A 131455-nucleotide genomic window follows, 5' to 3' on the forward strand; every position below is an offset into this window, starting at 1 on the left:
GAGGAAAGCGTGAGCAGGAAGAAGAAACAGCATAGGAACCTACCTTCAAGGTAAGGCTAACGCTGTTTTAGCTGGAGGAGTGGTGGCAACCATGCTAGGAGCTTTTACCTGTTGACACAATCACTGAGGACTGAAGGTACTAAGGTAGCAAGTCTTCCTAAAGTTTAAATCATGTTTTACATTAACACGTGGTTTTAGTTCCAAATACAGTATTAAAGGTCAGTACCAACACTGTAAGTTCTAAGGAAAATGCACTTTTTGTTACAGGGCCCAGATGACAGTCATTGACTTGGCAAACTCCAGGCTTTTACTGAGCATTTCAGATAATTGTTATCAAATAGCTCTGGGGGCTCTCAGCTGAAAGGTTTTCTAGAAAAATCTTCCACCTCTTCTGCAACAGAGCTCCAAGAGCATTTACTCTGCTGGCGTGGTGGAAAGATGCCAGTTCTGGATTACTATGGTGGAGAGCAGCTACAGAGATGCTGTAAGATGGTGTCAGGACTCAGCCATCTTCACACACACACAAAAGCCTATATGAAAAATAAGAACATTAAAGACTTGGACAAGACAAACGCAGGTACTTCTTTTGAACAAAGCTTCATCATACTGGCCTGTGGGGAGAGGCACCATCGCTGCTTTGAACAGGCTCCCCAGCTCACAGGGGAGTCCCTGCCTTGCACAGGAAGGTAATGCACGGCCCTTGCCCCCCATCCCCCTCTATTCAGAGCACCTGAGACTGCTGTTTCCCTGAGCCAGAAGGAGTCATTCACAACAACTCAGATGTGGTTACTACGTGTAGAATAACCAGTACCTCAGAAAAGAAAAAGAAAACCAAAGGCAGCTTGTCAGTTCAGCCCACTTCACAAGAAGAAATCAAGCACAGACTAGTCACCCCAGTTTGGTAATACAGGTATCTATTTTATTAAAAAAGTTACAAACAGGTGGACTGTAGGGTTGTCTTACAAAATGACAAGAATGAATTCTACTGGAAAAAACTTTTTACAAAGCATTATAGGTAATTGTTCCATTTTTGCACTTGGTATTCCAGATTTCACCTATCACTGATAAAGATACAGTACATTAGATACATGATGTTAGGTTACATTTTTATTTGTAGAGCCCTACTGCAGTGATTTGAACAACTCCTAAACAGATGCCATAGTAAAGACAATACATATTGCATTTATTATTAGCCTCTTACTCTAATAAGCAACTTCACATGCAATCTATTGAGGAAGCCTAAAATAACTTTTGGTCCCTTTTTCCCCCCAAAGTGTGCTGAAGAAACCATCTCTCGTTTTCCCCGTCCTGTCACTCTAAGCTAGTTCAAGTTTTTTTAGATTTTTTTTCTTTTTTTTTGTGCTGAGGTCAATGAAAATGAACACTGGTTTGATAACTACCCATAGGAATGAACCACTGATTAATATTAACCAACTTTTTCCCCCTTAGACAAAGGAAAACTAAGATCTTTATGAATTACTTTTATTTCCTATTAATTCCTTACAACCTACAAAAAAGATCAATAACCACCACTTTAAAAAAAAAAAAATCTACTTTGAATACAAGGTTTGGTTTAATTCTGATATTAAAGTGCAAACCTAAGTATTAGCCTCAGCCTGTTTATAAAGTTTGTACAAACAGGGGGGAAAAAAAAAAATTCAAGTAACCCCACAGGAAAAAAAATCAGGTGTTTCGATACCCAAGCAGAAAACCTGGTGTACTCTTCTTTTCAGGATTCAAATTCAACACTGAATGTAGACTCAGAATCTTTATTTCTGCTAACACTGTAAAGTCAGCCTGCAGTATTACCAATAAAACACATTAATGTTGAGATACTGTACCGGTGATCTTTTATTGTTTTAAATGCCATCATCCACAATACAATTCGTGAGTTTTAAACTGCTTAACCTCATATATCCATCACTGCTTTTACTGGAGCTTTTCTCAAAGTTATTTAGCTATTACAGGGAAAAAAATGTACATTTCTAGAAGCATGTTCAAATGACTAAAGCTGGGCTCCTAAAAACCTAGAACTTTGGTGCAGTAGGTGAGCTGCAGTTATTAAATTTCTGCAAAAAAAATTACACATTTTAAACCACTGCTAGAAAAAGCTCTCATGTATGCAACATGTTAATAAAACTGAACAAAAAGATTTCATCTGTTCTTTGTACAATTTCATTCTGCTCTTTATACCTGTGTTATTGTTAAAATTTTCAAGTATTCAGAGAAAATGTTGATCAGGTAAACAATAAGGAAGGCAATGGCTGTTTAAAGCACACTTGCAGTTAGTATCACTGAAACCTGGTGCTTTTCCCCTTGTTACACCAACTTGTCTCTAATATTAAACTTGTTTATTGGGAAAAAAACAACAACTAGAAAGCAATTTGTGACAGTGCAAGAAAAACTTTAACAAATATTGCTTTAAAATATTATTCAGAAAGACAAATATTAGGAACTATAAAATGTAAAGTGATCTTATTTGCATTAGATTTACATGTGCAGAGGTCTACTAGATGTCTCTTCAATGTGCCAGGCAAAGCTGAGCTGACTGACTAGGCATACAGCCCATTTTGAAGGATACATTATCCCTTTTCAAAGGCATAAAGAAGCTATTTGTAAACAAGCAAGTTCAGAAACTCAGTAGAAGGAAGAGTGTGCTGCCATTTTGCAATGCTACAATTGTCATTTTTGATTAAATGAGTTTAAGAAACCCACGATTGCAAGAAAAGAAACATCAGCTGGAGACTTTACATGTCATTCCAAGTAAACCCTATTGTCAAATCGGACCAGTTACAAACACAAGATCACAGCTGCATTTGCCAAGAAAAGGGATACTACATCCATACAAGAGGTGCCTTCAGTATCTTTTCATGACACTGTCACACGTAAACAAGAAGTCTCAAAGAATGACCAACTACATTGTAGGAGAAAACTTTGCAAATAGAAATAAGCACTGATGCGAGGTAATATACAGAAGTAACCATTTGTTTAAGGCTCAATTTATTCTCCATTAAAACTCTCTTCTTTTAAAAGGCATTGAGTAGGTAATACTGAGTTTAAGTATTTAATAAATACAAGTTCAGAAATTGATTAAAGAAATCAATTAAAATATTAAAAATGAACTCTTGCATATTAGCCATTATATGAACTTAGAAAGCTATAAAAGGACTGATAGATAAAGAACAGATTTTTAAATGTATGGTAAACATGCTAAGCATTCTGATTAAGGTGTGTGGATCCTGGAGGCCACCAACCTTATGCACTTAGATGTATGGCAATGTGCTGTAATAGAGACAGGTTTACCAAGGCTCAGCTCTGCAACCTGGGCTGAAAGTTCTCCAAAGCAGCATCTGTGCAAGTTTCCTCTGAGTTTTATCTGCAATTTAAACAAAATAACTAATGAAAGCCATATTCAATACACATTCAAAGTGAACTCAGCTTCTCCCGCAGTGCAGAACAGCTAGTTTTCCATACTGGGCTCTGAAGCACTGCTTTACACAGCAGCATCCTTGAAGTTCTCCTCCTCTAATTCTGATAATACAAGAGGCAAGCAGGTAACAACTTACCGCTGTGAACTTCGTATCAGCTGCCCCTGGGATACTGAATTGCTACTAAAGACCTGAAACAGCTACGAAATTTACATTCTCCTATATACACTAGGCTTTGCACTGGTGTTGAGGAGGCACTACATCACCCAGCAATACGAACCAATGACATTTTGCACAAGTTCTGGGGACAGGTAGATGAGCCAACTAATCCAGTTTTGACATCTGAATTCTCAGCATTCAGATCCTCTAAATTCCTACTATAAAAATAAACCCTTAGGATTCATCAGACAGCCTCAGCAGGGACAGAAGCGTATGCCACTGTTCTCAATCAAGCACACAAGTGTAAGTAGTGTTACCAATGTGACCAATAAATCTTTGTATTTCTGATAACTTGCTTGCACTTCATAAGATTTATCTGCAGAGGTACCCTAAAAGCCTCAGTCGAAGCTCAAAATGTGTCCTTCATATGCACGCACATGCACTTCACAGAAGCTTGACGCTTGGCTTTTCAGGGATTTTTATGAGTCTTCTCTATTCTTGAAGTCATTTTTTCCATAGGAGTTGGGACCTTATGTTTCCTACTGTACTGTTTCTTTTCAGCTTTTGATTTGCTCTCGATTAACAGGTTGTTGCTAGAGAATGCTCTAACATAGTCAGGGTCCCCCTTCTTGCCTAACAACTGCTCACCCCCAACATTCAGGAGCAGTAGTCCTGTGCTGACAAGATCAAACAGTTAGGTTTTGCTTGCTTGCTTCTTTGTTTTCCAACTAACAGTAACTGTTACCCAGTCTGGTGAGCATGTGTCCCCCGTACACTGTTACTGGTCCACAAGTTTTAGATGGGGAGGGTCCCTGTACTGTCCAAAGAGCCAACAAATGCTTAGCTTCTAGCAGGGATGGATTAGACCTGTTTAATAGGTGTTTTATCTTTGCTTAGAGCACAGGAAAGGCAAACTACTTACACTGCAGCTCCATCCCAAAACTTCAGCTAAATCCAGCATCCAGTGCTGTGGCTAGCAAAGAATTGCTGGGAATAGTAAGAACAGAGAAAACAAGCAATGGCATTTTCCTTTCCACCACATGCTCTTTCAGCATCCCTGTCTTTGCAGGTTAGAGACCTCTCAATTCAGATTTGTCATCTTGCCGTTTAACTTGTGTTTAGTTACTACAGTTAGCACCATATAGTACCTTATCTGGCTTCACTTGCCCATGAAATTTCTATAGCACTCTCTATTCTGTTCTGCGAGCAGGCAGGAGAGGGGGATGTTAGGCAACACAGTAGGATAAATTTGTCCAAGTTGCATAGCCACACAGACCAGAAGACAGAACTGAATGCTTTCAGTTTTTATCCCTAGAGCAGAGTACTCTTCCTTCAGCACTTGCTAGTATCAGTTAGTCATGAATGGAGGGGACAGAAATCACTAATCAACATCAGTCTTTCACCCCAATATTAAGGTGTTCCCCATCCAATTAGTACCTCTACAGAAAACCTTTAATGCACCAGCAGTGTAACAGGTGCCATATTTTAAAGAAGATTTAAAATACGAAACACTGACATACTAAAAATTCAAGAGAAGTACTAGAACAAGGAACAGAGAGCAGCTACTGGAAATCTCACATCTCTGAATGCAATAATGAAATGACAGAAGACCACTGCAGAAGCAGGAAAGGGGAGGGGGGGGGAAACAGGATGCAAGAACAACACACATTTTTAAAAGGAACTATGGGTTATCCTGATTATGTAGTTACATTCCATCCTTCATTTCAGCCGAGGTGGCTGACTGGAACAGTAACTTAAGCAAATGCTACTCAAAAATGTTGTGAAAGAACCTACACAACATCATACTTGACAGATAGGCTGGGGTATCAGTACCAAAAAGAGGTAAGTAGTACCTACTAGTTAAAATTGACACTGAAAATTGACACTGAAACAGCCTTAGATAAAACCAGGTCCAGCATATACTCCACCTCCCATCCCTCCCCTCCATCAGAACTGTAGAGACACAAACTGTTTCTACATACTTCATTCTGAACTAACTGATCCAGACCTAAGACGACTCCTGGACACAGACAGGTCACAGAACTCAGAGACAATGAAGATTATGCTAGGACAAAGCTATAGTTCAAGCCCACTTCCTACACACAGGTTTTCAGACAGCTGGTTCCTCTTCCTCAGTTTCACTTTACCTAGGCGGGGTCACTGCTAAAGCAGATGTTTGAGAAGCAGCAATTGTTACCTGGATCACAGATAAGCCCAGGAATTATAAAGCTGGTTACAGCTATCACAGGACACCATCAGCAGCTCCCCTGCACATCAGACAGAAATTATCAGGCAGCAAAGGCTTATCATAAACTTAATGAGATCCTTACACCTACTCAAAGAACAAGGACAGAGGTGGGAGCCAGGAAGAAGAAAATATCCCAAAAGTGTTCAGGCTGAAATGAAAGATATGGAGCATGAAGCCTGTGAAGAGCCAGGACAAGTAATAAGAAAAGAGGTTCCAGACATGGCGAGTTCTGGACTGAATAAGAAGCTGCTTAGGAAAGAAAGACTTGCTTGTTTGGCACAGGTGACAAGACTACATCGGGCACAAGCAGCATCTCCTAGAAGCAAAGTAATTTGCTGCTAGAGGCTTGATGTGACACTATGAGCTAGGCAGAATAAAGGAGAGGAAATGTGCATTACAAAAGCTTAGGATCCTCTATCTCAAGAGATCACAAAGACACAAGAATACAGAGGCTTCTTCTGAAGCAAGAGCAGGCTTAGGAAACTCATCAAATCTAGGCATAAGTTATGATTCAAAGGAATAACATATGGCCCTGCCCTCTGCCTGAATTTCACTTTTAAGATTAAACTTGATACTTAATGCTAAATCCAGAAGCAGCCAGATTACAAAGACGACTCACTTAGAAGTAACCAATTCTGGAAGTATAAATTTCATGGAAAAAGGGCCTGATTTTGCCAGAGTTGAAGACAGCAACCTGCACAAAACGAACCACTAGTAACCCAGGGGACTGCCATAACCTTTGGCATGATATTTCAAGTCCACGTACTCGTATTTGTGAAGCTGCCTTAGAAATAGCTGAAACATCGCATTACTGTAGGGGATTCAAGATATTAACCCTGCAGCACTCTGTTAAAAAAAGCAGTAATTCCTTTGATTTACTCTTTCCTATAACTCTATAAGGCTCTGCATGTGTTAGAGATTAGTGTACAAGGAAAGATTTTATTTGTATTTTTCCCTGCTCCAATACAAGCAGTTTGCTCACCTTTCAGCAAGCAAATCTTGAACTTAAACACACCTTTCACATGGTGACAGCAGCCTTTCTCTATTTCACAGAACTGGAGATAAAAACATCACGTATTATCTTTAGTATGACAGTGCTAGGGTCACAAGTATCTACAGTTTTACATTCACAAAGTACTTGATAACAATCTGAAAGACAAGCTTTGAGACTTCACTCTCTGACCTTGTACTCAAGACCAAAGAGGATACATAGTCCAAAGCTGCCACTAATAACCTATTTTCCCTTTTGTCACTCAGACACAAAAAGCTCCTTTGACTCAAGCACGAGTTACTAACATGGCAGTCAGAGCCTAAGCCTCAATCAGTGCAGCTGTCAAGAGGGGCAGTTCCTTCCCCTGAATTTTCATGTACTCCCTCATCCCTGCACTTGCCCTCAGAGAACACATCAAGTTGTTTGCCAAGACAGGTCCAACAGACAACTGAATGTCTGATGGCCCAGCTGGCTGCATGCAGAGTGTACCAACGACACAGAAGAGCCCTTTTCAGTAACACGGATTCAAACTGATGGTGAAACCAGACCTGCAACAGCTACAAGGCAAAACAAGAGCAGTGGGGGTTCCAGAACCACCTCGCACAGGAACGACAGTGCTGCTATGTGCAGGGGAACAGCAGATCCATTTACACAATCATGTCAAAAAGGTACTGAAAAAGATCACCACGTGTGTGAAGGGCCAAGAGCAGCTACCCTTGTGGAAAAAAATAAAAATCAAAGCAATACCCAAGACAAGGGAAGCTTTATGGAGGCCCCTCTGAACACTGCGCTCTTGCCACACCTCTTATGAATCATGGGGAAGGGACAGAGTCGTGCACTGGGAAGCCATTTTATAGTGTGTTCTCTGCACTAGAGATTTTAGATGAAGAGCACTTTGCACAAGTCCTTGGCTAGTACATGTGGGCTTCAAGAACTGCTCACAACTCAGGGTGGTTCTCTTTTAAACTTACTCCACTGACAAGGCAGAATTGTACTCTAAGCACATTCAGTTTCTGTACCACAGAATTTTTTAGTTTTTTTAAACAAGCTCAAGGTCTTCTCAGCAAAACTATTGGGAAACTTGGTCACAATAATGCCACTGAACTCCAAGGTAATTCCCATTACTTGAAAATAATTCAAATACCAACTACAACCAATGAAGAAACCCACTGCAACATCACAAAACATGATTAAGGATAATGTAATGTCAAATACAGCACTGACAGTCAAAATAGGTGCAGATGAGATCATACTTTGTCTCTCTGTGAAACTGCTGAAAGTAAATGCAGTGTTCCCTGACTAGCCCTACTGAAGTAACGCAAGAAGTCCATATGACTCAAGTAATCATATGCAACAAAATGAAGCTTCCATCTCTTTTGGAAGAAAGCTACTTCCAGGTAAGAGTATTTTATTTCAGACTCCCTATCTCAATTTATCTGCTTACTTAAACAGCATGCTTATGCACCTCAATTAGTTATGACTGTTCCACCAACCTGCTCTGTATGGCCATGATTGAGGTTTTTCTTAATTTCTCTCACTGGACGATGCAAGTTGTACAACACTGATCTTGTTTTTCAGGCAGGGAGGCATAGTTCATTTGCCTGACGATCTCAGCAAACAGTTCATCCACCATTGTTTTGCTCTTGGCTGAGGTCTCCATGAAGGGACAGCCCCACTCCTGAGCCAGGGCTCTGCCTTCTGCAGACAAGACCTCCCTCTCTGACTCCAGATCCACTTTATTCCCCACTAGGATCAGAGGAACCTTCTCGTATCTCTTCACCCGGACAATCTGGTCCCTCATCGGCTTGATGTCCTGATCAAACAATCCAACTGGTTAGTACATGTAAGCAATATGAAATTGCTATATTACAGAAGCACATTTCAGTAACCCGCACATGCAACTGAATATTCAAAATACATCAGAAGCCTTCTTAAATTCATGCAGATCTAGAACTCAGAGGAATTTCACTACCCATCTTCAATAAATACTGTTTTTTTTATTTTATAGAAATGCATACACATTTTATAAAATGTATGCATATATACAAACAGAAAGTGACTAAAAGAAATTTTTGATTCAGGTAGAGGAAGATACAGTACAGCTGCTCTGAAAGTTGATTTCAGTTTTCTGAAAAAAACTGTCTCAAGTCTAACGACCTGTAACATTAGCAGTAGCATGCCATTACACAATCATTTAGGAAGCTTGTGTTTAGTTTACAGCTTGAGAAAGCTAGTAATTTAAATAAAGTCTTCTCACTTCTGGAATGCTTAGAATAATTCATTGCAAACACACTTAATCACATGTAAGTAACCAAATTAGAAGCTGTAAAGAGATTTTATTACCTAGAGATGCATTTATTCAAGTCTGAGCTAACATCGGGAGTTTACACTTGAAAGTCTGAGTCAGCCTCCTCTGCTCCCTGAGTGTTTTAAGTTACTATCAGTACTACTAAGTTCTACAAATTCTTGCATAGTTCCAAGACAAAGCAATTTAAGCTTTTGAAGTTACCACTGTGTAAAAGAACTGCAGAGAGTAGTTTACACCTACAAGCTTCAGAGTAAACACGCTACAGACAGACAATTAAATATTAACAGGGTGAATTACTAACTCCATGCCCATTCCTCAAATACTTGGGGGTCCTCAAAATAAGCAAAAAAGATGGGAGAAGTATCCCAATGTCACCGCTGCTGTTTTCCAAAGAAAGTATGCCTTCAGCTTGTACTCAGGATACACCGAGGCCTCTGCTAAGATAAAGTTTAGTCTTCAGCATAAGCAAACACCCTGCTTCAGTGGGGGTGTACAAGGTTTTGCCAGGCAGCTGGAATACACCCAACTCAGCAACTGAAGCCAACGCAGTAGTTGCATATCCCTGCGCTGCATGCAGGGCTTGCTAAATCCATTTATTCCCCACAAATAAAGCATCACTTCTAGAGGCAGCTTAGACCAGCTACCGGCTTGAGACATTTCTCTTTTTTTTTTTTTTTTTTTTTTGAGAGTCTTTATAGTAGAAATAAAATCCAGACCCACGAATTATCACATATGGCTTGCTTCTCCTCTCCATTACACCACCTACGCTGGGAAAGCATCGAGCTTATGCTGGGCAGGAGTATATTTTGGGGGGAGGGGGCGGAAAATAGCAGCTTACTTAACAAGTCACAGCTGCAAAACAATAAGACTCTCTTCAAGCCCAACTGACGAAACAGGCCTTTTAATACGGAGAGGGCAAAAGGGAAGTCCTCATCTTAATATCGAGTGATTTCTTCATAAAAGGGGATTGCCAAAAGATTTCTGTTGGGGAAGTGAGAGCGGGTCATTGTTCTCCAGCACTGCGTGGGATTTAACAATGGTGGCACCCTGATAAGTACCTGCAAAGTAAGCAGTTTTCCATCAAGGATGCAGGGCTGGTAAACGCACTTTCCAGCGGGGCATTTTCACTTTGGCCCCTCCGGAGATCAAGAGCTTACAGGCACACATGGCTAACCCTAGAACTTCCTCCTCGGCCCAGAGCCTTCTCCAGGGCAGGAACGGCTGCGCCGAGGAGGGGACGCCGGGGCCGGCCGCCTCCCAGCCCCACGGAGCTGCCGCCCCCGCCAAAGGCCCGGGCGAGGTTACCTGGAAGGACTGCTGGTTGACCAGGCTGTAGACGAGGATGAAGCCCTGGCCGTTTTTGATGTAGAGATCGCGCATAGAGGCGAACTGCTCGGTACCCGCCGTGTCGAGGATCTCGAGCACCGAGGGGGACGAGTCCACCTCGATCTCCTTGCGGTAGAAGTCCTCGATGGTAGGGTCGTACTTCTCGATGAAGGTCCCGGTGACGAACTGCACCGTCAGGGCGGACTTCCCCACCCCCCCGCTGCCCAGCACCACCACCTTGTACTCCCGCATCGGGCCCCGCAGCCGCTCGCCGCTCCCCTGCCGGGCCCGCCGCCGCCGCGGCCCGGGCCTAGGGCAGGCGGCAGCGCGGCCCTCGCATAGCCCCGGCCCGCCTGAGGAGAAGGGCGAGGCCCCGCTGCTCCCGCGCCGGCCTGAGGGGGAAGAGACAGCCATTAGGGCCCGGCCTGGCGAGGCGAGGGCCCGCCGCCGCCCGCCACCCCGCTCCTTACCGCCGCGCCTCACTCCATCCCGCCGCGCCTCCGCCGCGGGAACCGCCCGGCAGCAGCCGCCCCCGCCCGGAAGGATTATGCTGCAGCACCCGGGGGCGCGCCCCTCCCCGCCGCTTTCTCCGGTCACTTCCGGCGCGGAGCTCCGGCAGCGCAGGCTGGGCACGCCCCGCGACGGGCTGCGTCACCGCCTGCGCAAACAGGGCCCGGACGCTCAATGCGGCGACACTCTCGGCGGGGGACAGGTTTGAATGTGGCACCGAGGCAGCCCCCGCCGCCTCTCGTGCTCGGGGGACCAGTTTGCGTGTTGCACCCAGGCGCGCTGCTCGCCTCCTGCGGGGGGACGTGTTTGCGTGTGGCACTGAGGCGTGCTCCCTCGCCCGGGCTCGGAGGGAGCATCCACCCCAACATGGCGGCTGCCACCAGCCCCGGGTCGCTGCGGCGGAGCCGTGCCGGGGGCGGGGGAGGGAGGCGGCCCCCGAGCTGTGCGGCCACACACGCCTCCTCAGTGTCCCCTCACGCCGGGCCCGGAAGGGCCGGATGTCTCTGCGGGGTGAGCGCAGGCCCCGCGGCCGATCGAGCCCGGTTCTGCCGCCGGCCGCCTGCTGTGAGGCCGAGCTGCTTCCGGCGCTCTGGCGGCACCGGAGCTTTCCATCATACAACTCATTCTTAATCACGGCAAAAGTTCTATAAAAAGACAGTTTTCCTGAGGAGCGCGTTGGCCAACTCCTGCTCGTCACTAATTAACTTGAGAAAACCTCCTCCCTGAGCGCCCAGCGGGAAGAGACCTGCTGGGTTGGCTAACGCGGAGGGAGGGCTGGTGGTGCGGCGGCGGCGAGGCAGGCTGCGGGGCAAGGGAGGCGGCCGGTGGCGTAGGCAGTGGCTGGCAGGGAGGGTGGAGGAAGAAAGTACACCGTCATCCTGGTTTTACATGCATGAAAGCGCGCTGTAGGTAGAGTGGGCTTAGAGAAGACGTGATCTCTACTTACAAGCTTTGTCCTGTACCCTTACACTTTCCCGGCTGCAGCAAAAGACTCCAGACCTCACAGCTCGGCTGGCAGGCACTTGGCTTTTTCCTCCTGTTTTCTCTTCCTCGGAGCCCTTTGCGCGAAAAGCTTCCCAGAACCGACACCAACTCTTCCAAACGATCAACCGGTGCGCGGTGGCTCCGGGGCGGCTTCGTCGCTGCTGCCGGCCGACAGCAGGTGTCAGCCAGGGACCGAAGACGGGGCAGAGCCGCCGCGCTGCCGGGGTGGCCTCCGGCTGCGGCCCACCCAGCTGCATCCCCGGGCATTTTTGAAATTGGCCCTGGCGTTTTTCCCCATCAAGGAATTTCCCCTGTTGTTCAGAGGAAGGAACTACAAAGAATAAAGAGCTGTTTTCTTTCTAAAACAAAATCCCTCGGTCACTTCAGACCCGACTCAGTCGTTCGCAAGAAGCATTTCCCACCCCTAGGAGAAGCTGCATTTGTATAATATATAACCACATTTATATAACCACATTTTTTCCTAGGTACTGGACTGCTGCTTCTCCCAGACTGCAGAATTTCAGCAGACACGTGTGACATGCAGGACTTGTCCCTTTCCTCTGTGCATCGCCTGTTTGATTGCAAGTCTGAGGAAGACCCTGCCATCTGTCCGTGTTGTGTCCGTCCCGTGCATCCAGCAGGCCCTAGAGAGGTGCCTGGTCAAGGCCAAACATCATCCAAAGATGCAGATAGGGTGCTGTAGAGGTGGCTCTGCCTGTGGCTGTTTTCACAAATAGTAGTATTTTATTCACTTTCTTTCCATAAAGAGTATATCTCTGTTATGGGGAAAGCTCAGTGAGGACTTTTAGCCACCAGAACGGATCTTACATAAGTTACACCAAATCTGAGTCCCTCTTCTTTATTACATGTCAGTAATAATCCCTCTCTTTCCTTTGCCATTGCTTCCAAAATTGTTTTGTCAAGTGAATTGTTGGCATGAGGTAGACCTGCCTGGATGGAAGATATTCACGTGGCTGGTGAATCAGCTCAAAAACTTAAAAAGGTGAGCATTAGAACAGGCTGCCTCCTACTTCAACCCTATTATAAATCATGAGTAGTTGCAAAGTACCTAATGCACTCAAGGTGCTCAGGATAAAGGAAAATGCAGTCACTCGCAGAGGAGCTTCCCATCTAATTTTAGCTATGAAATGATCAGTGACAAATGGGGGGGAGGTAGAAAAGGGGCAAGGGAGGATGAGGGTGACAATAACAAGATTACACGGTCACTTAGGTTCATTATGTACATGTCTTTGTGCCGCGGCTGGTCCATTATGTTTGCGATGGGTGGAGGAATGACTAGGGGAGAGGAACTGGGGCAAAGAGCACAGCCATGGGGCAGTCGAAAGAAAAAACAAATACATTTTAGTGCAATTTGACTTAACCAGTGATGCCTTACTCCTGGACTGAGTGGAGAGCCCAAGCAGGTGGGTGGGATTGGAAACCTGGAATTGTTTTTTCACCAGGTTCTTGGTGTATAACCAGTATCAGTTTGGATTCCTAGAGATTTGTTTCCCAACTCACAGCACTTTGTACCTGGCCTTACATGTCTACAGCTGAAAAAAAAAAAAGGCTGATCTCAAAGTGCACCTGACTGTTCATTATCCTTAAGGCACATCGTTCCCTTCATTAAACAGTTTGCATGGCTATTTCACCGCCTTGTACACTACCACGTACTTGGAGCCACAAAAATAGCTGGTGATGTAAAAGGTTTCGAAACTCCAGATGGGAATAGCTGCTTCTGCCATAAATGGCCAAGCCCTGAGCCAGCCACGCAGGGCACCTCCTGCCAATGCCACCGCTCTGCCGCTCCCTTGCCTTCATCACCTCCGGATCACTGAGGTGTGGCACATCCCGGGTCAAAGGCCCAATTTAATCTCTGCTGCCACTTTCTCCCCAGCTCCTGCCAAGGAGAAAGGCACAGGGCTTGGCCCTCGGTGCTGCCACAGGAGGATTTGCCCTCTCTTGGCAAAACAAACCTCCCAAATGAGCATCTGGGCAGGATTTGATTGCTGCCAGAGCAGCTCTGTGCTGTTGATGGACTCAGCTGCTCTATACCGTGCCCGCAGCCAGCAACAATAAAGCAGGCTCTTATTAAATTAACCTGCTAAGACACAGATCCTGCAGGGATGTTAGGGGAATGGACAGATGGCACAAGCAAGGGCCAGGAATAACTGCAATCCCCACCTCACCAACGTGAGAGACGGATCCTGCCCGGTGCTACATCCAGCAGGGAGGCAGGAGGGAGGGCAGCATCCTGCCCTGCAGAGCCAGCTCCCCGTGACTGAGGAGCATCCCCAAGCTCTGGAGGGAGTGAGGGGTCTGGAGCATCTCCTCCGGATGCCAGTGAGGGACTGCGCCGCCTCCCCACCAGCCACAGCCTCCCCACCCCAGCCACCACATGGGTGCTGCCCGGCTGCAGCCGCTGCCTCTTGCAGGCTGTCTTGGCTGCCGTTAGCGGCTGGCTCCCTGCTGTGACTTGCTCTGGCTGCTCGAGCTGTAAACCAGGCTCTTCTCTGCCAGGAAGCCTGCAGCAGGCTGCCGGGCAAAGGTGGCTGAGTAGATACGTAGCAGGGATAGCCTGGATTTCACCTAAGTTACTGTCTAGCTGGGCACATTTGCATAAACACATGCAAAACCAGCTTAAGACCTAGTGTCGTTTCTTCTCCGCCTCTTCCAGCAGTTTTGCTAATCCACTTATTGTGCCTTATGGTGTTCCGCATGTAAGCTGCAGGGTAGGAACTGGCTCCTTGGGGCCTTTTGAGGAGGTCCTGTCGTACCAGTCACGTAAACGTAATGACAGCTTTCGATTTCAGCTCTGTCAGATTACAGTGAACTACGTCTTAGGGGTTGGATGTGTTCACCTGGCCCAGACTCCTTAATAGTGGGGCTGTTTCAGGCAGTACAACCTGCAGAGATACTTTTCTTCTTTGCCAGCTTTTCCTGACAGCGTAGAGATGACTCAGAGGCAAATTCTGAGGACCTTTCTCAGAAATGTCTTATTTTCTGCCATCCGTCAGCTTTTAGCCATTACTTTAGTAGCAACAAAAGACATGCTGACACTTAAAAAAGGTAAAATGATGTTTTCCAAAGCAATTACTAACTCTGGGGTAGAAGTGGGGCTGCACTGAATTATGACAACAAGGAGGTTACTGGGATTTCTTGGAGGAGAAGCATCTCTTTTTGCTCCCCTGGCATGGTACCAGATCACCAGCCATTTAGAGAAGCTTGGCCCAGGAGCTGGTTGTTGATGATGAGCAGCACCGCAGGGGCAGATGCTGTGGCTACACCCTGCCACGCTCACAGCCTGCAGCCCCTCACCTCCGCATCAGTCCTCTCTCCTGGTTATCTCCTCTGATGCTGCGTCTCCTGCCTGCAAGATCAGCACCCTGCACCCGGGCCGGCAAGCTGGTGTCCGGGTGGTGACGGGTCAGCGCTCTGTGCGAGGACACTGGTGGTGCTGGTTTCACGGATCGTTCCTATTTTCTCTGGACGTCGAGCTATCTCCTCATTGCCCTTCATGGTCCGAGCTAATATAATCCGTACTGCAGTGCCTGGGAAGTCGCTCACCGTATCCACGTGGGGTTCGTGCTGAGCCACAGCTCCATGGCTCCCAAAAAGTGGCCCATCCTCCACCTGCACGGCATGATGCCAGCACGGCACGCTATCCTTGGGTACCAGCTTCCACAAATTTCTGCAAAGCTGAGGGGATGGGGCTGTGCTCAAGCTTTACCTTGTCAAATCACCAACATGTGTGACAGCCTTTCCCTAGAAATATATATACATACATATTTTAAAGTTTTTAGCCAGCACTGTAGTAAAGCTGAAAATACGGCTCCTTAAGGCTCAAAAGCCAGAAGGCAACAGTGAACACATAAACCAAACCTGCTGCTTTAAACCCCAAGTGAAAAGAAAGAAGGGGGGAAGGTAAATAAACTGTCAAGATATATTTTTAAGATTTTTGAAAATAAAGCAATTTTAAACTGACATCTAACAGAAGAGTTCCCATTCACTTTTAAAATGCCATGGGTTTTCATTTTTTTAATCCTATTCCTGCAGCATTTGCAATCCAAACACTACAGAAATGTGCACACTTGTGCACGAAATGCGCTAGCAAAATGAAGCAGCCAACAATTAATTAGAGTGAAACCCTCTGCTTTACTCCCATTGGAGGGAAAGAGAGAAAATGCAAAGTTCAACCCCAATGGGGTATTGAGAAACTACTTTAATATGACGGTGATCTTAATAAGCAAACATATTTCTTTCCTCTTTTTAATAAATTACTTTTCACTTGACAATTTCTTTATAGAAAAGTGACAAGTATTATCCCAAATCGTTAATTCCTCCGTGCAGACTCCAGCGCTGAGCTCATTAAAGCGTGCTGAATCCCCGGGCGGGAGCTGCCAGGTTGTGCTCCCACCCAGCGCGATGACCTGAGACCGTCCGCCCGCGGTGCAGCCTCCTCCCCAGCCCAGGGACAGGCAGCGTCACCGAGGCGGCCGAGTGCCTCGCCAGGCCGGCAGGACCCGGGTGCCTCGGTTCGGTGGCGTGGGAGTGTTTCTGTGGAAACACTGGTGCCTCTTTCCCGGTGCAGCCCGGAGCATCCCTCCGGGCAGGGACGGGATGCACACACAGACGAAAAAGGGGTCCTGGCGGCACTCGTGGCACAGGGAGCTACGTTTCCCAGGTGGGCGATGCCGCTGTCACCAGCTGCTGTGGGGTGGCATGTCTGCGTGGTATGGCCTCGCTCGCCCACTGGCGGCACTTGCTTTCCCACCCATCGCTCTTCCCCGGCCACGGCTGAGGACACGCATACGCGGCAAAGTCACTGGGGAGTCCGCGTGTCAGGCGCGCGTCCCCAGACGGCCGCGCTGCACCTGGTTCTCACGCGGGCGGAGGCAGGTCACGGGCTGAGATGCTTCTAGAGGAGATCAACCCGAGGCCAGAGGAAATGGCTTCCCAGCATTGGCAGAGCTGTGAGCAACGGCCAGCGAGCTTTTCCCCAGGCTGCATTTGCAAAAAGCTAACAAAACTGTCTGCGAAGCGAGAACACGGCGAGCTCATTACAAGACACTTTATCAGCATTCCTTGGCAAGGGAGGCCGACAGCGCAAAGCTGCGTGTCCTCCGTGCCAGAGCCCGTCAGCTCCCCTGGAAACGACACCTGGCCACTTGGAGGCAATCCAGGCACCAGCAAGGGTCTTTGCAACACCCCGGAAAGCTGCAGCCTGGGTAACGTGTGGCATCCGTCATCGTCATCCCAGGAAGCCGAACCAGCAGTCCTCAGAGGCCGGCTGCTCCAGGAGCCCCACGTGGCAGCTGAGGGGTTAAGGCGCTTGGCCAGGGAAGGTTCTTGGAGGAGAGCAGCACCAAAACGGCTTAATTAGAGTATTCAAATTAGATGGGGTTGCAAAGCAGTTAATTTCTCAACTTGAAAAAAACAGAACTAATATTTTCCAGCCAGGATCAGAAGCAGCAGGGGCCATCGACAGCCTCGCTGGGGGCTCTCCGTGCTCGGGAGGACTCCAGAGGTCTCTGCCGTAATTGCCTGAGGTCTTTAGCATTTTGTTCTGCAGATTAAGAACTTGCTCGAGTTCATTTTGTGGATAAAAGCCGGTGATCCAAACCCCAGCTGTACCTCTGCCTTCAGCAGCAAGGGGCTGGGTTGGTATTGCAGAGCGGTGCTTCGGCATTTCAAAGGATTTGCACAGTCTGGAGAGGATCAAACCCGTGGCTGGTGAAAGCGAGCGTGGCTCTGACGGGGCCGACGCTCCCTCCTGGCTTTCGAGGCAGCCAGCCGCCTCGCCGACCTGGCAGAGACGGACAAGCAAACAGAGCCCTGCACGAACGGAGCCGCCGCTCGCGCCGAGGGTCTGCTGCCTTGTTCATCCACGGCCCTGGGCATCTCGGCGTCCGCAGCCCCCGAGCAAGCCCAGCTATGCCAGTGCCGGGGAGAGGATGCTCGCCTCTGCCTGGGCCACGGCAGACCTGGAGGCAGGTCCAGTGTGGGGATGTGGACTCGGGATGCTGTGGGGAGAATACTGAGGCTCACCCCTGGGTTAGTCCTCATCCATGGGTTGGCAGCTCTCCTTGATCTGGTCCATCTGCCTCATCCCTCAGGCTTTTCTCATCTCTTGCTTTTTGCTTTTCTAATCTTTTCCCCAATATTTAATCCCACACCAAATTCTTTCCCATCCTCTTAAAATTCCGCGAGTCTCTCAATTTTTTTTTTAAAGCTCAGCTGCATAATTGGAAAGCATCTCAAATCCCTCTGTGTTTAGTCTTCATACCTTGTGCCACCTCTATGTTCCAATCACTTAAACATGAGGTCTTTGCATATTATGCCTGTTGACACAAAGTTTTGCATGTTCCCTAGAAAGAAAATCATCCTCCATTAGCCCGTGCTTTGAGGCGAATGAGAAGGGATGGCACAACAGGAGCACAGGCAGCAGCTGAGGGTCCCCACCCTGAGCTGCACCTCAAAGCGACACTGATGGCTGAGCTAAGCTGGGCTTTCTGTCCCGGCAATATCTACTTGCTCGTCAATGGCTGCGAGCGAAAGGCTTTGACACCCTCCATCAGCGCTGCAGCAGGTGAGGGCCAGCACGCGGCCGGGCTGTGCAGCTCTGCAGGGTCCCCTGCCGCCCTCCCACCATCCCCGGTGTCACCCACCAAGCCTCAGCACGATGGGAAGGGGGAGAAAAAAAGACGCTTCCCTGTGCACAAAGGTAATGTGCCAAGAGCGGAGAAAATTGATCTCTGGCTGCTGAGCCTCTCTAGCACTTCGTGTTGCTGACAGGAATAATCAAGCCCAGCCCTGGAGAAGACAAAGACGGAAAGAAAATAAAAGCTTTCCCCACCAGGCTGATTCTCCCCAGAGACCCCAGCGGTGGTTTTGGGAGAGGATGCACTGGGGCTGCTTTTGCTCCTGGGACTGGTTCAGCCGCAGCTGCTGTGAGCACCAGATCCGTGAAGATCCCGCACATTTTTGTTTCTCCTGCTCATTCCCTCAGGGCTGGAGGGAAGGGGAAGGAGGAGGGCGGCTGCCGGGGCTCCCAGCCGAGCCCCCGGCTGCGGCGCTGCCACGTGCACTTGTGCCGCGCTGGCCCAGGGAACATCGCTTAAGCCACAACCACAGCTCGTCTCATGTCCTCCTTGCAAAAGCCATGTCTGGTGCGAAAGCCTGGCTTTTCCCGGGCCGGGGCCCTCGAGCGGCTGCACGGGCCGGGGTTAGGGGACGAGGAGCAAAGTGCTGAAGTGCCTCTCAGGGAGCGCAGCGGGGAGGGAAGATGCTCGAGGGCCCCTCACGCAGCCGCTAACCCAAGCCAAGGGCTGAGCTTTGCCCTCCGCAGGAGCGCGGGACGTTTGCCATGGACACCACCACCAGCAGCTTGAAATCGGGGTCTAATACTCCATTGCCTCAATGATTACAAGATTAAAGGAAAAACCCACACCAAAAAGGGGAGTCCAGAGGCTCCTCCTGCTCCCGGCAGCACACCCTGAGCTGGCCCACCCCAGCTTCAGCTGCTTGCGGTCTGGGGGGCACATGTTTTGGCAGGCAGCTCTCGGCCCCAACCTCACCAAGCTGTCCGACAGCAGTGGGCAGAGCTGTTCGTGGGTGCCCGGCACCCACGAGCAGGGGTACGCGGCGACCGCTGCGTCCCATGCTGGACGAGGGGAGCGGTGCTCTCACCCCAGCCCCAGGCACACACTGCTGGAGGGACGCTGCATCCTTTGGTGTCTGGTGGAAGACGCAGGTCGATGAGGCTGGAGGTGGGGAGAGGCAGAGGAGGAGCGAGGCAGCCCGGGCTGAAGCGGCTCTTCTCTCCCCGTTCCTGCCTGCGCGCTGCAGCCCTGCGCCAGGACTGGCCGACCAGGCTGGCTGGCTGGCGGTGGGCGTTCGTGACTCATTGTCCCCGATCGCTGTCCGATGACACATTTACTGCCAGCAGGACGGGCCTCCCGCCAGCACGGTGGCCCCGGAGCCTCACGGGAGTGCGGGCTGGGAGGTCACCGGCTGCAGCCTGGGGTGCGCAACCCCCCGTGCACCCCCGTCTGGGCGGGTAGTCGGGGCGGACCAGGTCCCTCTGTCCCGGCAGCCGATGCTGCGGTACGCGGGGTAGGAGCGCAGGGCTGGCTGCGGGCGCAGCACCCTCACCTCCCGCAGCACCCGCCCCGCTCACCCCAGCGTCTTGGCTCGCGGTGCCAGGCCCACGGTGACAAATGCCTTTAAAGCCTTTTCTGTTAAATGAGAAATCTGACTCCACTCCCCATGCCAAGCCCTAATACAGTGCAGACCTAAATACAGCACTAATGCGAAAGCTTAAAGGATTTCTCATAATTGAGCAAAGCTGGCAGAGGGGTGAGAGCCTGGCGGGGGGAACTGCAGCCCACCTCCCTCCCTGGCATGGGCCACCCTCTGCCCAACCCTCTGGTCCAAATCTGGCTGCAGCTCCCACCCTTTGACTATGTGACGTGGAGAATTAAAAAGTCTTCTGAGGCCTCATCCCACCCAGCCTAGAGCCCCAAGTTGCCCTCATTACCGTCTCCAAAATCCACTTGCTTTATGCAATAGCACAAGTGACATGGCCACGTGTGAATTCCCACCTCCTCGTCCTCCCGCTGCAGGGACATGGCGGGGCCGGGGGAACAGGCAGCTCCCAGAGCCCAAAGGGTGCTTGGAGCAGGGGAGCTGCCGAGCCAGCACCCGCTCCTCCTGCACAGCCCGCTGTCACAGGGCTGGGGTGGCAGCCAGCACCCTGCACCCCAGCAGGGACACGGACTTACTTGTGCATTGCCCCCACCTTCGTTCTGCCGCACGCCGGCTCTGAGAGCAGCGATGGTTCAACGGGCAGCGCTCCTTACCGGCGCGGCAGAGTGTGACCCACGGGCAGGCTCACTCCATGGGGCAAGATGGCTCACGGCTTCGAGTCAAGCTTGTGTTTCTGTAGGGGAAAGCAAACACTATGTTTCTTCATCACGAGTTTTCCAGAAGCTTTGTAAAGCACTTGGCGAGCGCCTTTGCTTTGGCACAGACACGTGCACGCCAAAACACCACCCAGTGCCCCTTGGCACCCCAGCGCGGTCACCGGGAGCTGCTCGCCAGCGGGAGCCCTTGCCGGCGTCCAGCCAGCCGCTTGCAGGCGTGGGGGCAGGAACGGAGCACTGGCGGGGCAGCAGGGCGAGCGGGGACACCAGCGGGGACACCGGCGGGGACACGGCCGCACAGCCCTCCGTCAGCTGCCGCGGCGCGTGCAGGGCGCGCAGGAGCTGCGGCAGAAACGCAGCCACCGAGATCAGCTGAATTACAGCGGCGTAAAGCATTAAAGCAGAAGCTGCATCGATTATAAACACAGGCTTCGAACGCGCGATGGCTGCAGAGGGGAGGAAGGCAGCAGCTCCCTTGGGAAGGCGCAGATAACATTTACGAGCAAATAATTTACATGCACCATGGAGCAAAGCAGAAATACCTCTGCGCAACCCAGCTGCAGCTGCGAAGAGATAAACGGTGCGGCAGCATCGTACCACGGCCTCCTGCCCGGCTGCGGCGATCCTCGCTGCGGCAGCCGGCACGGGTGTCGCAGTGCCCTCGCCTCGGGGCTGGATTTACACCTTTGGATCCAGGGCAAGGGCAGTGGGAACAGCCAGGGAGAGGATGGAGTGCATGGCTGCTAAACAGGCCGGCAGAGCCACCCTGAAAAAGGCAAAATGAGGAGGAAAGGGCAAAGACATTTGCAGCAAACATCTTCCAGCTGAGCCAAGCCTGGCTGGGACCTCATCAAACCCGGCTTGCTAGTCACCTGCTCCTCCAAGCCCATCCCCATGGCCTTCAGGCTGCAGCCCTTTCCGTCTCTGTGCAGGTCCCCCTGCGTGCAGACACCCCAGAGGCCTCCCATGCCATTCACAGGGGGCCTTTTTTGGGAAGTGCTGCCATTTCAGAGGTGTGCTTGAGGCAGGGTCCCACCTGGGCTGGAAGAGGAACATTGCCCATCCTCTGCGGTAACGGCTCGCGGCACAAGCGGGAGGGGACAGGCGACTCCTCATGCTGCCCGGCGCTCTGCCGTGGCCCCTCCTGGGAAGGGTTAACTGGCTGCTTGTGTTGGAGAGGATATTTTAGATCCACAACTCATCGGGGATTAGCCAAACATATCTCCATTCTCCTTTTTCTCATAACAAATAGATCAAAGTGATCTATTTATCCAGCATTAAGTCCAGATTGAATAAAAACTGGCTTTGGACCACAGAGGCCCATCTGAATATGGAGCAAGCCTTGAAAAATAGATTTTTTTCCCCCCATGTTTCCCACTGAAGCTTCAACAGCCAAAGAGCTAAATGGAGATTTTTTTATTAAACTTGGCTTTCCTGTACAAATGTGCCCCAGTGGAGAGGAAGATAGATAGGGTAGGTGCTGCAATATTTCTAAATGACACATGCTGTAAATACAGTATCGTGTACAGTTTGCTCAGATTGTTTAATCCAACTTCATCTATAAACTGGTTTGCAGCAGCTCCTCCTGTGACTTCTGCACATGGGCCCCGGGGAAAATCCCATATCCCTGGGCCAAGGATGCTGTTTGGCCTTGAAACACAATTTAGTCTCTTGTTAAATGGGCTACCCTTGAATTTCGGTGCTAGTGTAGGACTCCCGCTCCCGACCCTCCCTGCGCGGGACGCTTCTCCCGAGCAGAGCTGGCGTCTCCAGGCAGCCAAGGCTCAGCCCTTCCTGCAGCTCCGAGGAAAGCATCCCTTGCAAGCCCCGGTCCCTTCCCCGCAGACAGAGCAAACCAGAGGAAAGCTGGCAATAGAAACCATTCAGGAAGGATCCCATTCTTCCACAACATCCACTGCTTAGGAAAGTTTCAGATCCTCCTGGGTTTTTCATTTTAGAAACAATTCAGACATTTAATTGTGCCATCAGATGAGGCGGGAGTCATTTATAGAAAAAAGCTGCCAAGTGGCCTTGACACACAAATGGAGTCAATTAACCTGCAAGGAGAAGTCAGGGAAACAGGCTGATCAAAAAGAAACAGTTACATAATTTGTCTTGGGCTCGGTCTGTCTTTTCTCAAAGTCAACGGCTTGTCCTGCTACGGGCGACGGGGAGCAGCGGTGCCCGCGCAGCCTCCGCCCGCAGCCTCCCCGCCGCGCCGCTCCGGCCCCCGCGCAGCTCGAGCGGCCCCGTGGCCCCCGAGACACTTGTTTCCAAACTCCCCGATTCCTCCCCCCTGCCTCAAGCCAGATTCCCAAACTCCTTCGGGAGAACGGCCTGTGACCCCTCCCGCGCCGCGCTCCCCTCCCTCGCACCGCGCTCCCCTCCCTCGCGCCGGCACCAGACACCTCTTGTCGCACCACCTGGGCTCACCCGGCGCCGTGCTGTCCCGTGTCGCCGCAGCCTGGGGGCCGAGGCCAGAGCGCGCCGCGCGGGTGTTAGCGCGGTCAAGTCACGCCTTCAGGGGCTTCCCCATGTCGTCTTCTGCTGCCCATGAGGTGCTGCAGCCCGGCACGGCCACGCTCCCCGGCTCGGTGCCTCCAGCTGGACCCAGCTGGTGTTGAGACCGGCCAGTAAAAGCTGGAGCTTTTAGGGCACGAGCGGCGGTCTCAAGCCAGTTTAAGGGTAAAAGCCCCTTTCTACGGAACGCTGTTGGGACGCTGCTGGGCAATTTTCTTACCTCCAGATCTATGCGACATGACAGAAGGGACAAACGAAGGCGGCAAGAAGCCATTTTCTCTTGCGGGAGTCTAGACCGAGCTTAGCCGTGGTCGCTCCAGGCCGCGGGCAGAGGCATCCCTGGCCTGCGCCGGCCGGAGGCTGAGCCTGGCAGAGCCGCCCCGGGACGAGCTGGGCGCTTGGAGGAGAGCTGGGGAATCCAGGCCGCTGCCGAAGGGACCTTACTGTTGTGTTAATGCACTGGGACGTTCAAAACGGCACCTGACACAAACGCTGAAAGAGAAAAATTAATACACACATCGCTGTGCTCCAAAAGCTGCAGGCTTTTGGATGATAGTCGATTTATTCTTCTCGGTTATCTCCAAATGCACAGCTCTGATCTCCTCTCTAATCACATCACAGATAGGAAAGGAAGCACGGAAAAATACAAACCAAGCATACCACACCGCGTGCGTCTCAGAAGGGCTAAGGCACGAGAGAAACCAAAAGGCAGCATCTGGAAAGTTTTAATTTTTATTTTTCTAAAATACAAATGTCTTTCTTGTGTTAGTAGCTTTAATATGATAGGCCGAATGCATCCGATAAAAAGGAGGCACTGGCTACAGAATTCAAAATACTGAAGGTATTTTCTGGAAAGAAATTTATTCTGTTGTTCTACACTTTAGATATAACATTGAATCAAATTAGTTATTATTTTTACATCAGAACCGTTGAAGTTTGGAACTAATAAACTGGAACTTGAAAAGTTTTTAAAGTAAACTCCTATTAATGTGTAGATATGGATCCATAAAAAACATAACCAAGAATTTTATACACTTTATTAAAAGATCAAAAAATAAACAATAACAATATAGAAGTAACATACTAAAATGAGTAGCATTATGCACATCTCTAAAGCACGTACAAGCACTACAGCAATATAACGTGGCAAAAAGAAAAATAAATTCAAAGCATACACCCTGTTGGTAGCAGTTGAGGGAATGAACTACCGTGTTATGGAACTGAAATATTGCATTAGCCTACGCCTGTCTGGATCAGATGATATTGTAATTTCTTACAATTCCACAGGGCTAACTGTAATTGTTTGTATGTATTTTCTAAACTATACCATTAAATTGATATCTAATGTTTCCCTTACTTTGTTTTACCAGAAATGCCTATGAAAAGAAGAATGTGCTTCAAAGATCTACTTTACTTTACACAGTACAGTATAAATGTTTTTATATATTTAAATTAAAAACTGACAATTTAAGAGAACATTCTTTGATTTTAGTGATTGCCTAAAATACAATTCTCTATTTATTAAAAAAAGAGTGATCTGTTGTCAGGTGATATAATAAAGAGTGTGGGGAGTCTCGGTTCATTTTTCATAATTTAAAATAAAAACAAAGCTAATTGGGAAGAAAAAAACCAAACATAATCCAATCTAAGAATGGTCTTATCATCCCCTCATCTGCTAGGATACAAAAGCCATGGCAACAAAATCATTTGGCTTCCACCACTATCAAATAGCATCTGTGTACAGTAATAAAGAACTGGAACCTTGTAATTCGGTGTCAGGTAATTCTCTCTGTTGTGTGTTTGGAAAAATAACTTCATTTTACTTAATAGTTGTGTTATTTTTGCATGTTTAAATATCTCATTTGAGAGCATATAGAGTTATTTTTGATGATAGAGGATGTCAGTAAAGATCACTAGCAAAGATTTTAGCACTGTTGTCATGATCATGCTCATACCCCAACGAAAAGAAGTTTGACCAGTTACGATTCATTTCACATAGTGCAAAATATTTTTCTCTCATAATCCTGGAAACGAGAAAGAGCTTGCTTATAGAGACTGATTACGGCAAAAGGAAGCCTTAGTGGCACGGTGGCTAGAATTAGCTGATTATTTTGTATTAAAATCTAGGTTGTTGTAACACCCATGAAGAGAGGCAACATCTGATTCTTCCCTGTTTCAAAGACACCAGGATCGCATGATGCTACGGCTCCGGTTCAGCAAACCACCCACTTAAACAAACCCTGTGGTGCAATGCGGGCTGGCTGGGCGCCCGCTGGCACTGCGAGGAGTCGGACACCTCCGAGACGCCAGCGGCGGCGGCCGAAGAGCAGGTCTTGCTTGGCAGCGACACCTCAGCCCCCAACCCTGGAACGGGCAGGAAAGGGAGATGGTGACATCGGGTGCCACCACCCACCGGTTCTCCTCTGGGGTGCTCGACTTAACGCTTGAGTCAGGACCAGCCTCGTGGCAAAACCAGCAACCTTCCTGAAGCAAATCGGGGGCTTGGGTTTTGCAAAAAGCAGGCTTGTTCCAATCAAGTATAAATGGGACAGCACGGGTGCTTCCACTTCTCCAAACCCGCCCCGGTACTGCAGAGCCCTGGCAGTACCACCAGCACAGCGGAAAGGGAACCAAGAGGCTGCGCTCTCCTTGTGGTGGCAACTCCATGGGGCTTGTTAACCCCAGCAAGAAGCACCAAGCTGGCCACGCCACCACGACCAGCCTCCAACACCCACCCGCAGCGCTGGCACGTGGCGCTCTCGAATGAATGGCACGGCTGTTGTACGGCAGAGGATTCTGGCCCAAGACAATCCAAAACCACCTTGGTCCATCCACTGCTCATCAATCCCTTCCATGGCATTACCTCGCCCCAAAAGGGGGGGTGGGGTGGGGGTGGGGGAAATTAAAAAAATCAGTAAGATTGCGGTATTTCAAATTCCCTCTGGGATTTAAAACACTCACTGCAATGACAGTCACCTCTAACAGCTAAACACTTCCAGCTAGAAATAGGATTAGGTGTTAGGAAAAATGTGTGTCTGCTGCCACGGACCTATCAGTCCTAATAGGATTCACCGAGAACACAACCTATCAGAAACATGACCCAGGGTGTGTTTGAAAATGTAGGCTGATTGAAAAAGAAAAAAAGTAATTCAAATCTTTGCTAGTGACCTTACTAATTAATTAAGCACTGTTTCCCATTTCTCTGTGCTGCAGGTTGGAGCTGACCTGTTATCAGTCTGCTGTATAATAAGCTATGGCAAACTACAAAGCTTTTACAACAGCAAAGCAACATCATGCTTTCAGATAAGTTTTATAGCAAAAAACTCCTCCTTTTCAAAGCCTTAGTAATACCTATCTCTTTTACAAACTTTTCCTGTATTATTACAGACTTTTTATATTCAAAATAAGTTCCAAGGATTTCTTTCGTGGACTATGTACATAAGTGCAAAAAAGGTGTGTCTCACACATTCGTACACTAACTGAATCAGTTTAACTGCAGCATATTTGTATCTTCAACACTGTTACGGGGTCATTCCACAATATTTTTTTTTCTTATGTACAGTTTTTGCTAATATAAATTAGTATTAAAATAGTTATATGCTTAATTATTTAGCCCTGATCGTAATGTAATCACGTGAGTGCTCAATTTCTGGAGGAAGGAAAATTGGAGGCAGAGCTACAGTACTGAAACGGATTAATTCTGAATTCCCACCGTGTGAATGAATGTGAAATGAAAGCAAGACCGGTCACTACATCATAAGTACAGGCTGTCGTGTTTTCGAAGTGAAAATACTGTGGAATAACCCTTGCCACACAACAATTTCTACAAGCTATAAAACCTGACTCTAAATCCATGTGTTGTAAACTTCTTGACTGAAAAAGTGACGTTAAAGACACAAATTCAGCGTTCACATGGGACTTTGGGATTTTAAAAATATTCAATCATATCTTTATCTGACAGTATCGAACTGTACCTTTAACAAGCTCATACTGTTACACATCACTTTTAATTTACATGTGAAAATTTCACAAATAATGTATACAAAGGTAGCCATGTTGTAGTTTTGTTGCCATAGCAACAACAACTTAATATAATTAGTTAACAATGAATCTATCATTGTAGGAGTTACATACAAAGTTATTTTTGTTCTTAAACTGTAAACTATACAAACTAGTTATGGACTGTATTCTATACCTTACCATGCTTCAGTGTTGGTTTAGAATATAACTAAATGGGCTGAATACATGTATTAAAAATTTTAAACTTTCTCTAACTCTCCTTCAAAATTAAATTCATTAGTTACTAAAGATATCAAAAAAAGCAATAATGAAAACCTTAAAAACTAATGGTAGAGAAATGAAAATATATGACATGAATTAATGCATTGTAGCCTAGTAACAATGTGTTGTAGCTCTATTTACATTTGGATTAGGCTATCAACTATTTTTTTTTTTAAAGTTATTACAGTCTTTAACATACAGTATATACTCTAAGGCCTTCAACAGGCACATGGTAAAATCAGGTCAATATCAAACTAAATCCATTCAACAGGAATGGGAAATTAGATTTTCCTCATAAATTTCACCTTTTTCAATTTTCATGTCTGTGAAATGTACAAGGGATAAACAAAACGAGGACTCCAGTTTCTCAATCATTGTGTACCCGCGCGTCCTAGAGCTACTCTACCGCGCCAGCCAGCAGCCCGCGAGCTGGAGGAGAAGACGTCTCGCCCGGCACACGCGTCCCCTCCTCTGGCCAGCCGCGCCCGCAAGACACATACCCATCTCCATCGCCGCCTCGACGGCAGTGGCCCAGCTCCGGCAGGACGTCCGCCGCCGCCGGCACGACCGCACCGCGGGAACCCAGAGCGCCGGCGCGGTTGCGGTTGGCAGCCAGCCCGGCGCAGCGCAGCCGCCGTTCGGGAACACTCCGAGCGCGGGGCGAGACGGCAGGGGTGGCAGAGAGGAAAAGCGCTTCGGGGTGTTCGGGAAGGGGGCCGGCGCGGGCTGGCCAGGGAGGTAACGGTTTCTAGAACATCGCGATGCAAAAATACACAGTCAAAAATCATCAGCTAGAAATTTCCAACTAAAAAACACGGCTGATTGTGAAATCATGTTCCAAATTACTAAAAACACTGTATTTAACAAAAATAATCTTAATAGTTTTATGAATCCATTTTATTTTAAATCCCTCTTTTATTGTCTGCTTATGTTACAGTTTAGTAGTAGTACTTTTTATTGAAACTACTAACAACCTTTTTTCGTGAAAATGATCAATCTCAGCTTTCATTTTCCCTCTGCATGACCCGTTTTATCCAAGTTTCAGCATTTCTTGCATATTGTTTGCATAAGGCTGAGAGAAATGGACAAAGAGAAATAACTTTGGATAAATAAAAAATATAGGTTCATGGAAAGTGGGAAGCTTATAAAAATGTCACTAAAATTATATCGATTTAAACAAACTTACATACATCTCTTGTCAAATAAAGGATGATATTCATGCTTTTATGACATTTGTTTAGAGTCACTAACTAACTCGGTGACTTTGTAATAGTCTATTTAGGAAATTTATAGTCTGGCGACTGTTTTTTTTTTTTTCTTTTCTTTCTTGAACAAAGAAAATTAGAGCAAGTCATTGCACAACTAGTTTAAATAGTGCTACCTCAAAATGGCATTTTTGCCAAGATTGTTTTGAATTTGGTGAAGTTTAGTGCTTCAAGCTTTTCTTTCCTTAAACTCATTTACAAATTAAGTCTAAATTTGCCAGCAATATAAAAACTGTTGTGGCACCTAATATAACTACCCTGAACATCCCTCATTGGACCTCTTTAATAAAAAATAATCCTTAAATGCTTTTTTTTTTCAGTGCTTTAAATGTGACATGAAAACAGCTGTATTCTAGGTTTACATTCTATGCACATCTATGCCAGATGTTTAAGTCGATAAATAAAATAGGAGGTTACATCAAAGTGTCAAGATATACAAAAAATCCTTTTAGCACTGAAAAAATTCCAACCTCCTTGAACTCATAAAGCCATACAAGCTTGAATGCATCCTTTCTGGCTTAAGAAGATCAGCTCTGTTCTTTGTTGAGGCACTGGCACAGGTTGTGCAAAACCCATTTTTGATACACAAATAATTTCAAACAGGAAGTACTCAAATCCACTTTTTCCACTAACAACGTTATGGTTTTGGGAAACAGAAACTCAGTGGTGAAAAGAACAGGTATGCGGTCGCCAGTGTAAGTGAGAGTCACTGATTTCAGGCAACGCTGCTGCTTGTGAACACCGAAGGCTGGGAAACGTCTATGGATGCAAGTGACTCAAAACACAGGGTTCATAAAAGAGGGTCTGGGGGAGCGGATGTTTTTTCCCCTCTCTCAGGGTTTGGTTCAAAGCCTGTTGAAATGAATGGAGAGATTCCTTCTGGCTCAAGGTCTTTCTGAGCTGGGCTCTACAAAGGTTCTTGCTAGGAATGAGTCTCCCACAGGCAGAGATGGTCAGAGCTTGCTCTGGGACACCGTGGTTGTGCCCTAGATACCTCTCCATCACTTGTGGTCCACGGAGATACACTCCTAGCTAACTATCTGCGCTCACACTGGAGGCGAGGGGGCAAGGAAAGTCTCTAACCAAGGCCTATTTTCTTGGAAAAGAAAATACAACCTGGTTGTCAAAATCTGGCACCCTACAGCACCACTGTAAGTTGGGGGTGGCCAGCCCTCCGGACACTGGGAGCCGGCCTCTTGCCTGGCTTCAATAACGATTCTCTTTCTCCTAGTACAGAGTTTGCGGATTTACCAGGGCAAATCCATCTCTTCCATAACGCCAGTGATACTGTAGAGCTATGACAGGGATGAATACGGCTGTACGCTCAACCAAAATGCATTCTGCAGCCAGATTGTTCAGCAATGCAGCCTAACGACAGGCTGGGCTGTCCAGGGTGCGTGGGCTGGAAAATTCTATTCGTGCGTATGAAAAGGAGGTATTGAGAACTAGCCCTTGTTGTGTGGCAAACATTGCTTTTGATCATATAGAAGGTGCCAAAATATATCCACTGACCTACAGGAGCTCCATTAAGATGAATGTTTATCTATGGTAGGAAGCTTATGCTGAGCTTTTTCCTGCTTTGTTACTGGTGTGTTTGCTTTAAAGGGCCAGAGATCCTGGGGTAAAATCACCCACTTACAGAAAATTATGATTAAATAATCGCCGACAAAATTTCAAGAAGAGCCATGTAAGATTCCAGGCCGGAATGTGTCAGCATGCTTTGCGGAGACAAGCCCCCGGGCACGGTATTACCCAGCTTGGGCTAAGTCATGGCTATGGGCCCACTCCAGCTAACGGCTGGCATTTGCTCCTCTCCAACACAATGCGTCTTCGCCCAACTGAAGCTGTCTCACTTCACCACCTTTTCTTCTTTTTTTTTTGACTGCACCATGAGAACAGCAAGAGAGATTGTGCGCCGTTTGCAGCTGAGAGTGCACTTCAATGGACAACAGAACTGCAGGAATCCCTTGATGCTTACCACGGTCTGAGTAAACCGTTCCTGTCCCCTTACTGAGCGTGGGCTTTTGTGGGGTTTTTTTTTGCAAAAGTTTCCAGAATCAGCTCATTGTATTGAAAGAAATACCCTGAACTGAACAAAAATTACAGTTGTCCTTTCATATGACTTATACTAAAAATTTGGAGACTCTATCTGAAGGCAAATTTTAAGATAAAAGGAGCATTTAACACAAGCAACTTTAGCTGACATTAACAGCAAAATCCAGCAAAGGGCAGAACATTCCTGTGTCGTGTTTTTCAAGCACATAATTCCTGTTTCCCACAATAACATTTTTAGTAAAAAACAAACAAAAACCCATAAAACCTACAGTATATGAAAACTTAAGACATAACAATAATGAAAAAATGGTATTGAGTATACTTGATAATGATGTACACTTTAAAACAAATCAATAGACTATGATGTAAACAAAACAGTAAGATAACACTTTAAAAACAAGACAAACATTTATCCATCGATAGTATACAGTAAACCAACAGTCCGCTGTGCAGATGCACTTATCAGGATGGTAGTCATAAAATGATTAAGTGTGTTAAAGTAATGTGTTATAAAAGTCTATTATAATTTTCTACTTGTATATCTCATATAACAGAGCGCTGTTTGTTAATTGTTTCTATAGTGCTTTTTTTTTTTTTTTTTGACATTCCCATTGATCAGTTTTTGGTTAACATGTAGGCTGCAACAGGCTTACTGTAGAGGTGGTAGAGAACGATAGAAGGAAGAGGGGATATATACAGAAAGGCCATGCGCAGCTTCCCACCAAGAAGTCCTGGTGCTCCACAATTTTACTGTTCAGAATTTCAACATGGTCTGCTGCAGGGGAAAGAAAAAACAACACAAAGAAAGAGTGAGACGTTAGAGAGAGAAGTATCTATTTTTAAATAAAAGTTATTCTAATAAGATCATCTACATCCTCACTGCATTGTCCAAGAAGTTGCCATGAGTATGTTGCAGAGAGAAAATATTTTGTTCCCTTATTTTCTGACACAGGGTGAAATTGCTAATAACACACCCTTCTTTAATCTGCACTTAGGGCTTTCCATTTCCAGCTTCACACATGCTGACATGACAATTAGTGAAAGAGGGAGGTGGGCAAATAATAGTCTTACTTTTGAGACAGGACAGCAGGTAGAGCGTGACGAGAGAGAGGGCCAAAGGAATCACTGACCCCTGTTAGCTCCTGTTTCCTTCAGGTGAGCCACAGATAGACACATTAAAATCTAATCCTAAAGAGCCATGAGCCAAAGGCAAATTGGTCCCAGAGACAAAACACAGACACAGAAGCCCTGTGCTCAGGGGACCCTCTTCTGGGAGCAAATAGCCTCTCTTGGGATGTACTTGTGAAAATCCTCCCCTGAAGGACCCAAGACTTTTGTCCCCTGCAGAGCTAGGCTAGCCAGCCTGGCTACAAGGACCTTGTCAACCATGGAGGAAAAGAAGAACATCTGCCAGACCAGTAAGTGTTTCAATAACCAAACTCCCACTCAGGACAGCTTTGGGAACCACCTCTCAGCACTGCACAGTGCCAGCCAAGGTCCTTGTCTGGCAAAACACTTGAGGCACATGCACAATTCCACAAGCTCGGGTGATAGCATGAAACGATGTGTCCTCAAGAGATTTGCTGGCATTTTTTTTTATACATGGACACAGAGGGTAACAATCCAGGAATGGGATGAAAACACACATGCTCCTGCATGGAAATGGTCACTGGTGGGTCTGTGAGCACTGGGGATGCTGTCGAACACTGCCCTTTTTCACCAGTCTCTGAAGGCAGTTTATGTCCTGCAGCTGCGAGATGGTAAGAGGACAACTGCAGAGCAGCGGCTCGCATGTGCTCACACTGCTCTCGAGAAGAACAGGCTCCATGTCTGACCCAGACCCTCTCTGTGCCCAGTAGCCTGATGCCCAGGAAACCCCATCAAATTCAAAACGTTGACCCTAGTTCTTTCAAGCAAAGGTTTTTCATGGTCCTTAACAGCACAGCCAATGCCTTCTTCAGACACACTGATGTGTTCCCTACTTACTAATGAAATACATCCCATGGAAGTTCCTTGCCTAGTCTGAAATCACTATTGACAGTGTGAGTTTAAGCACACACACAAGGTAAGTGAAAAGAACTTTCCTGAAATAAATGCTGAACACAATCTCAAAGAGTCCAAGAATGAGGCTCTTTCCATGCAAATGATCTCCTTATCAGGTGGAACAGGCTGTTTTGCTTGTGTTATGGAAATGGGCTAACATGTCAGGTGTCACATGGGTCTGTCTGTTGTTTGGGAGAACAGTATGCTGCATAATGCAGAACATTTTCACTGACGGGGATAGCTCAGTGTTCACCCCTAGACTAATAGGGGTCCATGGCCACAATCTGTGGGTCATTTATACATCCGGTAGTTTATTTAGGCCAGCAGAGATAAGCGCCACCACCAATATTAGTAACTTCTGTTGATTGCTAAAGATATAATTAGAGAACTGCTTGCCAAATTAATTTCCAGCATTTAAGTACTTGCCTGTAATTCGTGACCTAAGGAAGAAAAAGGTTGCATGTCTGTGTATCCTAAATAGCCCGCACTGGGAAAATCTGGTGATCTCTTGCTGAACTGGCTGAACTGCTTTTTACTCTCTTGGGGTAAAAAAATACAGCGAACTGAAACCCTCAAGGGATTTTCTCTTGTGAACATCAGCTAACACGCACAAAGAAAAGCAATGGAAAAATGACACTGCTGCTACGACTGTGAAATAATACTCTGTAAGTCAAAGAAAAGGACAAATTCCTCCATCATTCCCACTCAGCAAAACCCAGCAGCCTAGGGAAGCCCAGGATCTGCAGGTAGGGTGAAGGATATGTTGCTTGTGGCATTCATCCCGGTCTTAAAGACATACAAGCACCTCTGAAGAAACCCACCATGAGCAAGGCCCCCACTGCAGCTGAACAGCAGATCTCTGCTCAGACCAAGCCAGCCTTCCAGGTGCACAGCAGCTGGTGATGACCCAATCCTGCTTACCCCAGGAAAGGAAATATGCCACTAACAGCAAAAGAGAAGTTACACCTTTTCAGCTGACTCATTACCAGAGCAGTCTTTGTCATCAATAGCGCAAATCCCTGAGGCACCTGCAGGCAGCTGGGAGCCATGCAGGGCAAGAGTAACCTGGAAACACAGCTGTCAGACTCAGGAGGATGCAAGAAGGGAAGTTATGAACAGCGTAAAACAGATTTTTTAGATGCAAGGAAACATTGCTTGTTATAAGCCGTAGGGCTGGCCCGTATCTGTGCTGCAGCTGCCGAGTTTCTGTTGAGTCAGCAGAATGTGAAGCCACTGGGTCCCGCAGGCTCGGTCCCCCTGCCCGAGCCAGCCCCCCTTTTGGGGGATGCAGTGGCCTTGTACAAAGCAATCCACCGTAAAGAGAAACACCGAAAAGGAACTTACTGTTCTATCGGGAACTTCTACATCTGTGAAACAAACATGCTGCTACTCAGTTCATCTACTGATAACTGGGATATCTACAGCAAAAGAAAACAAAGAACACAACACATTAAAACATTGTCTTGAGATCAGGCTGCTCATTTTGTCTTCAGTTTCAGGTTAGTACGCACATCAGTGTCTTATAAACCAGGATCCATTCCCAAGAGGTCTTTATTTTGCCATACATTAAGTACAATGTAGCTGCATCACTACTGATGCCTCGTGGAGTACGTGGTGATTGTACTGGGATTTTAACTCCATAGACTACAAGTAAGACAGAAATGCCCTGAAACTATCTGGCTGAAACAGGACTCATACAGCCACAGAGCAACGCTGCACAGGAATTTCTGCTTTCTTCTCATGACTGATAAGAGTATGAGTAAGACCTGCTCTACCTGAAAATAACAACAAGGCACAGAAAAAGACTATCAATCTCTACTGTGAGCAGTAAAACACTGCCTAGGACTTACGCAGGGAAAACTTCTACTAAAAGTCTTGAGACCTCACGCTAGCAAAAGACTAGAGGAAGCCCCCTGAGATATTACTGACATTTGGCATGGCTAACAGCCTCCTACAGAACAAAGTGACACCTTGTTTTCTTTGCAATAGCTCTAAACCTGAGAGCATGACAAATAAAAATGCTAAAATTAAGGGGGGGGAATAAAAAAAGTGTTTGAAATGTCTCTGATCTAACTGGGAAAAGTTGTGGCCCACCCAATTATCAGGAAGCATCACCAGGACAGGTTGTGCATATACAGTTCAGGACTGGTGCAGAAGCAGCCATCACAACTCAGTATTTTCAGAGAGAAGTTTTGGAGAGAATTATGGCTTGGCAGACATGCATGAAATCCTGTACACTTATGGCAGTGCTACAACGGCACGTACTGCACATCCAGAGTCATTTCTGTAGGGATGGGTGACATGCTACTGGTGTAAATAAGCTTCAGACTTCATAGCCTTGCCCCCGATTTTTGGGGTTTGGGTTGTTTTTTGGGTTTTGTTTTTTTTGTTTGTTTTTAGAGTCCAATCATGCAATGGGGGGGAGGCCACTTTGTGTCTTCACTTCCACTTTCCAGCCAGGAGAGGACATGCCAAAATACCACGGGGAAGGATGCTCGGGGTGGTATTTCTGCTTGAGACTGAAAGCAGAAGTGCTGCAGGTCTTGCATGACAGTGTGGTCGGGCATTTTACAGCCCAGTTTTTCAGGACCTGAGGGGGTGTTGTTTTTGGAGAAGCACCTGCACCCCTGCCAATCGCCCATCCCTACGCTCCGGCCGGGCTCGCCGCCCATCCCGCACACAGCAGGACCGGCCGGTGCCCCCTCACCGATCCCCGGACACACGCACACACACACGCTGCCTCTGCGCGCCCAAGCCTGCGCCGAGCCGAGCGGGTCGGGAAGGCGCTCGGCCCCGCGCAGGATCCGGCCCTCGCCCGGTCCTCGAGATCTGAACACGTGAAAGAAAGCCATTGAAAGGGCCAAACCTGATTGGCGGTAGCTGTTGCAGCGAAGGGGACGCTGGTGGCAGGAGTTGTTGCTGCAGACACAGTGGTGGGCGTAGCACCGTGCATCATGGGCACTTTCGGAAGGGAACCATGGAAGCGACATACGGGAAGGTGGAGCGTATATATATTTTTTTTTGTTTTTTTGTTTTTTTTTTTTAATGTAACCATGGCAACATGTGGTGGATTTGGGGGCGTGGCAGGAATCACAGCAACAAGCCATGTGACATCGTCATGAAGGACACATCGGGGCGCAGCATGCAATCACAGTGCAAAGCAAGACAGCGTTGGGAAAAAAAATAAACAAGAGAGAAGGGGAAAAGCCAATTACAATTATAATTAAGGAAAAAACCAAAACATTCTCAACACTTAGTACATTTATAAGCAGAACAATGATGTATTAGACTCCGAGGGCCAAATTTCCAAAGGGGGGAGAGGGTGGGTGTGCTAGCAAAAGCCCACGTCAGCTCGCACCCGTGGGGAGTTAGACACAGCCAGTGCACGTTCCTTTGGGTGGGGACATTTTGGCAAGCGCACCCTCCCGCCCGCCTGGGAAAGCTTGTCCCCTTCCCCTCCCCACCCCGTCCCTGCCAGCAACCAGAGGTACATGATGCATTTTGCAGTGGCCGCCGCGGCCCTTTCACCAGGTTTTCTCGCATCTCTCTAGCGGGGACAATGTTTCGGCACGGGACAGAGCTGGAGGCACTGCAAAGGAGCGGCTGGCAGCCCGAGCTCTCTCTGTACAAATTCAGCATGCTTCCTTTCCACCCTAATTCTAGAGGATTTGGCAAAACTCCCCTCTTGCGGGGTGGAGGGGGATGGAGAGGGGAGGGGGCCAAGAGGGAAAAATACACAAATGCATCTGAACAGCTACAATTTGCAGAAAGAGCATCCGAAAGGACAACATGGCAGCAGGGAGCTCGGCAGCCTCCGGAAGCTGCGCGTCCCACAGAGCACAGAGCTGGAGAGGATGCTCTGGGGTGCACATGGGCATCCCCCAGACCCTGGGCAGGTTGTGGGGCCAGGGAGCCCACGGGAAGGCCTGACCGCTCCCGCAAACATGCAGCAGGGAAGCAGACTTGCCTTCCCCTCCACAGCAGCAGACATGGCCGGCCCTGGCGGGGAGCACGCGTGCCCGCGGGCTGGGCACGCTCCAGCCACAGGTCACTGGAGCATGGGGGTTGGGGTTTCCTACAGGCAGAGGTGTGTTTGAAGGGCTCAGCTCCCCGTCATGCAAGCGGTGTGTCCTCCCCGCGCTACAGGGTTGGGGAGATTTGAGAGCAAGGTGCTTAGCCATTCCTGCCAAACCTTTCAGACCTGCTCCCCGAAAGCCTTGCACCCTCCCCAGGGCTCCTTGCTCCTGCCTCTCTCCCTCTGGCTGAAGCAGGCACACACCTGGATGCTGGTAGTCTCGTATAACCTTGGTTGGAGGATGAAAGCTCAGCTTTCGCCCACCCTGCTGTGCCCAAAGATGTGCCACAGGTTCGCAGTAAGACCCAGACTCCGAGCCTGAATGTACTGCATCCCTGCAGCAGCAGCGAGCATGTACTCAGCCCCGTCGCCTCACTGTATCCCCAGTACGCCAGCAGCAGTATCTCACTACAGTTCCTTGTACCTGCACAGCTAACACTCCACTAAAAAGATGCACCTTCAGCCAGTCCACAGTTTAAGCCCTGCTTCTCTCGCTGTACAAGGCAGAAGGGCTGACCCCAGATGTGTCCCTCCTTAGTACCTTTATTAAACCAGTCTCCTAAAATGTCCTCAGAAGGAAAACTGAAAATCCACACTCTAATCCACCTGATGCCTGACAAAAAAATAAACCAACAGGATCCTCCCATTGCTATTTCCTTTTGTTGGATGACTTAAATGGGTTGTAAAGACATTTAAGTGACAAATTTTTGTCTCTGCAGCAGAACTAAGTAGGGGTGGGAACACATCATCTTGGATTCTCTTTATTAGTCACACGAAACACTGCACTGCACAGAAATTAAAAGGGATACAACCATTTAAGCCTCAAAGAAGACAGCGGATAGACAGTCACACCACTCAGCCACCCAGGTTCTCACTGATGCATACTAACTTGCTGTCTCTTTTAGATTAGGAAAAGTTGAGAAGTTTGTGTAGAAAAACCTACCAACGCTTGCAGTGGGTGTCATGCACAGAACTGACCCTGCACACCATGCATTGAAGCGTGGAAAGATGAACAAAAGGGATATTTCATTAGTGAAGCTTCAGTGTTAGAAATCACTTTAACTAAAAAGCAGGTATTCTCTTTGCAGCATTCAGTATTTAAGCACATGCAAACAGATTCTGCATTTTGATACATAAATAGTTTAAACTCAGTTTTAAGAGACCATAGCAAACCAAATTAATTCTTGAATTCTTGGGTAGTAGAGAATGTATTTCTTCTCCCACCCTGGTATTAAATTGTATGATCTATCCTAGAAATCAGGGTGGTTTGTTTTTTTGGTTTGGTTTTTTTTTTTTTTTGGTATCAGGTATGTTGATTTCTTTTTGATCATGTCAGCAGAAAACAAATTACCCCTAGAGGAACGTCACACTCATGTTAAAACTGACTTTCCAAAAGCAATTTACTCCTGCAAGCAGGGACCGGGATTCAAAGTCTCTAGTTTAAGCTGAAAGAGGCAGGTTTTTTTCTGGACTTGAAATAACTGTAGTGATGATGCCATTTCCAACAGACACCCTGACTCCCCCCCCACCCCCAGCCACGGCAACCCATGATGCTGATCTCTTAATAACTGAACAGGAGAAACTAAGAAACGCAACAGCTCATTTTCCCTCCCCACGGCGTGAGCTGCTACGTGCCACTTCTCTGCTTCGCCTTCCAGAGCACTGCAAAGGCTGAGACCAGACCTGTAGTCTGATGCGTAAGGGAAAATGGGGATGCGTAAAGTAAATTCACCAGAGATCCATCCTCTGACCGGAAATTTGCTGCTCTGCCCAGCATTAATGTCCTCAGAGAAGAGCAGGTGCCAGCAAACAGACCTGTTATGCATCCGCCCTGCACGTAATTTCATTGCCACGAGACAGGGCACAGCGGCACAGCGAGAGTGCTCGGTAAAAGCTAATTTACGGTGCTCGCCTCAGAAATGCATGTCCTTACATCAACTTTGGCAACTGCGTCCTCGAGGAAGAGGAGCGTGTAGCCAGCTGGGGGACCTGGCATTCTCAAAGCTGTCCGTGTTTCCTGAAAAAGTATTTCGCTTGGCACCTACCAGAGTGCCGCAAGGTCAGCTCAGCCCATCCCCTCCAAGAGGGCTTTGCAGAGCACAAGGGAGGAGGAGGCTCCCACCCAAGTCCCTCTCTCTGTCTCTCCGCACGAGACTCCACTTCCCTGGAAGAACATCTTGGCAGCTGCTGAGTTCTGAGTGTCTCCAAGTGCTCTCAGAACAGGAAAGCCCCACAAGCACACGGTTTAGGTCTTAGCTCTCTGGAGCCATGCTCACACCTGAGACACAGTTTGGTCTCAGTATAGGACTGTCTCTAAAGCTTTTCCCCTGACCCCAAGGAACAGCAAGGCCAAGGTCCAGGTCCACTGCATGTTCACCTCAAGGGGCCAGCCCAGAGAAGCACTTTTTATATTTTTGTTTAAAAACACTGGGCATTCATTTCTTATGATGCTCTGCAATTATCAACTCTGGAATATTCCTAATTCAGCCACTTATAATATCTACTACTCTAAGCAGGTTTTGTTTTTCATTTGGCTGCAGTGAATAGAGGTTAATTGGCTACTCATAGACGCATCTGCCATGTCAATATTTCGAGTCCTGTAAGAATTACTGAACTGCATCTTTCAATTTTACCCTGAGACCTTAAAGATACAATAAAAGCTGGGAGTTAAATTGCTTTTAAAAAGCTTAGGCTATTGTACTGGTCAAAAGACAAGCAAGAGGGAATATGCCTTTAAAGAGGATTATGTAATTTGTATTTACTAAAGATGAACCGTTCCCTCTATAAACACCATGGCTGCTGGAATATGTAGGTCACTGAGATAGAAGCTCAGAAAGATACCTGCAACTTCAAGTGAGCAGGCACAGAGGTCCACAAGACATTTTAACATGAGTCTGTAAGAGTGCTATTTAAGAGTCAGAGAATTAATTTGGGATTAATCAGTTGAACCATAAGGAGGAGAAACAGAAAGTATGAATTCAAGAAACATGCAGACATTTTTCTTAGTTCGACCACTTAAAAAAACCCAAAATCAAACAAAAAAGGCTAAGAAGGGATCTTTACAAGTGAAAGGCTCTGAATTGTAGTAGGTGAAGGAAAAAAAAGTCACAATAAACATTAACTTTTCAGCCATTTTTAACACAAAACTACACACTGATACTCTTTTGCTAAGGACTTTTACAAATCTGCTCATTAGCTCAACACCTAGGTCATAAAAAAGACAACTACGATGCTGGGGAATGCAAGGAGACACTTACCTGTAGGGATGAATGTAGGCTGTTGCAACTGCATGTTGGCTAGAGCCTGTTGGTAGTGGAAAACGCTTGGGTTAAAGACTGTGGTGGCACCATTGTTTTTTTCAAGTGCTGGCCTCTTTGGTAAAGGTTGAAGTGCACCAGGCGGCAGGGCCTGTGGATAAGGGAGTCATTAAAGACAAGTGGAGTAAAAAAAGGGGCCCAGGTGTAGATCAAACATGCAACAAATAATAGGGGGTCTTGGCTGCAAATCACCTGCAACTGTGTCAACTTAGCGAGACAGGAAAGAGAAGAGCAGCTAAATCACAGTAGAAGTAGTAACTGCAACCACAACTTCGCTATGTAAGCAGTTAGTAAATGCACCATGAGTAGGGGCAGAGTCCAGGAGAAGAAGGGAAGCTAAGGGAGCTTTTCAGCAGGACTGACTTGGGCACACAGGGGAAAAAAAGGCACGAGGAGAAGGAAGGGGAGAGGCGATCACCTGGACAGGATACTACGAAGAGCAGTTGCAGGCAACAAGCATTAAAAAAACCCAAACGGGTAAGAGAAATATAGTAGACGACTATTTAAAAACAGGAAGATTAGCATAAGCAACAAATGCCGTGGAAAAAAAGAGGTGCTTGCATCTGCCTGTTTCAGCACCTGCCTACATGTATGTGCGCACGTGTGGAAGCGTGCACACTTGTGTGCAGCTGACCCATGTGTCCAGGTGGTAAAGCGATAGCTAAATTGGTAGGTAATTGCCAATTAAACACATAACATTACATTCATAGTAAAATGCATTTCCACTTGTTAGTAGAGAGGCTGAGCAACATTGTCAAGAACAGGCCTGATTCTTCACCGCTTGCACCAGTGGCACAGCTCACCACCAGCAGATTTGGACTCGGTCCCAATTTCTAGAAGGTGGCTTCCAACAGTTAAATACTGCTCGTGCGTTATTAACAGTGGAAAAAGCCATTGACAAATCTGGTGTTTGAACAAGATTTGGGTGGGCCTTGCTAACAGGCAAATCCTTTCTTTTTGTTCTATCACACCACTGGGTTTCTTCCAGCCTGTCAAACCTGTTTCATGATCAGACTTGGTAAAAAGCATTAACCCAACTCAGGAACTTTTCTCAGTGAGTTACTCATCATTCACCCAAGCATGTCTCAACAGCAAAGTAGTATGTCAGGTTCTTAGGAGACAGGAATGTTTCTAATGATTTACAGCTTTTCATTGTACCCAAGTAGAAACCACATTTTTTTTCTCCACATTGTGATAGAAAAGGGTCCTTTTTAATTATGCCCTGCAGTCCTTTTGCACGTAATGCTCCCATTGACGTCAATGAGATTTACGCACGTGGAAGTCATGCAGAATCAGGTCATTTCTGCCTAGTTGTGTTAGTCTATATCATGTAGTAAAGCAATGGCTGAAAAATAGGGTTATCACTCCTATTTTTTTTTTAGTAGGTGACAGTGAAGGGTAGGTAACAGAGGAGGTTTAGCTAATGAAGGGTTAAGGCTACAAACACACAGTACTTGAAAGAAAGGACACAAGTAAAGAGATTTTAAAGCGTTATGAAGATCAACACACAAAGGAGTATAAGTGAAAGCTTGCAACAGTTTGTCACCATCTAGAAACAGGTTTCAGTTTAAATTTAATTTGCTCTAGGAGACTGCTCATCTGAGAAATGTTAAGCAAGATACTTCCAGGCAAAACATTACTCCATCCTATCTCTATTCACATGTTGGCTTTTGGATGGTTTTAATATTAAAAAAAGAAAATCAGAAAAAGCAATTGTGTTTGTGATACTGCCCTCAGACATGCACACATCCTCTGCTAATGCTAGCAGGCATTCAGTGCCAGCATTAGGACTTACATTTTTCCAGATTTCTTCTGGCTAGTACCAAAAGACAGCACTTAAACACAGGACAGCATTCTCAGACACAACAGACACCAATATCTTTTGCTTAAGATCTGTATTTTAGGAAGAGATTTTTTAAGTAAAGATCTAACTGAGTTTCCATTTCTAGGGAAGCCCTCATTGATATCTATATCAAATCTAACTGTATCTACACCTCGCCTGGTTAATGATGGCTACATGAATGTTTCTCCAGGCACGTGACAGATTTGCAGCTTGCAGAGACTGGAGCAGATCCACTTACATCAGAGGTGTTTTACAGTTTTACAGTGACTGAAGAACTTGCTGCTTAAATTCATGGTCTCTACTGTCCATGATTGCAAAACATTCTTTTTCAGATGCTTCCAAAAATCTGCCTCAGGAAAAAAAAAAGTCTAATTACATCAAAGCAACTGTGCCAGGCACATAATGGACTTTTGACTCCTTGCTTCTTGGCCAAAGGCTGTCACCACCCCAAAATGCCCATTATCCCATAATGGCAGTGCCAAAAGCAGAACAGCTGAAGGCTTTGAGACCTCGCTGTGATGTCCTGGCTTTTTACAGGACTGTTCCTGAGCCCAGCATTGCAGTCAGAGGGAGCATACAAACCAACAGGCCACAGGGCTGTCAAGGCACAATGGTCTACCCCATCGTCTCTCCAACATCACCCTTCCTCCTACGCTGCTACAGTCCCTCGGCAGTAAAGGAGAGGAAGGAGCTACAAGCACGCTGCAGCAGCTGCTTTGCAACCTGAAGGGCAGCACTGCCAAGTGGGCTCTGTGGGCACCGGTCTTGGTCTCTGACACAGCTTGCTGGGTCACCTCTCCCATCCCAGCAGCTGGGGGAGCATCCCTACAGGAGCATGCCCTGAAGATGTGCTCCTCCTGTTGCCAAGCTGTTCAATTTCAGATATCAAGGTGCAAGAAGGCCCAGGGGGACAGAAGGATTGTGGCTTCACCACTTCTTCAGCCCTTCCATTGAGGTAAGAGCCCCAAGTCAGAAGCACACTCACTGAAAGCTCTATCTACAAATGCCCAAGAGAGGTGCCTAAAATTGCACATGATGAAGCTGGGCCAATACAGCTCCTGCACAGGGATCTGGCAGGGACACTACAGCAAACAAGTGTGTCTCATTTGAAATGGGCCAGCATTTTCTGTACAGTCTCACGACCTTCAGGAATTGTAACAGCTCATGGGGAGACATTTCTGTCTTGCACCATGTCCTGGTTCTGAAGGAATCCCCCAAGCACATCCTGCAGCACCTACAAAAGGCAACAGGAGACTCCTCACCACATTTTGGCCTTACTGAATTCTGTAGCAAGTGCCTCCCCACTGCAGGACAGGAGCTAGGCTAAATCCTTGTAGCAACTTACTTGGTGAGTTTACCTCATCCTGCTGCTTGCGATTTCCCTCTGGACAAGCTCTGACCATCACAGATGTAGCAGTAACCTTTGACAGTAATCTTTTCCGACTGTCTTTTTTTGTCCCTGTGTTTGTGTGGGCACATGGGTATGCAGCCTATGCAACATGTGATCAGACGATATGCACTGGTGAAAGGGTTAATTTGCTTCAGTATCCATGTGATAGCCCGCACTGATCCCAATGAACAATTCCCACTACAAAAATGCCAGGCATCCTCCCATTTTTGGGCTGGGAAAGCCACATTCCTGCTAGAACACAAGCATCTGAACAAAGAGGTTCATGCCACTTCTCTGCGTGGCATGGAAAGCAATCTTTCAGCATGACTGACAGATAAAAATGCACTGCAAGCCAAAGTCAAAATTTCCCACGTGCTGGTTAACAACTCTCTCTTGTTCTTTTTTGCAAGACAAGAACTGGATTAAATCTTTGCAACAAACAATTTAATTGCACCTCAAAGTTCCCCTCAGATCGTAATCTCCTGGGAGCAGATCACACTTTCCCCCTTTTGCACGTAGTGAAGAGGGGCTGGGTCTACATCTGGCTCACTGCTTCAGTCCAAGGCACAACAAAAACAAAATTATCTGAGAGAGGGCAGAGGTAGCACCCATTCCCTGGCAAGCAGTAGAAGCAATCTGAGCAGTTTCCTCTGAAGATTATGTACATGCTCTTATCACCACTGTGAATCCTCTGATGCAGCCTTCCCGAAAGGTTCGGAGGTGACATGTTCCAACAACACAGATGCAAACCTTCAGATGTTTCAGAGCAGGAAGACTACTGAAAGTAACTTATCTGATGGGGTTTTGTTAAGTTCAGGAGGTCAGGAGGGTAGGGGAGTTAAAGGGCTTTCCCATCCTCTGCCAGATTGCATCTCCTCGGAGAGGGCAGCGAGGCACCGTGCAGGTCACTGCCCACGCTGGCTTTGGGGACGCGGCTGTGGCAGCCACGAGCACCAGGGAGTGCGAGGCTGTCATGTCATCTACAGCATAATGCCACGACTGCCAGCAGCAGCTGATCCCTAGCAAGATTTCCTACCACTGCTGTCTAAAGCTCCAACAGGGAAGCCTCTTGACTGCTTAAAACCCCCAAGTTTTCAGAGGGGAGGAGGAGCAAATCAGCCTCTACTTCCCAGCTCTGGGAATGGGGAGCAACACCATCTTGAAGGCTTCATGGGTCCTCTGTGTCCATTCTTCCCTTTCCCCCCTATAGCTGGGCAACAGGAACTGTTGTTTGGAGGATGTATTGGTTTCCCTTATTACTTGGGGTGAATGAGAAAGCGTCATCTTCTATGGAGCCAGCACTGACAGCAGACCGAGAAGATGGCTTTTGCCTCACTACGAGTGTCACGAAGACAGGTAAAACATGTTTGAGACTCAGAAAATACTGAAAGGTAGCTTATATGAAGACGACTTGCAGATAGAAGCCTGGGGAGCAGATCCCGTGCCTGAAGCAAAAGGCAGCCACAGCGAGGTCCCTTTGCTGACATGCTGCCCCACTGCGCCATGGGGGGAGGAACCAGAGCCAGCCGCGGCGGCAGTCGTCTCCCCAGCTTACCGAACATGCAACCAAAGTCCTCTACTGCACCCGCTTCAGTTCCCAGCACCGATCTCTGCAGGTGCCGCTGAGCTCTCTCCCTCTGCTTCTCTTAATGTCAGGAACCGCCACAACTGGAGAGTTCCTAAATTCGTGCTGTGCCCATTGCACAGAGCACCATTTTGCAGGGCAGTACCAGCACGACGCTGCCAGGCAAGGCTGTGCTGCTGGGCATACCATGAAAAGTCGCTGGATCTGTCCTGCACCACCCAGTCCTCTGGCGTATCTACCACACTGCAGACCCAACAAGTTCAATTCTCACCTAAACATCGCACCTCATGACTCCGAAGCTGCTGCTGTTTGGAAAAACACCTCAAAACCCAGCGCTGCCTCCCCCCAGGATTATTCACTGCCTCCAAAATGCATCTGGGTTTCAGGAGGCAAAGCTCAGAGGGTTAATGGATGGTGTGCAGGGTGCAGGACCGGCATGTCTGAACGGACACTGCAACATTTCTGGCTGGGATGGGCAGTCTCCCCAGGCACTAACACGACAGACCAAGTGCGGAAGGCTTTCATGCAGACTAAGATGGTTACATGCAAAGCGAGAAGGTGAAAGGTCCAAGTACCAGGTCAAAGGTTGCCTCGAGCGGTCGCTTCAGTGATCTGACAGCTGGCTGAGTCTTAATTAGCAGGCAGCGAGCACATGATGGCAATGGGCCGGGAAGGGGGGTCAAGCACAGTAACAAAAACAGCAAGCAGAGGTGTGTCAAGAGAGAGCAACATTTTGGGGATGCGAAGAGAGAAAAAAAAATTAAAAAATGAATGCATTATACAATATATTAAAAAAATGAGGTATGCACAATGAGGGGTGGCTGAGTCATTACCTGGCCTAGCGGCTAGTCAGCTATTTTGCCTCAGTAAATTTTAAAAGTAAAGAAGTATCATATGAGACATGTGCTCTAGAGCATCTTCGCTGTGGCTGGCACAGCGGGCGAGGAGCGCTCAGGGATTAGCACCTGCAGGTGGACTTGCGCTGGGCTTCAGCCCTAATTCTGCAGCTACACACCATGTGGAGGTCAGCAGGAGCGCTCCTGGCAAGGGAAGAACCACCGGTAAAAGAAGGGAGGTTCAAGCACATGCTTAAGTGCCATCCTGAACTGGGGACTGACCCTGACCCAGTTCATCTGACTGTGCTGCACAGACTTCAGCCAAGCAGGAGTGAGTAAGGCTACTACTTGTGTACATCAAGTAACTGTAGAATTGGGTCCCTCAGAAGTATCTTCTGAATTTAGATTTGAAGTAATTCCAAATCTATTTTAGAAGCTACACCCATTTGTCTGGCATATGCTTTTTGATCCAAGAAAACTGGGCACCATTCTTCCCTTTTTTAAAGTCTTATTCCTCAACAGGTACAGTAAGTGCATCAAACCTTGAAAAGTCAATGAATAATGTAAGCTGTTTTGGTAGCAGGGGTGATGCAACAAGCCATCAATAAATATTTTAAAGGTTCTAGTTAACAGCATACAAATAAGGTTAATTACATTTTTAAGAGAAGCTGGCTGCATGAATAAAACATGCACTGGCTTTGGTCAAGTAGCAGTGTCCCAGATAATTAGTGAAAAAGTAAAGATTCAATTGTAAAAAAACACATGAGTTTAATTTCAGAAGGTTCTTTTTCAACAGACCTGGGGTCTTGTTCCAACAATAATAAAAATAGTAAGAAATCTAATAAACAAACTGTGCCGGATAACTAAATACTGTAGTATAACTGGTACTTCAAATTACATTTCAGGTAATATTGATGCTACAAGGAGGGCAAGTTGTTTGATTTCTAGAATCTTCTCATTTTTGCATCACATTTCACCATGAACGCAAAGCAACCTCTTTTACTGTCTTTAAAAAAAGGTATTGAGAAAAATTTTAGTAGCCTTACTTGTAAATCAAAAAGGAGACAAGAACCTTTTTAGTATTAGTTATACCAAAAAATAATAATAATAATTTTAAAAAATCACAGAATGCATGAGGTTAGAAAGGACCTCTGGAGATTATCTACTCCAACACCCTGCTCAAAACAGGGTCAACTACAGCAGCTTGCTCAGGACTGCGTCCAGGCAGGTTTTGACTGTCTCCAAGGATGGAGCAACCTGTTGCAGTGTTTGATCACCCTCACAGTAAGAAGTTTTTTTTCTCATGTTTCAATGGGGTTTCCTATATTTCATTTTGTGCCCATTGCCTCTTGTCTTTCACTAGGCACCACAGAGAAGAGTCTGCCTCCATCGTCTTTACTTCCCCCTTCAGGAATCCATACACATGGGTAAGATCCCCCTGACAGGTTGAACAGCCCCAGCTCCCTCTGGAATAAACATTGTGCCATTAAATTGAATTCAAGAGAATGGTAAATGTTTACTCCAACTAGGAATTTGATCTGCTAACTCTTTGTTGACTCGTTTTTAGAACTTTAGGTAGTAGAAGTCACAATTCAAATTAAAATGCAGGTGGGACCATCTCTACCAGGTCCTAAGTTTCAAACAGGTCACGAGGTCACCTTTGGTTTGAGTCTTGTCATTTCACTAAGCCTTGGCAAAGGTATCAGGCACAAGGTTGCTCATTTTGCTAGGCCTGAACAACTGATACCTTGTCTGCTTTCAAGTTAGTGGAAATTTTGACCTCAACAAGCCAGGACCTCCCTGCAAAGGATTTATGATGGGATGGGCATTTTTTGCTTTCATTGTGTAATGAGGAAGCTAAACTGACACCTGTGACTTAGGTGTCAGTTTAGGGAAGGTGTTTGCTGCTGTACTTGCACTCATGTCACTTCACGAAGTCACATCAGAAAATCACAGGGCTCGTCACCATGTCCCTAACTGGTGCGATGTACTGTGCCACTCAGGGCTTCATGCTATGGTGAGCACACAGAAAGGATGAAGAGATGGGATTCATATTGCACATGCTCTCAGCTCTCTAGTCAGCCATTTACAAAGCACCCTGCTTTTCCACAAATGACACATATGACACAAATGACATCTCTTAGCAATGGAAATACAGCTTGAGAAGAGCTCTACTTACCATTGCAGCTGCAGCTGTCTGGTTCACCTGGTGTTGAGCTGCCTTGATTTTGGCTTGCAGGTGTGCAGGGGGATGAAAGTACTTGCATTTCTCCCTAGAGCATCGACCTTTGATGTAATCCATGCAAACTGTAACAGTATTTTCATTTGTGTCTATCATTGCAATATCTATAGGGTGAGCATAGCGGCAATCGTTCTCACCACGTGTGCAATTTCCACGCTGAAACTCCCGACAAACCTTAAAAGAAAGTCACATTGTTGAGCAGGACATCTAGTTACTCTTCACTTACTATTTTCAACACAGAATATCAGTTCAGTTGGCCACATTAAACTATGTGTGTATTCTAAATCCATGCTTGTCCTGGGTAGCACATATACCAACAGCCATAGAGACAAGTGGTGCTACTCACAACAGGTTCAGGGCACCAAAAAAACCCCACAATGTTACAAAGGCCAATCACCAAATGCAAGTGAAGTAAAAAATTTGTGCAGAATGGAAAGTGACCCCAGGAAGTCAATGTCATTTTGCCAAAACTTTTGGGAGTTCAGGATTCCTCCCCTGCCTCTAAAGCTTAAATGTTAATAACTCTGCCATTTGTGTCTCAGATGGATTATGTATTTGTTATGGAGCACACTCTCGGGTAAGACATTTAATTCCAAATGTTACATGCTGCTGTTATTTGCAGCGAGTGCCTTTTCTTAAATATGAGGAGCCTCTTTTGCATAAATAGTCTTCACTGCCCTCCACAATAAAACTCTGACCCTGGGGTTATGTGACAGTGTGTTTGATTACACTGCAACGTGTTTGTAAGGCATTACCAAATTGATAGCTTTACAATGATCTTGCAGATCCTTGTAAGTTATGAGCACTGAAACATAAAAGCCAGAGAAAAAGCTTTCACAAAATAGACCTGCAAGGTTTCCTTGTCTGAGGAACTAAGAGAAATTGTTGAGGACTGTAGCTGGTGGTGTAGATCACGTACCAGTGTGCTTCCAGATGGAGTGTGGGGAAAGGCGAGACGTCACGTGAGAACGGAAGCAATCAGCAAGGCAATATAAAGTACGTAACACAAAACAATGTGTTTTGAAATTACACCCTTTTCCACTACCTTCCTGTGCTGTAATTTACACCTGCAGGGGCCTCTGAATTCAGGTCCTCAGCCCTTATCTCCTGCAGAGCCTCTGCTTAGGGTTTGAAAGACATTTACAACTCCTCCAACACGAAGTCCCAGCATGCCCAGACAACTGGGGCAGGGAGGAGACACCTTTACAATGCCCCGTACCCAGCACTCCCAACAGTGTAATGCTTAAAGCTTTCTGTAAAAACTCAATAAGCCCATCTCAAGTCAAGGGAAGTGTCTGTTACTTCCAAAACATCTTCCACTGAACTCAGTGAAATGGCAGACCATCCACTTGCATTTTTTAAGCATGGCAGATCACACAGAGAAAACAACAATCCCAGCCCTGCTCTAACGCCCAGTGAAATTAGAAGATTGAGTGCTCCCAAATTTCCAGTGATTTCTAAGGATTTGGGACCAGGCCCCACATGAGAGTCTGCTCAAGCAAAGAACAGCAGCCTTGTCTTAGGAAAGCTGCAGGTTAAACTCTGCAGCTGCAGTGTGCTGCATCAGGTCATTCTAGCAGAGAGCAACAGCTGGGCCCACATGCCCTGTTCATTCCCGTCAGCAGTATCATATCAGACGTCCAAATACCTCCAGTTTATCCGTACGCATCAGTTTCTGCCCAGCAGAGCCTCCTGGTACTGTAACAGTAGGATTTCCAGAAACCAGGACAGGAGTATTTGGTAAAAGCTCTGCAGGAACCAAGCCCATCCCAGGAGAAACATGACTCAGGTAGGGACTAAAAGCCATCGTGGGGCTTGTTGCAAGAGATGGAGTCACAGGAAACGTTGTCTGTGTATAGAAAAGAGGAAAAACAAGATACTCGTTAAAATGCTCTGTCGTGGATTACCCATCAAAGCCTTGCAACACTTCAATCCTTTTAGACAATTTGATTAGCAACATCAAAATGCTGTGCTCTCCAATCTATTCATTTATCGCCATTTTTTTGTGAGCCATTCGCTTCTCCTGACTCACAGATCTGTGACTCATCCCGAACACAAGGCATCTTTATTTGCCAGATCAAAGCATATTGATGATCTTTATAGTTTAATGACACAATTAAGGAGTTCATGCCAGCAATTAGGGCAGGCCCAAATTAAACAGACTTCTCATTCCCAAATAAATGTCTCAGCTTCTGTATGTCTACACTGCAATGCTGTAGAGAGACCTCAAGGTAAGCTGCAGCTTCAGGACCTGGGAACACGAAACTCCATTAGCTACATGGTTGAATTCACTATCAGCCTGCACCGAGCTCCATGTTATCATGGCTAGTGTGGCTCAGGTAGACAAATGGAATCATTTAGAGTCAGGCAAGGCATCTCTGCTACAGTATGCTTGGAGGTCTAGCATTCTGCACATATGGGGTTTGTTTCAGACTGTCAACAGCCTCCACACAAAAGCAATTTTGCAGGAGTATCCCAAGCCTATGCTCCACGTGAATGGCAGCAAGAAGACACCAAACTCACTAGTGTTACAATGTGCCAAACCTCATGGCTTTGGCAAGAGCAGGTGGGTTGTGGGCGTGGAAAATCCATGGATAAAGTGTACCAGATGACATGGCCCAGCATGAGGTCCAGGACGCCGGCTATGCTGTGAGGAGCAATGTCCCCGTGAGGAGACAGAACAACAAGGCATAAAGACCTTGACTGCTTCCAACCCCCAAACGTGTGCGGTAGGTCCCGCAAGCGCCGCAGAGCTTCAGCGCTGGTGGCCAGAGCAGCTCCCTGGCCTGAACTGCTCCAGCAGTGCTGGGCTGGGAAGGGAGCTGCCGTTCTGCCGGGCAGGTGAGATAAGGGGCTCAGTTTCAAGTGAATAGCCCCTACAGCCAGGGAGTTTGTGGGACTTCAAAGCACCAGATCCGAGGCGCATTTGGGAATGAAACCAATTCCAATGGATGAAAAATCCCCCCTGCCCACCCCGACAACCAGAGCCTGCAAGGCAGCAGTCCTGCTCCTGGAGCAGGGGCTCGAGCAGCCCCCAGGGAAAGGAGCCTGGGACTTGTAACTATTTTTATTTTCCTTTCTGTCACCCGCTCCACTGTGAACTCTCGGTTACAGTTAAAGCCGCTCACACTCGCAGGTGTACGTGATGCTGTCCTTGGTAGCTCGAGCCTCTACTCAGCAATAAATGCAAGTGTGCTTACAAAATGGCCTGGGGTGGTTTTTTGGCCACACACATCACCCCCTCCTTGCTTTTATTTTTGTACTTCTAGTCCTGTGGGTTTCTAAAAGAAATCACACATGGACAGTGTGTTTCTTGACAGCATCTTCATCCCAGTACTTTCATAAGCTAGGAAACACTTGGCTGCTTGTGATCTGGAAGAAGCTAGCCCACAGTAACACCAACCAAGCTGTCCTAACCTTTACCTTAATGATGCCCCCGTCCTAAGGTCAGTGACAGCAAGCAGCTCCTGAGCTGATTGGAAAGGGGATGACACGTCACTGCCAGCATACATCCCACTTTCTCTTCCACAACAAGGAGACATGACCTCCTGAACCAGCAGCACTGGGTGCTTTCAGTGTAGCAGAACCAAATAATCCTCTCTGGGAGGGATTTCCAATTTTCTTTCTTTTGAGTCTAAGTCAAGCCCCACTTCAGCTGATGGGAGACTTTAATCATTAAACCCAGAGATCCTCCAGTCCACAGCCCATTATTAAATCATTTTCTTCTCTCTTTCTCTGTGGCTCCCAGACATTTTACACCTTTTGCTTCTAGAAAACCTCTTTAAGGATCTTCAAACACTGTGACTCCCTGAACACTTGAGTGAGAAGGCAGCATCCATCAGACTGTTTTCTTTTGTGCGAGCACCTGTATTTACAGTGGCATCTGCTGAACTCCTGCCATCATTCACACTGTAAATGCTATTTTAAGGAGTTTCTCCAGCCTGGCCAGTCTGCACAGGGTTATGCTGGGGCCCAACACATGTTGTCAGCGCTTGTTTTGTGTACCTGTAGTAGCCCAAACCTCATAGCACATGTGGCTTGCACAAATGTGTGGGCAAATCTACCCTCTGTGTTTCCAGCACCCAATACAGGAGTCGTCCTGGGTATCCTGGCAGAGCAGGCGTGGCACAGACATCGCTCCAAAATTACAGGAGATCCTTTAAGGCAGGCTTGCCCTGCCCAGGCTCAAACACAACCAGGAGCCAGCCTGGGGACCTAGCTGGTTGCTGAGATGGAGGGGAGATATTCCTCCCACTGCTCAAGCAGAGGATGCCAGGGTATTTGTGCAGCCAGAGAGGAAGGCTGGGGGTTTGCAACGCCTCACACTGAGTGAATTCACCAGAAACCGGTGGGAAGGGATGCGAAACATTCGTGAAGAGATGATATACCAGCCCCTTCACCAAAGCCACTATGAATGTGAGGCAGGTTCTGCTCCCTGAAATACTGTCCCCATCTCCAAGGCTGTTCCCTCAAGAGCAGCCCCCCTCTGCACCGGGAACAACTGGCAAGGGCTAAGGGATCTGAACCCAAGCTGAAAAAGAGCAGAGGAAGGATGTCTGTGAAGAACAATTGAGGATCTACCCGTGACCCTGGAGACCTGCAGAGGGGTGTAGGAAGGAGCAGGATGGGTTATCATCACTGCCGCTGGTTGTTCACCCATTTCCATGCCCTGGCATCTGCTGCTGCATTCCCAAGGTTTCACAAATGCTTTTTCTGCCCACTTCAACGTGCACCCGGTGCCGCTGACTGCAAGCAACAGCTCCGCTCCAACGCCCTGCCCACGGGCCGGGGACTGACACTCGGCAGCCACACAGGCGTTTTCAGTGGATGCACAGCCGGAGAATGAGCAGACCTTGCTCAACACGTTAAACTTTGAAGCACTGGAGTTTTTAAGTCTGAAGTGTGCTAAGCGCACTGCAAACTGCTCCTTTGGAAGCTGGCATCAGGGAGCTCTGTATTTATTGTGGCTGATGAGGGGAAAAGATGGGCTGTGCTCATTGCCAGCCCCAACTGCCTGTCTTGGATTGGGAAATCCAGTCTGGCTCATGCATCAGTACCAGTAATAAAAATGCTGCCAGCCAAATCTCTCCTCCTTTTACGTCTGTGCAGGTCCCCAGTGCCAGGCCTGTCCTGAGGGAATTTGAGCGAGTTTCTTCCTTGCAGCCAGAACCCAACTGTAGTTTTTACTCCAAAGAGCACAGCTCTCCTCAACATGCCTCCCATCCGCTTCTTGTGACTGCACCCAGCCAGCAGATCTGACAGTTCAATATTATGACTGTACACTTAAAAAAAAGTCTTAGCAACTTAGTTGCTAGCATGCTCTAGGGCAAAACAGCCAGACTGAAACTTACCCCTGCTTGCCCCTTAAAGCTCTTGCAAACTCGGGAAATATAAGGGCAGATTTCCTTGCAAACTACTTTTTACTAACCATAGCATGTGCAGACACTACGATTAACTCCTGAGCAGAAGGAAACAGGTTACAGTGCAGCGGCAGAGGGGTTCAGACTGGTAACAGCTCACAAGACTGGTTTACTAAGTTTTGAATGCTTGTAAGAATAAAAAAAAAAAAAAGCAAGAATAAAGCTGAAATGGCTGTTGTGAGAACACATCTTAGGGGGAGGGCTGCCAAGGACTCTGGCAGCTCTGATCTCCTCACAGGCCCTGAGCAGAGGAGCCGTTGCATTGAAGGTGTGAGCAGAGAAGGGTCCCTCCCAGGAGGGGCATTTGTCACCACTGGTGGTGACAGAACCTGGACCAGCTGATTTTGTTAACAAACTAGAAGTTGCATTCAATTTGCCTAGCAGAAATCATGCTAAAGCTAGAGAAGAAACACAGTGGGTGTGAAGAGGAAGGCAGAGGAGCGGCTGGTGTTTTGTCGAACACAGTGTTGATTCTGAGTTACCTCAGACCCTAAAAAGGGAAAGCCTGAAAATGAGAGACCCAGTATAAATACAAAGGTGTTGATTGCCTGAAGGAGGGGAGACAGGTCCCTGCTAAGCAGCTACACATGGAAAGCACACAAAAAACTGCAGCAGCTTTTATTACAGTCTGGTGATAGAAACGTAGAAGATAAAGATCTAGTACTGACAAGGCTGAAGGCCCTGATACTGAAAACGTAATTGATGCTGTTCCAAAAAAGCAAAAACCTGTGCTCCCCTCCAATGCAACCGCATGGAGCTGGCTGTAGAACCACCCCTCTAACATGAAGGCTGTGCATGCTGGAGTGAATCAAACTGGCCAGAGCATTCAGCTACTACCACCACAGATGCTCGTTTCCCCAATCAGACTGCAAGGATACACTCCTTGCTCAAAGAGTATCTCATTTGTGGGCTGCTGTAGTGTGAAAGTTAGGTGTTAACACCCCACAGCACTGTCTCCTGGCAGAGACCAGCTCCTGGGTGGGCCAGGGTATGCGTGTTTATTCATCCCTAGTGTGCCTCTGACTAGAGGTTGAGATATTTTTGCTGCATGGAACAAATACATGCCTAAAGCACCTGTTGAAATCTGCTCCAGCACTTGTTCCAAGTGTCACTGGCCAAGCGAGTTGGTCACCCTGTGCTTTAACCCCTCCATCAGCACCAAGGGGTGGCAGCTGGGTCCTGCTGCCCCAGGATGGGACACAGGGCTGGGTTAAAGTCTGAGTTGTCTTCAGGGTCATGGGCGACTCAGAGCTGTTAAGATAGTCCTGGCTACAAAGAGCTTGACAGGAAGAGAAGGTGAAGAGCTCGAAAACAAAGAGAGCTCAGAGAGGGTAAACAACTTCCCAGGGCAGCAGCAGGGCAGGAGCAGAGGCAGGTGTGTCAACACTGCCATGTTCTGTCCAGCTGCCTGCTCAGACACGGCTAACAGCGCAGCGCCATGCAAGCCACTGCCCTGCTCCACCAGGTCAGTTTGGAGCCGGTGCTGAAGCACCTCCACAGCAAGCTCCAGAAGTCTGTCTTGCACTGCTGCAAACGGATAAAGCGGAATGGAGAGGGTAGGGATCAGGCGCAGGGTGCAACACTTTGTGGATGGCCTTGCTCTGGCACACACGCAGCTCAGAGTGACTGTATCTGAGAAACCATACACAGCACCGACCAAAATGACTCTCCATATCAATGCCAGAGCCCAGCTCTATCCACCTTCAGCCTGACTTTTACGCAGCCTAACAGAGACAGAGGTGCAAAACCAGCCCAGCTCAAGCAAAGCCAGCAGTCAAGGTGAATTTGGACTTTCAAAAGTCAGAACTTTATTGGAGTCTTCCTACTTGGCACCTACATGGTCTCTCCCAGACAAATACACCATGCTGAGTAAATACTCTGCTCTGTGTCCTTGCCTGACTCGTTTTAAAGTGCTGTACGAAGCAGTCTGTTTAAAACGGCATCACGGGCACTAAACATTCACATGGTTTTCAGCTTTGTACAGACAGTTAGCAGCAACATCAGAGAGCGCCCAGAGACTTCAGAGAAATAAGCTCACGCCGGCAACTGTTAATTCACACCTAGTAGGCTTCCATGAGCAGCGTGCAGCAGGCAGCCCACCTGGGACACAGTTCTTCGTCGAGCGGCACCTTCATTAAACAGTCATCACCAGGGTCCTGGCTCTTGGTTCAATGGGAAGATTAGCTCTTGCTGGATGTCAGCGGTGGTGCAATAAGATCTGGCGGTGAGTGTTTAGATGCAAGCTCATAGACACATTCAATGCTGTTTCAGGGAGCGTGATGAAAAGCTGCTATGTCAAGTGCTGTTTTTTTGGTGTTTTGTGGGGGTTTTTTGTTTGGTTTTGGTGGTTTGTTTTTGGGTTTTTTTTTTTGTTTGGTTTTTTGTTTGTTTTTTGTTTTACATGGTAGCTTTTCTGGTCAAAACGCACATTAAAATGTCTAAGCATTCAGCTATTGTTTGGAGCTATTAAGCACGCTGTTCCAAATCTCGTCTCGGGCAAGCATCCCAATTAAGCAGGCATCCCGTTGATCAGCTTTATGATCACATGGGATTTGTTCTGCTGCTGCATCTGATATAATACTTTCTGCTTTGAAGAATTTCATGTGTAGCCAGAAGGAGGCCCCACCCTTCTCATTTAGAGAGGAAGAAAATTCTCAAAGCCTGCTTCCACTGGCAGCATCTTCAGGAAATCAAAGGCAGGTGAAAGAGCAATCTCTTGTTTGTCCTGAAATTGGTGTGGAGCAAGTCAGGCAGCAGGAGTTAGACCAAGGGCTCATTTACTCTGAACAAAGTGTGGGAAAGCAGGAAGGGAGCAGTCATTGCAGAACAAATTTTTATTTTTCTTCTTTGCCCATGTCTCCCTCATGGCACAATTTAGAAACCAGGGACCTTTCTCATCAGATAAGGTTACCTCTGAAATGAGAGCACCAACCAGACAAACCGACAGATTCAGTCTTAGAGGCAATTTAAACGGCAGGAGTCAAATTGCAGGAGTGAACTGGACCTGCAAGATTGCAAAATGGGAAGATGGGAACTTTCCAAAGCGGAAATCCCAAAGATGTTTTGAATAGCCAGCCAAAGAGTGTCCACTGTGAATTCCCCACAGAGGAAAACCCCAAACAGGAAAGGTTTGCTTGTGATACAGGGCTAGGAAACCACTGCTACCCTTTTGTGTGAATTCAGGATTTCCTTCTGATGTGCACGTACTTTAGAACTCCACAAAAAGAGGTGCAAAGATTCCAGCAGATTAGAGCTTAAGGTGCAGAGCAACTAAAGACTTTTTCTGTGGCCCATTTTCTCTTCTGCCTCACTTTCCCAGCTTCAAAATGGGAAGAATAAACAGCATTTTCCTAGCTTACATGGCAGGGTGAAGATAAAGAAGCTGCTAACAAACACAGGATGACCAGAGTGAGGGCAAATGGGGAAAAGCCTTCACAAGACAGAAGGAACACACCAGACTGGGGAAATGCCCCAGTATGGTGGCAGAGCACTATCATGAAGGGATGTTGTCCAGCTCCATCACAAGCTCTTACATCAAACAGCACAACAGCCTCCAACAATGAAGAACCTTTCACTGGTCTCTTGTGAGGATTGAACCAGAGACACCTGAGCTTTTCAAGGCCAGAGGGGTGACAGATGTTGAGTCTGAAGGCTCATCTGGGCAAAGAAGCCAGGTGCTGTGGGTGGGACACTAGGAGGCCAAGTGCATGCTGGTTCACAGATTCACACATGCTTCAGGCTTGAAGAGTCTCTCCTAGGGATCTAGCCAGACCGCCCATGTGGCACAGCACAAGGAACCTCATCCAACAACTGCACATCAAATGCACGTTGCCCCAGGAAAGACATTCAGCCCCAACTTTAATGGAGAATTCCTAATTAGGCTCTCAGTTAAAAATGTGCAGCTTATTTATGTCAGCACTGAAGCGCTGCTTCAAGACCTCTGACATTTCTTAAAACATACATAGCAACAGACTCAAACTCAGCTGACAAATGTCCCACCCTCCCAGCTACACCAGCCAGCAGACACAAGCCATCCTCTCCCTGGCATAACAGGGTTCTCCAGCCTGAAAATCTGTTGTAACCGATAGGCTACAGCAGGGACAGGCAGCGAAGGCTTCTCTGAACTACCTGCTCTGCAAACATCCATCTCCCACAGGCTTCTCTCCCTACCTGAAGAGAAGCCCATCTCCCCTGCTGTTAGTATAAATCATCATTACTGTGAAAAAACAAGTGAAAGGGCTGTGACGTTAGCACAATTCTCTGCAGGGACAACGGCAATGAAACGGGTCTTCACTCCCAGGCATAAAAGTTGTACGTTCTGGATACGATTAATCTTCCCCAATTTTAGCCCCTTAATGCAATGCATCTAGTCCAGGGGCGTCAGCTGGCCTCTTGCCACAGTGTGGAAGAACTCCAGCACCCTCACCCCAGTGTAAAACAGCTATCCAAAACAGGATCTGTTGGAATCGAGCCACTCTGGACATCTGGGACATGCATGTATCACCTGGTCAAAAATCCAGCTGGAGCTAAGACCCTTCCACTTGATACCCTGAACCTTGCAGCTCCTCAGTTATCAGAGGAAAGGGGAGCCACGGCTTGCAAGAAGGTGCAGAGGTAGCATGAGACATCCCTCCGGAAGATGCTGCCCAACCCTTGGCAGCACGAACAACCACCTGAGCAAAATCGGAACACTTGTGGCCTCCATAAGCAAACAGGAAAGAAACATGGAGCAGCATGAAGCTGTAACTTACAATTGGCTGTAGTTGCGCGCCCGGTAGCATGAACTGCATTTGCTGAGCAAACATGGCTGCGGCTGTCTTCTGCTGGATCAGGTTGTTGCGTCCATTTATTTCAAGTTGTGTTTTTAAGTGTGGGGGAGGGTGGAGATATTTGCAGTTCTCTCGGGTACACCGGCCCTAAAAAACATAATGAAACAGCATTTCAGTGAATGTAACACCCAGGGCAGCCAGGGAAATTTAATTAAGGACTGTTTGGGTTACTGTAACAACACAATCATCTCGGCAGAGGCAGTTCAGTAGCTACTGTGCTGCTTTTGTGATTTTTCTATAGCAGTGCAATACTTAGGTGAAGAGAAGAGCAACATGCAGTAACACTAACCAAATAGTATCAAGCTTCCCTATGCTAAAATGATTGTTGTAAAAAAAAAAAAAAAGAAAGAAAAAAAATAACACAAATACAAGTACTTTCAGAAGTTAGTGGCAACAGTTCCAGAAACAACAACAAAAATTTCCCATTTTCTTGTGTGGGTTGTTTTTCTCCTCCCTCCCAACACCAGACCACTTAATCAGCCCTGACAACCAGACAGCAAGAAACAAAACTGTCTCCATCACTTCCCCAGCTGCGTTGGGTAAAACATTAAGAGGACAGCTCTGTAAAGCAGCACAATATCTGATCTTCAATATGCATGTACTCAGAAGCCGAGAACCGGCAGTCACAGGAGGAAGAACTGAAATAATTTCCCCTTCATGCTTTCATTTGTTAAAAGCCACAGTATGTTCTACCACTGACTACCTTCCCTGCCATCCCCCCAATAAACGGTAAGCACTAGGGAAGCCAGTGGCTCCTAAAAAGCAAAAGATCACTTATGTTACAGATCACCTCAAATCAACTGAGACCATCACTTTTAAAAAACATCTATAAAGTGTGCCTTGCTTCAATAGTGTTTGCAAGTAGACATAGGGAGATAAATACCAATAGTCCACTGAACACAGAAAACTAGTAACAAATTTTGTCATTAAGATGAAATAATTCTTGAAAAATAGTTTTTTCCCCCCTCTTTCTCTGTGTATTATTCCCTCCTCAAAAAAGAGAGGCAAACAGAATACAAGAAACATTTTATGCAACTTTATGCATACATTTTATGGTGAATTTTTTTGAGGAAGTAATTCCTCTGTAGCTATTCAGAGCCCAATAAAACAAGGCCAGGCCTGAGGACCACAGAGCTGCTGCATGACAGATAACGAATAATTGTTCCTGCAGGCAGTAAAGAACCAGGACCATCCATTACCCAGCCTGGCCCTGGCACTCTTGTCAAAGGCTGGACATCGAGTTCTCAGTCTCAAAATAATTAAGTTTGCTTTCAAAAAAGGGGCACACAGGGCGACCCCACATACCTGCTCCTGTCAGCAGGATCACACACAGCAGAGCTGTAACCCCACAACCAGATCCACAGGGGTACAGCCCTTACACACCACTGCACTCAGGGCACAGGCTGGGGAAAACCCCTGGGATGCTCCCCTGGGGATTTTTAAGACCTCTCTCTGCCTGTACAAGAGTATGGGTGGCATCACGGGACAGTCTGCGTACGACTGCACAAAGCCAACACCATGACCCACTGCAGGGGCTGCTTTTGAACACCCAGCCAGGCTCCTGGGCATGCCGAGAGAGGGGCAGGTCACTGGAGAGCAGTCAAAGACCTGCAAGCTCCATGTGTGCTTTCCTCTGCCCCCCTTGCTGGTGGTGACAACAGCATCACCGGGGACAGGGCTGCAGAGCCTGGCTGCGACGTGAAAGGGGCCGTACGATGGAGCGTCATGAGAAACAAGGCTTCTCTCTTATCTGCTCCAGGGAAATCAGAGTGTTAAACAGAACTCCTGGCTCCCTGTTGTTATTTAGAGGCAAATAATTAACTCCAAGAAGTGATAGGGTAAACCTGCTGGGGCAGGGAGAAAACACTCCCAAATCTCAGCAGCCTGCCTTTGCGGACCGAAACCCTCTGCCCTGCTCCTAGAAGAGCCCAGTGGCTCCCAACAACCCAACTCAAAAAGAAAGAGGCTATTCAATGCTATTGTTTTGGCTTCTCAGCAATGCAACAGCCCCACATCCCCAGCAGCGAGTTAATTGCTCACAGGCCCCGAGGACATGAAACTTCATCACTGGACACTTTCTTACATCTGTGTACAGTGAGGGTAAAATGGCACCATGCAGGTGCCTGGTGCTCAGACGACCCAGCACTACCACAAGATAAATAACTGCATTAATCTGGAAGGAGATGACTCATCAGCACAGTTTGGGTCATCCTTCTCATCGCATCTTTCCAGCTGCATGGGACCAGGTTCCTCCACAGCCCTTCCCATCACCTGGGACCTAACAAGAGTCCAGCATTCAGGCTCAGAGCGTATCTGCAGCGTCCCACCTCCACAACTTCCGCAGGGCTGCTCAGGTTGCCGCAGACCAGGAGCAGACCCCACAGAGCAGTGAGCTATCAATGGCCAGGCAGCTGCCCTGCTCCAAGCTCCAGCCTTCGAGGGCCTACACATCAGCCTTAGAAATTCCTCCTGGTTGAAACTTGGCAGAAGTGCTTTGGGTTGGGAAAACACGAATTTCTACCAAATTTGGAATAAATCTGTGTAGACATTTCTACACTGCAGAAATGGAGAAAATGAAAAAAGAGCTACTATTTTTTGTTGTTTAACACTTACAGGGCCGCCTTCAACTTGAAAAACACTTTGCTATTCCAGCTGAAATTTTGCATGTCATTGATATCAGCCACCCCAGCTTGGTGCGAAGCTTTGTTCTACTTTTTTCTCAAAACAGAGTTTGTTTAATTCCAACAGGGGGTTCTACAGACAGAACATTTTTATTACAAAAAAAAACCCCAACCAAACCAAAAACCCATACAGCACAAGGCCTTGATCCTGCAGACAGAGCTGTGAGCAGCAACCAGTGCCCACACAGAGTGCTACTAGTTTCAATGAGCATGTGTATTTGCAAGAACTGAGAGCTGTGCAGATGCTGCTGCAGAGCGAAGGCTGTGAAGCGCAGCACAGCTGTCAGTCAGGCCTCCTAGGGCTCCAGGAAGACTACATGAATCATCATGGCACTCGGATTCAAAACCACACCTTCAGTCTAGCTCCTCCTTGCCATCACGTTGATCCTGAGCATCAGTGACCACCGCGTTTCAGCAGGACAGGTTAGAAGCCACTGCTGAGTCGGGCTGCCCTCTCCAGCACCACAGGAGGTTCTTCATATCTCAGACAATGAATTTTAGGAACTGATGATGCAACTGAGAGTGACACAAAATGTTCCCAGTTTAGACATCCAGCTATGAAACAACTTTCAAGATGTCTGTCTCTAAAGTGATGGACACCTCTAGTATCCTCTGAACTCCAACGCTGGTGAGGCTGATCCCTTCCTCTACACTTCCATCACAACGCTCACAGTTCTCAGTCTTCTGAGCAACACGTACACTCTTCAAGATCAATTTCAGCTCTATGAAAGCTTCCAGAAGGGCAAAGGAACTGCCATTATTCGCTTCTCAGTATCAGCTGCAACACAGCAGGGAAAACAACAGAGAACTGGTCGCAAATCTGCTGGGCTGGGGACAAATAAGGACAATTTCATTTTATACCTGGGTAGCCTAGAAATACAATATGAGAAAATACAACAGGAATCAGGCCCCTAAGTTTCAGATAAGCATCTTTATGCTAAAAGGCACAGTTTTGCTGCAGTGACTAGCTGTGGCTCTAGCACATCACATGCTCAGCACAGGGCACAGGACAGTCCCAGTGCCCTGCACAGGGACCTGCTGAGACATTCTCCAAGCTGAGCGTTGCACTAAAAAGCACTATCCTAGCACCTGGAGTGGGACACTGCCATGTGTCAGGAAGGGGCACGGTGCTCAGAGACTGACCTGTGCCAGTGAGAAGCATGCTGAGCTTGCTAGGACCAGTGCAGGCATCCTGTTATAACTGGAAGAGTCTGTTGCTGTTAATTTAGCACAAGTATTGACTCCAGGGAAGGCACATTCCCACCCTGTCCCGGGTGGCACGCGAGACTGCAGCCAGGGAATCACCACCCAGCAACAGACTCTGCTGCTGGCCTTGGTAACACGCTAAATATAGCTGTGTTTTCTGGCTCCTTGCAAAATGGAAGGAGTCTGAAGGACCATAATTCGTCAGCCTCTTTGGCAACTACAGCCAGGAGGGAAAAGCATATGGACTACACTTCCCAAGGCTTGAAAAATGGGTATTAAAAATAAATCATTAAAAGATTTTATAAGAGTATCTTCTCTCCCTTTCTTCCCACACACTCCCCCACTCTTACAGTAGGCTGCTGGCATGTGATTGACTCTGTGTTGCCAACTTAAGTCATGCTGTGATGGCGCACACTGTAAATGGCTGGCATCTGACACTAGCTAACGTGACAGCAGCTTGCAGTGCAACAAAGCCAGCTGTTTTGAGTGCAGCACTGATGGCAGCACACTTAAATCCAGTAGAAAATCCTGCATTACACCTGGCTGTTTGGAGTCTGCTGGGCTGCACTTTGTCATCTGCATCCTAGCTCGGAGGGATGCAAATAAAAGCGTGCTGGGTACTGCACCAGGCTGGATGAACCTACCCTAAGCATGCTGCACAAATTTTCTTCTTGCTGGCTGCTGAAGTGAGCTGAAGTGTGCTGCAGAAACAAGGCTTCCGGCACAAGCATAAGGCTTGCTCACATTTCCACCAGTAATGCAGTTTGTTACGGTCTCTTTAATCCTGGACGCCAGTGAGGGGTTCCAGAGCAGACACGCGTTTCTGGTTTTAATGACTGCACTGTATGTCCCGTCAATCACTAGCAGTTCTCATGTGAAAATCTTTAAGCTAATGTTCCTTTTCACACACTGGAGGCTGCAGCAGGCTTGTGCCCTGACTGTGCTGTCTTTTCCACAGACACCGATGACATGTGCAATGACTGACAGCAAAAAGAATGAGAAGAGACCAGGCAGGAAAGGATTTCCATGTTTTGCACAAAACCAGGCACCAAAACACAGCTTGTCTACATAACTTTTCCCTGCATGAAACAGCAGATTTCCACCCCCCCAAGAGGAACTCAGTGGGGAGGCACATTCAGAGACGCGCTGGCCCTGCTTACTCAGTGCCTGTCGCTCCAGCGCTGAGGCGCGGCACGCTCTCCACTTTCCATCCCACTCGGCACACGCATACAGAGGCCTTCTCCTGGCCGGGAATCCTCACTCCTGCCAGAGCCTTGCATGGCTCTGACAGACGCAATACAACCTCAGCCACCACGGTGTCTGCCCCCGTATCTGGAGGGCAGGCAGAGGCCAGGTCGCAGAACTGCCCACGAAGCGTGAATTGCCACGCAACAGCGGGAGGCAGAACGGGGGGAGCTCCGCGCTTCGCCCCTGCGTCCATGCAGCACAGCTAAGAACATGTACTGAGCAGCGCAGGCTGCCCCAGGTCTACCCCGATGGCCATCTGCTCTCTAAGGCAAGACAGATACTGGGAGGCAGACTTGGTATCCGGCAATGCTCAAGCTCCAAGTCCTTTGCCCACCTTATAGGGACTTGCAGCTTCAAAGTTGCCCTTCCAGGAAAGCAAACCACCAGGGTGCTGGAAACACTGTCCATCTACCACCCCAACTCAAACGCTTCGTGCTCGCTACGATTTGTCCCCAAGGAATTTGCTCCAGGGCTGAGCAACTGGCATGCTGGCTGGATTGCGTGGCTCATCCTGCCATCTCCAAGGCTGCATCACACTCCTCGTTCCACACAGCTGTGGAGGGAGATGTGGGAGATGCAGGGAGATGGCTGCCCACCTCACTGCCAGAGCAAACACCTTCCACTCGGCAAGCAACATCAAATAGCATGGAAATAGCAGGTTTTCAACTGGAAAACAAAGGAGGCTGGAGCCAACAAGTCAGCCTGATCATTAGCGAGTGTTACGTCTCAGAGAGAGGTGTTCCTGCGCCAAGCTGTCACTCGCTGCAGTTCAAAGCCTAGCTCTGTACACACCTTATCTGCAATTCCTTCCTACAGGCTAATGAAATGTTAGAAGTTATGCTGTCAACCGAGTCAAGTACAACCTTGCATCCTCCCTTGAACACTGACTCTGGCACAGTACATCAGATAACTTCTGCTTAATAGCAATGCTTTTCTCCTTGCAGTGTTGGAGCGACTCACTTTTACAGGGAGGCTTTAAAGTGGAATTATGTACAAAGCGCCCCTCAAGTGTGTTCTCATGGAAGGCTGTTAATCCACCTACAAGGATCCCAAAAAGCAGGTCTAAAAGAGGATGTAGAGAAGTGACACATCACCCCTAGGCCTACACAGATGAGCTTCATCTATTTTCTTTGTACCTGTCACTTGTGTGTTTTCCAGACAAGGGACCCACCACATCACTCTCCCTGCAGCTGTAAAGCTCTTCCTGATTCTCAACTGCAGATTTGCTCCTCCTGCAACCAAAGCCTAAAACTTGTCTTACCCCAGAGGGCCAGAACAGGAATTATTCCCTCCCTCTTTGAGGAAGGGCCCATACTTAAAGGCTGCAGTCACATCTATCCCCCTTCCTAAAACCTCTCTGCTCTAGACTATGCAAACCATGCTGTTTCAACTTCGTGGGCATGGTCTCCAAGCCTTTCATTAGGTTGCTGCCCCAGACAGCCTGCACCCCTGCTGACATGTGTGCATGCATGGGGCACTATGCTCCAGCTAACCCCTTACCACTGCAGTGCAGGTACAAAGATTTTTATTTTTTTTCCCCCCCATGTCCTGCAGATGACATTGCTGCTTATGCATCACTGCATGACATTTTCTTTCTTTCTAACAGCATAACATTTTTGATTCACTCTCAACAAGCCTTTTCTACAACTCCTGCCTACCCAGCTATACTGCATCCTGTATCATGCAGCCGATTTGCTTAAATGCAGTATTTTGCACTGCTTTTATTGAACTCACCCCCCTTTTTAATGGACTATTTTTCCAACCTGTCAAGATTATCTGCAACTCCACATCTGGTTCTCTAAAGTGTCTGTAGTTGCTCCCAGCTCAGAGCACCCTACCAATTTAACAAGCATACTCTCTTCCATCATTCAAGTCATCAGAACAAAACAAACCAAAACTGAACAGTCTTGCCAAGCACATCCTTCCAGACTGCCACTTGAACTCAGTTTTGCAAGCTGTTGTGGGTTGTCACATAAAAGTTTCTCCTACGCTTTTGTTCCCTGTCTTGTTTGGAAACTGATTTGTGCCACACCAAAGACTCCCAAATCTAATGCCAGCACTCCAAGCTCCCTATCTCTCTGAAATAACCTGTCTCAAAGGTTTTCCGGTTCCAGGGCTTTTTCTATACCTCTCAGCACCTGTTGGGATGCTGGAGAGTTAGTGCTCTGCACCCCTCCTCTGCCTGCACTCCTTCTGGCCATGAAGCATGCATTTGTACACAACATTGGGTACAAAGCAGCTGCTGGTCTGAAGTTACTTGTAACAGCAATAAAAAAAAAATACAGCACAGCTAGTTGCCGACATTTTTCAAATGCAAGTGTAACACCCATTTACAGAATGCCCAAAGACTGCTGTTATGGTGTGGATCCTGCTGTGAACAAGATCATAGCTGGAAAGAAAAAGCAAAATGTATCTTCTAGTTAGCATTACCAGATGGCAATCAGCCTCCAAGGGAAGGGAAACAATGCAGACTTCCTATCATACAGGAGTTTCAATTTCAATTGTATGTGGATAAAAATGCTAGAGTTAATCTGGTAGCTTCCAGGTACGGATGATACAGACCCTGTGAAATGCCATGTTCTAGCTAAAGAACGAGTATGGTTCGTGAATACATAATTTGCTGTAAACAGGATTCACACAGCCCATAAAAAGCACAAACCACAGTTTTGCAACGTCTCTAGGATGAGCTTTCCCTAAGTTTTCTGAACTTCCCACCTCTGTGTCCAAAGAGCCACCTCCCTGAGCCTGTGCAGACAGATGAGAAGAAAGCTGCTAAAAACACTCCATGTGTTACTTTTGGCCCAACTCAACTCCCCTGAGGTCGCTCGAGAAACCTCTTCAGATTTTACATTGTTCTGGACAATGCTCTGAGCTGTGGCAGCAGCATGTCAGCTCCAACCCAGAGCTGCTCGGGCCAACAGGGACATGTCTTTCGCTGGGGTACAGAGGACAAGAGTCAGACCTGCCTTTCCACACAGTTTCAGTAGAAAAACCTGAATATGTATCGCAAGCTCCCAGGGCTACAAACGCTCTCAGCACTCGCAAGGCAGCCTCAGCTTGTTGCTGAAACAGCGACTGAATTTCACGGCTTCAATGAATGTCAGGTCAAGCCCTTTCTGAGCAAGCCTAGACTTGATTTTGACTGAAATGAGTGAACCTTGATGTTTTGCATGATTTCAAATGAAAGCAAGGTGACATTCGGCAGCTATGACAAGAGCTTTGGGTCCTTTTGAACTGAGAGCTCAGAGCAAAGGTCTGTGGCATGTGCAAGTGCAAGGCAGCCAGAAAGCCCTCAGAGCAAAGCGAGCAGTTGTGCTGTGTTTGCCCCGCTGAAGTGAGGCTGGTGTATTCTGAACAGTCCTAGTCCGCCCAGTTGTCCTCTCCCTACAGCTGTGGGGCAGAGCCCTGGGAGGCCAACCAGTAGGTGAACAAGTAACTGTAGGTGTTTGGGCTTAAAACAGTTAATATTCCTCTGCAACTTTAAAAAAGCAGCTCAGACAAACACCAGCCACTTCAGTCCAGGTAGGGTCTAACTCACTTCATGTCCAGTGAGTTAGAAAAATGCAGAAGCAATGGGAAGCAGAGACAAAAATTCCTGGCTCTAGGACACTGGTGCTGCTCTTCAGCCTCCCTTGTCTCACCCGTGTGACTGCTCTGCTGGGGTATTTTTGCTTTGCAGGGAGATGGAAGGAAGAACAGGAGGAAGAAAAACGTCAGCATCATTTTTGCAAATGTATTCGAGTCCAGACAAAAGCTGCCAACAGCCAGCTGAGGAGACTGCTGAACAAACACTGACAGAGACCTGCAAAACTTCCATCTCTTTGTCATTCCAGCCTTCGTCTATGAAAGCCAACCTCTGTCACAGACACAAACCAAGGCCGAAGAGCCCGTGCCCCTGGCTCAGGGGAATACACTGTGCTGATGTGGCACATGGCCAAGCTGATGGGGCTTTGGTCATCTACCTACCACACAACTGGCCAGCTCTCCATCAATAGGCATTATGTGTGGAACAGCAGCACTCTGCCCAAGCAGAGGACATGCTTCCCATCGTGTGGCACAGTTCAGCAGCTGAACAATTTCACCAGTATATAAAAAAACCCCGGAGTATACTGAACACGTAACATTGCATCACTCACACCAGGGTGAGAGACAGTCATCAGATGCAAAATCCTGGGAACAAGTAGATGCACAGCATGGACAAACGCTACTGCAGATGCCAGTCCTTTCAAATAGCGTGTATAAAACAGCAAAGCACTTGGACAGGGGGTTCCTCAAGTTCAGGTGCACTCTGATGGGATTCAAACATGCTTATCTAGGACTTGCTTACAAAGTCTGCAGCCTCAAAACATTTGTCAAGCTTGGGTGGGTTTTTTTTGGTTTTGGTTGTGTGTTTTTTTTTTTTTTTTTTTTTTTTTTAAACACAGCTCAAACTAGAGCAGGAGAGAAAAACAAAGCAGACAGCAGCGTTTCTACATCCTCCTCTTCCTTTTTGGTATCACCTTAACCAGTGACAGTTACTCACAGCTATTGCCAAGAACTTCAAACCACTAAACTCAGTAAGCAAATCTATCTCCATACAGAAAGGATGGCTTGTCAGCATGGAGCTCAAGTATCTAAAAACAAGTACCATCATCCCACTATTTTTTTTTTTTTAACTAGAAAGGTGGAGGGGGGACATGAAAATACTGTATTCCAGTAGACTCTAAGCGGCCACAGGCACCAGCCTAAAATCCCAAACCCTCATTCACCTGGCAATGAGGGAAGCAGGGAGCTGCTGTGAGTGAAGTTCTACTTTTGCACATTGCTGAATACAGCAATGTTCTGCTGAATTTCCCCAGGACAGCACAAAGAGGTCGTGGCTGTCCTCCTGCTTTCATGCAGGATTTTCATTCCAAGCTGTTTGTTATACTTTAAGGCTCTTACAAATTCAGAGCAGTTATTTGGTTGGGGAAAAGCCCTGTAGCTCCTTCATTATATTTTTACATCTTGACAACTCTTTCCAGCTCTGTTCTCCTGCCAAGCTCTCTTCGTTCAGGCCAATGGTATGCTCTGTTATGCTCAATGAAAAACATGTATTGATTTTAACGTTTTTGGTTTGTGGAACATTTTTGCTTGCTCAAAGCAATGGACAGTGTTTACCAAGTCCAAGAAATATATATTAAAAGAGTACAGCACTGTCAAAGTATATTTTTTATGAGCTGTAGAGCCACAGAGTAGAAAAACATGTTTATCTAAGAGATTACTACTTGCAATGAACAGCAATCTCATTCCACAAAAGAGAGGAATAAAGACTTCATCGAGCTCTTTTCTTTTGTATCCGCTGATACATTTTCATTAGGCTACGTTTTGTGAACTGTATCAGCCTGTTACCACCACATATCTGAAATGAGGTTAAAACAGAATAGAAGTATCATCAATTTAGAGTTCTGAACTGATCATTTCTAATGTCTTCCAAGTATTATTCCACTACTCTCCCAGGTTCAGGAATGTTAAAAGCACAATAAAACAGGTTTCTTTCACACAGTATCAAATACAGGCTCTCTGCAAGCAAAATAAGCTTTTACAGACACCCCTGGCCACTGAGCTGCTCAAGCAACTGATCGATAACAATTACGAAGGAAGGCATTTAGCGCCTGGTAAAGAGAGCACGTTTAAGAGCATGTTTAGCCCTGGGATCACTGCATGTATTTAGAGTAGGATGCGAAGCAGGTGACATTCTGCAGTGTTAATATTCCTGTGGGTGAATGTTTCTATGTGGGACTATTTGTAAGTAAAAAAAATCAATTCTACCTGGAAGAAAGAAACACTGGCATGTCATTGATTTTTCTTCTGTAATAAATTACAAAAAAAACATGCCAGTGTCTGCAACAATATTGCACAAGTACTGTATTAAAAAAACACCACAAAACCCCACAGAAAAACAGACAAAATAAAACTTCTAATATGTCTTCCACCTTTCGTCTCCCTCAGTTCTGTCCCTCCCGATTGCTATTATACCAGGCCAGCTTTTGAAAATACCAAGTGTAGTTTCTCTTGTCCCTTAAACTACTTTTTCATTGCAAATCCCGTAATCCAATTCTACAACTTTCACCGGCTGATTGAATCTGTCAAGGTCATATGGAAAGTTGATGCTTCTGACCTTCCTCTACCTACAGTGTCTGTTGAATATTACAATTCCAGCAGGAAAACCACACGTAGACAGAACCAAGCAAAGTACATTAAAGCCCAGGAGAATAAATGTTAAAGCACTGTGTTCATGAATACAAATATTGGACGCGTGACCACCTCTGGCGGCCTTGGTCCTCGAGTTTACGCAAGGGAGAAAGCAAACAGGGAAGCGCAGAGATTGAGAATTAAGTGACCGACCCAAACCCTCCCTCCTGTCCTGCAGAGGGCAAAGCCATGCTCAGAAAGCCTCATTCTCATTGTATTTTGGGGAGCAAAATGAAATTGCCAGTAAAAGGAGATTTGTGGGTGGCTGGGTTCTGTGATTTTTTTGGTTGTGTTTTTTTTTTTTTTAACTTGGCAGAATATAACAATTTACCAACTGAAGATTAGCCCAATTTTTGTTTGTGTTGTTGCTTTGCTCAGAAAGCAACAGCTTAATGGGCATAAACAGATTCCTGGTTTTCAAAAAATAATGAAAAAACTTTTAAAAAAATAATTAATTCCATCTGGGCTGACAATTTCCAGGGACAATCTTCAGCCTGGAAAAAATAACTCTGCAGGATGTGCTTCAGCCTCAGCTACTGAGGGGCTGCCAAGGGGTAATGCAGCAGCACCCAGAGCAGGGAAGGGTGCTGGCTAGGCTCTGCTAAGCATGCTGATGTCTCCTGCTGGGGCACACCATAGCACTGCCAGCCTGACTTTTCCACCCTTCAGCTGGAAACACCAAGAGATGTCAGAACAGGACACGCTAGCCCCTCTGTGCATTAGCTTAAGCCACCGAAGGAGGTGACTGCAGGGGAGCAGGCACATACAGCAGAGGGTGATGCCCTCAGTTGCCACTGCAAGCCAAAATTTGCTCCCAGACGTCCATCAGAGCCCGGGGGTCTGATGCTCCAAGGCAGAGGACACCTTTCTGCTCTTGACTGAGATCTGCCCAGCAGCAGAGCTGGCCCTCCTGGCCCTCATTCTGATGGCTGCCCACTGATGTCCCCAGCTCCTCTCCTACTGCTTCCCATTCGTCTTTTCCCTGCCGCACATCAGAGCTCACTCCACTACCCACTTTCTCCCATAGCTGTGCCCCTCTGGCTGCAGTCAGGTCCACCAGAGACCAAGCTGTGGCCTCATGCTCCTGTTTCAGCCCCACATGCCGGGCAGGTTTGTGCATAGCACCCCACCTTCCCTTTGCTCCAGCTTAGGCAGTGAAGCTACCAGACTACCAGGAGAAGGGCTGACCGTGTGCCACCAACTCCACATGCTCTCACTCATCTCCCAGCAAGGACCCCGGATTTTTCCGGTGCATGCCAGGCCTCAGACTTCACGCCCATGGTATAATGGCCTTGCTGCTGGTCAGAGGATTAAGGGTGCAGATACAAAAAGCTCCTTCAAGAGAGTTCTTGCAGCCTGCTAAGCACAGCGGGCCAGGACCACACATCTCACACCGGCCCTGGCTTCCAAAGAGGGCATCCAGGCCAAGCAACATTGAATCACAGCCCTGCTTCATCTAAGAGGCAGCAAGGCTTGAAGAGAAAGGAAGGAAGAAAAACAAAGAAAAAAACAAACAAAAAGAAAAAGAAAGCCTGCTTTGCCCTAGGCAAGTATTCCACCTTGGTTAGCTTTTGCAGACTGATCTATTTTAGCGTGTTTTTTATTACAGCCAGTAATGTATGCACATTTAAGTCACAGAGGGGATTCTTCTTTTAAGAAAACACCTTCAGAAGTGCCTAGCACTAGAAAGCAGCTATGTGAGCGATCTTTGCTACCATCTCAAATGAAAGGGAGGTTAAGGCATCATAAATGTTTGTTAGCACTCAAGCCTATGGAGCAGCGCAGTAAGCTGCAGTGGCAACAGGACAGGCCTTTTTCCATGGAGGTAAACACGACAGGCTTGCAATGCCGAAGGTAATGCACTGCCATCTCTATATGCAAAAGGAGAATTTTGCAGTAACACAGTTCTGGGATAAAACTGCAAGTAGGGGACATATTTAACCGCTGTTCACATGCACTAGTCACAGGTACCATGCAGGCAGCCAACCTTAAGGGACAGGATGCCAAATTCTGTGCCAGTATCTGAAAACCTGTTAATTTATGATGGATTTATTACAGCAGCCTCAGCCAGAGCAAAACTTCTACCTGTCCTAATTACAACACTCTCTGCAGACCCCTGTTCCCCCAGTCTCTTACCGAGTCTCGTGAGGGTCTGTGCAGATTCACCCTCCCTACCTCACTCAGCCAGAGCACGCTACTCGTTCCTAACTGCGCACAGTCAAGTAATAAACCTTTCCCAGGACATAAGCCAACATGGAGGCTGCAAGGCAGCCTGCTCAAGGAGGCTTTCTGCTCACCCTGTACTCCACGTTGACCTACACACCCAGAATTCAGAGTCACCATGTGATGTAGGGCCCAAAGACCCCAAAATCTAGAAACAGAGTTCTGTTTTCTCCGCACAATGCCAGGAATGGGGATTAACAGATAATGCACTTTATAGAAACCATGATTTAAGATGCTGAAAGGTTAACTCCATGTAGCCGCTGATTAGATCTGTTCCTCTCCTGTAACAAGAGCTGTAGTTCAGCTGACACTGAAAAGGTTGTACAGCCTTACTGGGTGGATGTATCCACTTTCTCCTGCAGGATGCAACTTGTGCCCTGCCAGAAATCCTGACCTAAATTCTCTTCTGAGTGGTACTGGTGTAAGTGCCAGAACAGCTAAGAAAGGAATGTGTCGTGTGTGTGCATGCGTGTCCATTTATCTGTCCGTCCCAGCAAACCAACAGGAATGGAACTGATCAAGGCTTTTGTCTCATTTGCTTGGATTTTTGGAGTTTGTGTTCTTAATAACTGCCAGATTCACTTGTTTAGATTTGAGAACACAGGAGAAAAGCTGGGGGAGGTAGAAGCAACTAAAACACATCCATGTGGACACTTGCTTATTCAGGCTTCAGTCATACAACTGATCAAATTACTGTGGGCTTTTTCTGCCCTTTCTCTATTACTGCACTGCTCTCCAAATTCCTGCCCTCAACCTCTACTCTGAGCTGCTTATCCTTGTCCCAGTCACCGGTGCAGTGCAGACTGCCTGATGCTCAACCTTTTGTAGACGAGGAGGAATGCAAGGATTAGCTTTTAAAGGCTGTTTTCCATTAGAAAGCAATCTCAACGACATGACTTCCTCAGGCAGGCAGACACCTGACCTCATGTATTCTGCTTCTGCTGCTGACATGAGATACCTTCAGACGCAGCACAATCGCCTCCTAAAAGGGCAACAAGGAAAAGACCTTTCATTGCCCTGATCGGGTACAACCAGGATGAGTCAGCTGCGATGCAAAAATTCATTTGCTTTTAGGTGAGATGGGCCCATACTCGATCGGGCTAGCAGAGTTTTTTCTACAAGAAGAGTGACCTTTCCTGAGGACATCTGCAGCCTCTCCAGCCACGTGAGCAGAGTAGCTGCAAAGAAGCTCCAGTGTCATTAGCGCGTCTGGAATGCAGCACGACTGGTGCCGACTTCAGTGAACACCCCTCAGCGAACACCCCGGCTGGAAAAAATGCTCTCGCTCACTTAAACCGAGATAAAATATCACTTCTGACAGGGGCCCCGGGGGGAAATCCCTGTGCAAACTTTTGTGCGACTACCTCTTATACAAAAAGACAGAAGGAATATTAAGGAAAGCGCTAACACTTTTCCTCTGTCTGGGCTAAGCTCTGAAAGGATGCTTAAAAATCATTTTCTGAGAATTAGCACAATCAAAACAACAACCAAAAAAATTGGGTGGTGTTTCTGTCCTAGATAATGTGAGCTCTATTCTGAGTAAAGACTTCTAAAGATTTTACATTACCGTGAACTCTTCAAAAAACCCACACAGAGAAACACAAAACAACAACAATGAAAATCCTCTTAATTCAATCTGTGCTTTATCGCACAAGGCCACAGCGGGGGATTTTTGGCTGTGGGAATACAAATACTCATCCATGCTAGAGCTCAGGGTCCTGCTCCGATTACTACCCAAACACAGAATGAGACTGTCCCAGCCTGAAGAGTTTCCAGTCTAAATACACCAGACTTGATGGAAAAACCCCAGACAGCTAGGGGAAGCCTCAGCAACATGGCGACTGCACGCCAGCCGCTCCGTGCCGGACTGCTGCAGCTGCGGAGCTGTGGCTGCGATGCCCTCAATGCTTTCCAAGCTCCTGCCTGCCAGCAGCAGGCAGCCCGCCCTTCCCATCTCTGCATCACTAGCTAAAAGCGATCCTGCCCATTTGCCTCTCAGCCCCCAAGGGACGTTTTTCCCCCCTCAATCCTCCCAACTGTGGCGCAGGAGCGGTTCGAGTGGGCTCCGGCGACAGAAGCGTGACGCGGAGCTGGCGGGGAGGCTGCGCTGGTGCTGCGGGGTAACCCGCACCCTGCTGCGCTGCGCCAGCCTGCAGATGCTGACAAAGCCAACAGCGGTGGGTGGCGGGGGTCCGTGCCGCACCCCCGAGCTCCCCCATCCCCCAGGAAAGCGCCCTGGGGAGCAGCTCTGCTCCTCCCCCGAGTCACTCCCACCTCCTTCCCTCGCAGCCCATCCCTTGCAGCTCGGTGAAGGTTTCAGACATCCCTGTGCTGCTTTTATCAACCCCGATGGCTCTCCTGTTCCGAGGGCCTCTGAGTCACTCAGCCCGCTTGCCCTGCTCCTGCTCCCACCCTGCGGCACGCCACGGAGGCTTTACAGGCAACACGACTGACACAGCAGGGAGCCAAAATCTGCGGGGAGGTAACCGTGGTGATTACTTCTTCATCTGAAAGCGCACCAGATACACCGAGAAATAAAAATGACTGCTGAAGCAACAGGAGAGGCGAAGGGCAAGAGACTTCCCGGATTGCATTGTTCAGTCCCCGCAGACACCACACCTAACGACAGGGACGGAGAGGACAGGGGAGCTGCAGCAGGGCTCGGGGACAAATAAGCCCGGAGGGAAGGAGGAAACAGAGCAGAAAGGAGAAACACGGCACAAGGCTGCAAGTCTTGCACATAGGAGCAAGGTTTGGGAGGGCTCCTGCAGAAAGCACCGTGTAACGCCTTCCCCTACAGCATGTGGGACGGAGCAACATGCCCTCCTCTGTCTTGGAAATCTACTGTTTTATGAAACAACAATCCCTCACGGGGAGGAAAGCACTTTCCTTCCTACAGCTGACCTCAAACACCATTACCTCTGCCACATCTGGATGGCCTTCCAAGCCCTCCTTGAAAGCTCATCTACATGTCCGGCTTTCAATTCCCCACTGCCCTGCCTACTCAAGCGCTACTGCATGGGCTGGAATGTCCAACCCTGCGAGGCGCTCGCTTCCTCCTGCCAAACTCATCCAGTGTTTGGTATCTGCAGCCCCATGTGGAAGGGATTCCGGGAGCAGAGCCCAAGCACCACATACAGCACAACGCTGCACGAAGCGACCATGCGGGATCAAGCACCACTTAATGGCGAGAAAGCAAGCTTTACTCACGCTCTGATCCTTCAGGAGCTGACAGCAAAAGGAAGAAACTCCGGTCAGCGGGATCGGTCAGCACAGTTGGGATTACACGCTGAGGTTTTGTTTTCAAACTTTGCTTGGTTGTAGCAGGGCTCTTTAAGGACCTAATCTCCATGTGACTGTTCCCAGCACCAGCCGTGCCCCTGCGGATAATAAGGACTTAGGGAAGCACTGCCTAATGACGGCTTCGCTCTCAGGCAGGCTGGCTGCAGCTCTGCCGTGTCAGTGCTGCCCCAGGCCAGCTCCTCCACCCCAGCTAGATACGCTACACTTTCCCAACTGCCCCTCTGTTTGAGAGCTGTTTTCTCTCAGTCAACACCCAGAGCTGCTCACAGCACCCCAGAACTGCTCACACAAAGCAGAAGGAAGGAGACAAATAGAGTTAAAGCAGCACAGTCTGGGGTAACAGCTTAAGTCCTCATCAGAACTTGGTGTGGGTACTACTGGGCAGAGATGTGGGCATCATTGAAGCAACTCAGCTGATCCCAACACTCCTGTCCGTAGTGGTTGTTTTGGGGCTTTTTTTGATACCTGTGTAGAGACGAGCTAAAAGCAAGTGCTGTGTTAATGCAGAGTATGTTCAGAGGCATGATAAAACGCAGCGCACACCGCTAATCAGTCATCTGACTGGGCAATGCCGTGTGGTACCATACCCTGTCTGCAGGACTAGCGAAACTGCTCCTGGTTCCCATTCTCAGGATTGTTAATGAAAGCAGAATTTGTCTCCGCTTTTTAGTAGTGCTCTGCACACCTACCTCAAGTGAGGGGTGGGGACCAGCAGCATCCCCAGCATCCCCACAGCAGGCGCGCTGGGCTGGGCAGTGGGTCTCTCTCAATACTGTGCAGCCAGATTAGTTTTAAACATTCACATTCCAGTACAGTAAGAGAAAACTTCTGCCCCAGAGTGCAAGCTTGCCACTTTTCAAACAAGGTCGGACACCAACCTCCTCCCCCACCGCCAATGACCTTATGAGCACCGATCAAGGTTCTAATAATATCCCACCTTGTAAGCAGCCCATCTGCCATAACATTTCCCTACAAACTTGGGGAATTGCTTGGTTGGAGCACGCTCACATCCCAGCATGACAGTTGTCCCCCCCTCAGAAATATGCACTTTCCCCACCGCCTTAAGTAAATGTTGCAGAAAGGCACCTCCAGCTCTGAGCTTTCCAGCTCAGAGCTCAAGCACGTGGAAAACAGCACAGAGCCATGCCCAAGGTGCTGGCTTTAAACAGAGGAGGTAAAAAAAGCAGAGTTAGAGGTTAAAAATCCACCACTCCAGCATCAACAGCTTCCAACTCCTCTGACAGTGGGGTCACCAAGTAACCACGTCACTGAAACACAAAACCAAGGCCAAACACTAACCAGATGTTCCGAGAGTCAGAAGTAAAGTGCCAAGGCTGCCAAGAGCAGAGATCAGCGTTACTTTTGTGCCATGCACTTTCTACTGCACAGACAGCAAAAAGATTTTATTATCCTAGCACATGAGCTATAGTTAAGCTGAATATTTTCACTGCCATTACAGGAGAAGGGACTTTTGTAACAGACAGGTAAACTTGTGGAAGAACTAACCACGTTTAATAGCTATTCATTTAGAAGGAGCCAGGGTTTGAAATGCTTACTCAGTTAGGGCATCTGTCTAAAACACCCAGAGTCTTGCTACTACAGTAGCTCAGCTCCACTCAGTCTTCAAAGGAATTTCCTTTGTACTGCTCCTGTGAGGTCAAAAAGTGCAATTAGGCACAGAGACTGACATTACAACACTTTAAAGCAGCCTGCATCATCGCAAGGCTTTGAAAGCTGGCCTTCCAAATCCTTGGCCTTTCCTCTAATCAAAAGGCCATCATGAGACATGGCATGAGAGGCTACATGGGGCAAAGAAGGGGGTCAGTGCCTGGTTCTCTGCTGTTTTATGAACAGCAATAAAACAACATTAATAAGCCATATAAGTAAAACTGTGCCTGTATGGGGCAACATTCACCCAAGTGCCTCAAAGCATTTATTTTAATACCAGCATAACAATATTTATAAGGGCAGATTTTCAAAGAGCTCAGCTCCTCACTTGGAAATCTAAGCACTTACTTAAATGCTCTGTGGGAGATGTCAAATGATGGGCTCTCCAGAAAGCCCGGCACATCTTGTTTATATTTGTTTTAAAGCTTCCAAACAGCTCAATTACATAAATGCATGTTACTGCACCCTCCTTCAGATGGGTGAACCAAGTGGCAGAAAGCTATTGTCAGCAAAGGGATTACATCAAACTGATGCTACGCTGCTGAAGAAATCCACCAACTCCACATACTCGTTCAGAGTCATTCTCCTCGAAGGCATCTTCCACCACCTTTCACCTCAGCTGGCTTTGCTGCGCTAATGCAATCATGAGCAAGAGAAGTAGCTAGGTAGCTTCACTGACACAGCAGCAAGACGGGACACCACGGCCAAGTGTGGCTCCATGTTTACAAGAATGCTCTTTGCCCCCAACTCTCTCCAGGGATAGGGACTTGCAGGTTTGGGGCATTTATTTGAATCCCGGTGTTAGCTTCTGCTATAGATCAAGCTTGGAAGATTTAAAGCTTGAATTTCCTGCCCCATGTGGATCTGGCAGTGCCATGGCTCATAGTACAGCACCCACTGAGGTGCCAGAGCTTACTGTACAAACACACAACCCTCCCTTGGACAACTTCTGACTCACAGCCACGCAAGAGTAAAGGCAAGAGCTGCCACAGCTTCCTAGCAGGGCCTCAGCGCCCCATCTCCCTCCTTCCAGTGCAGAGGAAACCCTTGGGGCTTGCAGAGGACCACACTGCATTTGCACTGGGTCACAGGCACTGAGCTTGTGCTTGCAGCTCCAAGCAGACCTGGCAGGACTGCAAGTTCCAGCTGCACGTGCTGAGCATGTGCAAAGAAACTCCCAAACTAGAAAGCCAAAGATGGCAGAGAAGACGACCACGGGCAGTTCTCCCCCTTCGGAGAACGGCTGAGGACTGTTTCCCTCTCTCAAAACCTGATGCAACAGCTCAAATCAGTGCAAGGAACTCTTTGCTGCCCACAGGAATTCTACAGTGCTTAAAATCAGGCTTAAGTATTTTGCAGAACTGGAACCTCAATCTGCAGGGCTTTGCCCTTAAAAAAGGAAAGTAAGCCTCAGGAGCAGGAGGTGGCATGCCATGGCCCGTGCAACATTGCAATATGTCCATAAAAGGTTTCAAAATGAATCTGCTTAAGCGCACGCAGCAGCTCAGAATGGTTTAGAGTCCCATCCCAAAAGAATTTCTCTCCTGCTTTTTTAGGCAAGTGTGAGCAGCAGTCAGCACTTTACCATCATCTTCCCAACCAGAAAACCAAGGTTACTCTTGGCTGATATTAATAACGTAAATGCTGCTGGCTTTATCCTTTCGGGATGGTGGTTTGCTCGTGCCACGGGAAGACGACCGGGGGCAATGTGAGCTGCAGACAGGAGCAGAGGCCCTACATTGCCAGGGCTGGCCGGTGAGGAGATGCTGGCAGGAAAACGCCGCTGCTGAATTTGCTTGGCCTGCCTCCCTGAAGAGGTTGGCCTCCAAAGTGCGGTCTCAGGACAAATTTGTAGCCACTGCTCTGCTTTCCAGCACATTCAGGAAAAACGCACACAAGTCTGGGGCCCGAGGAAAAGCTGTAATAAATTAATTCATTAGCTGCAGGAAGAAAGGAAAGGACAGTGGTCTGGCGCCTGTCCCTTGCACCAGGAGTGCCTCCAAATGTGCCAGCCTGCACCCGCATCTCTGCCAACCTCTTGAACCTGACAGAGGGACTCCACACAGGAGACTGGCACCCCCAAACATCAGGTAACAGCAAACGCATCTGCCCCTTTGCAGGCAAGCCCTCAGGAGATACATGGGGTGACGAGGTCTAGGGCACTGACAGTGCTCTCCATGTTCAGAAACAGAAGACTTTCAGAGGACATTTCTACAAACACAAGGCGGGACCTGATATCACCCTGTGACCACGCACTGCCAGACACAGGAGATCCATCCAGCGTCCCCCTGATGAGCCAAACCCCGGCCTCGCCCCCTTGGGGCCTGCCCACCCCTCAGGCACTCCAGGAGGGCTGCCAAGACACTGTGCTTATGGGTACCTGTGGGAGGTCAGAAGAATGAATTCACCTTGCAGCACAAGATGGGCACCAAAGACTCACCAGGGTCCCTCCCCACTGATGCTTTGATATCCATCAGGCCAGAGCCACCCCAGGGGCAAAACAACCGCCTTGGAGGCTCACTCCCAGGCCTGACTTCAGCAATGCCGCGCACCGAGCAGGGGAAGAGTCACATTGCCTTGTACCATGAAAGGAGTCAGATGTGGGACAATGAAAGAGACCTCCCCAGAGGTGGGAAGAGGATGGCAGGAAGAGACATACTCCTCCACAGGAAAACATGGCGGACAGGGAGAAAAGTTCTCAGGAGTGACTTTCACTGTTACTGATATTAGTTGATGAATGTCTCCACGCTGACCAAGCCTATACAACAGTCCTACAATTTTACATGGGGAAAGCAACACAGATGCTTAGATTTGCCAAGCACCCACTGCAAAGCAAACACCCAAATTCATTTAACATGCACTCTCCACATGAGTAAGAGTCTGAGGCCTGTTAGGTAGGCCAACCTGGCATATGAGGGACCAACACTCTAAGGAGGAAGTTGCCCAAGCCTAATCAATTAACAAAATGTGAACTCCGAGTATTTAACTACTGCTATTACTACAAATGTCATGCCGATAGCTTTGGAGGGCAACTCCCTGCAAGTTTTCTTAACATCCACCTCTGTACTGACGGCAGCAACCTCTGTACTGATTGGCAGTCAACAGTGTGGCCCCTCCAGCTCTCACCTCCAGGAGCCGCCAAGAAGCCCTCTATGCTGGGATGGGTCTCATTTCTCAGGGTTTCCACTGGAGCTACACAGTACTCCCAGGACTTCCTCCACTCTTTCAGCAATGAGCTAGTATGGAAGCACCCCTCCGAGGTGTCACCAAAACTAGACTATGCACCAGGAAACCTATGGACAACCCATCTTTCTTGCCATGTTACCTCCAGACAACACCAGAAGGACCTAATGGAGATAACGACAGGGCGAATCCCTTCCCACTCCACAGCACGCCTCAAAAATCTGCTTGCTTTAAAGAATAGACAAGGAGTTCCTGCAAGGACTCTGCCTTACATCTCCTGCCTTACTTCCTTTGCAATTAGCTGGAAAGGATCTTCCTGCCCCTTGCTAACTACTGCTGTCCCTGCAGCAGAGTCACCAGGTAACACCAGTCTGTTTCCAGTTACATGCATTCATCACCCAGCACGTCCCCACAGAGCCAGGATCAAAGGGCTTTCAGCTCACATGCTGGACTTCATGTTCATCACCTAAGGCACCCTGTCCTCCTGCCAAACCCTGCTGTAGAGGCAGTAACCTGCAATGGAGAAGCAAAGGGACAGTTCAGGGCAGCAACTTTTTAAATGAGCAAGATTCACCAGTGCTCATCTGTCAAAAAGTCACAGATAAATGAAGTGAGGCTGCTGGGACATCAGAGAAACCTATGGATAATGCTAAATAAATCAAACATGCTCTGCACAGATCTCTGTCCTACGGAAAGATCAGTTAGGCAGATTAAAGCAACAAGGTATATCTTTCCCTGGAAAATTCAACATGCCTAGGGAGGTCACACACCACCTAAGGAACCAGCCTGACCCCAACAGAGAGCATCTGCAGTCCAGACACCAAGGCAGGCTTGGGAGATGCTCACCACAGGCACTGCCAGGTGGGCTTCTCCATCAGTAGTCTTTGTCCCACAGCTGTGCTGAAAACCTGGCGATATTGCAAAGAGTACACGCAGCATGTGTACCGATTCAATTACTCTGCAAAAACATGGAGCTTGTTGCAACCCATACACAAGAAGGAATCAGACTTAAATAGTTTTTTTCATTTAAGCTCTTTTAACCTCCTTGAAGTACCACTCTACTTTAAGAGAAATACAACAGCCACAGTTCTTATAAATAAGTCTAAATACATTTTTCCCCGCTTTTAGATGTTTGATTCAGTGGTTATAAAAAGCACTTATAATGTGCCGTAAGACACACGAGCATCCAGACAAGACAGAAAGCTGCTGCATCATCACCAAATGCTGTCACTATGCAGGTAAGTGCCTGAATGATCAATGAAAAGTAAAGGTTTCTCACACAGGTGACTTGGCTCAACATTGTTCATCTGGTTTATTTGCATCTCCATTACACTGAGTTGAGACATGCAGTCAGAGCGTCTCCAAAAATATCTCTATGGCTTTGTTTGCTTTTTTCTTCTTCTGTAAGAGCATAACCATATGCTAAGTTTAGTGGGTGTTTTTAGTTGTTTCCTAATTTGGAGTTTATTTAAATTAAAAAAAAAAATTTGATTGCAAACCAGTAACAGTCAGAAATAATTCTAGTGAAGTCAGCATAAAACAGGTAAAAATTAGCATAAAAACTATAAGGAACAGCCTCAGGTACACCAGTTTCAAGATCATATGGTACATTTATTGCCCAAGCATACTGAACTTTTCAGATTGCTGTGGGACTTTGAATACTATTACCAGATAATAATACTTCTTTTAGAAAACAGACAATTTAGACAAAACTGTACTTTTAACTCCTGATTATATGCCTGTTCACAGACAACTTGCCTCTTTTTTATATATAGAACTGCTTTGATACATGCAATAGCTTAATGATGTTTTTAATTTAGACCTCCCAAAGTCAAAATTCATAGCCCTGAAATTTTCACCACACTATTTTCTGTCTTTCAAAATACTCTTCAAAACTTTGATTTGCGTATGGAAGCATCTACATTCATAAAGCAAATTTTAAAAAACAACACACCCCACAAAGTTGGGTGTGTAAATTTTTTTTAAACCATGAGTCCATAGTGCAGATACCCAAACTGTGAGCAGTATAAATCAAAGCCTCTGCGGTCACCTGGTGTGCATTACCTGCATGTTTTTATGTAATACGTCACTATCTCCTAATACCCATCTCTCGGCTTACTTCTCAATTAGTGTTTCTAGTGACGAAAGAAGGTGCTTTTTTTCCTTCCTGACATCTTTAGAAACCGAAGGACACAACTAATGATTTGCTGGCCAGGGAATTAAGAATCAGACAGGCTCATACCACACCCGCCTGATCCAGCCTGAATAGGAAGGTTAATGACTTGATGAGCGCTTGCAGACAGCCCACCCCAGTGCCACGACAAGCCTTTGTGCGAACTGCCACGCGCCAGCAAACCGTGTCCTGACCCCTGCAAAAAGCACCAGCTATGCACAGGACAGTGCACGCCAAGTGCGGGAGAAAAGCCGATGAACTAACCCAAAGGCCGTCTGCCTTTACCGTGATGCCAGTAGACTCCTCTCCTTTGCTCAGAATGTCTCAGAGGTGCCATGGGACCTACCTAGGAGGTACCGCAGAGCATCGGCCACTGCCCAGCAGCCGTCGTGGTCACTTCTGGAAGGGGGGTGGCCCAGCAGGGGCTGGCTCTCCTGCTTCTGGACTGCCCTCCAGCAAGCAGTACATGCTTGCCCTTCCATTCACACAAACCAATTCAGACAACACTGTTCTTCCAGTATAACGAGGGGGAAGCGCAAGTGGAGAGCGAGAGCTCTCCTGGCATCCAATTCAAATCTGTGAACAGCTTCTCACAAGGAACTATTTTTAAATTTCTTATCAGTCTGCTTGAGAAAGGTTCCTTCTGCTGCCTACAAATGTGCAAACCCCCACCTTTGAAGAACCACAGCTCAGGACAGCAAGATCCAGCCCTGCACTTGCAACCTAATCAAGAGTCAGTATTTCACGATCAAAGCATTGCACAACCACACAACACTCCTACAGAGCATGCCCTGGTGAACCCCACCTAAGCATCAGTGAAGCCCCCCATTACCTTCAGGAGTCCTGCGTGTTCTTCACAAGCTTACAGGTAGCACACATTCACTCGTGAAACAACCCATATTGAGGCAGCCTGACTGCTTGTTAGAAGCATTACTGCTCTTACCACTGCAACAGAGGCAGAACTGCTGTATGAGACTGGGGGGGGGGGGGGGGGTATGGAAGAAAAAATGAGATGCAGTAAGTGTATAGATGCTGTGTGTGACCTGACCGGTGAGGTGAAACCATTGTACGCCGGGTTATCAGAAGTTCCTCTATGAAACCATTGTTCAGGCTTAAGAGGTCTGTGAGAAAAAAAACAAGCAACAGCACTACACAATGGATGCAGATAAGCAACCTCTGAACAAAGCCCTGGGTGACTGCAAGACAAGGGGGAAACTTATTAGCTGCAAGCATCCTATATCCTGTCTCCAATAAAGCAACGCAGATGTTCTGCTAATGCAGGGCGTGAAAAGATGAAAAGAGCATTGAGCAGCTATCCAGCCCTCCGCAGGAGAGAGGGTCGGTGTTCAACAGCTGTCAGAGGGAAACAGCGGCTGAGCGCACAAAGATGGCCACAGGATGGGCATAAAAAGCCTCTTCTTAACAGGTCTCAGAATGTAACACCTCTCTTGTCACCAGTAAGGGAGGCCACTGTTATGACCACAAGCCCCTCGATACCACTGTACACAGGGCTTTGCAAGCCCAGCTCCAGCCCAAGAACAGAACAACCATTGTTCGAGAGTTTAGTCACCAGGGTGGTTATCTCCACTGAGAAATGCACAGTGTACACACACACACACACACACACACACACACAGAGGCTGTGGTGTTGGGGTCTGCACCTCTCCATGGCACAGCAGAACTGGGGCTCTGCCCAGTGAGAGCTACTGGAGCTGTGGGGCTGGAGGAAGGAAGTGCTCCAAGACCCACTTCTTGTTTGAGAAGTGGGGTGCAGAAACAGTCCCATCCTCAACCCTTGGCCAAGTGCTTTGCACAGCCTGACCTCTCCTCCTGGTGTACTTCCCAAAGACAGAGCCGCTGGCCCTCTTCGAGGCTTTCCTAAGCCTGAAAAATCTGGAAAATCTGTTCCCTGGAAAATTCAGGCCACTTAACTAGCACATACTGGGCATCTGCTACTGTGCCAAGAGGAAACAGCAACAAGAACATCATTTAACAGCCAGTTACATGGGAAACACACTGAGCTGTAAAGCTCATAGCCTACTTCTTTGGCATTTTTTTTTGCTTTCTCAACATGGTGTTCCCCATCCCATTCCCCACTGCTGAAGCGGGAGAAGTGTTCGCCTGTGCCAGTGGATGGGATTTGAACCCCAGCTGCCCAAAGACTTGGTCCTGGCCATCTCACAGCCCCAGCTGTGCAGAGCAGGAATGGCCCAGAGAGCCTGGGCATGCTGCAGACACTGCACCCAACCAGCACACATGGGAAACAGTCACCCAGCCGGACCACAGCACAGCATCGAGCCAAGCTGAGCCAGGTGGCTGCACAAGGGTCACCTCTCCAGGACGCATCAAACGTCAGGCATGTTCTGCAAGGGGCACAGTACTACCCTGCACGGCATGACAGCACTCCTTTCCGTTCACAAGTAAATGCTATAAAATGTAAACATATTAATCGCTTCATTCAAAGTATCCACACCGCCACTGGCTATAATTCAAAAGTTTCAAGGGCATAAAGAACAGGACTTTTTTTCCCCTCCGATAAAAATATTTGTCTCTTGCTGTCAGCAAACCAGCAATGTAAATGAGCGTTTGAAAGTCACTGTATAACTAAAAGTCATTGCATATAATCAGATTAAAAAGAGCAAAACCGAATGCAAATAGGAAGTTTCAGCTTCTTGATAAAAGGGAACAGAAGTGAAAATACAAAGAAGCTACGAACAGTAATAAAATGGGTAAACCCGCGTTAGATGGGATCCAGCCCCAGTCTGAACCTGTGCATACATAATTCCACCAGTTCTGTTACTCATTATGTTCATAAAAATAAACCCAAATCTTTTCAAGCAACAGTTGAAGTTCAAGGGAAAACTTTTAAGCTTGTAAAATTTACCAGACTCCTAGAAACTGAAAAAGGTTAATTACTCTGATCAAAACATTAAACACAATGTCAAGAGCTCTCAAAAGCATCGAGTTATCCATATGTCGTGGTTTAATCAGCTGAAACCAGGACACCATATTGTCTCAGGGTTTTTACCATCCTATTTAAAACACCTTTGAGGAGACACTCTTTTGGGAAAAAGGGGGGAGGGGGGAGGGGGAAGGCAGATGTTCCTTTCCTGAGAACCATGGCAAAGCAACCCCAAAGAGTCATGCTCACCTCCCTGTCCCGTGAGCCCCCATCCCCCACCAGACCCTGGGTATTTGGTAAATTTTGAAAGTCACCCCTGGTGCTCCAACAGTGACAACCAACCAAGAGCCATTTACTGCCTGCAAAACCGACTCTGCAAAGATGAGCACTAGCAAAAAGGCTCAGCTGTAACTCAGGCCTAGCAGAGCCATCGTGTTTGCACATCCCTTTCATAAAGCGTCTTCCCAATGCCCATTTTTCTGGGAGTGCTGCTCTCCGCATATTTTGACTGTTCCTCATCTACAGGACAGCATTAGAGTGCATCTGCAACTCTGTCTCCAGGAAATACACATAAAGCTGATTCATTATCTTAAAATGCTGCTTTCATTTCTGCTCATTAAAAGCACATTTGAGATCCCTGCGCCAAATGCACAGCCGATGTGCTCTGGACGCAAATTAAAGCACCGGGTTTCAGTTCTCTACTTTTCTCATTTCAGTTTCATTTGCTGCCCACAACACGCATTCTCCATTTCAAGGACAGCTGTATCAGACCTGAACTACCATCGGAAAACGCTCTGGATAAAATCCTCTGTGTCCCTCTGATGCCTGGCACTCCAGGCAACTGCACTTGATGTCAGACCCAACTTAGATTTCAGGAGCTACATCCCGCACCGGCAGCATCCTCCCTGCAGAAACAGAGCAATAGGCAGCTGTTCTGCATGTCCCACACCCCAGCACACCGAGCCATTCAGAAGAGAAGGAAAAGCAAGTGAGCTTAGGTAATGCACGCGTTAGACAGTCCTCACCTTTAGGGAGTCAAAGCAGGCAATAACTCGACCATTTTCCACATGGCAACTCCGTGACGGATGGGCGAACTTGCACTCTGCATCAGACCGAGAACAAGTACCTCTCTGAAACTCTCGACACACTTCTAACGTCAGCCATTTTGTATCACGAACCAGGGAAACGTTTACAGCCATATTAAAAAACAAAAATTAAAATGCAAGCAATTGCACCCTTCTTCAGGGCAGTATTTACTGCTGATCTTTTTTTTCTTCTTTTTTTTTAAAAAAAGGGTAAAAAAGTGAATTCAAGTTAAACGTGAAGAAAGAACTAACTTGTTGCTTTGGTAGAACTCCTATTCATCAGCACTTAGGTTTTCATTTAAGTCAAATCGTGTTTGATTAAACAAGAATTAAACATAAAGCCAATCATAAAATAGAAATCTTATCAGAACAACTGAAAATCAAATTAGAGGCCAGCTCCTAAAAGTGCAATTGTAGAAGTTAAAATATAAGTGTTATATTTTGTGCCACTGCCGAAGTTACTTGCAAATAACTGGCAGACTTTCAAAAGAATTCTGTGCTCTCCAGTTAATGGTTTCAATTATTCTTGCAAAAAGCATATGCTGCTGGCAGCACTTCAGTTTGTGGAATGGTCTCAGTCCTTGGGGAGAAAACTTCGGTTTTTTTTTTTTTTGTCCTATTTCTTGCTTCTAAAAATTACGGTTCGCGAGCATCAAAATGAGCAAAAGGGCGTCTGAATTCTTTTTCTCCTTCTTTTCTTTTAAATATTTGCTACATAGTCGGGGGAACGAAAAAACGAATAAAATAAAATGGCTGAGCAAACTGCGTGTAAACGGGGAGCAAAAAAAAAAAGGGGGGGGGGCAAGGCTGGAGGAGTTGCCGTCAGGGCACGAACCGCAAGCAACGCCGAATTAAAAAGAGAGGGGGGCGAAGGGCAGAGCGAGGCAGCCCTAGACAGAAATCCAAGCAGCGGTGGCTTCAGGAAAGGCACTTTTCAGCAACCTGCAGGAAAAAGAGAAATAGAATCAGCCACGAGCCGACGGCCGCCCCCGCTCAGGCGGGCGCGGGGCTGCCCGGCCCCCGGCGGCGCGGCGCGGCCCCGGCAGCCATTGTCGGCACCAGGGGCATTTCCCGCACCAAGCTGCGCATGGGAGGAGGAAGCGACCAATGGCGGTTACCGATGCAGCAGCAGGCCAGGGCAGCCGACCAATAAAAGAGACCGTTTCATAGCGGCCCAGGCTGGTGGACGCTGGGTTTTGTGCCCGCCGCACAGAAAAGCGCCTCAGCCCCACGGCCCGGCCTGCGGGCGGCCCGAGGCCCAAGGACGCGCTCGGCGCCCGGCACCGCCCCGGCGGGGACGGGTCGAACCCAGCCTCCGCGCGGCGACGGCCCGGCCACCCCGGCAAGGCGTCCCGCAGCGCCGGGTGAGCTGCGTCCACCGAGCAGCCCTCCCAGAGTAGGGAGAGATATTTTGGTCTTTATAGTCCTTTTGATTTTTTTTTTTTTAATTAACACCCACCCCCACCCCCACCCCCCGTAGGAAACGTTCAGGCAGGAAGAGCAGCCGATAGCTTTTTTGTATACAAAGCAGAAGGCGCTGTTACAGCTCAGCCCCATAACCACTTAGCATTTTTAGGGTGTTTTATTTAACCCATCACTAGCTGCAGAGGTATTCCAGCAGCAGCCTGGGATAGCACATGAAGACAAAACGACTGGTTCACAGTTGCTCCTCTATGGATTCAGAGTATACAAAACTAAAAGCAAACCCAACAGGGAAACTTAAGCCACACACACACGGAAAAAATTAACTCATTGCTCACAGCTGTAGTTTTCCACCAGACTAAAGGCAACTCGAATTACTCCGACTCCAGCAGCTTGTGTTATACAACAAGCAACTTTCAATGCATTCCTATTCAAGGCTTGGCATCCACCAAAATGTTAAGCCGTCCCTAGAGTTTCCCATTCTAATATTAGCTGTACCAATGCCGCCTGATAGGATTGGGCTGTTTCCAAGTTCCCAAAATCCAGCCCTTTATCTTCCTAAAGTACGGCTGCCCGGTTTTGCAAACAGTTGACAGGCGCGGGATGTTGCTCGTGTGACTGCTATTAAGACTTCAAGCTTTTGCAGGAGAAGAGCCTTCAACTACAAGAAAAGGAAGCTTAAACTCCTCTTTTATTATTGGTGTGTTATTGCAATTACCCTGATCAGTAACTGAAACCTACTGGAGCTGGAACAGTCAAACAATGCTACCAAGGAAGAAGTGTGGGAAGAGGCTGTCAGCAGCAGCAGGGGGTGGGGCACAGAGGCTGTTTGATTCACAGATCAAATTATTTCACATTAAAAAAACCCAACATTTGTTAAACCTACATTGCAAGTATTTTCTAGGTTAATTAGAGTCAAGTTCATAACAAAAACTGCCCAGATCCTTGCACTCCAGCTTGCAGCATCAGCACAAAGGTTAGTCTGACCCATGCTTCTGGAAGGACCTATGCATTTTTGCACATCAGGTGGGGAACAGAGACTGCAAACATCAGATTTGCTAAGCATGTTTTAAACTTCAAAGGGAAGGAAAAAAAACCCCACACATCTAGCTCATGTCTTCCGGGTTTCGTAAGGAACAGAGATGCTCTAAATCAATTCCAATTTTGCAAACGGGGCAAATTTATACAGGAATACCATTCACTGATGTGTGAGCTCCCTGTCCAAATGAGCTCAGCAAGCAGGAAAAGATGTGCGGAAACCTTCTGCAGGGAGCTAGGGACTGGCTGGGAGCAGCTCTTAAAAACGAGCTAGAACAGGTCAGATATGGGTGGGGATTAGAAAGAATGCTCTCTCAGAAGCTGCTCAGAGCAGACTGAAATACAACCATCTTGTGAATTAAGTGCCTATTCCACAGCTTCAGACGCCCAGGGAAGCAACGATCTGTTAACACTGGGGCCTGAATATGGTGGGTCTGAACTTAACACACAGTTACACCAAGATGTACAAACAGTGTAGTAATATCTGCCACTTCCCAGCCGTTCTACCGTAAGAAATCCCAAAGAATGTAACAAACCATTCATCTTGCTCTCACCCATGTAGCTCAGGAGCACACACAGGCACACACAGACACACAGGTACCTGCCTGCACTAAGCTGCTCAGTCCTCAAAGATGAAGGGAATCATGTTAATGGAAGGTAAGTCAAATGAATACTACAAAACATTAAACTACAAATATCAAGACATTCAGATACATGTCATATGGTTGATATTTTTCTTTTACAACTCTTAGGAGGGGAAAAAAAAGCAAAATCTGAAGAAATACTTGCTAATGCCCTGCTGAAGGAAACTGAGACTCCCTGCTGCACACCCTGCAGAAGAGCACACTCACTGTTCAGCGTGCAAGAGTGAGACTCAAGGAATATTATGTGCTACAGAAACAACCCACCTTCCTGCAGAAGGACAGACTATCGTCTTGGACCCTGGGACTAGCGTTGCTGTACTGGGGGGAGCCAAATAAATTAATAAAATTCTAATATCAGGTGCCTCAATTCTGCAGCCTGCATGCCAACTGGCAGAGCACAGCAGCAGCACACGTTGCCCCCATCACTTGGTTGCTGTGCACTCAGGAGAGCACTTAAGCCCATGCTTAACTTTGAGCATGCTGGCAATCTTACTGGAAAGAAGAAAACCTGAAGCACGCACTTAAGTGCTTTGGTGAATCAGGGCTTAAATAAATGAATCTGCTTCACAGGTTTATCAGGGCTGGGAGGCCAGCAGGCACAGACAGCAGTCATCGCATTTCAGCTTATGTGATCACAGCCCAGAGGAGCATGAGTTAGACTTTTCTGCAAGTCAACAAATACAGTTCAGTCAATGTTTGGATTGCTGCAAATTCCCTCTCTGTGTGGCCACGGGGAAAGCCGAAAATGTGTGTAAGCAGGGCTGACATCACACCGAGCGCTGTATACTGCTGCAGCGAGGCTCCCGTGTGTGCCGCCAACAGATAACGCACATCAGACGGGAACGCGCCACTGACACTATAGAGCTTCAGTTCTTCACGTTTCAACTCCTGGCTGCAAACAACTGTAACCATTCTCACCACAATGCATCCTTATGATTCCCTTGTTTTTTTGGTTTTTTTTTTTTTTGCGGGGGTGGGGGGAAAGAACTGGCATTTTATTCACTTTGTTCTCCTGCTTATTTCAAATGGGAGGAATAAAAGCATCCATGCCAAAAACAACATACAACAAGGATAAAAAGCAGCTCCAGAAAACACGGGCTTCATTAGCGTGCAGGAAATACAACAAAGGGTAGGTGCTGCCTTTTGAACCCTTCCTGGCAAGCCAGATCCGTCTGGCAGAGCTCGTCTCCTCCGCTACCAGATGGGCCAATCTCGTTTCAACTGCAGCAGCATCAAAGCTGGAGAAAGCAGTGGAGCAGAGAGAAAAGCCTGTGGCCTTCATCCCTGTAAGGAAACTGTAACATCCCCGAAGCCCCTGCTCCAGGGCCACTTGCTGGGCCAGGCTCTAATTGCCTAAGATGCAAGAGGACAGGGATTGCTCCATATGTCAGATCCAGCCTTGTAGCTACTGAAGTGAAGGGGAACAAGGGCAGCCTGAGGAGCAAAGGTCACGCTGGGGCTTGCCTCTGGTGGGACTGAGATGCCCTCGCCGCTTGAGGTAACGTGAGGACAAGTGTATTCACTTGATGCTTGAATTCCTCCTGCTTTCCACGAAACCGATCCCCTTCCACCAACACCCCCCATGGATGTCAGCTCATTGAGGATGCTTCCTGACAGCCAAGTTCAGAGATTGTAGTTTATGTGACAGGGTGGATTCAAGCTCCCAAGTGTAAATTATGCTATTTAAAAGAGTTTTGGGGTTTTCTTGAGAAGAAAAAAGATGACTTAGTAGAAGCAGCAAGGTGGGTTCCTTATTTATTATTCCTCAAGGATTTCTGTGTCATGACTGGCTCAGATGAGAAGCAAAAGTGCTGCTGCCCTAATTGACAGTCCCGGTGAGCGAGAACAGCGGCTATTCCCCTTCACCTGAAGTGGAACAGGGGCAGTGCAGACAGTGAGGGGACACTGGAGCTTTCCCAAAGCTAAGTGGAAAGAGGAGCCACATGCTCCTCTCCTGAACATGAACCACCAGCACACAACAGAGGAATGGAGGACCTGCTCTCCCAAGTCCAAGCTCAGCCCTATACTGCCAGGCTGCAGCATGCTCTACCTGGTTTCACCAGCTATGGTCAATGAAAGCTGAGACCCAGGCAGCCTGGACGGATGGACACCCTGGAGGCACAGCAATAGAGAAACCATGCTCTTAAGCTTGCAAAATTCAGACCTCAAGTCTTTCACCAATTCCACTATAGCTTACATTCCACTGCTGAACTATTAATGTTCTCAGAGTGTCTAGATATCTCAGAGCCAAAAAAAGACTTTTTTTTTTAATGGCCTTTCCTCAAAGCACTAAATTCAGTGAGCAGCCCAAATGACACTCTCACTCATCAGTCCTTGCACCTTTGAGGTGATTCTGTAACCTCAGCTTTTAATTGCACCTTAATGGGTACAGAAGATCTTGGTGCACCCACAGCCCCTTCCTCAATAAGCCAGAATGGGGAAACTCTCAGTCAAACAGCAGTGAGATGTCTCCACTGTCAAAAAAAAAAATCTTCCAAATAATGCTGTGTTCCTGGAAACACTGCATGGCGAAGAGAAATGGGAACAATGAAAATAGCACATTGAACTGTTTTGTTCTAAAAGAGAAACAAAAGTCTTTAGGAGAATACCACCACCCATCCAACAGCATTTTCACAGTCCCATGGAAAACCAGGTCTGAGCATCTTCCCCAGTCCTTTCTTTCCCTTCCACTTTCACAGCAGTACTGAAGAACACCACATGAAGCTGCATCCTTGCTCTTCAAAGGAACCAAAAAGGTATAGTCAAGGGCAAGATTTTACTTGGGGAGTGTTATTTTACTGGGGGGTGTTATACCGGTACTGGGGGGTACATACCGGTACATCAGGCTGCCCAGGGAGGTGGTGGAGTCGCCATCTCTGGAAGTGTTCAAAAAACGTGTGGATGTGGCGCTTCAGGACATGGTTTAGGGGACATGGTGGCGCTGGATTAATGGTTGGACTTGATGATCTTGAAGGTCCTTTCCAACCTAGTGATTCTGTGATTCTGTGATTTATTGGCAGCAATGCATGAGAAAAGATAACCTACATTTATGGGGACCTTTCAGTCAGTGAGGAGGGGGAAGGAAAAAAAAAAATCATTTAGGACCCACTGAGTCAGGAACATGGTGACATTAGTTCCGTTGGCTGACATTAGAGAAGGTCATTTTGAGCCTCTCAAAAGCCCATGGCAAGTTAGGTGCTGCCATGATTCGATCACAGGGCAGCTCTGCTTCACTTGGGACTGGTTCAAAAGTGACACTAGCACGACTCTGCAACAGCAAAAGAAACACAAAAATAACACCTGTAAGGTCAAGGCTGGATCCGCCACTGCTGAAGTCACGATTAGCAAGGCTCCTACCCTATATAACATAAAACCCAGCAATGCTAGGACTCCTATAGACTCCAATTCCTCTGCTGTTGCAACGCTGACAGTTTGCACGCAGCATGGCTGCCTCCGCCGTGGGCTGGCTCCCACCCCCCACGCTCACACGGGCTGTGCACTTGGGACAGGAGCCATCTCTGCAAACGGCAGCTTCTCCATAGCTTCTCGTCACCTGTGCATTTAGTGGGCTGCAGTATCAAGCCTCAAGAAGGTCAATTTATTTTCTGCTGCCTGCAAGAGTTATTTTTGCTTTCAAATTAGAATATAATATTCTATTTTTCCATTCTGGCCCTCATACTTTAAAGCAAACACTTTAGGGACGCGGTAGACACTTTGAATATTTCCTTTGTGAACATTCTGTACCTGGACACTTTCTCCCTCAGGGAACAGTTTACTTAATTTAAGGTAGACCTTTACAGCTAGAAGAAAATAAACCTTCTTTTGTTCTTCTACCAGTTACTCAGAAAAGGAGCAGGTTTTGTCTCCCATGGCCATGCATGAAAAGTTTCTGTTCAAGGTCTAATCGCAGATGTTGGGGGCCGTGAATCACCAGGGATTACACTGCATGCCAAAGAGTCAACTCAGCCCTGAGTGCCGTCTGTTCAGAAGAGGATGGCAGAACCCATAAGCTACACATGCAAATAGAACAACCCCTCGATACTGCTGCAATGAAAAAGCCAAACCTGCTACAGAAGTGGCTGCGTGCACAAGGCGGATGTTTGGGCATGCAAATACCACACATCTCTGTGCTGCAGGAGCCACTAACGCTCGTCCTTCTTCCCCCGACACTCGCTCATGCTGCTGGCTTAGAGTGACTACTGCAGAGTGTGGGTTACTGGTTGTGACCTCTATGGAAAGAGCAGTGCAAGAAAAATTCTCCCACTGCGCAGTGGGGAAGGCTCAAGTTGCACATACTGCACCCCACCTCTTAGCAAGCTCGCCAGCCTTCCTAAAGCTCCTGGATTTATGGCACCCCAGAAGGTAGCTGTGGTGCTCTCGGGCAACAGCAGGGCTGCCGTCCTTGGGAAAATGGATTGTCCATCACTTGCTTCTGGGTGCCCCCACTGCTCTTAGTTGCCCTGGCATTACCTAGCCATCTCTCTTACCTGGAGAGGTGGCAGCTGAGGAGCTAAGGGGAAAAAAACCAAAACAGAAAAAAGATAAAATAAAGCACTGTGAGGGAAGGACGGCCTTCACTGCAGAGAAAAAAAAAAAGTACACATCAACTTGGGGAACTTTATCCTCTCCCTTGTGTACATGCAATTCTCCATATTTACACCCTGCAGCAAACAACCACAGGAAAAATAAATGCCAAGTTTAAGGAAATACTTGAAAAAAATCCCTTTGTTTCTGAAATCTACCATTCTTCACTGTGGACTACAGTGCTCCTATTCCCTCTTGAAATCTTCATGATCTGTTTTTCTTCTTCATCAACCTCCACCACCTCTTGTCCACCATAGCTCAAAGAACTCCTCTCCCCTTTGCTCCTGTGGGATTAGCTCTTCTCCAAAACATTTCCAGAGGCAAATGCTGGGAGCTATTTGCCACTATCTGCTGGGAATTTCTAAGCCAAAAATGCATTACAAAAACACTGCAATTTAAAGAGCTTTTTTGTTTATTTGTTTGTCTTTGAACAAAGTCACAGAAGCTGCTGTGCTGGACCCACACACGTGCCTCAGCAGAACAAATACCTTTCCATAGGGTGTTCCAGGGCAGTGTGCGGGGCAGTGCTTCAAAGGGAACTTCCCCCTGTTTTGCTGAACAGATTTGTTGTTAGAATAACCGCACATGCACTTTTTTGTTCTTTTGGGCTTTTGATTTCCTGCCACCAGCTTATTTGGGACCAGTTGGAGGACAAGACCACTTTCCTACTCCAGCTCTTTGCTAGTAGCGATGGCGACCCACTGTGATCCCACACAAGCGGGATATGGGTGCTCCTGGGGGATGCTCTGCTGATCAAGCAGCCAAGCAGGAGTTTTGCTCGAGCCAGGCTCCAGCACAGCACCCATCACTCCCCAGCCACAGATACATGGAGAAGGATGCTCCCTTCTACTGGCAAAGCCCTTCTAGCCTCCTATGGGAGGCAGCTTCCTGGTGCCAAGGGCCAGGGAGCCGCATCAGAGCAGGGTGGCTAACCCGAAAGGAGCATTTCCTCTGCGGTGCAGAAGCAGCTACTGTGCTGCCGTGAAGTGGTGCTAAAATCCCCTCCAGTGCCAGCACCGCTTGGGAGGGGTTAGGACCACAATTACACCAGCTGCAAACACAAAAGAAAAAAAAAAAAGTTGGCAGGGATCTCTGGAGGTCAGCTAATCCGAACCCCAGCTCAAAGCACAGCCAGCTTCAGAGGTGGATGCTTCCATCTCCAAGCACAAAGAGAGCTGTCTCACACAAAGAGAGCTCAATTGAGTCAAACAAATTTACAGAGGAGACAGGAAAGGCCAAGGCTCATTAAGGCTTGTTCCCCACCACGTAATCGTAAGAAATAGGATCAAGCAGATGTATCCCACAATCTATCTGATTATCCTACTCAGTGTTCAAGAAACCCCCAAGGTCCTTGCCAATCAGATAAGTGTCCGCACATGCTTGGGCAGGCCGACAGGGACAGCTGAGGAGAGGGAATGCCTTTACCCAACTGCCCTTCATGGGATTCTGCTGGCAGGAATGACCTGCGAGCCTCTCCTAAGCTCCAAGCATGGCCCTAGCCTTCAAGCCAAGCAATATATGCTGTTAAGCAGGAGAAATAACTGAAATAGGAGCCCAGCTCAGCCATTCACCATGCTGCAGAGGAGGCCTGGGGCTTTTGGAAGGTATCAGACTTGGTGCATACACAGAGGAGACCTACCCAGGTCTCGTGCTTCGTAGGTGCCTCTGCCCATCTGCACGTACTTGTGCCCGGAAAATTCCTCCTGTGCCACTCTGCTTCTCCCCTCTAGTAAGGTCATGACACTCTCCTTGCCAGCACTGCCCACCATGGCACAGACCGCCCAGGTCTTCGCCCCAGGCTCGGAGTCAAGGCAGGCTGCAGTGCTCAGAGAGGAGGCTCAGCCACAGCAGAGGGTTTACCAGGGCTGGGGTGAGGAAAGGAAAGAAGACCCACAGACTTGCACGTCCTGTAACACCAAGGTGTGGCGGGTCTTGCAGAAGCAAGGTGAAGCCTCCTCACAAAGAGAGGAACACTACCAGGGTCAAAGCAGTCATGGCTACATCTACCCCACTCTGGACTCCCCAATCAGACAGAGCCTGCTGCTCAAGGAGACAGATCTTCTCCAACAGGAAGGCATTTTTTTCATTCTGCTCCCATACTGCATCTCCTCAAAGCACATAGGTTCTCCTACACACACATACTACAGTACCACATAGTCATGCATTAGCTGTCCTACCTGGTGACTACAGGCCTGCGGAAAGAGGAGGCACTGTTTGGACAGTGGTTTGAATTCTTTCTCAGCTGGAAGAATTCACAGAAAACAAAAATAGTTTTTCTTTTAATATTCTTTGTACTGAGCGCTTGGATCAGCCATAAGTAACTTGGCAGCAAACCAGTTTGGTACAAACACAGAACACCAGAACACAATGCAGTCATCACAAAGCCACTGCTCTGGGCCAGACAGTAATTTTCCCCTTCGCACAGGGCAGGCCTCCAAAGTCTTTATGCTACTACATTCAAGTCCATCTGAATTACACAATGTGTTAAAAATGAGGACTCATGCACAATAAAAAAAACACCTATCGTTTCTGCACTATGTGGAAGGGCACACCGCACACAAAGGTACTAAAGAAACATTTGTGAAATTATTCAGGACTCTGGAAAAGGGACGCCTTGACTTATTCCTCAACTCAGACCTCTAACAGCATCCTCAGGTTGCAAATCAAACACAGAATGACAAGAGACAGAAAGATCAGTAACAAAAGCATCCAATATATTTAGGATAATTGTTTTCAGTATTAAAAAAAAAGAAAGAAGTTAGAACATGCTGGAAATCAGGAAAAGCAAACACGGCAACAACTACAAGTGTATCTTCCACTTCCATATGCCAGTGAAAATCCAGAGCAGCCTAGTCCCAAACCCCAAAGGCATTATCTTCACACTACAGGTCATCACTTACAAAACATACTGTAGTCTGTAAGTGCCGCAGTGGAACCCTGGAAATGGGCTCAATCCCTGCTTCAGCCACAGGTACCACAAGTGACAAATTGCTTAATCCCTCTGCAAATGGGGGCTGTTACTTCCCTGTCTCTCAGTGATGCTTGGCAGATAAAACCCAGGAACGGCAATCAGGCATTAAGAAACTACTATGGTGAAGGCTGTACAAGCACCAGATGAATAGATCTGTCTCGGACCCCACAGTCATTACAGGATGAAATAGGATACAGGAGGGGGAGCAGAAAGCATGTGCCACACACACACACACACCTGCCCCGTTCATCCAGCAGGCTGCAACAGGATGAAAGGCATGTCCGACAACTCCAATCTTGCTTCCGCAGCAATAAGCACCCTCCCTGCATGGGAGGGAGGCACTGCTGCAGTACATGCCAGGGAGCAGCCGAGCCAAGAGGCACCTGGAAGGTCTAAGCGCCAGTTTTAGTGGGCTTTGGGCACCAAGTGCCACCCATTCAGCTAGTGGCCAGGGGCTCTTGGCCTGGTGCTCCCGTGGGAAACAGAGGAGTTGGGATGCACGGAGAGGAGCCAACACAGCTAAGCCCTGAAAAAGGCAAGAGGAAGTCAAAGCCCTCGAGGCACTTCCCAAGCCATTCAGAGTTAGTGTGTTGGCCTCTCTTGCCTTCCACACGCCCCAAAATCTGTTATTCATTGCTCTTCATCTCACTGCCAGGTAGATGAATCAACTTTTCAGGGACTGAGCATCCTCTGTTCTCCCTGAGATCCCTGAGTCATGGACACCATCTCAGATCTTCAATTCTCTCCTTACCCTCCTGCATCTGTAATGCGACAGCCTCCAACTTCTCTCCCCTGTGGAAGTCTTAGTGACCTGAATTACTTTGAGTTTCTCACTTAGGCCCATGGCATGCTTTTCTTCCAGAAAGCATCTGACTCAGCATGAAACTACTGAATCAAAACCAGGAGCCCAAGAAGGTGGGCTCTAGCTAGCCAGGGCAGATGTACAGATGCACAGTGCCTTCCACATGTGCCGTCCTTCCTGGCAGCACCCCACAGCCCCAAGCCACTCATGGGCAGCAACATGCAAACACACAAGCACCCAGCACAAGCACCCAGCCCCTGCCTGGCTGGGTGTCTATTCAAGCTGATTTTTAAAGCAGCAGGCGAAAAAAAAAAACAAATAGGGGTATACTCCCTCAAACCTTGACCACGCACTCTGAACTACCATCCATCAACACACTTTGTTCCCCCCACCCAAGGGAAAGGGCTGGGCTGATGGCAGGGGGAAGAGGGGATATATGACAAGTGGTGTCTTTGTTTTAATTGGCTCCTGTTAAGAACATCAGAAGGGTGTTTGAAGGAGAATGATTACAGGCAGAGTGCAGAGAAGGTAATCAAAGGTGTCCAACGAACTGAATTTATGATGTGGCTTAGCAATCCATCACTGGCTATCATTCCTACGTACACGAACACATATAAGCCTCAAAATATATTTAGCTTGGGGGGTCTGGAAAAAAGCGTCTGTTCTTGCAACCCCAGCTAACAGCACTTTGCTCCTTATAACATTACAGAAGCAATTTATTTAAATTGGGAAGGGAAATCAGTTCAGATATGAAGGATAAATTGTTTTACATTCTCTAAGCGTGAAGACAACTTTGTTTACTAAATGCATATGAGGGAACATATGCGTACAGCACAAACTCAGCAGTGGAAATTTGGCTCCGTGCAATTCCCTGTGATATAGATGCATTTTTTCCAGAGGAAGTCCAATGGTCTTGTTTGTTTTCACCGCTGAAGAGCTGTTCAATGAAATTTTCTATTCGGAAAGTCTAATGAGGTCAGAATAACAGAACAGAGTAACTAGGAAGGAATGTCCTTGCATTTTATTTTTAGAATAAGGATAAAGGTGGGGCCTTGCAAGAGGCAGGGGATGGGCCTGTTTTGGCACACATGGCCAGGCTGGAACGCTTGGTCCTGTGAGCTCAAGGGGGTTTTGAGTTTATTTTTGCAACAGCGAATCCCTTGCCGAAATCAGCAACAAGAGGGTGGAAGGGTCCAGCTGGGAGAAGAGCAGAGTGATGCCTGGGGGCACACAGACAGCTGGGCAGCTGTTACCCATGCTCCCGTCAGCCACTCTCCCCTCCGCAGTCTGTTTACCTTTCTTTGCTGGGAAGATGAGTGCCTTCAGCAGCTCCGCTGAACTGGAGATCTCTCTACTTCTGCACATTAAAGGGAATCCAAGTTACAACAGGGTTGAGCATTGTGGAGGGAATCAAGAGCAAGAACAGCCCAATGCAGCAGCACAGGGTGCGGCCAGCAGTATGACAGCGACCAGGATTTACTCTGTTGTTAAGGCTGGATGTCAAAACTAAGTGAGACAGCCTCAGGGAGAGAAGAGATGGGCCAGAGTAAGGCTGTGAAAATGAAAAGGAAGGAACAAAGCTAAATAAAAAACCGAGGCGGAGCGGGAAGTGGCTTGACTGGGATAAACAGGTAAGGAGGAAAAAGGGTGCATTCAAGAGCAAGCAGGCCGTGGTCTGCTTCCTGGCACCAGCTAATCTGATTGGCACGGGGATACAAGAAACAGAGACTTAAATAGCTCATGGGAGCAGATCTTCAGCTGGGGAGAGCCATCATCACTCAGCAATTAACTCCCTCATAAGCTCTGCCCCTAAACCCAAAGCGCAGAGCTGACCCTGCTGAGCACAGCCAGCGCAGAACACAGGAGAACAAGATGAAGCGTCTTTGTAAGGGTTAACAGGGAGCAGAGAACAAGCTGTTCCATGCATTCGAGTCAGGAAAAACAGGACTGGGACTTGACACAGGCACCATGCACACATTGCTCTTCCAGGATCACCAGAGCTCAAGCGAAGGAGCAGCCAAGTCTGCCCACTAGGAAGGAGTCTGCAAGGAGCTTCACCTTAAAATCTGCGAGGACAGAGTTAACCCAGGGGAGTATCTGGTGGGGGTATAGTTTAGGGAGCGTCAAGGCATCCAAAAAGACCAGAGGCTAGCACCTCTGCTCTGCTCCTTGATATTTTCTCTAGGAAAGGAGTTGAAGGAAGGCTAAGAAGGGGGAAAGTGTGCAGGACAAGGTGTATGTAAAGCACCCTTTCACCCCTCTTGTGCTGCCCAGAGCTGCAGGTCTCCTACTTGTGCTGAAGAACAACCCAGCACACCAGAACCACAGGAATGGTTCAGGGAGGGCAAGAAACAGCTCTTTGACAGGCAGTCATGGGAGGCTGGACTTGCCTGCCAGCATGCAAGTCCTCAAACATGATGTTTCAGAGTGGTACATTGCCTGCAAGTCCTTCCTCTGCTCCCATCCACAGGCAGATGCGAGCAGTGTGGAGGAACAACCCTCCTTCCAGCTGGAGACAAGGAGCCAGCAGCACTCACAGATGCCCAAGAGTAACAGCAAAGGCAGACATGCATGATCTCCAACCCCAATGCTCTCCAGCGTCCCACTGTTTCTAACTCAGAGGACTCCCTGAGCCTGCTGTGGTTTGCCTGCTCACTATTTCCCAACGAGCTCCTCCCTTAGCACTTGCCCAGTCTCCACAGCACTTGTGCAAGTTTCATGTGCCCACACCACCTTTTGGCAAGGACCTGCACAGCTTCACCACGCCTCACATGAAGGAGTTCTTGGCCACAAACACACCCTTATCTCCCTGCCTTCCCCCTGGTTGGTTTTATGATATGCTGCAGACTGAGCATCAGTCTCTTCCCAGAGACACATCCTTTTAGGGACTTCTAGTGTCTGCAATGAAGCTAACACCTATGCACAGCAGTTTACAAAGCTTATTTTCCTCTTCAATAAAGGGGAGGGTCAGGGTGACACACAGTAATCGCGAGATGAAATGCCACAATTTCCAACCCTTTCTGGGAGCTCCATGCAGCAAGTCTCATTTGCAACCCCAGACTTGGGAGAAAGCTTGCAATTAAAAAAATTAGCAGTGACCTTGAATACAAGGGCTACAATTTAACTAACCCGCATTCAGGCTTTGTTAATAAAGCAGCTCTTCTGCAGGCTACAGTACAAAGGCACTTTCCCAAAGATCAGGTTACCTCTGCCCAGCTATGCCACAGTGGAAATTTTAGAGACCTTTATATAAAAGCTCCAAGCGAGTGCTCCTCTGCGGACACCTCCTTGCCCGCTCTTCACCCTCTGCTCTGCAAGGAGCAAGGTAAGCTCAAGCCTAGCTCAATCCATGGGTAAGGCAGGGCTTGCAATTAAGCAATAATGATCACAATCACCAGGCATTTTCAAGGGACTGATGACCAACGGGGTGGGGTTACATTACAATCCATTAACCTAATCAGCATTTAAACCTCAGGAACTACACAGCAGAGGCTGCCACCGGAATTATAAAACAAAATGAGAACATACTCTTAAAACATGCGTCTTTCAAGGCTCTGGAGAGCCTTACAGCTACGTCTTCACAGATAATCACATCACAGGTACAGGACAAGGCTAGCAAATAAGTGCCCAAAGCTAATGAGCCAGTTTATTTGTCTTATCCAGCAGAGAAGTGCTTTTTACCCTCCATCCCATGGCAATGTTACCTTGACAGGTGCGGTACACACAATAAATACTATGTCTGCCCCATATTCTGAATTATCCCTTTAGGGAGAAGAGCAAAGATACATATTTGGGGAACGGATGCTTCCTACAGCTTGCAGCATCAGAAAATTAAGCTGACTGGAAGAACAAAGCCTGATGCTGCCCCTAAAGCAGAACTTGTTTGGTATCATTACTCATAGGTCAGTTAAACTAGAGAGTTGCTACTCTGGAGTCTTTTCTGCCTATTTCTTTATGGATTATAGGGCAAGGGAAAGACACAAACATCAAAGAAATGTCCTGGAAATGCCACGTGCCCTAGGACACCCCACATAACCCACTGGCAGTAGCACTGAGCCCAACTTTAACCATCTCCTTAATTGCTACTCTACCTCTTAACAAAACATCAATTGCATGCCTTTGCTCTTATTGACTAGCTGGGATATCACTGAAACAAGGTGGCAGTTGGTAATTAGTATTTTTAACTCTTGGGAAGTCTTTTGTAGGGCAGTACTTCCTGCTAGGGTGGGTTTTAACATGCTGTCCTCACTCCTCTGGAAGGCTGACTTGCCAACACAAGAACCTCAGGTGTAGATGTATGTGCACGTGGATGGACCAAGGTCTTCAAAGTGCTGTCAGACTACAAGGGAGCTATCAGGTCCAAATGGTCTCATCTCCATCCAGGCAGATGTTCAGCACTGCAGCATGGATTTTTCCAGTTTTCCCATCATTCTGCTCTTTTGGTGGTTTTAGTCACTAGTTCAGTACATCACCCAAGCTCCACACCATTTCTGCCCAGCTGGGGGCTCTGCCTGCAGACAGGAGGGCTCTTTTTGTCTGGATCTTTGTTCTTTCAACATCACCTAAATATCACTCCCTTAACACCTGAATTAATATTTCAACCCCTTTAATTACACACAGTGGAGATTTTATCGGAAATCTGATTATTGTTTGAAAGTCTGAGCATTTCATCCCAGCCTTGGAATTGATCTATCGACTGCTTTTAAAACTCCCATTTTAATTTAACATTTAACACTTTATACCCACATTAATTACACTTCCCATGATCAATATCAACAAACACCACCTCTAACCCTCTCCTGATAGAGAGACTTAGAGACCTTGCTCTGCCAAAACTCTCTGGATAGTTTTCCTCTTGAACACAGTCATTTATGAGGCTGACCAGTCCAATGGGAGAGAAAGAGAAAGAAAAACCCGTGAAAAACAGCAGTACTGAGTAAGTAGCAAGGTTAGTAAGAAACACCACTGGCAGAGATGCGCAGGCACAGATGGGCCCCGGTGGTGGCACAGGGACTGGCCTGGCCCCAGGACATGGGGAGCAGAGACTCCAGCCAGCTTGCCATCCATCTGTCCCACCTCCATCTCAGCTGGAGGGGGACCAGGCTCTGATGCGGGGAGTCACCATGTATCGGCTCCATCATAACTCCTGCCCACGCTGAGCAGCGGGTGACCTGGGCTTGGCCTGTCCAAGAGCTGCATGCAAGCTCTGGGACACGGGAAACGCTGTCAGGTCTACCAGGGAAAACAAAGCTTTATTGGCTCAGTATTGCCCAGCATTTAACCAGCCTGCAGATCCAGGTCCCTCTGCTCGCCTCACTGCAGCATAACATGGAGAGCAAAGCACTTCTCTGATCCCTGAGTCTAGCAGATCTCTTATTAGCAGACACAAACTGCATGGACTAATTAAGAGAGACACCCATCACGCTGCCTTTATATCCAGCCACTGCCAGCTCTCAAAGATGGCTGCTATAAGGCACTGGAAGTGTTCAGCTTTTCCAGGAGGACAGTACCAGATTGCCTTCTCCAGGCCATGGGAAGCAGAACTGGAAGTGCTTGAGGCAGGTTGGGTGCTCCTCTTACCCTGTCTGCAATGCATTTGTGTTTCACTATTGCAACTGGAGATGGAGGAAGATAGCATCCCCAGTGCTGCAGAAAACAGGAATATTTGTCTCTGAATAATATCTCAAGGATATTAAGCACAAGTCATTCTTATGCAAAGGCTGCCCTGTGCAGCTGCCAAGGTCAGTAAGACCTTGCTTTATTTGCTGCATAAGGGCTGGCTGCGCAAGTTTTACCTTGTACATATTTTTTCCATGCATTCTCTTGTCTTGGATTTCCCTGCTGCTAGTGCCTATGCATCTTGCTGTCTGTTCAGTAGGTCATGCTACCTCCTCCGGCTGTTGATAATGACTACCCAATATCCAATCCTCCAGAACAGTCAAAATTCTATCAAACCGACTCCTATGGCATGTTTAATTCAAAAGACACCGAGGACAATATTGAATAAGAGTTTTCAGGAAAAACATGCTCCACAGCTTTTGCTAACAACGTCAATATGTTTCTGTTTTCAGGGGGTCTTGACCTGCTATCCACTTACACAGCCATCACTGTTCACATTCTAGTATCTACATACAGATGATTTTTTTTGTGCAAGGATGGCATTCAACCAAATGGCACTGCCTGCACACGCAAGCTCTGGATTACAATACCAGGGAGTGTAGATTTCAGGAAGCAGCCAAGTACTGAACAGGCTGGATCTAAATAGATAACAGGGTCTGAAAGTAAGGCCCTATGCTTTTTAAACTTCAAACACTTTCTTACACACCACAGCCGATGGTTATACCTAGACTAAGGACTGTCCCGCTCCCCAGTTTACTAAATCCTATGACACTGCAGGGGCAAGAGTCAAATTTAGATATTTGCATAAGGAAGAAAAACAGCATTTTGAAACTGTACAACATCGTGATATTGCAAAGGACTCAAATGTCAAGAAACTTTAACCCAAACAGTCCCTTTGCCGAAGAACAGAGTTAAGTGACCTACCTGAGGTCAGTGGCCAGGCAGGAAAACTTCACAACAGCCTGCCCTGCTCAGGAATCACACTGTTCAGAAAGCATGCTGCTGTGCCCCAGCCTCTAAACCTAAATCAATGGAGAGATGGCAATCAAAAATGTCCAACACCTCCCCTGATCTGCCAGAAGCAGTGCAGCAGAGTCGCCCAGTGACAGCAGTTCTTCTTTCTTGCCTGTTTTTTTCAAGCTACACCTCACCACACCTGATCCACCACAGCAGCCGAGCTCTTGCTTATCAGTGTCTGATGCAACAAACTTCCAGCCAGCAAGGAGATCTGGTCTGGTGGGAAGAGCAAGCCAGGACTCCAGATGAGGGCTTACACATCCTTCCTCCAGCACAGAAATCAAGCAGTTTTGGCCATCTCACTTTGTCCCTCTGACATTGCTTGAACCCCCTTCACAAGTTACAGTTACTAACATTAATGTCACATCACCCTATTTGCCCTGAGGGCTACAAGCTCCTCAGAGTAGAACCCCTCTCCCCCTTTATTCTGCCGCAGGCTCTGACCTTGGTAGGACCCCACAGCCATTGCCATTAACACCAACCATCAGTCAAGCTTAAAACACAATACTGGTGACAAAAGTCTCTCAACTGGAGACAGGCAGCATTACAATGGGGCTGTGCAAAGGGGTTAAAGAAGCATTGCTGAAAAGGGATGCAAAGGAGGACTTCAGGCTCTGAGCAAGCACACTCTGCCATACATGCAGCTCAAAAGGTTAGCATCACTTGCGAGCAAGAACTGTCTGGCTGAACATACTGCCTTTGTTAACTGAGAATGGCTACATGATGGAGTGGGCTAATTGACTGCATCTTACTTTTGGGGACCCAGGCTTAAAACCTGGCTCTTATCACAGCTGAAAATGAATTTAGGGACTACAATGAGAGCCATGATAATTTATTTTCTACAAAATCATCAAGTAATTGCCAGTCTCCTGACAGAGAGGCCCAGAACTCTATGCAAGGGCACTAGTGCTTATGCTGTTATTTCCCTGAGTATAAAAGTTATTAATGGATTCATGTGAGCGGTCATCACAGCTATCGGTGCTGCTTAGCTGGACTGAGCACCTGAGCGTGAAGAGCCTCGCCATGCAACATGGTGCACGTTTCATGATGCAGTGCCATGCAGGTTGCAGGTCCTACAGGGGGGGAAGCCGTGCCTGGCAGGATTTAAAATTAAATTTTCATACAGATTCATATATCCCTTAAATTTGCAAGGCCAAAGCACAGTCCTGGTGTAACTCTAGTTACTTCACGGGAAAACCACCAGGGCTGGTTGTGGTCCAAGGGAGCTGAGGGTAATTTCCCCACTTCCCGATGGCTGAAGGCCACCCAGCAGAGCCAGTAGGGAAGTGAGTACTTTCCCCATAAAGTAATTCTCTATTTTTATCTTGCTAAGAAAGTTTTTCATTTAGAAACTAAAACTCCTGTTTCAGGGAGAAGTCAAGCACCCTTTTCCTTTCAGATTTTTACCACAGAAGTTTTCATCTAATCAAATAAGCCATTTTTCCACTGAAAGGAATCACCATGGAAAAAGCAGAACAGCAGACCAGCCCCTGAAGGTATCCAAGCAGAAGTACAGATAAATTGCATCCCTAATTCTGGCAGCAGCATGCTCCTTCATACTACTGTTTGCAGTGTCACCTCATCCCTCTGTGCCTCAGGTCATCCATCCCAAACGATGGGGATCCTCGGTGTCAAAGCACTTCTGAAAGCAACATGGTCAATGTGTAAGTTAAGCAGCAGCTAGTGATTGTCAACCAGTTTTGACACAATACAATATGCTGCTTTACTAAAACACAGGGGCTATTGCTTCTGAAGTGCCATCATCCTCCTCTTTCCTCCTCTAAGCAAAGAGAGTCACCAGCATCCTCAGCCACCAATACAATGGAAGGTGGGCAAGAAGATGCAACAGAGGTCAAAAGGAACACAGAAAAGTTTTCTGAAGCAGCCTCTGGCACATAATGCTCAGCAACACAGCATGGCTCAGCAATACAGCAACTTTCACCTGTACAAGCAAGAGACCCGGACACTAAACCCTGGAACACAACAAAGCGAGGGGTGGGTGTTGTCTTCACAGCAGGGTTTTACAGCAAACCAAAGGCTTCTCCCTTGAACAGCAGAAGAGGAAAACTGAAGTCAGACCTCTATCAAAAAGTCAGACTCAGAGGTGAAGGGATCGGTCAGAAGACATCCATGAACCAGGGAAGAAGGGAGCAGCAGCCACAGTGCTCTGGGGGCTAAAGAAGAACCTGGGGACCAGGTTCTCCCCACTCCCAGGGACAGCGAGATTCCCAAGGCCAGAACAAATTCTGCAAGTAAGGGCCATGCATCCCCTTCCGCCGTTATCTTTAAATCCTCTTTACTCCATGGAGCTATTCTCCACTCTCCTTCCCTTTTAATCAGGCCTGACCTACAGATGTCAGCCTCATTCTGGCTAAGTCAACACAACTGCCACATCTAGGATGCTGTTACAGGAAAAACCTTACTTATACTCTTGGCTGGATTCCAGAATCTACTTCTTGGTCTAGATCTGACCTCGTTCCTCTTCTGCAAGCTTAATCCTTTAGCTTAAGGGCACAGCAAACACACAGGGACTCCAACATGGGCCTGTCTACGCTCAGTTTTTCCTTCAGTCTGCAGAGCCAGGAGACTCTTTTGATCACGCTGCACAAACACTAACGATTATTGACGGGATGCTCCCTCTGAACTGCACGTTCTTCAAATACACACGATCAAGAGCCGAAAAGCAACACGAAACACGCTTTATGTTCTGCAAGGTAAACCCCTACTCTAGAGCTCACCCAGCAGGACACAAACCTTCAACCAACAGTGCCCAAAGTTTTCTCAGATGCAGTCCTGACCTTGCACTGAAACATGACCTCGTCTGATACACCCAGCTTCATCTAAAGGCTACAATAGAATAGTTTGGGTTGGAAGGGACCTGAAAAATCATCTAGTTCCAAGCCCCCTACCACGGACAGGGATACCTTCCACTAGATCAGGTTGTTCAAAGTCCCATCCAACCTGGCCTTGAGCACTTATTCACCCTTCAGCAGAAACACAAAACAGCAATACAGGACACTAATTGAAGATGAAGGATTTCAACCAGCTGCCATGTCATTGTCCAACAGTATGTTACCAGGCAGAGCCCAGCGACTTGCTGCAATGGCATGGTCAAAGTAAGAGCGAGCTTACAGCTCTTCCAGTATGTCACTCTTGACACATATTTTGCAGTCCCCACCCCTCATGGCCAACAGGCAGGAGTCACAGGCTGGAGACGTGTGGACAACAGCTTGGTCTGTCTTGCCCAAACACACCAGGGTTTCAAGACTGAGTGGGATCTGGCTCATGCACTCCATCTCATGACCCAAAAACCCCGACCCTGGTCACATATCAATAGCAGCAGTGGAAATATCAACTCACGAGTGAGATATTAGCAACTAATCTGTTATTAGCTTATTCCAAGAAGGCAGCTAGCTGTGGATTCAACCTTCAGGCAACAACACAGGTGTTTCTTGGCTCTCAAAGACATTTGCACAGTGTTTTCTTTAAGTGTTTCTGGGAGATGTTCAAAACCCCAGTTACCTGTATCTGACACAATGCTGAACCAACACTCTTCTGGTTCATAGGAGCTCTAAAAACAAAACCCCACTGAGGCTAGAAGCCACTTCCAGATTGAATTTTCTGAGCTCCAAAACAGTCCTTGAATGTGTGCTGCAAGAAATCCTCCATACAGACACTCCTTTCATACCACAGGAGGAGAAGGGAGGGAGAGAAAAAGAGATTAAAAACAAGACAAAAGCCAGATCCTCAGGTAACAGAAAAATCAGAGATGCTCCCTCAGTTTACACTACCACAGATTTGAGCCAAAGGTGCTTTTAAAGTCCTTTTATGAAATATTTTAATCTGCTTTCCTATCTGCTGTGAGTGGAAGCTAGGCAGTGCTTTTCAGAGAAATTATTTATTCAGTTTTACAGTGACTAACCTGAATTTCCAGACTGCTTCAAAAGAAAAACTGAAGCATTTCTTTACAAAAGGCAAGGAGCGTTAGGCTTCTTCCTCCCTCCCCTCCTTCTTTTTTTCCCCTCCACCCCTCAGATGAAATATCTCTACCTCTCATCTAATTAAAAAAACAAACTATGTATCTTCCTACCAAAAAAAATGCTGCCCTTCACCTCCATGCCAAAAATGTGCTGACAATTTTTTCTTTTTTTTTTTTTTTTTTTCTGAAATGATCCAAAATGGAATAAATTCCTTTTTTTTTTTTTAAATTCATTTTTCAATTTAGCCACCTACTTGAAAAAACAGCTACCCTTACATTCCTGGCTACAGTCTTACAACCTGGAATAAACCAAACACAAAGCTGAAAGCATGGGATTACCACTGGTTTGGCATTAATCGGGCATCCTATGAAAAACATCCATGGTCAACAACAAATTACAGGGTCAGTGAAAGTGGCCACACCGTTGCATGAACCGCCTCAATGTTACTTCCCAGATGAAAGAACAGAAAGTAGCGGCACAAAGCTTAAATTAAATACAACTGAGGCTCTAATCCAAGTCCACCAAATGAAGGACCAGTTCCAAAAGGCATGGACTCACCAGGATGTGCTTCTGGCACCCAGGGGACGTGTCCTGGGGACGGGGAGCTCAGGTATCACTCACTTATCTTCACCGAGGCACCCACTACGTGCCTGCCGCAGGGGAAGCAATGTCACACACAGCAGGTCTGGTTTAAGGCAAGGTTTAAGGCCCTTACAACTACATTTCATCACGAGTAAGCTCTAATTCTGGGAGGCAGAGGGCAGATGTACATTTTCTTGTGTGGAGTTGCCCTCTACTCAACCCAGCCTAAGACCTTCACTTACACGAGACTGTGATTAGGGGATTCAGGTCATGAGCAAGCAGATCTCATGCTTTAATTCTCTCTCTCTCTCTCTCTCTCATTTCAGTTGTCTGAATCTCCAGGATGAGCAACATCACGTTCTTGCAGAAACCTAAGCAAACTCGCATGCACCAGCTCTCTCCCTCAGAACAGGGAGATGCATGAAGTCAATCGTGACAACCTCCCACCCAAAGGTGTCCGATGTTGCTGCTGTGCCACGGCATTCTCTCCCCACATTAAAGACTCAAAACAACAATTTTAAGGCCAGTCTTACCTCTTTGTCTCCCCAATCCAGCTAACACCGCATCAAGTACATCAATACTGTTGCATTTGTGTACCTCCATTCCAGTACACCCCCTAGAAAGATGTACATCCAAAAAAATACAGCAGCCTGTACCCCTTCTTCCTCCCTCTCCAGCTAGCAAGCTCCCTCCTGAGATCACCCTGCTGAGAACTACTTTGGCAACATACAGGTTTAAGACCATCCTAAAAACATCCACCCACCTGACACCAGACTGTAGCCCTAGTTCCCCTCTCCTGTAAGCATCATGCAGGATTAGACCCTTGCTAAGTGATCTGAGACTGCACTAACATGCTCCTAGCATTGCTATTTATTTGTGGCAGCTTTCACTACCTGCAGATGCTGTCCAAAAATACAGAAGAAAAATTTGTGCTCTTGGGAGCTCATAGTCTCAAGGCAGAGGTCAGGAGAAACACTCTGCTCTTATTAATGCAGTTCTATGAAGAGGAGAAGAAAAAAAAAAAGTCAAGCCTGTATGCTTCTCAGAAGCAGATTATGGCTAATAATACAAAGATTACTGACATTAAATGAATTTAAATTCATTCTTCTATCACTCAGAATATTAAGTTTTTTACCTTCCTCTCAGTATCATTCCCATTTGTAGTCAGCTTCACTTTCTGCCTAACACAAAGATATTATATTCGGACTATAATCACCATAATGGACTTCTCCCCCTCGGCAGTTTTGTTGTACTAGGCATCTTAAAAAAAAAAAAAAGGCATTTGTAATGTTAATTTAACAAGCATCCTATCTTCCCTATTTTTTTTAGGCAATTACTGTGTAACTCTGCAAACAAGTTCTGCAGTCCTAATGGCTTTTTTGCCTATCCACAGGCAAGAGGAAAGTCTCACCAGCGCAGCAGCAGCATTACTCCCGCAGAAGGAGCAAGTGTTGCTCAGCCCAGGGCTCTGCCAGGGAGAAGGAGCCAACAGTACTCTCCAGCCTGGCCACACTGCAGCATCAGTGCATGTCGCAGGCAAAGGGGACCAGGAAAAAGTGTCTCACCGGTGATCAAAATTCAATTTTATACTTGGGTTGCTCCTCACCAACATTCCGACTCAAACTGAAGACAGTGCTCTGCGCTACCCTTGAGGAATTAAGTTTTTAAAGCCAGCACCAGCAACCTGAAGATGGAGCAGAGTAACAGGAGCAAAGTCAGCCACAGGTTTACTCTCAGGAGGAAAAACTCCTTTTGAAACTTAAAAGATCCAGTTCAGCTGTAGGAACACTCTCCCCAAACACCCTATTGACAAATAAGTATCTAAGAATGCTTAAAAGAAAGCCATGAGTCAAGCAAATCACCAGCCACGTGTTTGCTGCTGAACATCATGAATGTTCCTGCTTCTATTTCACCACCATTTCCAGCTGACCCAAGTACAGGCCACATTGGCTGGGGCAGCTCTGCCATCCCGTGGGGCCCAGGCCTCATTCCTGCCATCTCCCTCAGCCAGAACAAGCATTCATAAGACCGAGCACAAGGTAGAGGAATGAGGAGAGCAGCAGGGAGGAAAGAGAGTGCACCTTTCCATGCCAAAACACATCTGAAGGGCATGAAACAGCAGGCTCAGCTCCTCATGGTGCCCGTGGAGGCCAAGGGCATTCAGCACAGCCCAGGAGCTCAAGCAGCCAATGGCTCTGCCTCAGCAATGCCTCTCTCTCAAGAGGCTTCCACAATTTCCCCAAATACACACATTCCCCACAAGTTTCCTTCTCTCTTCATGTGCACTGAAAGTTATATACATTAGAAACTCACAGCAGGAACTGGGGGCAAACCCTATGACAGGGATGAATCCTGCAGCATTTGCAACCAAACACTCTTTCCATCCTGAAGTCTCCAGGTACTTCATCCCCCAGGTTGGCTGAGCAGGCGGAGGCGCAACAAGACCTGGGAGGGAAACTGTTTCTCACATAAGCTGGCATGCAAAATGGTGTAATCACCCAACAAAGGGCATCTAGGGGACACTCTACAGCTGGGCTGAATTTACAAATCCTGTTCTCTAGAGGAACAAGATGGTGGCACTGTACAGAAAATAAATAGATCTGTTAGACACACCAGAAGCTTCCCTGTACCTTATGAATGGATCTCAGGGTCTTTTCAGAAGGATAACCTTACACCTAACATAGGACAGCAGCAGCATCCTCATTCCAACCTTGGTATCTGAGCATCGGCTACAGAATGCATTATATTATGACACAGTCACCAGAGCTGGAAAGTCCCCAACCCAGCAGGTCTCTCCCTTCAGCAAGGCTGATGTAACCTCATGCAGAATCCACCCCACACGCCCTACTCATCTTCTCAGTCTCAGAAGAAACGTGGATCACAGCCACTCAACTGATTGCTCTGTAGACCCTGAAAATCATAGCGCAGGGGGTCAGTCCCAGGTGAGAGCCACCCAAGCCAGCTGCCCTGAGCACACTGGTCCAAGGGCAGACTGGTCCTGCACAGCAGGCAGGGGAGGAGTGGGGACAAGCTGCCTGCACTTCTGAGCAAGGTGGAGAAGGCTTGTGGCATCCAGAGGCAGGAGGGGAGGTGTCACCTCACTGCAGAGGTGAAGGGGGAAGGGAAGGGGCTTGCCATTCCTCCTGCAGCAGAGCAGCCCACTCTGGCTGGCCTCATTTACATGACCTGTAGTATAGCTTCCTCAAGCACCATGTGAAAGGTGCTGCTGCATTAGCCAGACCACACTTGGGTGCTCGGGGCATTAACTCGTTACCAAAGCTAGGCTCTAGCACTAGGGGCACCATTGTTGCACTGAGTGCTTCACTGAGTTAATTAGCTCAACCCAGAGGATTCACAGATGGTGGACTTGGTCTGGAGCCAAGCTCAGGACCTAGGAGGGAGGTGTTTGGTTGTGGATTCAGGAGTCAAGTGCAAAGGCAAGGTGGAGATGCCAGTGCCAAAATCTGGGCAGTCTGTCCGAGTGCACGGAGGCACTTCACAAGACACCTGTGCGCTCTGGCTTTCTCAAGTCAGATACAACACCAACATCTGGAGACTTCAGAAAGATAAGGACAGACAACCTGTAACCCTCTGATGGCTCCATGCTACAGCTTCTTTTTTGTACCTGAAAAACAACTTTACTGAAAGGTATCTGAAGATGCAACACAAGATCCCTGGGCCAGCACTGCTCACGACCATTTACGAACATTCAGACTATACTTAAAAGGAACCCACTGATACTTCATATGGCTATAAAAAGATCTATCCATCCTGACTTGCTGGCTGTAGACAGGGTAGGAGATCCTACAACCAAGCAGCTTGATTAAGAAGAGTGAACAACACTGATGAAGAGTTTTTACCAGATTTTGGGGAGAGAAACCCAATGCTCTTTTCCTGCCCAGCCCAGCCAGGGAAGAACTCAACCTTCTCTTCTCCATCAGTTTTGTATCTTACGGCCTGTGGTAACACTTTGCATGCTGTGAACTAACCCAGCGCTCTGGAGAACAACTCCCAGCAGCAGCCCGGCAGCCAGCCATGGCTCAGAGCAGAAGATGCTCTTTTGCAGGAGCCGGTTTTGCTTTACGGGGCAGGTTTCACTATCAGAGAGCCAGGGACATTTGGCAGCTCGCCATTCCAGCCTTTAGGACTGCTTTAATGGCTGGTCCTTCAACCCACACGTGTCCCTCCCAGCATTACAGCCCTGAACAGTACAACCACACACCCCCCCCCCCCCCCCGCAGTCCCAGGACCTTCCACAAAAAGATCATCAAATGCTTCACAAACATTAATGAATTAAGTCCCAGCATCCCAATTAACTCCAGCAGCATTATCCCCTCGTGACAAGGAGAGCAGAAGCAGGCTGGGGTGTCCTTGTCTCCCCCTGAGCCTGCCATAACCATGACCCAGCCATGGAAGCCAGGCCTGCCAGCTTCCTCCCTCTGCTCAGCTACAGACCTGTGAGCTACTTCAAAGGCTTTTTCCAAAACAGAAAGAGGGGGCAGAAAAAAAAAAAAAGCAGCCTTCTGTTTTCCTTGAAAAGCAGGTCTATGCAACAAAAAAGCTACTAATAAAGGTTGCACCATCCAAATTAAAAGTCAAAGGCAGCAATAAAGAGTCTCTGAAATATAAGAAACACGTTGTGTGCAGTGTGAAATTTATTGCTGCCTTGCAGAATGAAGCCAAACATCTTAATATGGAAAAACACCGCTACTTTTGACCCAAACAGATTGGGAACAGGAAGTAAAAACAAATTACCCAGCTGCGGCCTCCCTGCGTTACAAGCAGCAGCAGCAAAGAAACAGCGTTTCCTGCCCGCACTCGCCCGTCCACGGCTGCCCGGGTCTGCACGCCGCTCCCCCAGGGGCCAATCCCACCTAAACCCGTCCGAGTTTGTTACTAAAGCTCTCGCAGGCAAGGTCAAGCCTTTATCAAAGGGGAATCAGCTGGGGAGAGCCAGGGAAATGGGGACTGCAGGAATCTCCCCAAATCCTGCACCCCTTTGCAAACTACACAAGGGCCAGGCTCCCCTGTGAGGGGATTCCCCTTCTTTCGGTGGCCCTCTTGATTTTCATCAGCCAAGTTCCTGACTCAGGACAGGCATATTTCAGGTGTTAATTTTGGCTTTACTGCATCATCACCAGCAAACCCTGAGAAATTAAGTCAAGCCTCAATTGGCTTAAAACATAATTGCATTTCTTTTAAATAATAGCTTTGCATTACTTTGTTTTTTGTGAGGGTTTGGTTTTGGCTTTTTTTTTTTTGAGCTTGTGCATATTGCATCCTAATTATATTTTCAAGCTTTCATTTGCAGCTCCAGGAATAACACAGAAAGACATTCAGATGAGCTAATTTTTAAATCATCACTTGAGTAAGGAGCTGGAGCTCTAAAAAAAAAAAGTGACAGGTAGAGCAAGGGACCCACAAGAAAAAAGAAACATGCAAAACTGACAGTCTGGCATCTCTTTTGTTAAAACTGGTAACTCAGTGCCAAAGAGAACGGTTTTAAGACCTTAGCATAGCAAACATTGAATACTGCACACATAAATGGCATTTTCTGTTGCATTACAGAAACACTATACACTAAACAGCAGCTCAGAACCTGGTATTTTGATTAAAATTCTGCTTTCACAAAATCTTATAAGCATTATTTTTATTAGCACAAGCAGATTTTTCCTACAAGATTTTAAAAGATTACATGCCAGGTGTAGAACACTTCATGAAACAGAATAAGATTTTTCACTCATATGAATTTTTAAAAAAAATAATAGCAACCAGCAAATTACAGCCATTAGTACAACACTGCCTTCGCAGCAGATTTATGCCAGCATTACCGAAAGCAGAATTTCACCCAACAACATTTCTGGGTAATACAGACATCTGCAGAATCAAGGGAAAAAAGCACATAAACATGCACAACCACACATTTTGTGCACCACTACCCAAGACTTTTACAAGGACAGATATTTTGTGCCACTGTTTTGCAAGAAAGTACCCTGCGTGTTGCCCATGAGTACGGTCTCCTGCACGCAGTGATTTCCAGTCCTACCTCATATTCTTTTAAATCCATCACCTTCGCACTCCTAAACGCTGCTTTGGCAGAGGGTTTGCACTGCAAGTAAGGAAACTCCCCCTGCACTCCCGTTACCGTGCTGCATGAAATGCTCCCTCTGCCCCAGCAACCTCCCAGCAAAAAAAAAAAAAAAAAAAAAAAAATCCAAGTTTATCATGCCAAGGAAAGAACAATAAGTGGGAGTCCAGAAAGGCAGTCAGAAGTGCCGCCAAAAAATCAGAGCTCTTTCTCAAAAAAAGACCCTCCCTTAGGAAGCCTGCCAGTCAAACCCGATCACGAGGCTGTTTTCCAAGGGTGAATAGAGTTCTTATTGACACAGCTTATGTCTGCAGCATGCAGCCCTCCGCAAGGCTTTCAAGAGCAGATCGGATTACACAGACACATTCTCTCTGATTTTATGCATTCAGAAGCCCTCAGACATAAAATACCCAGCTCTGAAGGCCACCGGTTTTTCAGCTCGCTATCAGCCTACGTGCTTTTTAAAAAAAAAAAAAACACAAAAAAACCAAAAAAACCCAAAAACAAACAACCAACCAGGCAAAGAGATCCAGGGCACCTTTACTTGGGCTCCAGAGGATCTCACCCTTGCTGAGCAGGGCCGTGTAATTTGGAGGCCAAGCCACAGATTTGCTCCGTGTGAGTAATGCCAGACGACTCATTCCCATGGTGGGTACTTGGCACTGGGACAGGAGAAGGGAAAAAATAAGTATCTGCTGGCACCATTTAAAATGGGGGAAGATAATATCGATCTGGGTAGACAATGCTTCCTGGAAGATGGCATGGAAAAAGGGGAGGACACACACCTTTTAAAAGAACAACAGGCACTGCCACAGCAAGAGGTGCCCAACTGCAAAAGCATCACAAACACAAATTCAGGTAAACCACCTATCCAGGGTCAGCAATTTGCACACACAGAGGAACCCAGAGAAAACAAACTAAAAGGATCAATTTATCCTGTTTGTATATTTAGGGGGCACAATAAGGAACTCCTTTCCAGGAGCAGACACACGTACAGACAAAGTCTGGGGTACCTGTTATGCTGCATTAAAGGTGAACAGAGAATTACAATATGTTTTGTTATTATAAATCCTCCGGCTTAAAGACTGTGCTTCAGCAAGAGGGACAAGTCTGTGCTTAAATCATATGACAAATTAGGACCGGAGCACTGCCCTAGAGAAGGATGCATGCACTGCCCAGAGGTCTGGAACACATTGATTAAAAAGAAACTCAAAAAACAGTCTAAGCAGCAAACCGGTGCATTGCACATGAGTAACTGGTTCCCTATCACCTAAAAGGGAACAACCCCTGCATCAACTCATCCACACTGAATTGAAAGTTCTCACTGAAATATTACATATGGCAAACACAGAAAATCAAGCAAGCTTGAGCTTCAGAGCTTTTAAGGGAGAGCAAAAACACACTGTTCAAGAAAGACATCCCCACCCCGCCCCGCTCCCAGGCTGCGATCACTCCCCAACTAAGTGTTTCTATCATATTGCAAAAGATTTTTCTCACATTTTCCCTGCTGGCTGCTCGGGGGCTGGACCTGGGTATCCCAAATGCGGGGTGCCACATCCATGCATGACGGCAGTTCCTCTTTGGTTGGGTGTTTACACTCTGTTTTCAGAGCACAGCAAGAGAGCCACAGCTCCTATGACTACCTTTGGAAACCGAGATCTAAGCAAACTCTGCTTTTCAGCACACAGCCTCCCTCTCAATGAGCAGCCTCGTGTTTCTAGTACTCATTTTAGTTTCCACATGTGACTTCTAGTATGTTCATGGTCAGAAAAGCCTGCTCCTACGAAGGCTGTGTACTCTTTCCCAACATGTCTGAGTCACACAATAGTTTGCTCCACTGCCAAAGCCAAGCTCTCACCACTGGCACAGCAGGGGTGTCCTGCTGCAGGCATCAGTCACCAAACCCTGCCTGCAGATTCATCGCCATCACCTGCGCCTGCACTAGCCACAAAGAAAATCTTCATTTGCTTTCAGGCTCCTGACTAAGCTGCAGGCACTGGTGACTAGGAAAGCTGTGGTTTGACTTGTGCATGAAGAAAGATCCATTTGCAAGACACTAGCAATGCAGTTTTGCCATCAGTTTAACTCGGCATAAGCCAGTGCTGCTAACAAAAGCACAGTCCAGCCTCATCCCGACCTGCCTGTGCACCCCAGGTCCTTGCGCCAACACAACGGTTTCTGTGGCCACACAGAGAAGCGAGCCAGGGAAGCAGCAATGGCTGAAATGAGCATTGCTTGCTTTCTTGTTATTCTGCAAGGTTATTCTTAATCCACAAGGATGGTGAAGAGACTGGAGGAAAGGTCTGGAAGAACCACTTTTTCCACTACAGTACCAGCTTCAAAACTGATATGCCAGCTATACTGCAAAAGCTAACAAAGCCAACCTCTCCCCCTTTGCAGTCACAGGTTTTTAAGTCCCACTTTGAGATTCCCTTAAATGCACAGAACAGCCTCTCAAAACCTCACTTCTGGTGGCAGCACAAGCGCAGAACTCCAAGGTCCATGTATTCATCCTGCTAAGATAGGGGAAGCCTGGGAGAAAACTTCTAGGTCCGTAAAAATCCAAGAATAACACTTAAGCCTCCAGCCATTCCCCAACTGAGGAGGCAGCAGAGCAGGCCACCGCTGCTTATGAACTGGAACGGGACACAAAAACCACTAGAAAATCCTCTATGTGGATGCAACACCCCAACACCTCAGATGGACAACTGCCCAGCATCCCTATTTGCCAGTAACCTTCTGCGGCACATGGGCCAGCACTGGGAGGGAGGAATGGCAGCTCCGGATCCGCTCGCTCTTTCTCCACAAGGATCCCTCACTCTCCTGCGGTGGTGAGAAGGATGTGGCATCCTGAATTCTCCTGACCTGGCCAGATACTGCAGGAGGCGGAGCAGCACAGAGGTTACAGCACCAAGGGGCTAATTTCCTCGCTGACCACCAGGTCTGCTTTTGGGCCCTTGCTGGTATATCCCAAACTGCACCAAACCCACAACAGACATACAGCTGTATACAGGCTGAACCAGGTGCATATGTAAAACTCAGCCACTTCTGGGAAAGCTGACTGTGCCTGAGAGCAGACTGCACCTTCTGCTGTAAGCGCATAATACCTAGAAGCTTCTGCACAGCCCATTGTCTTTCAAAGAGAAACACCCAAACGCTGAAATAGCTCGCAAACTTTTCTGGGCCATCACTACTTTAAAATGACTTCATCTAAATATGTACCATGTCTATATATACACGCGCATGCACACCAAGGGAAATGAGCACCCGTGAGCAGGGTGGGTGCCCACACACTGTAACTGCACAGCCTCCCCGCTCTGCCTGTGCACGTCTGTGCCGCCACGGCCCTGCACTAGTACAACCCCACAGCAAACCACAGCCGCTCGGGAGCCCTGCGAGGACCCTGCCCCACTGGCAGGGGGCTGGGAAGACCACGGCCTGCGGGCTCTCCACCAAACCACTTGCTAACACACATCTTTTTTTGGGGTATAGAGAGCAGTGGGGGCAGGGAAGTTTTAAGACCAAATTAGAGAGTCCTTTAAATCCTTCAGTTCTGCACAAAGCTGAACCCCTAAGTCCTTCCTTCAGGAGTTCCCCGCCACTCCATACCCAGGGATGAGATACATAATTTGGACCTTCATTTGTAAACAAAGCTCCAAGGAGCAGGACTGTGCCACGTAAGGCATTACTCCAACCTGGAGAGCAGCACCATTGCAGCCTCCACGTACTACCTTAAAAGCAAAATACCCGCAAGGAGGACCCATAGGGGGAAAACATCTCTGCAACCCCATGGAAGCTGCTGTACGGAAACTTTAACTGCATTACTTCGGCTTCTGCATAATGCCAGAACAACTAGCTTAATTCAGACTGCTCCAACTCAGACACTCAATAGTTTCAACATGGTATAGACTATTACCTCGCTCTAATTACAGGATAACATTACATGTCCACCAACTGCTGCAATTTAGTCTTGCTCGATACAACCCAGCTCAAAATTGCTCATCCCACTTCTCACTCCTATACTTTTTGGCACCCTTTCAATAAAGTCAGATTACTTAGGAACGTTTCAGCATCTGACACACGCGCACCCCAAGCCCCGCCAAAGGTAAAATCATTATTTCCTTGCAGTAATGAAGGCAATGACTTTTACCAGTGCAGAACAAACTAGATTTAGGCAAATAGCATGGACACAACACTACTGTTCACACGCTTGTCTGTGCAAATGCATTACAGGATTACTGCTAAGAACCACCGCAGCACACCACCACGAATTTGCACATCGCTCCCCGAGCCAGGTGTTGTTCTCACACAGAGCCAGGTGCTGTTCTCGCACAGAGCCTATCTCCGTGCAAGAATGGAGTTTTCAGAGAAGCAAAAGCCACAGGATCAGGCCCTCAGAGTTTCACTACCTCAAAGGCAGGGGATGTTCCTTACAGCAGCTCACGTCTTGCCCTTCGGCTCAAAACCGCATCCGCAGCTCCCACTGCCATGAAAGAGAAAGGTTTTCTCCCTGCAACCGCTCACCCGCGCCTGAGCCGAATGCTAACAGGTCTCTTACTCGCGTCCTGCCTCGCCTCGCCACCGCCTCATGCTCTACAGCGGAATATTGCGTTCCCTGAGCGGACGAGTTGTCCGGCCATCGCTCCACGATGATTCAGCAAGGGGGTGGCTCCCCGTTGGAAGGCAACACCTACCACGAACTGTCATACCACGGGGCTGGGTGAAAATGGGAGAAGTTGCTCTATCTATCATGGCTGCACTTTCCGAAATGCGTAGACCTGGCCTGGTGGGGTCGAGGGTGGAAGGGGGGATTCCATCAGCAGGCACATGGAGTAATTCAAGGAAATATCACGAGGCTTTTAACTATGGCACAAGTAAAGGAGACCAAAAAAACCCCAAAAAAACAACAAACCACCAGACACTTCAGGAGCCAGCACCAACTTCGCCAGGCTGTGTTCTTTGTTTCTAGGCAGACTCCAGTGCAGTGGCAAGAATGAACAAATGCGCATGTCTTCATAAGAGGTTAAAAAAAAAAAAAAAAAAAAAATCCCCCCTCCGCTCAGGCCCCTTCTCTCATTGCTGTAGTGGTAGGGGAGTCCTCCAGATAGTTTGTGCTGCTTTTTCAGAAGTAAAAAGTCCGCTTCCACCCTGCTCTGAGCAGGCATTTCGCTTCGCTACGAGGCGTTCAGGGGTAAGACAGCGCCTGAAACACTTTCGGCTGCAAAAATTAGTTTTGCTGCTGGTTTTTTGGTTTGGTGCTTTGTGGTTTTGGTTTTTTTTTTTTTTTTTAAAGAACGATACGACACCCGGCAGCGCACCGCGACGCGGCAGCCACCCTCGGCAGCCGGCGCAGCGGGGCCGCGACCGGCCGGGCAGCCCGCCGCCAGCAGACAAAGGAGCGACGCGCCGCCAAGGAGCCGCGCCGGCGCCCCCGGGCCAGCCCGCCGCCGCTCCCGGGACAACCGCCAGCGGCCGCCGAGCCCCGGCCGCGGGACGAGCCCCCGCCGCCGCCACAGACGTGCCCCCCCGCTCCCCGGACCCGTCCCCGGGCGCCCCGCCGCTCGGTGGGGGGCAGCCGGCTCCCCGCGGCCTTACCTCGGCGGCGCGGCGGCGCTAGCAGGCAGCGGGCGGCCGCACCGTGCCACGCGCGGCGGCACGGGGCGAGCCACGGGGGCCGGTTTAGCGCGGGGGCCGGCTGCGCGGCGCCATTTTAACACCTCCCGCCCGCCCTCCGCCCCCCACCCCCCCTTCCCCGAGGCTGGCGGCCACGCGCGGCGTGGAAATGCCACTCAGCCAGCGCCCCCCGCACCCTCCCTGCCGCCGTTGCCGTTACATTGACGCAGCGGCTCCTGGTCGCCGGGCCCGCCGTGGCGGAGCTAGCAGGGCAGCAGCAGCCGCCGCCGTCGTAGCCCCTCCGCCGCCTCCCGCCGCCGGGCGCACATGGTACGCTCCGGGGCCGCGCCGCGCCCCGCCGGCCGCGCGCGCCGCCGCGCCGCCTGGCTGCTGCCATGGCAACCGGACGGCCGCGCCGCGCCGAGCAGGCCCGGCCCGACCCGCCGCCCGTCCGCCCCGCCGAGCCCCGCGCACCCGCCGCCGGTGCGGGGCGAGCGGCGACCCGCCCGCCCCCCGGGGGGGTCTCCTGATCGGCATTGCCCCTCCGGGCTCCCGGACAGCTTCTCCCGCAGCTGCGGGGTTGCCGCTACCGCCCGCGCTGGCGTGACACGGGCACCGGAGGGGGAGCCGGGCCCAGCACCCGCACCAATTCCCGGCCGCAGGACCCGCCGCACCCCTGTCCGTGTCCACCCTGTCCCCAAAGCCACCACCTCAGCCACCTGCTGAGGGGCTGCATCCCCGCTGGCCCCAAAGCCACCACCACACATCCCTGCCGTGTCCCCTCCATCCCCAAAGCAACGATCACACTTCCACCCTGTCCCCAAAGCTACCATCACACATCCCTGCCGTGTCCCCTCTGCCCCCAAAGCTACCATCACACCTCCACCCTGTCCCGAAAGCCACCATCACACCTCCTCACTGTGTCCCCACTGTCCCCAAAGCCACCATCATATCCCCCCACTGTGTCCTCCCTGCCCCCAAAGCCACCATCACACTTCCCCACTGTGTCTCCGCTGTCCCCAAAGCCACCATCGCATGACCCCACTGCACCCTCCCTTCTCTCCCAAGTCATGGTTGCCTCCCCTCACTGAGGGGTTGTATCCCCTCTGTCCCCCAAGCAACCATTATGTCCCCCCAGCCACATCTCGTCTGCCCTCAAAGCCACCATTACACCACCCCTGCTGTGTCCCCTCCGTCCCCAAAGTGGTTGACACTGCCCCCCACAGAGGGGCCGTGTCCCTGCCAGGCTTGGCCACCCTTACCTGGGTAGTGGCACAGCTCTTCCCCACTGCAGTGCTCATTTTCACTCCTGTTTTGCAACAGAAAATTGCGTACGCCAGGACAGTCGCGAGGGAAAATAGGCACAATGTGAAGCAGATGAGAGAGTAAATCATAAAGCCATCGTACATGTTCTGCATACTGCAAACGAGGAGCTAATTTCCTGGCAGCCGTCTTCAAGATGCTTCAAGTCAGTCTTCGCCAACGTGGCCCTTAAAAACCTCACAGACTTCGGCTGCAAAACCCCACTCATTTCTGACTTTAGCATCTCATTCCCACAAATACAAGTAATTTAGTTATGCATTTTTTTAGGATGAGCTGAAAACAACCAGCAACTACCAGATCACTGAAGAAAACAAAGTCAGTCACATGTTTATTTTTTTGTTAAATCAGTCTTTTATGGGGTTCAGCGGCTTTTGCTACATTTTGTCAAGCATGAGCTCAACCAGAAGCAAAAAGAAGCAGCCAAGGGTTGTTTATTGCGCACAACGTGGCCCTCCCTGACAGCAGCACTAATGGAAATGACTGTAATAAAGCTGCCGGTGTTCGTGGTCTGAACAGCAAAGCGGGAGCCCTGATTTCTGCAACCTGGTCTGACAACCACTTCCCCGGTGACCGGGAACAGATCACTTCGCCTCTCTTCCTAGTTACCACCACTGATTCATAGCTGAGATCAATTAGTTAATGTTTGCAAAGTCAGTTGAAGATGAAAAAGCATTACATACTGCTAATAAAACCGTAATGATCCCACTGTTAAACATTAAACACACAATGAGGTGTAAAAAAAATTATAAATTACATTTATGGAAAATTCCTCTTGCTGCAAGGACAAAGGATTAGCTCCTAAAAAAGGAAGGACGAGCTCAAATTTGCATCACGGGATTGTATCTCAGGGGTCTGGCTTCTGTTTAGGTCTCTGCTACAGATTATCTGTGTGGCCATAGACACATCACTTGGGCCAGCAGTTGCTGACCCACCTGAAAGTGGCAATTGAATCCACAGCTAGCCAAAAATCACCAGGCACTTTTGGAAAATGTTGGTCCTGGTCATTTTGTGCCTCCGCTTCCCAGTTAGCTAAACAGGATGAAGATTGCAGTTGCGTAGTCTGATTTTTGCAGGCGAGATAGTACAGCAGCGAGCAAACCCTGCAACGTGGTCCTTAAAAGCCAGGAGAGCTGTGCTGCTCGTGAGACACGCGCATCACACCACAGTGTGAGGAATAAAAGTGGTGTGTGGGACGTTCTAGGAGATTTTTCTTGGCACTGAGTCTCGCTTTAGATGTAAATCCGGTAGCTGTGCCACTGGTAGGGCTCCGGGTCGCTGTATGTAGAGCAATGCATGTCTGATGCTCTGACCTACAGGCAAGAAGGAGGAGAGGAACCAGGAAAACCATGTTTGTCTGTACCTGTGGGCCTGCACAGGGCCACATTCATGGTGATGAGGCACCAGTGTTTCTGGCAGGGCAGAAGCCATGGGTGGGAATTTGCACAAGAGGAGCTCCAGGCAGTTTAGGATTTGGCACAGTGATCTCAGAGAGGAGAACTCCTCTCCAAAAAGAGCAGCCCTTTGACAAAGGTATCCTTCATTTCCTCAGCCGAACTGCCCTTTGCAAGGAGCATCCCTGAGCTGCAACAGCCTATTGCATCTTCCTCCTGAAATCTGATGCTACCCTGCTTTGATGGTGATCAGTTGTTGACTGCCGAAAAGCTGAATCATGAAACAGAGGTTATAAACAAGGTTATATTTAATGAAGGAAACGAGTCGCACATCATGCAGAAGTCAGAGCAAGGGACTGTCAGCTCGGGCTCACAGGTCTCACTCCTGCCCCGATATTCTCTATGTGCTGAAGCAAATTACAATCTCTCTAACCTTTAATTTACCTGCTTGTAACATGGGCAAGGCAGCAGACTCCAGTTGTGCTTTCTTTGTACAGCAAAGCTCCCAGTGTGACAGTAAAGCGGCACTGGGAGCTGCACGATGCCAGGGGCTGTCACCTGGCGCCTTGCAGAGCTATTTTCAGCCATGCAAAATCATCATACAGACTATTTCAACGACGTTCATAGATGTTTTGAATGCAGAGGGAGACTACCCAGTCTGATTCCCCTCTCCCATATTTCACACATTTACATTTCAATTCCAACATGCAGCCCAGTAACTTCTGCTTCGTTTTGGACACTGAAAACTCAAAATAGACAAGTTTTGTAGCCCAGAGTCTCATGTTTGCATCCTTCAGGCGCTGGCATGCTGCAGGGTGTGTGTTGCAGATACCCAGCCCAGGGGGAGGGAAGATGAGTCCAGTACACCTACAGCTAGCTGGGAAATTTCCTGATTATGCCACATATTATCTCTCTCTTACACTTAAATTCTTCACAGAAAAGCATATTTCATTTTCCCTAGGAAAGATGCCTCAACTCAGGGAAGCAGGGGACTGAGGCTGGGGTTGGCCAGGCTTCCACGTGCTGCCCGAGGAATTCAAACAACCCCACGTACAAATCCTTGCCAACCTGTCTTCTGTGCTCCGTGCCCAAGTTAACAAGTGCTTTGAGTGTGTCTCCAACTTTACACAGATAACTACTAAGGTTAAAAAACTCTAGCCGTTTGGAAAATATTTCATAAATAGATATGTTTTTAATATATATACGCACATACACACACATAAATTTATGAAAACTTTAGGAGATTGGAATCTTTCCTGCCATACTTTATTGACAAGCCTGCTAAGGGATCTTTGCTGCTGGAGGGGCTTACCTTCCTCGCTCAAGTTTTTTTGAGCTAAATAGTGATTTCCACATAGAAAATATAAAATAAAAACCAAGTCATTGATGGATTGGATGCCGAGTAGGTTCTGCTCCCCGTGTCCATTCACTGGTGCAAAGCCCTGGCCCATCTTCACCTGCGTGATGTGGAAGCAGGCACCAAGCCTGCACACGCTTGGGACACACACCAGCATTTTGGCACAGATACCCGGGTACCTCCAGCGCTGCCGTGAGAAGTGGAACAGGACCAACCTTGCAAGCCAGTTCCCTCTTGCAGGTGCCTGCAAGGACACGTGGCCACGTGCCAGCAGATGGAATAACCATCGCTGCGCGCTAGTTATGGGGCAGGGATGCTGCAAGGCTGCGTTAATTAGTGCTTGGGACGCCTCTGTGATCTGTAGATGAAAGGTGATTTACAGCTGCAAATTATTGCTCTTCTTCAAGTGAAGTCTATTATTTTCTGGTGTCCCTCATTTGACTCACGCCATGTCCCATACGTGGCGTGGGGCAGGCTCTTCTCTGTGGGCGGCCGCATAGGTGCTTTACATCTCCATCTGGCTGCACGCTGTAGAAGCGTGTGATCTGCGCACAGCATCCATTCGAGGCAGCCTGGCCATGCCCACACTTGGGTAACTTGGTCTGGGATTTGCACAAAACTGCAGCGATTGGCAGCCCTGTGCGTTGCGGAGTATCAGGGATATTTCTTCCTCCATTGTAACAACTACCTTACAACTGCTGGGTTTAGAGTGCCTGTATTTGAGGGTGCATACTCAGCTGGGTTGTGCACTCAACTCCAGACAGGCAGAGGACCAGCTGGGTGAACCTTAAATCCTGCTGCAGAGAGGAGAAATGGGAATACCCTGAGCCTCTGGGCTTGGGGCTGCCCCAGGGAAGGCAGAGAGGACCAGACTGGGGCTCCTCAGTCTACAGCTTCTCATCTGCGTCCCAGACCTCCCGGGCAGGAATTACAAAGCAGGAAAGGTTTATGTCTTCGGCAGGAGTCTGGAGGGAAGGGATATGATGGTGGTTTTGTGAACAGGCCACAGAGAGCAGAAGGAGCAGGTAGATTCGATGTCCTTCCTGTATTACGCACGATGGCGTGCTCACCCCATCAGACTGCAGAGAGCAAGCAACCTTGCAAAACTTAGCTGCAAAACAAACCAGCAGAAAGTAGCACATGGTGTAAGGTAGTTGTAACAATGGAGGAAGAAATATCCCTGATACTCCGCACTGCACAGGGCTGCCAAGCACACACGTGTGGGAGGGCAGGACTGGCAACACCGGGCAGGCACGGCCATCCAGGCACTGGAGAATTAGCATCTGCAAACACTGTGACCCAGAGCAATTCCAGCGTGGAGTGGGATTTCCTTCCACTGCACTCACTGCGCAGCTCTCCAGCTGGGAAATAAATAACCACTCACACAAGCCAGCACAAGGCACTCGGGGATTTTTTACAGTTGGAAGAGATCTCCTACCTCCTGCCTAGTCCACACCAGTTTCCCCCTTCTCCTCCAGGGGCCAGGAGATTTTAAACCCCTTCAGGTGATGAGATTCCCAGGTAGCCTCACGTGCCGGTGAACAAGGAGGACTGGACGGAGCCTCCGGTCCCACTGCAGCCCCCTCTCCATCACCCTGTCCCCCTGGCTCCACCAAACCCCCCGGCAGCTGTCTGCCTGCACGGGGAGTTGGTCCGGGGCTGCAGTTACTCTCCCCACGGACACAGCAGTCACGCTCTAATTCCAGCTTTGACTCGCTCCCAACAAACCCATTTGGGTCCCATTTTTACGAGTGGCGGCTGCAGCACAGAAGGGCACCTGCCACATTGCTCGCACCAGCAGCCGGGCTCCCACGCTTCCCGAAACGTAGGCTGCTGCCACTCTCGCCTGTCCCTGCCCTCTCCTCGGGGGCCAGCCATGGCAGTGGCCCTGCTTGTCCTCTGCAAAAGCACGGTCTGCCTGCGGATGCGTAACGTGAAGAAATCTGTGTGCGGAGCAGAAACAAGGCTGTAGAGCTGCGCCCCGGTTGCAATGTATTTACCTACAGAAAGAGACTATTTCAGAAGCGTTTGGGCCAAGAGGGCTAACTGAAGGCTGCAGTTCTCTGGGCCAGTGTCACCTTCACACCTGCTTGCAGATCCCTTTGCGGGTGGCCATGAGACCCACGGTCTCTGCGCCCCATACTAGAGGGACCTGGTGCTTCGGGCTGATGCTGTGACCCCTTCCCCTGTTCTTGCAGTACTGTGAATCCTCGGAGGTACTGAGAAAGCTGCAAGCTAATTCCTTTTCTTGCTGTTAAAGGCTGCCAGACCATCAACAGAGCGAGCCATCACTGCTATGGGGAGCACCACGGAGGTAACTCATTAGAGCTCCCAAGCTCCAAGCCCCAAGAAAAACACAGAAGGACAGACCCCCACCATAAAGTCCTGCCCTGGTCTCTAACCTGCTGTTGTGTTGCATTTTCTTGCTGCAAAGTTTTCTTCAGAAGGTTTTATCCTGCATTCCTTAACGTGCCGGGGCAGAGGGGCTCCATGTCCACTGTCGCTCTGCACATTCCCCACCCTCGCAGCAGCGAAACCCAGCGTTTGCTGTGAGAGGGTCCTGCACTGCATTCCTGCATTTCTGTGTGGATTGTACTAACAATGGGAAATGACGAAAATAAGTCTTCAAAACCTAACCCAACTCAAGCAGAAGCTGCTTTTAATGGCCACTGTTGATCATTAGCCTTACACGTGTTACGAAGAGGTAAGCAGAGACACGGGCCATGAGCACCGCTTAGAAAACGACATTTTACATAAAAGGCCGATAAGCCAGGATCAGTTTGACATCCTCAATGAGATAAATTCTGGTAGAGCATTAGAAATCTTTTCTTTTTAGCAGCTGAATGTTCACAAATAACAGTTTTTAATAACCATGAATGACGATATCGCACTGCCACACCCCAAGCTGAAATCATCAGTCACTACTTCTGGCAGGTGGGGAGGGATTTCTCAGCTTTCCTCCTCTTTTTAAACAACTGCTGCAGGAAGGAGACACTAAAAGATGGAAAAAACAGACAATATCTCGCATGGTGGTGACATTGACAGATGTGATGGTGCAGGCTGTACATGACGTTGTGATTTTTTATTAATAACTCTGCACTGCAGAGCTCAGTTAGGAAAAGAAGGAGTGCCTGAGCATGTGGGGAGGACAGCTTTGTTCTTTGGACTTGCAAGAGAAGGAACGTAACGTGGAAGATAAAAACACCGGAGGGGAACAAGGACTCACAAGGGAGGCAATGGGCTGTGGGTGGTTGTGAGCATCAGGTATGTGCACAAGAAAGAAGACCCCAGCCATCGGGTAGTCAGGCTTTTAAACGAGATGACTTGGACCAGCAAAGAGAGGGCAGGAAAAGATGCTCTCGGTTCGTTTGTGGGAACAGATGATAAGGGAGGCCCAGATGTGGTAAGCTTAAGGGTTTGGGAGTTTTTTCCTTGCTGACAGATGCAGTGGGATACCCACAGGACAACACGTGGTCCCTTCCCCCAGCGGAAGACGGCTCCTGTCACCCCTGCCCCACACACATCACCCACGCAGAGGCGTGCAGAGCCAGGAAAGACAGGGAAGGAGGACGCGCTCCTTCTCCGCAGCCTACGATCGGCCGCGGCCGCCCCTCTCCTAACCAGCCACGGAGGAGCCGCTCCGCTGTCGGGCCCAGCGCCGCAGAGAGTGCCAGCACGTGACGAACACGCTGTCCCCAGTCACGTTGCCGCACCACCGAGGGGAAGGAAACCGAGCTTCAAAGGGAGGGCAGGCAGGAGGGGCCCGAGTTTCCGGGGGTGACTGCTCCTCAGTATTTGTCATCAGCTGAAGGAAGAGTGAAAGCTTTTGCTCTTGGGATAATTATTAAAGACATTTGGGTTTTGCTTTCACATGCCTCTTTTTTTTTTTTTTTAATTAACTGTAAACCCCATCCTGGCTGTTAAACAGGGATCTGCAGAACTGAGGCTTGTATAAACATAGTGATTTATGTTTCTCTAGAAGTGAACTGGCATTTCTGAGGAACCCCACCCAAGCCTAGCAAATACCGAGGGAGCGCAATGACTCACGGCTGCTGGCATGCGCTCCTCTCCCTCGATGGCCAGAGCCTGCACCCAATTTGGGCGCGCGCAAGATGGTCGTGGTAAACGAACCCCAGTCCCTAATGTCACTACCTTACACCAGAGAAGCGCCTGCGGAAACCTCTGGCTCCCGGGAGAGGTTCAGATGGGAAAAGCAGCAGCGCTGCGAGGCTGAGCCGAGCTGTAATCACCGGAGCGATGCGCTGAAGGAACCAGGGTGTTGGCACAGCCTCTGCCTCCAGCAAGGGCTAATAACTCACCACCAATTCACAGGCGTTCCAGCCACCCGAAGGCAGAGGAGAACCCCGCCGAGCGGCCTGCCTGGCAAGCCTCGGCAGAAGCCCCTTTGCTTTGCTACACCACGAGAGCAGCCGGGAGGGTAGATGAGCTTGAGGAAACTCTCAAACACTCGAGTGCTTACTGCAGAAGGATCAGCTGAGGAAGCAATCACACTCTGAGCACCTGACACAGAGGAGCCCAAGCTACAGAAATCGGTTCAGCCATTTGCAGGTGTGATCTTGGGTTTAAAAAAAAAAAAAAAAAAAGACATTACCACGTTGTTAAGATGGCCCCTGCCTACTCAGCTGTCTGCTGTCTCACATTAATGCAGTTGTGTTTGACGACTTGAGGGAAAAAAGTCCCTTTCGATTGCAGGACTCCCGCTAGCTGTGCAGAGCCAACCTTGCAGGCTGGTTCTTGCCCAGCTCGTGGGCCATTGCCGAGCGCTCGCACACCTCCCGTATACACAAGGCTCCCCTGGAATCGCCAGCTTGCTAACCCAGCCGCCCGCACGCTCCGCCCTGGAGAAGAGTCCCTTCCCACGCACCCGGAGATGGCAGCATCGTCCGTGGGAGCACCGGCTGGTGTTTGCCTGGAAGAGTGTGTGCTGAGCTCCTACAGTTCCCAAAAGTCAGAAAGCTAAACCAGCTGGGCTGGCCTTTCCCTGCTTTTTTTTCACTAGCTGCCCATCCAATGTCTGCTGTAATAAAATAGGCAAATCAGAAAGCGATGCGGTCTGTTTGTGTGTTGTAAACCGGGAGAACAGCTGCTACTCCTGGGCTAAACAGGAAGCCTTGCTACGAGCGCCATAAAAAGCAGAGTTTCTATTTTCAGTTGCTGCATCGTATTGCAAAGAGTGGCTTCTGCCAGCCTTGCTGCTTTTTTTCTAACTTAAATAGGTACAGTAGCGGGGAGCAACACACAGGACACAGCTCAGTGCTCAGCTGTGCGTTCGGAGAGTCAGAGATGCATCCGAGAAGGAGAAAAATTGTGTCCCAAGAGTGCCCAGCATGCAGGGGAACCCTCATATACACTGTCTCTGGCGTGCCCTGCTGAATCGTGGCATCACCTCCCAACACAACCAGCTCCGTCCCCCTGCAGACCTTTCCCTGCACCGACAGATTCCGTTCGGATCATGACGGAGTAACGTCTCCATCTCCGATTTAAATAAACCTCCCTGGGTCATCGGTGGCCTCAGGATGTGGCTGATGCTAAGGGGGTATCTCCCGTTCCCAAATGGGTCTCCATTGCTTCCTCCAGTGTCACCGCTCCAGGCAGAAGCGCATGTCAAGCTTCACCAGAAGCTCAGGCCTGCTGGCCTGCTCTACATTTGATCCTGGGCCAGGCCCAGCCCATACACTCCCCACTGTACTAAAACACATAGATGCTTTGTTTAAGCATTACTCAGTTGATATTTTCTCCCCCTGTTACAAAAAGTGCACTAACCGCTGCGGGAGAGCGGCAGGGGCTGGGAAGGATTGCCGCTCCTCGCACCGCCGCGGCTCAAACCCGTGGTCCTCAAAACGCGACGGTGTGCGTATCCCACCCGCCGAGCCGAGCATCCACCTCTGTGCCACGGTTCAGCTGGAATCCTGGAAACCCTTTCCGACGAGTTAGCTAGCATCTACCCCTCTCTCCCAGCCTGCTGCCGGGTTTCTTTATCCCCAGTGACAGGTCTTTTGGGGAACTGCAGCACCAGACCCAGAGCCCCTTTGAAACTTTACACAGCTGGCGGCACACAAAAAGCGCAGGAGCAAGAGGAAATAAATAAATAGGAGAAGTCTGCTCTTTGCTGGGGATAACCATGTTTGCCTGGAGAAAACTTTTGTCCTGTATTCTGCTTTATCAGCGGAACAGCACTTGACAAGACCACTGCTCGGCTTGTCTTTTCTTGTCGTTCAGAAGGAAATATTTCTGCCTTAACAGAGATGATGTTTCCTTACAGACAGAAAAGCAGCCCTTACCCGAGCTGCAGCACAAAGACGCCGTTGTACCGTCACACAGCAAAGCAAACAGCCTGCGCCTGTTATCGTTCAGGCCTCACTTGTGCAGCCTGCAACGACCATTAATAACAGCATGGGTAAACGCTCATGCCGCCGAGCTGATCTCAGCTTTATTCCAGGAACAGCCCCACTCTTTTCCATAAAACCCTCAGTGCAAGTAGTCACTGTGAAAACATCGCCCTGGGAGCAGCTGTACGGCGCGTCCTGGCCTCGCAGCGC

General features: G+C 48.0%; 2 protein-coding genes across 15 annotated transcripts; both read right to left on the reverse strand.

The window, feature by feature from the left end:
- Positions 1 to 8360: 8360 nt before the first annotated feature.
- Positions 8361 to 10712, reverse strand: RAP2C (RAP2C, member of RAS oncogene family; the record flags this gene model as incomplete). Its single annotated transcript, XM_082004297.1, has 2 exons — positions 8361 to 8639; positions 10440 to 10712. The coding sequence occupies 2 exons, from the start codon at positions 10710 to 10712 to the stop codon at positions 8361 to 8363; spliced, it is 552 nt and encodes a 183-aa protein (XP_081860423.1).
- Positions 10713 to 31349: 20637 nt separating this feature from the next.
- On the reverse strand, positions 31350 to 86578 carry MBNL3 (muscleblind like splicing regulator 3; the record flags this gene model as incomplete). Of its 14 annotated transcripts, XM_082004379.1 has the most annotated exons (10): positions 31350 to 31774; positions 34387 to 34460; positions 35909 to 36003; positions 38061 to 38096; positions 40375 to 40525; positions 45828 to 45881; positions 48268 to 48504; positions 49979 to 50179; positions 58502 to 58666; positions 86405 to 86578. In XM_082004379.1, 9 exons carry the CDS (start codon positions 86576 to 86578, stop codon positions 34404 to 34406), a joined length of 1170 nt encoding a protein of 389 aa, XP_081860505.1. In that variant the 3' UTR covers positions 31350 to 31774; positions 34387 to 34403. The 14 variants fall into 14 exon arrangements, with proteins under 14 accessions (XP_081860505.1, XP_081860498.1, XP_081860492.1 ...); XM_082004372.1 differs by lacking the exons at positions 31350 to 31774; positions 34387 to 34460 and having other exon boundaries at positions 35083 to 36003; positions 45828 to 45875; XM_082004366.1 differs by lacking the exons at positions 31350 to 31774; positions 34387 to 34460 and having other exon boundaries at positions 35083 to 36003.
- Between the last annotated feature and the right edge of the window lie 44877 nt (positions 86579 to 131455).

Source organism: Phaethon aethereus, assembly GCF_964289735.1.
Source record: "Phaethon aethereus genome assembly, chromosome: 10".
Classification (NCBI taxonomy): Eukaryota; Metazoa; Chordata; class Aves; order Phaethontiformes; family Phaethontidae; genus Phaethon; species Phaethon aethereus.